General features: G+C 36.3%; 21 protein-coding genes and 1 long non-coding RNA gene across 30 annotated transcripts; 6 read left to right on the top strand and 16 right to left on the bottom strand.

The window, feature by feature from the left end:
* Positions 1-1020: 1020 nt before the first annotated feature.
* Positions 1021-1944, top strand: LOC9306435. The gene is made up of 2 exons (XR_002330655.1): positions 1021-1451; positions 1550-1944. It is a non-coding gene; the product is annotated as an uncharacterized LOC9306435 (long non-coding RNA).
* A 5903-nt stretch (positions 1945-7847) lies between these two features.
* On the top strand, positions 7848-19270 carry LOC9306434. 7 transcript variants are annotated; one of them, XR_002330615.1, is made up of 8 exons: positions 7850-8511; positions 8714-8809; positions 8897-9010; positions 9333-9579; positions 9823-9860; positions 18564-18664; positions 18982-19086; positions 19179-19270. XR_002330615.1 is itself a non-coding variant. In XM_021019117.1 (7 exons), exons 1-6 carry the CDS (start codon positions 7918-7920, stop codon positions 18657-18659), a joined length of 1185 nt encoding a protein of 394 aa, XP_020874776.1. In that variant the 5' UTR covers positions 7850-7917; the 3' UTR covers positions 18660-18664; positions 18978-19062. The 7 variants fall into 7 exon arrangements, 5 of the variants coding, with proteins under 5 accessions (XP_020874776.1, XP_020874775.1, XP_020874773.1 ...); XM_021019117.1 differs by lacking the exon at positions 19179-19270 and having other exon boundaries at positions 18978-19062; XM_021019114.1 differs by lacking the exons at positions 18564-18664; positions 18982-19086; positions 19179-19270 and adding exons at positions 9953-10053; positions 18665-18765 and having other exon boundaries at positions 7851-8511.
* LOC110226680 lies at positions 10287-11654 on the bottom strand. Its single transcript, XM_021019118.1, has one exon. It carries the CDS (start codon positions 11497-11499, stop codon positions 10357-10359), a length of 1143 nt encoding a protein of 380 aa, XP_020874777.1. The 5' UTR covers positions 11500-11654; the 3' UTR covers positions 10287-10356.
* On the bottom strand, positions 18832-20386 carry LOC9306432. The gene has a single exon (XM_021019119.1). It carries the CDS (start codon positions 20017-20019, stop codon positions 18955-18957), a length of 1065 nt encoding a protein of 354 aa, XP_020874778.1. The 5' UTR covers positions 20020-20386; the 3' UTR covers positions 18832-18954.
* Positions 20387-30398: 10012 nt separating this feature from the next.
* Positions 30399-32135, top strand: LOC9306430. Its single transcript, XM_002870313.2, has 5 exons — positions 30399-30536; positions 30634-30727; positions 30942-31263; positions 31569-31712; positions 31795-32135. Exons 1-5 carry the CDS (start codon positions 30457-30459, stop codon positions 31917-31919), a joined length of 765 nt encoding a protein of 254 aa, XP_002870359.1. The 5' UTR covers positions 30399-30456; the 3' UTR covers positions 31920-32135.
* Positions 32136-36016: 3881 nt separating this feature from the next.
* Positions 36017-39011, bottom strand: LOC9306429 (purple acid phosphatase 23). The gene is made up of 8 exons (XM_021019361.1): positions 38678-39011; positions 38357-38548; positions 37742-38078; positions 37419-37636; positions 37082-37272; positions 36597-36878; positions 36342-36469; positions 36017-36236 (listed from the first exon to the last, which is right to left on the bottom strand). The coding sequence occupies exons 1-8, from the start codon at positions 38928-38930 to the stop codon at positions 36101-36103; spliced, it is 1737 nt and encodes a 578-aa protein (XP_020875020.1). The 5' UTR covers positions 38931-39011; the 3' UTR covers positions 36017-36100.
* A 4435-nt stretch (positions 39012-43446) lies between these two features.
* On the bottom strand, positions 43447-44760 carry LOC110226093 (DNA ligase 1-like). The gene is made up of 2 exons (XM_021016681.1): positions 43761-44760; positions 43447-43685 (listed from the first exon to the last, which is right to left on the bottom strand). The coding sequence occupies exons 1-2, from the start codon at positions 44331-44333 to the stop codon at positions 43518-43520; spliced, it is 741 nt and encodes a 246-aa protein (XP_020872340.1). The 5' UTR covers positions 44334-44760; the 3' UTR covers positions 43447-43517.
* A 251-nt stretch (positions 44761-45011) lies between these two features.
* LOC110226092 lies at positions 45012-45548 on the bottom strand. The gene is made up of 2 exons (XM_021016680.1): positions 45245-45548; positions 45012-45164 (listed from the first exon to the last, which is right to left on the bottom strand). Exons 1-2 carry the CDS (start codon positions 45526-45528, stop codon positions 45035-45037), a joined length of 414 nt encoding a protein of 137 aa, XP_020872339.1. The 5' UTR covers positions 45529-45548; the 3' UTR covers positions 45012-45034.
* A 60-nt stretch (positions 45549-45608) lies between these two features.
* On the bottom strand, positions 45609-46743 carry LOC110226091. Its single transcript, XM_021016679.1, has 2 exons — positions 46347-46743; positions 45609-46251 (listed from the first exon to the last, which is right to left on the bottom strand). The coding sequence occupies exons 1-2, from the start codon at positions 46641-46643 to the stop codon at positions 45622-45624; spliced, it is 927 nt and encodes a 308-aa protein (XP_020872338.1). The 5' UTR covers positions 46644-46743; the 3' UTR covers positions 45609-45621.
* An 8860-nt stretch (positions 46744-55603) lies between these two features.
* Positions 55604-59731, top strand: LOC9304413 (probable pectate lyase 15). The gene is made up of 8 exons (XM_021019780.1): positions 55604-55891; positions 56183-56239; positions 56407-56463; positions 56942-57025; positions 57863-58505; positions 58591-58694; positions 58780-58918; positions 59004-59731. The coding sequence occupies exons 1-8, from the start codon at positions 55788-55790 to the stop codon at positions 59223-59225; spliced, it is 1410 nt and encodes a 469-aa protein (XP_020875439.1). The 5' UTR covers positions 55604-55787; the 3' UTR covers positions 59226-59731.
* Positions 59732-60083: 352 nt separating this feature from the next.
* LOC9306428 (inosine triphosphate pyrophosphatase) lies at positions 60084-62287 on the bottom strand. Its single transcript, XM_021019863.1, has 8 exons — positions 62070-62287; positions 61904-61968; positions 61621-61684; positions 61525-61534; positions 61043-61074; positions 60838-60950; positions 60623-60699; positions 60084-60510 (listed from the first exon to the last, which is right to left on the bottom strand). Exons 1-8 carry the CDS (start codon positions 62200-62202, stop codon positions 60387-60389), a joined length of 618 nt encoding a protein of 205 aa, XP_020875522.1. The 5' UTR covers positions 62203-62287; the 3' UTR covers positions 60084-60386.
* Positions 62288-63122: 835 nt separating this feature from the next.
* On the top strand, positions 63123-67076 carry LOC9306427 (TBC1 domain family member 13). Its single transcript, XM_002870310.2, has 9 exons — positions 63123-63500; positions 63584-63676; positions 63946-64050; positions 64607-64759; positions 65354-65452; positions 65555-65683; positions 65810-65989; positions 66270-66386; positions 66692-67076. Exons 1-9 carry the CDS (start codon positions 63174-63176, stop codon positions 66845-66847), a joined length of 1359 nt encoding a protein of 452 aa, XP_002870356.1. The 5' UTR covers positions 63123-63173; the 3' UTR covers positions 66848-67076.
* Positions 67077-68216: 1140 nt separating this feature from the next.
* LOC9304412 lies at positions 68217-81513 on the top strand. The gene is made up of 13 exons (XM_002870308.2): positions 68217-69236; positions 69323-69660; positions 70199-70757; positions 70905-71018; positions 72823-72988; positions 73257-74938; positions 75301-75510; positions 75702-77942; positions 78250-78362; positions 78872-79268; positions 79355-79669; positions 79944-80201; positions 80409-81513. The coding sequence occupies exons 1-13, from the start codon at positions 68448-68450 to the stop codon at positions 81420-81422; spliced, it is 8196 nt and encodes a 2731-aa protein (XP_002870354.2). The 5' UTR covers positions 68217-68447; the 3' UTR covers positions 81423-81513.
* Positions 81514-82557: 1044 nt separating this feature from the next.
* On the bottom strand, positions 82558-84467 carry LOC9304411 (cytochrome P450 83A1). Its single transcript, XM_021018575.1, has 2 exons — positions 83453-84467; positions 82558-83353 (listed from the first exon to the last, which is right to left on the bottom strand). The coding sequence occupies exons 1-2, from the start codon at positions 84335-84337 to the stop codon at positions 82730-82732; spliced, it is 1509 nt and encodes a 502-aa protein (XP_020874234.1). The 5' UTR covers positions 84338-84467; the 3' UTR covers positions 82558-82729.
* A 1287-nt stretch (positions 84468-85754) lies between these two features.
* LOC9304410 (methionine--tRNA ligase, cytoplasmic) lies at positions 85755-91592 on the bottom strand. The gene is made up of 17 exons (XM_002868292.2): positions 91318-91592; positions 90857-91001; positions 90363-90516; positions 90069-90224; positions 89349-89579; positions 89134-89277; positions 88922-89012; positions 88718-88824; positions 88486-88606; positions 87731-87843; positions 87567-87632; positions 87351-87479; positions 87122-87259; positions 86915-87029; positions 86587-86822; positions 86390-86491; positions 85755-86299 (listed from the first exon to the last, which is right to left on the bottom strand). Exons 1-17 carry the CDS (start codon positions 91433-91435, stop codon positions 86069-86071), a joined length of 2397 nt encoding a protein of 798 aa, XP_002868338.1. The 5' UTR covers positions 91436-91592; the 3' UTR covers positions 85755-86068.
* Positions 91593-94060: 2468 nt separating this feature from the next.
* Positions 94061-94817, bottom strand: LOC9304409 (auxin-responsive protein SAUR15). Its single transcript, XM_002868291.2, has one exon. It carries the CDS (start codon positions 94569-94571, stop codon positions 94293-94295), a length of 279 nt encoding a protein of 92 aa, XP_002868337.1. The 5' UTR covers positions 94572-94817; the 3' UTR covers positions 94061-94292.
* Positions 94818-102072: 7255 nt separating this feature from the next.
* LOC110226506 (meiosis-specific protein ASY2-like) lies at positions 102073-104900 on the bottom strand. The gene is made up of 4 exons (XM_021018435.1): positions 104003-104900; positions 103719-103922; positions 103068-103648; positions 102073-102990 (listed from the first exon to the last, which is right to left on the bottom strand). Exons 1-4 carry the CDS (start codon positions 104898-104900, stop codon positions 102073-102075), a joined length of 2601 nt encoding a protein of 866 aa, XP_020874094.1.
* A 2273-nt stretch (positions 104901-107173) lies between these two features.
* LOC9304408 (probable magnesium transporter NIPA2) lies at positions 107174-110334 on the bottom strand. 2 transcript variants are annotated; one of them, XM_021018738.1, is made up of 9 exons: positions 110041-110334; positions 109274-109508; positions 109129-109185; positions 108560-108650; positions 108317-108477; positions 108107-108234; positions 107881-108018; positions 107713-107805; positions 107174-107643 (listed from the first exon to the last, which is right to left on the bottom strand). In XM_021018738.1, the coding sequence occupies exons 2-9, from the start codon at positions 109401-109403 to the stop codon at positions 107431-107433; spliced, it is 1011 nt and encodes a 336-aa protein (XP_020874397.1). In that variant the 5' UTR covers positions 109404-109508; positions 110041-110334; the 3' UTR covers positions 107174-107430. The 2 variants fall into 2 exon arrangements, with proteins under 2 accessions (XP_020874397.1, XP_020874396.1); XM_021018737.1 differs by lacking the exon at positions 110041-110334 and having other exon boundaries at positions 109274-109918.
* On the bottom strand, positions 109460-111202 carry LOC110226505 (receptor like protein 30-like). Its single transcript, XM_021018434.1, has 2 exons — positions 110802-111202; positions 109460-109508 (listed from the first exon to the last, which is right to left on the bottom strand). Exons 1-2 carry the CDS (start codon positions 111200-111202, stop codon positions 109460-109462), a joined length of 450 nt encoding a protein of 149 aa, XP_020874093.1.
* Positions 110534-113342, bottom strand: LOC110226627 (receptor-like protein 12). 2 transcript variants are annotated; one of them, XM_021018735.1, is made up of 2 exons: positions 112430-113330; positions 110534-112147 (listed from the first exon to the last, which is right to left on the bottom strand). In XM_021018735.1, exons 1-2 carry the CDS (start codon positions 113265-113267, stop codon positions 111249-111251), a joined length of 1737 nt encoding a protein of 578 aa, XP_020874394.1. In that variant the 5' UTR covers positions 113268-113330; the 3' UTR covers positions 110534-111248. The 2 variants fall into 2 exon arrangements, with proteins under 2 accessions (XP_020874394.1, XP_020874395.1); XM_021018736.1 differs by having other exon boundaries at positions 111486-111574; positions 111958-113342.
* Positions 113343-114445: 1103 nt separating this feature from the next.
* LOC110226910 (receptor-like protein 12) lies at positions 114446-117256 on the bottom strand. Its single transcript, XM_021019837.1, has one exon. The coding sequence runs from the start codon at positions 115960-115962 to the stop codon at positions 114505-114507; it is 1458 nt and encodes a 485-aa protein (XP_020875496.1). The 5' UTR covers positions 115963-117256; the 3' UTR covers positions 114446-114504.
* Positions 116088-117088, bottom strand: LOC110226504 (receptor-like protein 12). Its single transcript, XM_021018433.1, has 2 exons — positions 116211-117088; positions 116088-116154 (listed from the first exon to the last, which is right to left on the bottom strand). The coding sequence occupies exons 1-2, from the start codon at positions 117086-117088 to the stop codon at positions 116088-116090; spliced, it is 945 nt and encodes a 314-aa protein (XP_020874092.1).
* Positions 117257-121259: the final 4003 nt, after the last annotated feature.

Genomic DNA, 121259 nt, shown 5'->3' with positions numbered 1-121259 from the left:
TAAGAGTTGCATCTCTAACAGATGTCTCAATGTGGAGACACAACTATTCAACAATAACTACTTAGCGGTTACTTATATCATACGTATCTAATAAGTGATACGAATGATTTACATATTAGTGCTATCATACGTTATATGACTCTAAATAAAACAAATATGAAGACTTGATCACTTCCAACAGTTTCACTGCCATCCTTACTGAAAATAATATATAAATTGATTATATATATATACTAGGATTTAACCCGCGGTACACCGCGGGGCAAATTTTTTTTCTAAAATTATGTTATTTTAATATTTATTGTTTTTGCCGTCAAAAAATAAATAAATATATTTATGGTTTTCTATTATAAAATATAAATTGAGTTTATATCATATATATTAAAGTTGTCACCGTTTATTATATCTGGAATATTTTTTTGTAAAGAATATTATAGTTTGTTGAATGTATAAGTACACTATTTGTATTATGTCTAGTTATGTGTATATTGTTAGTGATATTTTTTAATTTTATACCTCTTAGATTTCAAATTATTTTTATTACTAAAAGACATATACTAATTAATTCACTACCCAACACCAAAAATTGCATAGCTTAATCTTGTGGCGTAAATAAAATATCCACTGTTATGTTCTTCTGATTTTTAAATATAAAATCTGAAAACTTTGGTTACAATATATATAATTGTGGAAGTAATTTTTTTTTTACCCTAAGTAATGTCAAATATAGAAATGATGATTTGCCTTAAACAAACTCATACTTTTTATCTTTAATTTATTTTCTTTTATAATGAGCCCATAGTATGATCACAACATGTTTCAACTTCTCTCTGTATCTCTCACGTCTTTCTTGTGCTGGCATCGCTTGTGATATTACTTGGCCCAAAATATTACTTGGCTCAACTTCACCATCAGAAGACTATTGTATTTGGGCTAGAAAAAGAAGGCTGGGCCCATTATCTCATAAACTCTACCTTGGGCTCAGTCTACTTGTTTATTCTCTTTAACAGGTCCAACCCAACAAAACTTTTTTTCCTCTTTTACTTTGCTTCTTCCCCAACGATGATAACGAAGCATCTTCTTCGATTTCTTCAATGCAAAACTGACCATGATTCTGACAACGGTAACTCCGGCCAACACCACGTTCGTCAGCGAATTCTCGGGCAGGCTAAGCTTCTGAACCCGATGCCTACGAATCCTCTGTGGCTTTCTCTTTCTCCGTCGAAACCAAAATCGCCATTGCTTCGTCCTCGAAGCTAATCTCTTTCTTTTTTTCCGGCGATTCCCATGACGTCGTCCATCTTTATTGGTCGACGATGCTCTCAAGGCTCACCATATAAACCGCTGTTTCCTACTTTCACTTTTCTCTCTTGATAGTGTCGGCTACGATTTCCGATTAAACTACTCGACCCCTCAGCGATTCCTCTGTCGCCAATCTTCTGTGATCTTAGGTACATCTAATCCCTCTCTCTCTCTATTGTCTCCTCATTATGACAATTAGAGATTAGGATTTTTTGAATTTCCAGAAATTTTGAAACTTAAAGTTCAGTTTTTGAAGCTATTTCAAGCTTATCTGACAAACCACTTCGTCTCCTCTGCTGTTCTGAGGACTTCATGTAACCCTCTCAACCGGAATCATCTCTTTCTTTTCCTGTCTTTGAATCCAAAGAGATGTGATGAGCTTTGTGTGTTTGATAATGTGATGAGAGGTAAAGCTAGAGAGTATTTATAGGCGAGTTCCGATTAAGTCAATAATCTATTGGTGACCAAGTAAAATTTATTTGCAACCTAAACTGAATTAGAATCAAATCTTTTGAATCGGATTTTTCAGAAATATTCACCAAATCCGTTTTTAATACAATCATATAGTTTCTGTTGTCGAGAGATTGTCGAGAAAATGGATTCAATATTTTGTGGAGATTTTTATGGCAAATAGTTGAGCATTAGATTTGAAATTTGTTTCCAAATCGTGGAGTTAATATTTTGAGACGAATCTTTAAAATAGGAAATGCAAAATAGGAAAATGGAAATTGTTAATTTGGTAGTGATTAAATGCTAGCAAATATCTCGGAGGTTTTATTTTAGTAACTAATCGTGTAAGTTATATGGAGAGATTTTGGGAAGATTGTTAAATGGTCAAATATTTAATTCGAAAATTTAAATTAATGTCGTTTTTGGGAAGAAACAGAAGAGATCCGATGCTTAATATCCGGGTCAATCGTTTAAAAAAAAAACCCACCCAACCAATGGCATTCTTTGTAAATACTTCCTAACCCCAGGATTTATTTGCTAAAAGTCATCCAAAAATGTATATATAGATATATATATATATATATATATATATAACATAAATAGATCAGAGCTAATCAAAAAATGATATCCAAAATCGTTTAATTTTTTTAAAAATATTTCATTTAAAATTGATATGAAATTATATTGAACCTGTCAACTAACTATGAGTTAAAATAATAGATATTTAATTTTAAACGTACTTTTGTGAATAAATATATATATATATATATATATTGACTTTTACATATCTTTTTTTCGGTAACATCCGATTACTAAAGTTGTATCTAGAAGTCCTTATGAGGAAGCCAATCGGGAGGGAAACTCGAATGAAATGAGAGGTATTTGACTACTCGACTAAAAAGAGAGTTTGCATAAGCTTTCCGCGAGAGGTTGTATGAAATGACTCTCTCACAATATGCAACCCAAACTACTAGATTCTGTTTCGAGGTATCTTTTTATTTTTGAATTACTAAGAGGTTCCGCACCTAGGCCCGTACATCCACTCAAGATAGAGACCAGAATATTTTATATTGTCTCTTTCCAAGTGCCACTCAAACTGGCTCCACATTATATTGATTGTATGATTGACATTATCAATGACTTAATCAGTTACGCGATCCTTGGGTATTCAATGTTAAGGTTTGCATCTGATGTGACCTTAAATGAGGAGTGGCAAACTTGCTCTATTGCAGCATGCACTTCCCTGACATTCTAATTAACACATATTACAGACCCATATACCTTTTCCTCTTGCCTTTACCGATGTAACGATGTTCCATTTATAGGCCTCATGAAGAATGAGATCATCGGGATTCGGGATCACTTCTGATCAAATAAGACAACAACCTGAGAGAGTAGCTTGGAACCGAATCCCATGGTGCGTTCAAGATGTCACACACTTCTTTTTTATTATATGGCTCGTGAGACTTTTGATAAGAGTACAAATGGGAGCAGAGCAACAGTTATGTGAGAAACACAATTAATCTAGTGACTATCGAACATCAATGAGAGGCTTGTCAGAGCTAACATATACGCCCCTTATTGGTGGACACGCTCACTCATCATAAAGTCTTTAAACAAAATTATTCATAATATATATATATATATAAAGGGTCAAATGCCTTAGAGCATCCACATTCGTGACACTCATTAAGAATGTCTTAAGTATAAATTATTATAAAATTAATACTATTTTAACGGTGTCTAAAACCAGCAAAAATGTCTCTCCACAGACACAGTATGACACCGTATCTCTCCTGTTCACCAAATAAATTGCCATATTTCTTTTTTTATTATTCTTCTAAAATTTGAGGACACCCCAAAAATGGTCCGATGGAAGTGCTCTATAGTGCTGCATTATTTAAAGATGTCTTGGTGAGAAATGATTGGAAGAAAACAAAATTCAACCTACTCCATCTTTAATAAATTACAAGATGATTTCTGGTGATATGCGCTTAAACAATTAAATATTAGGTAATTTGAAGTTTGGTAACAAATTGGGGATGTGCCTTTAGTCAAGTGGTTAAATCCACTTGACTCCGCCTTCTCCACTGGAATTCAACTCCAGTAAGTCGCGTTACTCCTGCGTAGTAGGAATTGGCTATGGATCGGGCCTTGTCGATCCAAAAATGTCAAAAAAAAAAAAGTTTGGTAACAAATTATGTGTTTAAAATATAATATAATAAGAAGATGTAATGTTCAAAAAATTGTTAGGCGGTACTTCTACGTTCAATATAGACTTAGCGCCTAAATCGATTAAAATCGGGGTTTAGTTGGAGCGTTAGTGTATTATTTATTTATTTCTAAATATTTTCAAAATTTCATAACAAAACATTGTGATACAATATCAGAAATCAGATATGACCAAGATCTAACTAGACCAGCCGGTTTGTGCCCTAAACCGACCATATCGAACAAAAATGGAGGAATCAAACTCAAATCAAATTCTGGTCAAGAAAAAGGCATAGGATTGATTATTCACAAGAAAGTCACATATCTAAATACGTTTGGGTGAGACATTATAAAAACTATCGAGCCAATGAAGCCAAATACCAAGAGACCCCACCAGATTAAGCCATTTTCAAGTTCTTCCACTCAACGTCATAATCTTTCGCACAATATTCGACATTCACCTATATTATAGACATTTAAGGAATATTGGGCGAGGTACTTTTGAAGATTTCAGAGCCAAATCACCTAAGTGCCACGAGAGCCTTCCCGGAGTGCCCCGAGTTCAAGTTCACCGATTAAACGACATATTTCCTCGCCCTATATTGAAGATTAATCGTCCCACAGCCCATTTTATGAAGAATGGGGGAGGAACATTCATGTGTCATTTAGCTAGAATCGGAGATGCTCGTGACACACTCATTTTCGACCATACCATCCAGGGCCGGCCCATGGGTATAGCCCATGAAGCAAGGGCTTTAGGCATCAAATAATTATAAGTAGTTTTAAGGGCATCAATTTTTAAAATGTTATTGTGGTCTAGTGGTTAGGTTGAAGTCTTTTGTTGTACAGGTCACGGTTTCGAATCTCATACATGTTAAAACTTGTATTTTTTTTTTATAACAGCTTTTGTTAATGGGCCAAAAAAATTTTTGCTTTAGGCACTCAAATAGTTTGGGCCGGCCCTAATACCATCATCTACCAGAAGCTGTTTAAGTAAACTTTCTTTTTATTTCCTTTGTGTGCGTCCCAAAGTCACATATCGAAATCAGGAGATCATCTACACCTTCACAATAGCTCTTTCCTTGTCATTACTGCTGCGTTTTGAAGACCTTCCACACGTCCCAGAATGTCCCAAGAAGTCGCACCTTTCTTCCCAAGCTTTCAAGATACAAGAATGAAGATATTCCCTTCATGATTTCGTATTCAATTGCTCAACGGCTCTATGTAATTATTTTTGCGATTCTTTTTCTTGTATCAGCACATTAGGACCGTTGTCTATAAGTTTATAAAAAGTCAGCTCTTAGTTCATTTTAAATCACCCATTATCATTGATTTAATAAAAGTTTGTTTACTTTCAAAGTGTATCTTTGAATTTTTCTTGTCTTTAGCATCTAAGTGTGAAAACTCCATCTCCATCTCTACCAACGCCCACTTCCGCATGAAAGCTTGTTGACTCTTGACATCTTGTGACAAATAAGATTTGGTGGATTTCCAGCATTCTCCCTCTCAGCCTTCTCATTCTCAGCATTCTCCCTCTCAGCCTTCTCCTTCTCAGCCTTCTCCTTCTCAGCCTCCCTCTCAGCCTTTTCCTTCTCAGCTTGTTCCCTCTCTGCCTTATCCTTATCAGCCTTCTCCTTCTCAGCTTGTTCTTCCTCTGTCATTTCCATCTATACATCAGGTACTTCTTTTAGTGTCTTCTCTACTTCATAAATAGGACAAACTTGTTCTTCACCTCTTACCCAATTCACATAAGATTCCACAGATTTTACTCTGCCATCCAAGCCATCAATCTTCTCAATGATTTCCTTAAACCCCTTGTTCACCCGGTCTTCTGTCAAAGACATTCATAAATTTCTGTCAAAGAAAAGCCTTTCATTTTGCTGGGTTTATATTTCATCCTGCACATCTGAGGACACCTACGGTATGCACGTGCATCACTAACATCTTCTCTGAAAGTGTTATTCGGAACAGGAATTGCCTCAAACGCAAGAAACTGCATAAAACAGAAGATCATCAAACCTTAGATGAAGCAAGTTATACCAATATGGACAATTTCAAAACATAATTACCTCCAAAGGAATTACAAAACTAGGAAAGACCCATGATGCCCCCACAACTCCATCAAAGTGGTCCATCAAATGAAAGATGTCTTTCATGTTCTCATTAAACGCTAAGCGACCCCAAGGGAATGTCTTACATATGTCAAGATCATCCACTACTCTAAGAAAGAAAGATTCTACAGAGGGTGCTTGCTGCCCTCCTTTTTACTTCCCTATGATTATGCTGATAGGAAGAATAGCACAGCCATCTTCAAACGGTCTATCCCAGGTTCCTTCATTGACAGCAGCTTCGCTTTGACTTTTGCATATGTTACTGTTGCCCCAACCCCAAAGTGCTTCCCAGCAAATGCTAAATTCCCCAATCCTTCCATGAAAAGTGGATATTCACGACAGTTTAATCCAGACATGAGTGCCATTTGTCTGAGAGAATAGCGGATTGGGACCCCATTAACAATGAACCAGCATTCTCTTTTCTTCTCTAAACACGATGTGCGAAGAAAGAGCATCCACATACCCATCAACTTATGATTTGAGTTTTTAGGCATATGGAAGAAATGCTTGAACTGTGGGTGCAAGAGGAACCAATCCAACTCCTCGGCTTTGAGATGAGTCCCTAATAGCCTCACTGTCTGTGCGATATAACACTTCACACAAATCTTAAATGGGTTTGTATACTCCTCGGGACCGAAGTATATATTTAGAGGTTGCATAACTCTGATTTCTTCCTCGGGTTCCTGTAAAATAGATCAACATACACTAAGTTATAGTAAGTTGTACATTTTGATTCATTAATTATAGATCAAGATACACTAAGTCATACTAAGTTGTACTTTCTGTTTCAGAAAATTTAAATTAAAATACACTAAGTCATACTAAGTTGTACTTTCTGTTTTAGAAAATTTAAATTAAGATACACTAAGTCATACTAAGTTGTACTTTTTGATTTGCGATTTTTAGAACAAGATACACTAAGTCATACTAAGTTGTACTTTCTGATTTACGATTTTTTGAACAAGATACACTAATTCATACTTAGTTTTACTTTCTGGTTTAGGAATTTTAGATCAATAACCTAGACATACCGTTGAATCCTGAGGATTAGACGGCGGATTAGACTCAGTTTCTTCAGGTTTTTCTCCACGAGTGTCTTCTACTTCTACCATCTCATCTGTTGGATTTGGTTCTTCACGATAGCTTGGGTTCTTTGAACGCACCATTTCGAATCTTGTTCTTGCTCAAACCAAACAACAAAAACGATTAACAACTCCAATCGGATTCTAATCTACTCAAATAATAAACAAACTCCAATCGACAACACCAACTCACGGAAAAACTGAATAGCAATTTCGACTTACACAAGAGAGACACAAGCTCGAGTTATCTACGGTTGTACTCCACTCTCGAAGAAGAAGAGAATGAAACGAGGAAAAAAAACGATTCGATTTCTTTTAAGTGTTTCAAAGGAGAGAGATCCGAATTATGTGGGTTTGGGTGGGAATAAGGGTGGTTGGATGTGTAGTTTTCAAGTTTTTGAAGGGGTATGAAAATATTTACCCATATTTTCTATTTTAAAAATAATAAAAAATAATTGACAATTTCGGGAAGAGTATATTTGGATTATTTTTTTGATCAAAGGGCTATAAAGATGATTCTGTTTTTTTTATTGCTTTTGTTCCGTTTTGTATATGTAATTGAACTCTTTGAAAGTTAATCTATCGAATCATCCAGTCAGAAAAAAAAAAAAAAATACAACCGAGAAGTAAAAGGCTTTTATCCACAAAACAAGAGATACATCGAGAAGAGATTAAAAAAAAAAAGAGATGGAAATTATCTTCCCGCCATGTGTATGTGGTAACAAAAGCTTCGATTACTCTATCCTCTCTCTCTCTCTCTAATGGCGTCTTCTTCTCTACCTCTGTCTCTTCCGTTTCCACTCCGATCTCGTAGTAGTCCCACTCGATCTCTTCCATTTCGATGTTCTCCTCTCTTTTTCCCTCTTCCTTCTTCAATCGTTTGCTTCTCCACTCAAAACCCCTCCGGTTACGACCGCGAAGAAGTCCGGTGGCTCCGGGAAGAGCAGAGATGGATTCGCGAGGAGCAACGATGGCTTCGTGAAGAACAGAGATGGATACGCGAGCGTGAATCACTTCTACAAGAGATTTCGAATCTCCAGCTCAAAATTCAAGCCCTAGAGTCACGAAATTCGCAATTGGGGACTTCTGTTCCCGATACGATTTCGAATATCGCTGCGTTGCTTCAGGGTTTGAAGGAGAAGAATCGGATTTCTGAGAGTGGATTGAGCGCAACGCCGATGGTATTGGAGAGTACGAGAGAACAAATTGTTGAGGAGGTAGTGGAAGTGGAAGAAGAAGAGAAGCGAGTGGTTATTGCTGAAGAGAAAGTTATGGTTTCGGAGCCGGTGAAGAAGAAGAAGAAGAGACGGACATTGAAAGTTGGAAGCGAAGGCGACGATGTTCAAGCTTTGCAGGTCTGCTCTCAGTTTTAGAACAAAGGCGAGTAATCTGTCAATTTAGTTCTATCATCATCACTGAGAATTAGGTTAAAATTGAGAGATTTGAAGTAGTTTAGCTATTAAGTAAGTTTGAGATTGATTTTAGTTGAAAGTGTTTTGGAGAATGTTTCTTTTTTGATGGTTTTGTTTTGTGGATTTTGTTTCTTCTATGCGATAGGAAGCTTTGTTGAAATTAGGATTCTATTCGGGCGAAGAGGACATGGAGTTTTCGAGCTTTTCAAGTGGGACTGCAAGTGCTGTTAAGACTTGGCAAGTATGTTTTTATGCATTTAGTTTACCTTGATTTCTCGTGTGCCGATGCGGTTTTGATTTTGACATGGTTAGTGTTTTGGTTTAAAAGGCATCGCTTGGCGTCCGTGAGGATGGGATAATGACAGCAGAGCTTCTTCAGAGGTTGTTCATGGATGAAGACGTAGAGACAGATAAGGATGAAGCAAGTACAATGAAGAAAGAGGTAAAAAACTGAAACCACTACAGCTTAGAGAACTTGTCTTCTTACTTGTTCTATATTATGGCTCTTTTCTACCACACTTATCTATGGTACCAGTCAAAGTGTCCCAATAAATTTTAGCTTTGTAGCAAACCTTAGGAGTAGTTATGCGGCCTCTCTTTGCTTTGGTAGGCAGTCTTCTTACTACCGAATATGGACTCCCATTGTATGCTTTGGCCTCACATGCTTGTTAGTTAGCTAAGATGATGAAATGACTCTTAATTTGCTTTAACCTGTTAAGACTTGTTCTTTCTACTGAACCTTTCTTTCAATTCCTTTGATTTAGGAAGCTAGTAATGGGTCGGTATTTAGTTCAGTGACACAAGTCCCTGAGAAGAAGCAATCAATCATAAAAGATCAAAGTAACAGAGAAGATGACGTTACTCAAAATCGCGTTTATCTTCTTGGAGAAAACAGATGGGAAGATCCTTCCAGGCTCATTGGCAGGAACAAACCGGTAGACAGTAGTAAATCCACAATCACCAAAACGAGGTGCATCACTTGTCGAGGGGAGGGTCGATTGATGTGCCTAGGTATATCCCTTCTTGACCCTGGTTAAGTGAAAATCATTGGTTCTTTGAAAGTTAAGAAGGATTTTTCTTAGCAAACTGAGAGTGCTAATAGAAACCAACCTTATAGCAAAAGGTTGGAATCTTTTAATCCAATGTGTTCATCGTCCCAGATAATCGATATTCTTAGTAACACTTCATGCACAGAGTTGTAGAGCATTTGATGATATCAAAATGAAAACTTGATGTGGATTTTGGTTGATGTAGAGTGCGATGGAACCGGTGAGCCAAACATTGAGCCGCAGGTGAGTATATCAAAACAACCCCGCTTTGATTATGCGTATGTATATATATTATCAAGTAGCCTAATGCAGAGAAGCTTTCTTCAATGTTGTAGTTTATGGAATGGGTTGGTGAAGATACGAAGTGTCCGTACTGTGAAGGTCTTGGCTATACAGTTTGCGATGTCTGCGATGGCAAAAAAAACTTATAATCAAGGTTACACAGACATTTACTTGATGATATAATCATATATATGTTTATATGTACAAACTTTTTCTGTATATCAGAAGTATCATATTTGCATTTCTCTTGTTTCAAAGAAGATAGGTTTGATATTGTTTAAACATAAATTAATTGGAAAACTGATGAGAGATTATATAGCAAAGTTTCTGCAAGATTATATATCAGTCTCACAGAGATTATATAGAAATAGATTTGATGTTTGAAAGGTTTAAAAGAGAAGACAAGACTATATATAGACGCTAACTCAATTCCATTGAGATGGAATAGTGAGAGACTCTAACAATCCCACTTTTGCTTAATCTGCATGAATAATCTGTGTTCGTCGACATTGAAAAATTTGACATAGTTAGGTTGACGCAGGAAGAAAATCGAGCTCGAAGGGACACAGAAAGCTTCAGAATTTGTGATGAAAATGCTTTGATCTCCGATGTCTTGAGTGTAAACAGCGTTTCCTTCTTCGTCTAGCCTGAACACCATTATTGCTACTGTTTCCCTTTTCGGAATACCTTTGACGATCTCTGTGGTCTTCCTGTACAACTTAACCATGAAAGTTTCACTGGTGGTTATTGACTCCACCATGTGTTCGCTTGTGTAGCACGAATCCAGAAGGTTTCGTTTTGTCTCGGACAGTTTTGGAAGGTTTTGAAACCTCAAGATCTGCAACTTGGGGTTGTTGCTATGGTTTTGGAGATCCCATGATCCAATGAGGTGGCCTCCTGAGCCGGCTATGCGAAACATGTCATCTTTCTTTGAAAACATGACAGGGGAGGAGAAGAAGCAGGGGTCTGTCATTCTGATGTTGATCCACTCGGAGTTGCTTCGAGTGGGTCTGCAAAAGCTGAGTTGAGGTCCCAAGAACTTGACAGCCACAACACAGTCCTCTTCTTCAGGGAAAGATGAAGACATGGCCACGTTAGTGACATATTGGGTTTGGCAATGAGGCAGAGTCACAAGAGGAGGCAGCAAAATACGTTTCGGTTCTGTGTCATTATTTTCACTTATTTCTCGGAGACGCAAGACACCGTCCTTCAAAGTAGGTAGCCATCCACTGGATGATCCTATCGTTCCCATTTCCTTAAGCAAATCTCTACGCAACTTTGCTTCCTTCTTATCATCCTCTTCCAATTTTATACACAACTCTTCGTAAGAAAGGTTCTTGTAACGAAGCCCATTCCTCTTAATCTTGGCTTTTCCGAGGTTATCTCCACATGGATCAGCGCAGATCAAGACAAAAGAATGACAATCACTTTGCAACACCAAAGATGAGAGTGCATTAGAGTGACGAGGAGAGGATCTCACCAACACAGGTTTCCGAAAACAGAGCTTCGAGGGCTGATTGAGAAGCAAAGACATGACTAAAGGACGAGATAAAAGAAAGATAGAAGATGTACACTGATGATCTTCTCCACCCAAAACCATCCTCTATTAATACAAATGGATGACTTGTTCTCCAAGTTTCACATCTCCAAAATTAATTGTTGTCTTTATTGATAGTAAATTTGGTATCCATGACTAAATCGCCCAATCATCTCCTACTCCTTCCGTTGCTTCGTCTTCTAGGTTTACACTTTAAAAGGCATAGAAGAAAGTTCATACTTTTAGTTCATCAGCAATAAAAAAAAAAAAACAAAGTGGCAAGATTGTTTTAGTTTGTAGGAATTTAATTCATTTATCATTTTGCCAATGAAAAGATTTATTCCATGAACAAATACAATGTCATTGGGAAGAAGAAAAAAGCAAAAGTATAACAAAATTAAAAACAATTTCAGAAAAGACAAAGGATTGATGTATAGTATCAGACACGATACTATAGAGTTCCTTTGATGGAGATTTTGAATTAATTGCTCGCACAAGTTGTTGAGAGTCCAAAGCCATGAAGATTTTTTGCAAAACTTAATTCTTAAGCTTGATGAAGGGCAGCGAGCATGGCTAATCTTTTGGCCAATTCACGACGATTACATTAAACTATTGGTCTTCTAATTTTGTGTTGATAATCTTATTTTCTTAATCATTCAAAGCCCTTCGATTTTATCATTGAAAAAAACCGTTGAAAGACAATAAATTTTCATGGAAAAGAAAATCATTATTAGTTGGACGATGCAAAATTGATTCCATAAACTACTATTATGTAATTGAACAAGAAGAAACCAAAAACATAAAAACAAAAAGGTAGAACGAAGAGAACAAAAGACCATAGTCTAAGGAGAATACAATTAGATGTAGTCTTTTTTGTATATTTGTTTTAGTTTATGAAAAAAATCAAGCAAATTAATTACTCCTCTATTGATTTTGTAAAGGAGAAGGCAATTAGATGTAATCATTGTTTGATAAGCAGGCAATTATTTTGTTGCCAAGAAAACTAAGTTATATACACAAACATGTGCATACACATTTTGTAATAATGTAGGCTCTCCCACTTCTTCACTTTCGGCAATACGAAGAATAAACATCACAAGTGTTATGACAAATTAAAAAGGTACTTTCATAGGTCATGGAGCTTGCTTAACAAGTATATAGAAAAACAAAAAAAAAACAATCTGTATATTGAAATTATAGCGAATGACAAAAGATGATATATATATATATATATAGAAATAGATCACCACATTTAGAAATCAATTTATCTACTATAACAAATTATATACCACAACAACACACAATCAACTAATCAAGCATGCTTTTACACTATTACATAGATATAAAAAAATAAAATAAAAGCAACAAACACATAATTTAATTGAAATAAATAGAGATTTATTGTTTCTGTACAATGAAACAAAATATATATATATATATATATATATATATATATAGCATAATATTAAAAATCAATCTCGTAATGTTTACTAGTTTGTGCATCTTCAAATACTTTTTTGCGAACCTTAACATATGTAAGGAATAAAACGTAAATATTAAAGCAATTCCCACTCCCACATTTACTTGATGATATAATTAATGGGAAAATTCCCAAAAAAAACCTTATGTATTTTTTATTTGGACGTTTAATACCCAATTGTTTTCGGTTGGAAGAAAAATACACATATTAATAAAACTGTGCGATTTAATACCCAAACAATCAAATGTTGTTATTTTCATACTTACGAACTCACAACAAAAAATATATTCCAATTTTACCCTTATCATCTCAATTAATTATTAACTTTTAAATAAGGTGATATTTTTTTTCTTTAAATAAAAATTAATTTTGTTAATGCTTTATTTTATGATGCCTAAAAAATAAATTTTAAATTTATATAATTATTTTATTTTAAAATTAAACATAAAAATTAGCAGAAAATCAAAAATATTAAAAATAGTCATTTGTACAATCTTATTCCGTCTTTGCAATGTCAAAGAGACGTTTTCTCTTCGGTTCTAATTTTTTCGATTAATATCTACGAGAATTACCGGTAAACAATCTCCGTCGTCCTCTTTTGCAACCATCAAATTCGATAACCATTCACAATCTCCTTTTAATCCTATCCAAAATCTTCATCGCCAATAAAACTAATTTGATTTGATTCGTCGTGATGCATATGATATCAACGAGCATCAATATGAACTTTTTTTTCGTCGTGAGAAACTCTCTATTCGAATATAAATCCTTCACGAATGAAACTATTTTCGACAAAATCTCAATCCGAATCCGAATCCGAATGAAAATTAAATATTTGTAAAATAAACTGCAAATTATTTTGAAAATTTTTTTGAATTTTTTTTTGGGATAACAAAGAAATGAAATATTTATAAAATTAATTTTTATGTAAATAAAAAACTATTGTGACGTAATCTAAAAGTTAATAATTAATTGAAATAGTAAGGGTAAAATTGGAATTTTATTTTTGTTGTGAGATCGTCAGTATGAAAATAACAACATTTAATTGTTTGGATATTAAACTCGCACAATTTTATTAATATGTGTATTTTTCTTCCAACCGAAAACAATTGGGTATTAAACGTCCAAATAAAAAATAATTGAGGTTTTTTTTGGGAATTTTCCCTATAATTAATCATATGTATGTTTATATGTACAAACTTCTTCAGTATATCAGAAGTACGATATTTGCATTGCTCTTGTTTCAAAGAAGATAGGTTTGATATAGAGTTTAAACATAAATTAGTTGGGAGACTGATGAGAGATTATATAGCAAAGTTTCTGCAAAATTAAATAGGAATAGATTTGATGTTTGAAAGGTTTAAAAGAGAAGACAAGACTATATATAGACGCTAACTCAATTCCAATTTGAGATGGAGTAGTGAGTGACTCTAACAATCCCACTTTTGCTTAGGCAGCTTGAAAAATCTAAATCTGTTTTCGTCGACATCATGGATTATGACGAAGTTAGGTCGACGCAGGCAGAGAGAGGAGCTCAAAGGGACACAGAAAGCTTCAGAATTTGTGAAGAAAATGCTTTGATCTCCGATGTCTTGAGTGTAAACAGCGTTTCCTTCTTCGTCGAGCCTGAAAACCATTATTGCTTCTGATTTCTTTTTTTGATATCTTACTTTTGTAGGGAAGACATAATTCTAATATTATTTGTGTTACATAGGCGTAACAAAAAAAGATAATGTAAGGTTTTATAGAAAGATCTTTGATTTTATTTTAATATACCAACATCAAATATACCTTAGATTCGATGTCAAACAAAAAGTGTACCTTACATTCGAGACAGCTGCAAATATATAATAATAAGTTACATTTTAGACCAAGTCAAACAGAGTGTTGAAGCATTGGATCTGAATTAAAAAATCAAAAATACTGAAAAGGTTTGGCAGGTGTAAGACAAAGCTGCATGTGTTAGTGCCACATCACGTCCTGCCTTGTGTCTATTTCTTGATTAACGTTTCACCGTTTCCAGCTTTGTTTTCACCGTACCGGATCAGCTGTTGTCTGGCATGGTAACATTTTTAGGTTTGATAGATATATGATGTCATATGCCATATTGTCCTCAACGTAATATCTTAAATTTTAAAGTTAAAGGTGAAAGCCCTGACACAATCTGCTGCAATTGAACCAAATGATAGATTTTTTTTTTTTTTTTTGTTTGGGTCAAAGAAAACAAATGATAGATAATGAAAAAGCCAAACACATCATTTGAATCAAAATGGTCTATTCACTATTCAGTAGATGAAGATGCCAAGAGTCATAGTCAATTCCAATTTGAGGGACAGGTGGAGCTATATATAGGTGATTGGGTAACTAAAGATTCTATTTCTAACCATCAAATTAGAAAGAAAGGGAAAAAAAAGTTTTAACACTTTCGAACATTCGATGTGATATCTCCATCATATTTGTCCATTTCTTATTTATATTTTTCCTCGCTATGTCCCAAACGTTTTCTTTTTGGTTTATACATCCAAAACTTTATAGGTGACTTCCCTTATTGGTACTGTTAGTAAGAAATAAACAAATAGCTATCCCATTATAGAGAACAAACTCAAATGTAACCATTTGGAAAATACATATATCCGTAAACCTTGTGTGTGCATTTGGAAAAGATGTCCAAATAATTTGAGACGGTTATGTATGTGTGTGTGGATACAGACGTGCATTTCAATTTGACAAAAATATAAAGAAATTGTATCAACGTTAACATCTAAAAAGCAAGTCATAAATGTTAAAGCTTCTCACAATTGTGACAGTTTCCTCTTCCTCTCATTTTTATTTTTTAATCAAGACTACACTCAACCAAAGCAAAAGCATTGCAGCAAACGTTTGATTTTTTGGCAGTCAAAGGAGGATTTCAAAATTCAAATGACTTGTTTTGCACTCTATATATATAGAGTTGTGTCCTTGTTCTTTCTTCTTATCTCCTTCTTTTCACTTGTTCTGTTTCTTAGTTCTTCTTCTCAAATGGCTTCACTGACTCTTCCTTTTTTCTCTTCAATCCCAAGTCTTGAGAACACAACTGATAAAAAGAGTTTCTGCAAATTTGAGTGTAAGCTTCCCATGAAGATGAAGACACTGAAGATTTCTCTCAAGTGTTCTTCAAGCAAAAAGGACATTGAAGTCAAAATGAAGAGAGAGATTGAAGACAGCAATGCCATCTCCATTGTTGCTGCTGCTGCTTCTTCAACTCTTTCATTGAAGGGGTTGTGAAGAAACTGTATCTCCCTGAGCATAGCAATGTGATCAAATATGGTCATTGGAAGCATTTGGCAAATTGCTCTTTGGAGATACTGTTTCCGGGTCCAGATGATCTGGCTTTCAAGAAAAATGAGTCTGTGGAAAAAGGGATAGAGGAAGGGTCCTTTTATGAGTTCATCCATGATGATGAAAAAATCGGCAAAATCATTTTGATGGAAAAGCACTTTGCTTACACTTTGGATGACAAGGAGATTGAGACAATGAAGTATTATGACGTAATTGAGAAGAAGAAGCAGACATTGAAGGATGAGGCTGAAGAGAAGATGAAGCAGAAATTGAAGGAAGAGAAGACGAGAAACGAAAACGTCGGAAAGAAAAAGTAGAAAAAGGCCGAAGCGGAGAAGCTTTTTGATTTTAGTTGTTTTAATTTAAGTAGTTGTTAAACTCAGATAGAGAGAGAGCTTCGTGGACCCTCAAATCTTTTATCTGCTCCTTTTGTATGAGACCCTTATTACTTCAATGAAAGCTTCTTCCTTTTTGTTATGCGATTTGTTGAGGATACGGTTATTGAATGTGTGGTGGATCTGTTTTTTTTTTTTTGGATTTCAATATCTAGGAATCTAGGTTTTTGGAAAGTAGAGGAGCTGTGAGATTCGATCGGAGCTTCTTCCACGGGTTGTTCATGGACGAGGACATAGAGACAGATAAGGATGAAGCAAGAGGTAAAAATACTCCCAATGTATGCTTTGGCCTCACAAGCTTGTTAACTGACAATCTTTTACCTTCTTAGCTCAGATCTGTCCTCCAAGTGATGTTTTTGTTGCTCGTGAGCTTGGTTTCGAATCTCAACTGTCTACTATGAGTCTTATATATACAAATTGATGAGTCTTATATATAGCAAAAGTTTCTGCAAGATTTTATATATCAGTCTCACAGTTGTGATGCTTTGAAAGGTTTTAAATTGTGATGATTTGAAATAGTTGAGCTTTTAAATCGAATAGTTTAGCTATTATTAAGCATAAGATTGAGATTGATTTTACTTGAAAGTTTTTGGAGAATCTTTCTTTCTTGATGGTTTCTCTTGTGGGTTTGGTTTCCTCTATGTGACAGGAAGCTCTGTTGAAATTAGGATTCTATTCGGGCCAAGAGGACAAGTGCTGTTAAGACTTGGCAAGTATGTTTTAATGCATTTAGCTCGCCTTGATTTTCTCATGTGCTCATGCCGTTTTGATTTTGACACGGTTCATGTTTTTCGTTTAAAAGGCATCGCTTGGCGTCCGTGAGGATGGGATAATGACAGCAGAGCTTCTCCGGAGGTTGTTCATGGATGAAGACGTAGAGACATGGAGGGGCAGAGCGGTTCTGTTAGGTTGTTTACGGATGAAGCGAATAAAGCAAGAGGTAAAAACTGTAATTACTGTAACTTGGAGAACCAATAATTTTTGCTCTGTAGCAAGCCTTTGGTCTCTCTTTGCTTTGGTAGGCAGTCTTCTTACGACAGAATATGGACTCCCATTGTATGCTTTTGGCCTCACAAACTTGTTACTTAGCTAGGATGTTGTTTTGTTGCTAGTGAGCTTTGTTTGGAATCTCAAGTGTCTAATATGAGTCTGAAATACACAATTGGTAAATGAAGAAAATACTACATTGTCTTGTTTGAGTTCTTAGGGAACATGACTATTCTGAAATGTCTCTTAATTTGCTTAATGAACCTGTCAAGACCTATTCTTTATACTGAATCTTTCTTTCAATTCCCTTGATTAAGGAAGCTGGTAATGGAGCGGTATTTACTTCAGTGACACCAGTCCCTGAGAAGAAGCAATCAATCATAAAAGATCAAAGTGACAGAGAAGTCGACGTTACTCAAAATAGTGTTTTTCTTCTTGGAGAAAACAGATGGGAAGATCCCTCCAGGCTCATTGGATGAACAAACCGGTAGACAGAAGTAAATCTACAGATTCCAAAACAAGGTGAATCACTTGTCGAGGGGAGGGTCGATTGATGTGCCTAGGTAAATCCCTTCTTGACCCTGGTTAAGTGAAAATCATCGGTTCTTTGAAAGAAGTTAAGAAGGAAAGCTAGGATTTTTCTTAGCAAACTGAGACTGCTAATAGAAACAAACCTTATAGCAAAAGGTTGGAATCTTTTAATCCAATGTTTTCAGCGTCCTAACATAATCGATATTCTTAGTAACACTTCATGCACAGAGTTGTAGTAGAGTATTTGATGATATTATGAAAACTTGATGTGGATTTTGGTTTATGTAGAGTGCTATGGAACCGGTGAACCAAATATTGAGCAGCAGGTAAGTAAATAAAAACAACTCCGCTTTGATTATGTGAATGTGTGCACTCTAAGCAGCCTAAAGCAGAGAAGCTCTTGTTCAATGTTGTAGTTTATGGAGTGGGTTGGTGAAGATAAGAAGTGTCCGTACTGTGAAGGTCTTGGCTATACAGTTTGCGATGTCTGCGACGGAAAAAAAAACTTATAATCAAGGTTCATGTTTTATAGACATACACATTTACTTGATGATATAATCATATATATGTTTACATGTACAAACTTCTTTAGTATATCAGAAGTATGATATCAGCATTGCTCTTGTTTCAAAGAAGATGGTTTGATATAGTTTAAACATAAATTAGTTGGGAGACTGATGAGAGATTATATAGCAAAGTTTCTGCAAAATTATATAGGAATAGATTTGATGTTTGAAAGGTTTAAAAGAGAAGACAAGACTCTAGACTCTAACTCAATTCCAATTTGAGATGGAATAGTGAGTGACTTTAACAATCCCACTTTTGCTTAGGCAGCTTGATATATCTGTCTTCGTCGACATCAAGGATTTTGACGAAGTTAGGTCGACGCAGGCAGAGAGAGGAGCTCGAAGGGACACAGAAAGCTTCAGAATTTGTGAGGTGAATGCTTTGATCTCCGATGTCTTGAGTGTAAACAGCGTTTCCTTCTTCATCTAGCCTGAACACCATTATTGCTTCTGTTTTCTTTCTAGGAATACCTTTGACGATCTCTGCTGTCTTCCTGTACAACTTAACAATGAAAGTTTCACTGGTGGTTATTGACTCCACCAAGTGTTCGCTTGTGTAGCACGAATCCAGAAGGTCTCGTTTTGTCTCAGACAGCTTGGGAAGGTTTTGAAACCGCAAGATCTGCAACTTGGGGTTGTTGCTATGGTTTTGGAGATCCCATGATCCGATGAGGTGGCCTCCAGAGCCGGCTATGCGAAACATGTCATCTTTCTTGGAAAACATGACAGGGGAAGAGAAGAAGCAGGGGTCTGTCATTCTGATGTTGATCCACTCGGAGTTGCTTTGAGCGGGTCTGCAAAAGCTGAGTTGAGGTCCCAGGAACTTGACAGCCACAACACAGTCCTCTTCTTCAGGGGAAGACGTAGACATGGCCACGTTGGTGACATATTGTGTTTGGCAATGAGGCAGAGTCACAAGAGGAGGCAGCAAAATGCGTTTCGGATCCGTTTCATAGTTTAGATTCATTTCTCGGAGACGCAACACGCCGTCCTTCAAAGTAGGTAGCCATCCATTGGATGATCCTATCGTTCCCATTTCCTTACACAAATCTTTAAGCAACTTTCCATCGTTCTCATCCATCTCTTCCCACTGTTCGAAAGAAAGGGTTCGAAGAAAACCACCTGACCTCCTAGTCGAGGCTATTCCGCGTTTACCTCCACATGGATCAGCGCAGATCAAGACATAACATTGATAATGAGTTTGCAACGACAAAGATGAGAGGCCATTAGAAAGATGAGGAGAGGATCTCACAAGCACAGGTTTCCGAAAGCAGAGCTTCGATGGCTGATGGAGAAGCAAAGACATGAATAATGTTTTTAACGGAAAGCAAGATAGAAGAAAAAAACCCTAATTGAAGAATTGGTGATCTTCTCCACCTAGAAGTAAAACCATCCATAACTTGTTCACCAAGTTTCCCAATTCCCATCTCCAAAATTAATTACGGTCTTTATGAATATTTTCCTTTACCACAAGTCCTTTTCTGGGTCGGTTCTTCCACTATACCAAAAATATCTCATTAAGTTTCCAGCTTTCCTTTTTTATTTCCTACTTTCTTATTTTCATATTTTGATATTTTGACATAAGTTGGATCTATAATTCTCATTCATTCAATTTTTATTCAAGCACAAAGAAAATGCATGGAACCCATGTGCCATCAAACTGTTGTGTTATGCAAGCGTTTACTTTTTTATTTGCTGTAGTGTCAGAAGGTATTAGAAAGATTCAAAGAATTGAAAGAATGTAAAAAAAAAGATAGTAGAAAGAGTGACCTTCGTTGATCAGAAAGGTTTTGGATACTTGACTATTGCAAAATCATGAAACTGACCAACTAGTGACTAACTAGTAGTAGTAAAGTTGTGTTTTGAGATAAACTTTGTGGCTTGAAGCTTAAAGGTGTGGAAATCAAACCACAGACACTAATGCAGAGATTTAGAACAGAGATTTTCCTCATTGTCTTTAGTCGAAATACCTGAACACAGGACCAAAAACTCTGCATTAATATAGAGATCCAAAACGTAAATCAGAGAAACTAGAGACATGGAGTGAAATACAGCAAAATGATACACGAACACTAAATAGTTGAAAATTTATTAAGATTGTAAAATCGCCTAAACATGGAATCTTTCGAGTAATCTTTTTGAATGTATATTATGAACAATGGCTATATGGATGGAAAGTAGCAATTAATATAGTTCAATGTACATTCGCATAATATTCATTTCCTTCTCATGAAATTCAGTTTGAAAGAGGTTAATTAAGGTTTATGCCCGATCACCTAATGTCAGTTAAGTCTGATTTTAATTTAACTAGGTTATTTAGCCGCGATACTCGCGACTTGTTGTATATTATGTTATATGTTTGCTATTTATTTAAAGTGAAATTTGATTTTTTCTATAAAATTTGAATTGTATTCATCTATATAACAATGGTATTTATGTTTTTTAAAAAATAATTAAGAGTATATTACTGCTTTTAATCAATACAATATTTGATGCCAATAAAAAATTTTAAGAGTGTTGATGATAAATTTAATGATTATAGTAATATAATACGTATACATAAATAATACTTATTTTGTTAAAATGTGAAAATATTAAACCCTACTATGAAAATTAAGTTACATCGTTTTCAATTAATAGCTTTTTTAATAGTAAAGTTGATATTCTAAATTTATCCCATTTTAAAAGTTATTGTTGCATTTTAAAGAATTTAAATATAATGGATCTGGTTAGGCCTGGACATAATACCCGAACCCGAAGAACCGAACCGAACCCGACCCGAAAAATCTGATCCGAATCCGAACCCGAAGTTTTAAAATACCCGAACGGGTTCTAAACTTCATAACCCAAAAACCCGAACCCGAACCCTACCGAACTCGAACCCGAACAAGTACCCGAACATACACAAAATATAAATACATATTTATAATATATTAGTAATATTTATACTTGTAATAACCTAAGTGCCTAAATTATTCGGATGTTAAGATATTTTCGGGTGTTTTAGCTACTTTGGGTTAGATTCGGGTTTAAATACTTGGGTTTTATAGATTTTTTAAGTATTTTTCAATACTGTGCATAGAATCGGATACAAAATTTCTAATATTTGGATACTTCGGGTAAACCCGAATCCGAATCCGAAATACCTGATCTGAATCCGATCCGAACCGGAAGTTTGAAAATACCCGAACGGGTCTTAGTTTTCTAAACCCGAAAAACCCGAACCCGACCCGAAATATCCGAACGCCCAGGCCTAGACCTGGTAATACAACAAATTTCCTATTATTTTCTACTTAATGAAAATATCATAACCAAATGTTATACATATTGGATACAACTTGAATTGAGTCTACCGTTATATTTTGATACAACTTGATTCAAAGTTGTATATCTACTTAATGAAAATATTTAAAATCACAAATGACGTAACAAATGTTGAAACACTAATTTATTAGTTTATTCTCCGTTAATAATATAACCATTTTATGCTACTTGTAAAAACATAATTTATTTGAGAAATGTATAATAAATAATTTATGCCGTAATTTTTTTTACAGTTTAAGAAATAGATGTAGGAATGGAGATGAATTATATTGTAAGAGATAACTGAAGAGAGATGAATTATCCTATCTGAGATTTACCTAGAATGACTCTAAACGTGGCAAGAAGACCATAATGTGTTACAAAGCCAATTCTAGTACCCTTACACGAATACAAACTAAACCCAATTACAGAAGTAGCCCAGTTATGACAAATAGAGAAGAGAAAAATATCCAGCCGATGAACTCGTTTCCAGAAAAATTTCCAGCCGAACGACATTTAGTCTTCACTCTCGTCTCTCACGATTTCTCTTCAAAAAAACCCTAGAAATTCTAAGTCGCCGTCGACTCTCCGTGTCACTCATAGTCAGAATCTTTCCTCGCCGCCGAGTCTCCGTTTGTCATTGATTCTCCGTATTTGCTTTCTTCTCCGGTGATTTTTTGTGTTTTCGGCGTTATATCGATATATGGCGTTATTAGAAATTTAATGCATTAAACGTCATGGCAATAATTTGTACAAATCTGTCGAAGATAATAAAAGTATGTCGTAACCAAACACAATCAAACCGGTTTAAACATACAAGCAAACCGGCAAAATTTGGAGTTCTGTTAAATTTGAGGTAAGATATTAAATCTCATGTAACACAATTTTTCTAAATTTCAAAAACAAATCTGCCAACCAAAAGTCTGTTAACACTAAAAAGGTTATTCTAGTTAGAAACAAATCGGCCATAACATGACATGAGAAAATCTGTTATGCTTAGGGTCCAAAAAACATAACTGTCATAACTAAAAACAAATCTGTTATCACTATGCGGCTGTTTAGTAATTATATTTTTTTAAAAAAATCTGCTATAAAACGCCAGATTTGTCAACAAATTAATAAAATCTGCAAGTACTAAAAACAACTCTGTCATCCTTATATTTCAAATTTTTGTGTTAAAAAATCTGTTATAAAACGATAATATTTTTGAAAAATCATAAAATCTGTTGCCAAAACAAATAAAAATCTGTGGCAGATTTGTTTTATAACCATTCAAAATCTTAAAATTTAGGAAAATCTGTGGATACAACATACAACAAATCTGTCGCGGAAAAAAAATCTGCGAAAAATTATAAATCTGTCATTACTAAATCAAACAAAGTCTGTGGTACAAAAAAAGTCTGTCGAAGAAAGTCTGTGGTGGATCAAATAGTTTGTCGTAATTAATAAATCTGTCGCAACAAGAGCCACAGATTTAACAAAACCGAGCAAAGGGACGGAGTGGCAGTATCATAAATATATTGTATTTTTTTGCCACTCTGGAATTAAATATTAATGGCATTCCTGTGATATGTTTTTTCTCTACAAAGCAAAACAGGAACATTTTAGTCATAATTATTACCCATATAACCCATATTTTGGCATGTCATTCTAGTAATTAAACACAAATTATGGGTCATTTTAGTTAATTTCCCCTATTCTATTATACAATTCAAAAGTCTGCTTCCACTACCACTTAACATTTATATTATTTCGAAGCATACTCAATTGTATTTTTCCTTCTATTCATCATTAGTCTTCTTAATTTTCTTCTTAATCTCACTTCAAAAATATCAAATTTATTTTGAGTAAATCAAAATTCAAGTTTATATAGATTGATTGTTTAAGACAAAAAAATCAACAGTATATCTTCTCTTGTTGTATTACAAACTTCGGTTTTATCTACTCGCTTCTTTTAAAAGACCTCTGAAATAGCACATACGATTGGTTATATGTCATCTCCTCTTCACAGCGTCTTACAAAATTGACAAAAATGTAATATTGAAACACCATTAGTCGGATTATAAAAGAAAGTGTTATAAAATTTATCAATATTATGAAATTTGGAATATGATGGTTAGTGATATGTGTATATTACTATTTATAGAAGACAACATATTTAAGTTTTACAACTATACCCATTCAACTTTAACAATTATGTTTAAATGTCATTTATGAGAAAGTTACGTTAATTGTATGTATATCATAAAAGTTATATTACATTTCAAAAAATTCATTGTGTAGAATTCATTTTGTATTAATTGTATTTAAAGTATTGTTGCAATTTAGTGTGAGCATTAACAACATAACGATAATTATTAGTATGGAGGTTACAAAATATAAGAAAAATACATAAAATATAATTATTATATATTATTATAGAAAAATCTTAAATTGTTACATGATAATGATGTGGATGACAATTGTTTCAATATAAATATGATTGAAATTTTTTTTAAAGGCTCTTAAGATTTGATATCTTGCATTTGCTCATATTTTAGTATTGTTTTTTACTCTACTATTATTTATGTATGTAAACATCAATAAACATATGTTATCTATTACTTTTACAAAATAAATTGTTGCTATAAACTCACAGATAATTTGTTTGTTTGTTGATATAAACTCCCACATAATAGTTCAAATTCATATTATTTTGCAAGTAGCAACCTAAATTTATTTTTCTTATAAAACTCATATGAACTTCAATCTAATTAAAATCATCAAAGATCCAAGGATAACTTCTATCTTTTTTTTTTAATTTCACTCATCAATTTAAATTCTAGTGCTAGATTTTATACTAATGGTTTTATCCTAATAGGATTTAATAAAATTATTTGTTTCAATTCTAGTTATTTTCTTGTATATTTCACTCTATTTAAGTATGAGTGTTAGGTTTCATTCTAATGATTTCATTCTAATTTTCTATTCTACCTAAATTTAATTTTCTTGAACCATATTATTCGTTTATTTAATCTTAAGGACCAAATTTTTATTAACGAAATTTTTTTTAATTTGAAAAATACTTAAACCTCAAATTTTAAATAAAATAAACAGTATAACTATTTTTATATAGTTATCTATTGGATCATAAAAAGTAAATATAATAAAACATATATTAAAAATAAATTAAAAAATTTATTCGAGATAAAAAAAGGTAAGAAATATATATTTAATAAATGTATTACAATAATTTATTTCATTAAATATTACATAATTAAAAAAATTACATGAATATATTATAAAATAATCAAACATCTAAAGTAGATAATGGAAATTGATCTTTTCAACTTCATTATCTTGTCGTGTTATGATTGAAATTGATATATTTAACTCTACATCACCAATAAACCTGGAAATTTTGTTATAACCATCAAAACTTTTAGTATACATATGTGAATTTAAAATAAAAATATGAAAATTTAGGAATAAATAAGTATATTTTATTATGGCTTTAGAAATATACAAAAATGAATACAATGTTAGATATATATATATATATATATATAATAAATTCTAAAATAAATTTAGAATCAAATTCTTGATTTTTAATCCATATAACAACATAAAAATAGACACATAAATATAGTAGAAGAAGATGAGAGAATGATTACTTATAAGATGATTATATAAAATAGACAATGAAGATACATCTTTCAAAAAAAAAATAATGTAAGAACACAAAACAAAAAAATATTTAACATTTGAGCTATCGTGCAAAAGGGTGAGAGGATGAGAGGATCAGAGGATGAGAGAATGAGAAATGAGTATTTATAAGATGAGAAGTGAGATAAGTTAGAATTAAAAAAAATATATATGGGAGTTACAATTCTAATTTATTGTGTGTTGAATAAAATTGAGTGGAAAAATATAGTTAATGTCTAATTTTAATGATTTCAGTTTTTTTTTTTACTAAAGTGTGAGTTAAATATGTTTTATTTATAATTTAATTAAAAATAAAAATTTAAGTTACATTTCCAAATGTACCAATAAGAAGAGAGTGAAACCTTACTTTTATATGTATGATTTGATTTAGTTATTCAAATTGATTTTGGTATTACTAGACTTAAGTACGTTTTAGTTAACTTTCATATTAAAACTCCAAATCTCTCCCATGTAATTGACATTGAGTTTCAAAGTTTTATTTTATTGATAAAGAATTTCCATCAAAAACTATATATTTGAGATGATAATATCTAGTTGAAAGAAAAAAAGAAGTGAAAAATGCATTAGTCAAAGGTATGAGTAAATCTGAATGGCACAGTACCGTACAAGAGATCATCTTACAACTTTTCCACAGATTTGGTCTGGAGAGAATCTTCTGCAACTGCAAGATTCATGGGAACTCATATTTTCATCAACTCTTGAACAACAAACTTCATGCCATAACAAACATTGCATTCTCATCAACTCTTCCTATGAAGAATAAGATTTTCTCAACTCTCTCTAAAGAGTCCAACAACCACGAAACACTCTGAACCTATTAAGATGATGATCACAGAGGATATCAAGAATGTCGAGGAGAGAAAAAGAATCTTCAAAGCTTTTGTTGATGGAGTGGTCAAAGAGCTATACCTCCCAGCTCACAGTAACGTTGTGAAGTTTCTTCGTTGGAAAGACCTTGCCAACACTTCCTTGTCAGTCGTGCTTCCGGAATCTTATGACTTGCACTTTTTTACCGTAAGGTCAGATATAAGAGAGATTGATGTAGGCTCCTTTTTTTCGATTTTCTGACTAAGGGTGAACATGTTGGAAAGATTGTGATGTTGGAAAAGGAGTTTCTCTTTGAGTGGGATGAGGTCGAAATCGATTCCAAGAAATACTACCACATCATTCAGATGAAGAAAAAGGAAGAGGAAGAAGAAGAAGAACTGAAGAAGGCCTAAGAATCGAGAAGAAAGAGGCGTGAGGAGGAGGAACTGTACTTCAACATATCGCAAAAACATTTGTTTCCAAATAATACGAGATAATAATCCCTTTTTGATTGAGTCTAAGTTTATGAATACAAATTTAGAGAAAAATCAAGCAAATTGATCTTGTAATATCTTGATTATTGTTGCAAAATCAAATTAATTATTTTGTTGATGAAAAAAGAAATTCATATAAGTTGAACGATCAAAAAGTTGATTGTTGTAACACAATGCCATTGAGAAGATGAAAAAAAATGGATCGAACAAAAGAAAAAAATGGCGGGATAATAGAAAAACAGAATATGGCTGAGAAGAAGGCAACTAAGGTGTAGTCTTTTAACTATAGTTTAGAAAATCAAGCAAATTTATTTTGTAATTATTTGATTTTGGTGCAAAACAAAATTAATTACTCTTGATTTTATGGAAGATATGATTTGTTTATGTTGATTTTGTATAACGATATGCGGTTAAATTAAAAAAATTCAGTTGTGTTACAAATATTTTCCTTGATTGTTCATGAATTTTTGAAAGAAGTTACTATATATGTTTATTAAAAAAAAACTTCTTTAATTCATTTATTGAAAGAGTTGTATTTCCCCTTACAAAGTGATTTGATAAATATAATCACTCGAAACATTTGGTCCATTATTCATTGATAATTCTTTTTTCAAACTCATTTGATTATCTTTTTGAAAAAATCAATTTCAGTGGAAAAGACACAGAAGGTAGATTATACATTTAGTTCATCAACAATAATAAAAAGAAAGATGCTAGATATTTTAATTTGTAGGAAATTAATTTATTTTTGAGTTTGACGATGAAAAAAATAGCTCCATGAACAAATACAATGTCACTGAGAAGAAGAAGAAAAACAAAAGTAGAAAAAAATTTAAAAAAAATTCAAAAAACACAAAAGATAGATGTATGATATGAGACCACGATACCATAAATATCGTTTGATGGAGATTTTGAATAAATTGCACACACAAGTTGTTGAGAGTCCGAAGCCATGTAGATTATTGCAAAATTTGATTCCCGAGCTTGATGAAGGGCAGAAAGCATGTTAAAACAATTTTAAAAATGTTTCTAGCAAAAACTATTTTTATTTTGAACACAAATCATGGTTTGAAAATTGCACTACACAATACAGAGACATTGATCCGAAATGTTTAAAATTTAACATTAAAAATAAAAAGATTTGGCAGGGAAGCCATATTATCTAAACATTAACTTCTAAAAGACAAATCTTTAATCTTAAACTAGCTTTTTCACAAAACTACAAATCTTTGTTAGTTTTATATTTATTTAATTCTATTACACCCATTGCCAAACACATTTGTTTCTAAATATTATATATTTTTGATTATCTTAACATTTATTGCCAAACACATTTAAGGAATCCTAAACTTACCAAAAATAATTACTTTAAAAATCACATCTTAAATGTTATTATTAAGTTGTGATTCGTTCCCTTCTTTTTTGTTGTCTAGAATTCCGCACTCTTGTAATGCTAAGACAAATTGTCTAACCCGTTACTCTACAAGTCTTTTTTCATAAATATTATTTGTAAACATTTTTCCCCCATGTTAAGCAACCAATCTTTTTTTTTTTTTTTGAACAAAGGTTAGGCAACCAATCATGAAGTGACTTTTTAATGAATGTGTGGTTGACAAAAAAAAATCTTATTATTAATTGTGAACGAAAATTTCAATTATAATATGGATTGTAATGTATTTAAACTACAAAAAATATTTTTCTAAATTCAAATCGTTATATTAAAAATATAATTAAATTTTCCTACAAAATAGTAAAATAATTAACATCAATAAAAAGTAAAATTTAATACTTTCGGTTAATTAAAACATAAAGGAGAATAAAACAATATTTATAATTTATAAATAAAACAATATTTATAAAATATAAATCTGTATAAGAAAACCTAACACAATAACTTTATAATCTTCAATTGTATTAATTGTTTTTAATAAATTAATGAAATGTAAATATTCTAATAAATATATATATATATTATTTAAACTAAATAATAAAATTCACATGTGCACAACACGGGTTCTTACCTAGTTTATTAAAAAAAAAAACAGGAAACTATACGTTTTAATATAATATATTGTTTTAAATTCAAAATATACTTTCCAAAGAGGAATTACACAGTTACTAAATTCATCTTTAAAAAAATATATCAATTTTTTTAACTGTTTTTCTTTTTCCCCAAATTTTTTGCAATTGGCGGCAAAATTTTGAGAAACTAAAAAAAGCCAAAACAAAAGGTCTCTTCATAGACTCAAGTTCTCTGTACTATTTGAGAGAAGAAAAGAACACTTTCTGAAACTCCACAATGGAACTCACATTTATATAAACAAACTTTTTTTAGTTTAGTATATATTTGACAAAAACAACCTTTGTTTAGTTAAAACAAAATAATTACATACACTAGCTAAATAATGTGATATTTTTATATATATGAGGTTGATTATTTTTTTGTCAACTGAGGTTGATTAGTTGTCGATCTTAAATAACTAACAAATATCAATAAATGGATTTTAAAAATATTTCGCGCCAGTTATGTGTATCTAATAACCATTGCATTGTTAACTGTAATAATAAATAACGGTTATTTAAAGTAATTCACGTGAATTATATTGAATACCTATTGTGTGCTAATTCATGATTTCAAGAGGACCAATACTTCATGATTTTTCCATTAGGGACCTCTCAAAAACTAAAATTCAATAACACTAATTTTTAACTTAATACAAGGTTATTATATTAAAATTGTTCTTATAGATGTCATGTAATAAATTCATTAATGATTATTTTTGTTTTTAGAAAAAAAATAAGTAGAAAATATCCTTTTTTTGTGTGTGAAAATACTTGTATTCTATTCAATCAATCCCAAGGGGATTCTAGAAAGTAAATAAATGAAAAATTCTAGACTATTTCTAGAGAGTTTTATATAATATTGTTAATTAGTTTTTTCGTAATCTTGTAAAGTTTTTCAAACAGTCTCTCTATTTTGATGATATTTTTCATGACTTTATTTTGTAAAGAAATGTGTAGAAAGTCATAAACCAATACCATAATAATTTAATTCATTAATCATAGATTCTTTTGTTTTAATTGAATAACATAAAACTTTTATTAAAAGTATGAATCCAATAACTCCAGATTTTTGAAGATTTTAGATTATTTTTTGCAAATCTTAAACTAATAACACCAAACTATAACAAAATTTAGAACAATCTTAATTGAATAACAACATATTTTACATGACATAACTTTATTTAAATCACAAACCTTATTATATTAAATTTTGACAGCTTGTCAAGTAAATTCATTAAAGATTATTTTTATAAATTTTTACTCTTACCTTTTCAACAAAATTTTTGCAGTTGGCGGGAAAAACTTGAGAAACTGAAAAAAAAAAAGAGTAAAAACGTCGTCTCTTCACGAGAGGCGAGTAGGAGAAGAAGATGAAGAAACCAATTCCTAAAATTAGGGTTTTTGGTCAGCGATCGATTGCTTCTTCCTTCCTGAATCTGAGCTCGATTCCGTAATCGTTTAATCTCTTTTGATTCCTTAATTCATCTCTAATTCGCCAATAAGGTTTTAGATCTGAGTAATTGAATTCGTGTGCGATTGTTTTATAGTGTCGATGGCTCTCCGGAAAATCCGTCGGAGAAAGTGGAGAATTGTAGCAAGCTGAACAAATCAGTTCTGTTTAAGCCCAACAACAACACTCAGGTAACGATTTCCTTTGGAATGGTGACAAGTGAAGCTTAAGGAACTGGGGAAATTGATGGAAAATGGTTTTCATTTTCGCCGAAAGCTGAAACCTTTAAATTGCTAATGATAAGGAATTGAGGTCGAAATTTGTGTTTATTTTAGGGTTGCAAAGTTGTCACAGATTTAGATTGTGGACCTCATGTATAAGGTTTGGTGTTTGGTATTTGAACAGGAGAGGCTAAGACCATTCACTTCTTTGGTTAGCTCTAAAGATGTGACTCAACTCTCTCATGGGTTTGGGATGGAGAGAAAAGCGAGGGAAGAAAGGAAAAATGGTGATGGTGGTCTTGAAAAGATGATGCTTCAGCAGTTCAAGCCAAGAGAGACTCAGGTAAGTGAAGAAGTGAGTAGAGATGTAACTTGTGAGGTGAGTCTTGAGTCGTTGGATCAAACCGTAGCTGAAGAAACGGAGCATCCGTACTCCACTGAAATCAATGAAGATATCATTGTGAGGGACGATAAAACATCAAAGAAAAGAAAAGATCCTTTTGAAGGTATGTCACTTAACTATCATTACTTGTATAAGTTCTTGTTTCCATAGTTATGTAGCACCAAATCTATTCAACAATAGCTGTGAAAGCACAAAGCAAGCGAGTTCCTTTTCCATTTTCTAGATGAGGTTTTGATAGAAGTGTGTGAATTGAGAACTTTACTTGATGTTCTTGTTCCTCAGGTCACGTGCATTTTCTCCTTCTTGTTGGCTTAAACCTAATATCTGAGTCTTCATGGTAGAAACTAATGTTTAATGAATGACCTTTGAGATCTCGATAGTTGATAAGAGTATACATTGAATCACTAGGTATGGAGAGCATCGGTAGAACGGGAAAGCCTGTTATAGTCTTTGGAGACAACTCAAAGGTATCAAAGCCAATGCAAAGAGAAAGAGAAAGAGGAAGAGGAAGCAACAACAATAGTAAGAAGCAGAGACCCACATACAACCATTGTGAGTGACACAAGTTTCAATCACTTTTTTTTCACTTGAGACAAAAACTCTATGAAACCAATACTTATAAACTTGCCAACAGATGCAAATGGTTCAGGATGGTGGGACTGTGATATGGAAGGTGTTGACTCGGAAGAAGTGGGACATAGTGAAGTGTGGGAAGGAGTTGGCTCGACAACATTTGGAGATATAGTTGATTGGCACTAACAAGTAACAAGACGGGTCGGTCAATTATCTCTTACCGTTACAATGGTTTTAACTTAAACAAAAGATTATCAAATGGTGTAAGTAGCCTTAGGTAGCAAAGTCCTTTGCTTGTGGAACTGAAGGGGGAATCGTTTTGTATGATGCAAATGGAACTATATGTTGTCAATTCGTAAACTTTTTGACTAATGTTTTGGGAAGACCTGTATTTACTTCATATTTTTTGGCTGTCTAACAAATTCTAAAATATAATCTAAACATATCAAATTATCAATTGAAAAAAAAAAGGCAATCTTAACAGGAAATTCAATCTAAAAGTAGTATATTACGGTTTTTTTTAGTTATGGTCAAGATTCAGAGAGGAAGATGGTGAGTTAAATTTATAGATTAACAATGGTGAACTTCTATTAGTTTATAGAGGTATTAGTTTATCGATAAATTGATAATTATTTATTTATAGATAGATTTTCTTAATTTCATACAAAACTTGGGGAAGCCATTGTAAGCTTGTGTAGGGTTCTTGGAGTCCAATATGACAAGATTGGTAAAGCCACTATTTGGTTTTTTTTTTAATTTTCTATGAAAATATAAGATTTCTTTTATTATATAACATATTTTTTAGAACCAATTAAAAGTAAAAAAAAAAAAACAATTATCTTGTCTAGAAGAAAACACCAAAAGTTTTTGATGCAATAAAAATATTAGAAATAAATTCAAATAAGAACTACTACGAAATTAAGAGAAAAAAAACAATACTAAAACTATATTTCACTAAAATTTCTAACATATAATATAGATATAATTGATATATTTATACAATTATTAATTTATGATATTGATGGGCTATATGTTTACATAGGATTTTCAAAAATATTATTATTTTATCGATTTATGTCACTTTTTACACTGGTCCCAATTCGGAACTGAAAAAATTTATTAATTTATAGAAGTTATTAATTAATCGAATATTAATTTATAGAGGTTTTACTTTAATTTTACTAAAGTATAGTCATGGGTGATGGGTTCATGGGTTGCTAATGTAAAGTTGGATTTAAATTTAAGGGGAACCTGATTTCCAAGTATTTTAGGCTTCCTTTTTTTGTTTCATGTACTTGAACATTTTTTAATAATTTCATTTTATATTAGGTCAAAAGTTGTTTATATTGCTTTCCAATTCAAAATTGTAAGACTTTCCAAATATTTTTTAATATATAAATTTAACATTTAAAAGTTAACAACCATTCACTCCCACTAAGGAATCATTTTTTGTCTTTTCTTTTTTTCTTATTTTCATGTAATTCATTTTCAAATATGAATCTTTTCTACATTTAAGGAAAAAATCTTTTATAAATTTAATTGACAGTTGTAAACAATTAATATAATAACCCTATATTAAGAAAAAAATCTTAATGTATTTATCATGTAGTGAGGCATACTGAGAAAGGTTTTCAATATAATGACATATTTAAGAAAAAAAAAACATTTACTTCCACTAATTATAGAAAAATCTATTTGTAATTATTTATTTGTTTTTCATGTGATTCTTCTTCAAATATGGATATTTTCTACAACTTTTCTTTATAAAATAATCTTTAGTGAATTTACTTGACAGGCTGTCAAAATTAATATAATAAACCTATATTAGGAAAAAAATCTTAATGTAGTCATTATATAGTGAGGCATATTGAGAAAAAAAAATTCAATATAAGTACACATTTAAGAAGGAAAACAAACATTTACTCCCACTAATTATAGACAAATTTATTTCTATTTGTTCTTCGTTTTTCATGTGATTCATCGTCATATATGGATATTTTCTACTTATTTTCTTCTCTAAAAACAAAAAACAATCATTAATGAATTAATTACTTGACAGCTATAAGAACATTTTTTATATAATAACCTTGTATTAAGTTTAAAATATTAATGTGAATTTTAATTTTTGAGAGGTCCCTAATTGTAAAATCATGAAGTATTGTTCCTAATTGGTGCGAAATTCTTTAAATAACCGTTATTTAAAATATTTTTGAGAGGTTCCTAATTGGTGCGAAATACTTTAAATAACCGTTATTTATTATTACAGTTAACAATGCAATAGTTATTAGATACACATAACTGGCGCGAAACATTTTAAAAATCCGTTATCTATTGATATTTGTTAGTTATTTAAGACCGACAACTAATCAACCTCATATGTATAAAAATCTCACATTATTTAGCTAGTGTATGTAACTATTTTGTTTTAACTAAACAAAGGTTGTTTTCGTCAAAGATATACTAAACTAAAAGAAGTTTGTCTATATAAATGTGAGTTCCATTGTGGAGTTTCAGACAGTGTTCTTTTCTACTCTCAAAGAGTATATAACTTTTCTTTCTCTTTGTTTGGAGGGTTTTGAGATTTTGTTATGAGTGTTGTTGCTTAACATTTTGGGTTTCGGGATTTGGAATTCGTTTATACTATGGAAAATATGGGTGAAAGGACTAACGTTAACAACCTAGACCATGCTGATGATGAATGTAGGATTTGTCTCGAGTCACTGCAAGTTGATAATCGAACCCGAACCCCGGTTAAGCTTCGATGTGGTCACTTGTATCATCTAGGTAATCTTTTTGTTTCTGTGTTTGAAATAAAAGAATTCTTATGAGATTTTTGTTGTATGATTTGAGAAAACTATTGTTACGAGATTTTGTTCTATGATTTAATTTTCTTTTCCTTGATCTTTCTTCTCTCTCTCTCCACCAAAATTGTCCTAATAGATATGAGATAATTTAGTGGAGTAGCTTAGCTTGCTGAGATAATTAATTGTATTTTTTCTGATTTGTTTCTTAATCATAGATCCATGTACTCATGTGTGACGGTAACAAAAGCTAAATTAGTTTTGGTTTTTCTTATACACTATCTTGTGATGTCAAACACCTTTAATTTGTTGCCATTATACTATAGATTGTATCGGTTCTGCTTTCAATGAAAGGAATAAGATGTTATGTCCGACATGTAAGCGAGTGGAACAAGGTAATTGGAGGTTTGCACGCAGCTCTCCAAGTCAAGGTTTCAATGCACCATCGGTTCAGCCAGTTATGGGCGGTTTACCAGTACCGGTCTTGCGTGGTTTAATGTTTCCATCTGCTGGGAGACAACTTGGTAGTAGAGTACCAAATCAAGGTTTCAATGTACCGTTTGTTCAGCCACTCATGAACGGTCCAGCACCACCGGTCTGTCGTGGATCTTTCTTGTCATCTGCTGGGAGACAACATCGGAGAACACCAAGTCAAGATTTCGATATATCGGTTGTTCGGCCACTGGTGGAGGGTTTACCTGCAGCGGACCCGGGTGACCCTATGTTGACATCTGTTGAGAGAGAACTTGGTAGAGTATTACCGGATCCACATAGATCAACTTCATCTCCGTGGTCTAACCAATCGAGGCGTGGACCTATGACATCTGTTGAGAGACAACTTGGTAGAGTATTACCGACTCCACCTATGTCAACTTCATCTGCGCGGTCTAACGTATCGGTGAGTGAATCTTCCTTAGATTTGACGCGACAACAACAGATAGCAAGAAACATATCTCGTACTATTGCTGCTAAGGAACCTCGTAAACATCGCACGATGTATGGTTATGACATTAGAAGCAGCGGTGGAGAAGGTGGAAGTTACAGCAGTGGTAGCGGAAGTAGCAGTGGTGGAGAAAGCGGAAGATACAGCCGTGGTAGCAGTGGTGGAGAAAGCGGAAGATACAGCCGTGGTAGCGGAAGTAGCAGTGGTGGAGAAAGCGGAAGCTACAGCCGTGGTAGCGGAAGTAGCAGCAGTGGAGAAGGCGGAAGCTACAGCGCAGAGGAGGAGGAAATAGTTTGGAAGGGATTGCAACAGCTCAAAGGGCGGTAATGACGAAAACAATAGCAACGGGACGCGGTGGTGATCCACAAGCAGAACCGGTGGATACAAACAGTTCCTACCCGTAGCATAAGCAACATAAGCAGTGGATTTCATGAGTTTTCGAAACTTAGACCCATTTTTCTATTTTCATTTTGTTTTAGTTCTGAATTTTCTTAAAACCAAAAAAAAAACTGTTGTTCTTCTTGTTTGCTTTGCATAAGTTTAAAAAAAAAAAAAATTAAATGAAGTTAAAGTTTTTCACTCTATACAAATCACTATAGTAGTGTCGAACATGGCAAAGAGGCTCAAAGCAAATTCAGATTAAACACAATGGACCTACAAGTGCCAAACATGAAGAATATACATATGACCATTGGTAATGTGGGAGAGGAAAATCTAGATATGTCGCCGCCTGATTTCTCCCTTCCTTCGCCTACTTCCCTTTCCATCAAGCCGAATATATATGTTAAACGTCAAATGGTTTTTACTTTTATTGAATACATATATAGATCACTAAGGTATTATAGAGATATATTGAACTAGTACCTCGAAATTGCAGGGGGAGTGCAAACATTTGGTTGACGGACAATGTAGATTTGGTCTCCATAGCTGTAGTTTTTATAGACATCTTGATTCCTGTGCCATGTCCACAGGGCGTGCGTTAAATTCATGACCTGTATCAACACTTTCTAGTGGTCAGCTCTCGTCGCATAAAAGAGAATCACTCTTTCTTACAAGACCATCCATGTTTCCTAAGAGTAAATAGAATCGATGTTTCTTATAAAACATATGAAGATATACCTCGAGGATTCCATGGCCGAAGCTGCTCTCTCTGAAGGCACTCCAATCAGGTTGTCTGTCCCAGCAAAACTTGCCTTTTGCAGGGCCAGAAGTAAAATTTAAAGGGCATGATCCTCCTATCTCGGGGATGTTGTCTCCTGGAGAAGGACACTTCCCAGGATCATCCGCAAAGTCCACATCAACTTTCTCAATGTTTCCACCATCTCCTATTGTTATGTAAACAGGCCCACATGGGTCTAGTGTGTAGTTGTATATGCGGTTCATTCTCTCGTATGCATGTACCTTCAGTAACAATAAACGCCACTTTTAGTCATACAAACAAGGGAAAAAACAGTTCTAAATCGCTAGAGTTCAACATCACTACTGCAATATGGCTGAGTTTCAACTTTCAAACAAACATTGACAAGATATGAACCAAATTCGACAACAAGAGGAACAGATCAAGAGTATCAAAACTCTTTCACCAAGATAATTTGAGAACTTACATGTCCTGCAAACACGATGTCGACACGGTGTTGGTAAAGAAGCTCTTCCATTTCCTGCCTCATGCATTCAAACTCCTGGTAGTGTGAGGAGTAGCTGTTGTACCAAGGCGGATGCATTGTTGCAACCAGCCAAGGTGTCACTGCACGATCAACTTTAGACAAGTCTTCCTTTAGCCATGCATACTGCGCTCCTAAAATAAAGACAATAATAATTTTTTTTTAAATGAGATTGGTTGAAGTAGGAGCACAAGATATCTTCCTCCTAAATTAGGAAATAAAGCATACATTGGGTTCACTAAAATTAAAGTAAAGAGAGTGCAAGTATCCGTGGATTTACCAGTGTGATTGTAATCAACATAAGCACCCAACATAACAAAATGCACTCCTCCGGCATCAAAAGAATAGTAGAAGTTACTGTTGGAGCCACTCTCACTTGCAGGAACTGAAAACCTTTCAGAATATGACTTAAAGGTGATCCCTGAAGCTTGAGGCTCAATCTCATGGTTGCCTTCAATGACCATTGTTGGGACCTTGGAAGTCAGTGGCTCCATGAACCTGCACACAAATAGAAGAATTTGCCACCAAAATCTCTTAAGCCGAACAAGACCAACACAAAGTTCTTCAAATCCAATTTGTTAACCCAAAGATAGTAAGATTTACCTTCCCCAGGCATCCCAGCGAGGTTGATACGTCTCCCTAATAGGTGCATCGGGAAACGAACATGAGAAGCATGAAGCTCCTTTGCCACCAATTGTACGATACTGGTTTGCATATGTTAAGTCCCCAACAATTATAACCAGTGAAGGGTCGTTTTCCATCAAATGGTCAATGGTGGTTGTTGTGTTACTAGTAAGACCCAAATCCCCAACAAAGGCAATTCGATGAGGATATGCATCTTTACTTGGCAGTGGCAAAGTCTTAAAAGAAATTTCCTCACTCATTGCAGGAACAGAGCTATCCCCGCATCTGTAATAATACTTAGTTTCTGGTTCCAGACCTACAATATAAAATAAGTCAGTCACAACCAATATCTGCAAAAATACAATCTTTCCAAATCTGAACCATGGTTCCATAAATTCAATGCAGATTTAGAACAAGGGCGTCTCAAAAATATCATCTTTCTTTCTACTAAGGAAAATATACACACACCACAAAGCCAATTAGGTGCCTAGCTTTAACACTTCAAGTTTTCTCTCTGCATACCAAGTAATGTCAACTCTTAGAACTTAGAAGCAAGGTAAGACTCAGCTCAAAACAAAATGAAGTCGTTATTACCGTCAATGAGGACATGGTGTATGATGCCTGAAGTGTAATTAAGGAGACCATCAAAGGGATACAACTGACTATAAACTGTTGCATTTCCTTTCTTCTTTAGCAAATAGTTTCCTTTCTCCTTCCCATACCATACCTCACTAGCAATCGAACTAGGATCAAGCGGTTTCACATCTTTTCCAACTATAGCATCACCTGAATATATATGCACACAATCTCACAATCCTAGTTCAAATTCAAAACCTAAATATCATACATTAGTCAAGTTGGAGACTTGGAGTTAGAGTTGAATTAAAAAACAAAACTTTAGAAGTTAGAATTTACCAGTGACCCAAGAAACCCACATGGAGGTTGGAGTAGAGAGAGCTAAAGTAATCTGTTCTGGGAAATCAGAGCTGATGTTTCTCTTCCTCAGCCTTGGATGATCCATAGGTAAGTCGTCACTGCCTCGACGTAGAGACGGGTCAAACCGGCGGGTCAGTGGCTTGAACGGGCCGTCTAAAGTTGTTGGGATTGTTTCGCCGGCGGCAAGTAACAACGACATTGAGGTTAGGGTAATGATTATTAGTAAAGGCATGGTTCATGGGTTTGTCTCTTTGGTTCCAGTTTCGTATGCGTGTTGAGTTTTGATGGTTTTGAGCGTAGACGACCATGCCGAAATTTTGAGAATATGCCATTGATATTCTCTGTGTATACTTCACGTTCTTGTATACGTGTCACCATTTATTTGGAGCTCTGGTTACTAAGATTTGGCTATAGTGTTTTTTAAAGAAAACTATCATTTCACATTTTTTACTGTAAACTTTTTAAACGAAATTTTAACTAATGTTTTACCTGAATAACCAAAATTAATAACAGGTCATGAAATAAAATTTTCATAAGATTTACCAAACTAAATCATAGAATTATTCTCATCTAAATTGATGAAGATTAAGTTTAAAAAAAAGAGTGAAGAGAAATAAGATAGAAATAAAACATTGGTGGAGTTGAGTGAGTTTAGTGATAAAATATTAGAGACTATTTGTTTTTGTTTATAATGGAGAGAATTATAAAATCGATCAACACACCGTTAAGAGCACCTACATTGGTCATTTAAATATAAAACTAATAAAAAAAAAAGAAAAATAAAATGGAGAATGGTTTTAATTTTAGATTTGTGTCTTCATAGAGACATTTTAGACCTCCAAAAAAGGAGTGTCTTTAATTTTAACATTAATTAATATGTTGGACACCCATAAAGGGTATTAGGGATGACGATGGTCTAAGTGAGATGTGATATGAATAATGTATAAATTTGGCTAATTAGAAAGTAGAAAAATCTCAAATTTAAGTCTAGAATAACGAACTATAAGATGGTTCAATATTGACTCTCTAAGCACATGGAAAGTTGCAAGGTTGAAATTTATTTTTAAGACACTATGTGGTGGGAATAGTTGAGTTTTGAGTAGTAACCTTAGACTTGACCACAGAGAGACCGTGGACAATTTTTTATACTGCCTAAACACATATTAGCCATGGAATGTTAGGACTTATTTGGATTATAAAAAATCAAGATCGAATTTACATCGACTTTAGCTTGAGGGGATCCGGATGTATAGTAACTTGGTCACAAACTCACGGTCAAATGGGAAATCAAGTGTCTAGTTAAGTCATTATCGAAAGGTTTTTGTTATTCGAGGGCATGTTTAATTGAACACCATGATTTTCATACATGAACACACACCATTTCTTTAACTTCCTTCAAGTTCGATGAAGAAGAAGAATCCCACCCAATTAGTTTCATAGATACGAATAAAAACAGTTCTGGAGTTACGAATATTGCAAACAAAGAGAAATGATATATAAAAGAAGTACGTAGAGATATAAGAAAATGAAATGATATATAAAAGAAGTACGTAGAGATATAAGAAAATGACGGATAAAGGAGCGTGAGGAGAGTCCATGATTGGCTCCGGTGGGGTTGGAGAAAGGATGCACAAAAAACATAAAAGTGTCTCCCTAAAAGGTTAACTAAAGAATTGTTGCATACGTTTTCACTTTCCCCACATCTTATTCATATTTTCTAAGGTGGGTTCTTGGTAGGTTAATTTCTATAGAGTTTGTCCATTTTAAAACTTGAAGATATTAAGAACTTAATATTTAACATTACATTTCTACTTACTTATATATATCTAAAGATCTCAAAGAATTTTAAAGTATAATTGTCATGGAGTTCATAGATTTTTGTAAACTTTTTTCCCATACCATTTTTGTAAGGTTATCCATGTTTATGTTCTTTTAGAAGTTCTCCAAATATTGTCGTGAAGATTCTTCTTGCGTGCATAGAATAGCATGTGTAGCAACCAATTATTTCATATCTTCCATTTTGTTTTTCTTTTGTTAACAAATAAGTTTCTCTGTGATAGGAAAGTCTTCCATTATTCTTCTCGAGCGAGCGTATATAGATAATAACAAAGTTTTTTTCATCATCTAGATATACATTCTAGTTTTGCTAATATTTCTTTCTATTAACTTTGCTCGTTTGTTTTGTTATAATGTTTTTTCTTTCAAGTTATAATATTTGATTTTCATGTTTGTTTTAAAAATATACTGGAGCTTTAGGTTTATGTTATGATTGTGAAAATAACTTATTATACTAACTATATATGATTACTTTTGAATAAAATTACAATAATGGATTATATATATGTACTCAACAATAAAAAATAAAAAAATAAAGAATTCAATATAGGCTATATAGCACTACAAGAAAAATGGCTTTTCGTAGCACCCGAAAAACGCTATCTAACGATACTATAGCGTTTTGACAAGCGCTATTTCTGCGCCCGTCATAATAGGTCAGACACTTTAGATAGCGCTTTTTCGTAATGCTATTTTATTGTTCTATACAATAGCGCTTTAGTAAATGCAATTAAATATTATATAATAGCGTAGTTATGTTGTTATTAATAATATTATTAACAACGTTTTAGGCAATGTTATGTTAATTATTAATTTATTATAGCATTATATTAATTTATCTATATTTCTGTTTTATATAATTTGAATCGATATAAAAATATTAAAATCTGGGTTTATATTATCAAATACTTCATTAATTATTTGTTCCAAAAGAGTCAAACATAAGTTTTACATTTTTAGAAACTTAGTTCAAAAGTACTAAAACTCAAATCACATGAATATAATCTTGTCATTAGGCCAAGCCACAGTGGTTCCTACTGCATCAGCAATGAATTTAACTTCAGAATTTGCTCTCCACACTCGTGCACCCTCAACCTTGGAAACCTCTACCCAGACCTTGCTAGCGTTGGCACCTAAAGGGACGTGATGAACCTTCTCTGCTGGATCAGTTGAAGACACCCGACCTATTGCAACTCTCTGCCCAGTGTTATCAATATCTAATAGAAAACACTTCTGCTTAGCACCTTTGCTACTAGCAGTGCTGGGAGTAGTAGCACTGGGAGTAGTTGCACTCTAAAATCAAACATTATAAAAAGAATTACATCAGACTAACATCACAGCAACATCAACACAATCCAATACAACATGTGACTACCCTAAGATATCCAAGTTTAAGTATTCATACCATTTAAATTAAAAACTAGTTGCAGAGAAACTTACTTGAGGTGATTTTCTGGTTGATTCATCATTTGCAGGTATCTCAAGGAGTTGTATTCTATCAATAGGCCATGCGATGGTCTCATTTAGTGCATCACTCATCAATGAGATTGGAGGATTTGGTCTCCACAGATAAGCATCAGGTTTAACCACCTCCAGGACCTTAACAACTGCAGCACCATGTCCCAGAGGTCTACCATCCACCAATTCATTATGGTCAGTTGACAACAACATACCCTCAGCAATCATTTCATCATCTCCACTCCAATATTGAAAGATTTTAATTCTTCCTAGTGTTTCATCTGTTGGCTAATGTATCATACAAGCATATATCTATATTAGTAATCTAACCAATATGAATTTAAGAGGAACTCAATAGTAGTTGTAATTTACCTGCTCTGATTCAACAGTCTTAGTAGGTTGGGACAAGTTAATATCCTCATCCAATATAATCTTGTCAAGTGGCCATGCAATTTTATGTCCAACAGCTTCACCAAGTGTGAAAATGGTTGGAGTAGGTCTCCAGACAGATGCATGTATAACTGTTGTGGACTTCACAAGTACAGTAGCTGCATTGCGACCCAATGGTATTCTACCAATCTTGTATGTGTGTTCACTGGAGCAGAATTCTCCTTCACCAACAACCACCTCAACATTTGAACACCAATCAAGAAGCTGGCACATAACTCCTCCTTTGCTAACATTGCTTAAGTCAGACATGGAAACATCATCAGTCTGTCTCTGCAATGACCAAAAAAACACATAATTAACCAAAACTTATATAAGTTGGCATTGTGAAACAATGAGTGCCAAAAGGTTTACCTTTTTACTAGCTAAGTTACTAACCACATTCTGCAAATTTTCAAGCTTACTTTGTAATTCTGCTTGAGAAGCTTCAAGCTTCTTGACATGAGAGTCTCTTGCCTGTAAGAATGCTAACTTAGTAACAGTTGCGCCTCTGCCCATCCCCCTAACTCTTCCTGGTCTGTCTTTTCCTAGTACCTGACTCACAGCATCTTCCTTAACATTATCCGTGGATGTGGTGGAGTCCATTTCACTATCAATGGTCTTGATCATTTCCTGACATCAAATTTTATATCACAATATGTAGAAACAATCTTTAAAGTAACCTGAATAACAATTGAAAAAGATTTTAAGTGCTACTTACAATAGTTTCTGCAAACTCTTCCCTCACAGGTCTCCCATCAGAATGTGTATGTCCTGCTATCCACACCTTACTTCTAGTAACTTTTCTAGGATCAGAACTGTTTTTTTTCTACAAGTTCATGCACATATACATGAGTAAATTACTAATAAAAGTACCCAATGCAAAACAAAATATATACCATCTCATCAGCTAAGCGAGTCATTCCTTTGCGGCTTGTAGTATGAGGAATTTGACCTTTCCTCAGTTGCCTGTATTTCTCACTTCGTTCCTATAGACAAAAAAGAGTCAGATGAGTATAACTATTTTAAGGAAATTAATCAAAGGAGTGTAAACAATAACCTTAAAAGCTGCTGTGCATTTGTTCTTAACCCAACTGTTTCAGGCTGATGTACATTGGATGTTGCTAGGCTTCAGTTTCTGTAGAGCAACTTTGCTTTTAGCAGATCTCACTTTGGTAACAAGCTTGGATTTGGCAGCCCTCCACAGACCACCCATTTGCCTAAATACTGCTTCTTTCTGCCAATCTTCTTTTAAATTGAACCTCCCCTGTCAAACATTGCCAAGTTAAGGCACAAACAACACTCTCATATAAATTTTATTCAAGCAAAGGTGAAAAATAACCTGAATTTCTTCCCACATAACGTCTTTTGTCCTTTGATCAAGCTGTCTCCAATCATCTACCAATACAGGCACATGCTCTCTCACTAGAGGACCAAGGAAAGAGGAGAGTGTCACTGATCCCTTACCAACATGCTCACCAAGAGCATTAAACTCCACTTCTACCTTATCCTCAAGATTCTTTGCCACTTTACGCATTCTAGTTGGACCTCTTGACTTCCTCTTTTTGTTGTCTGACTGGTTTGTCTGGGTTTCAGAGGCACCTGCTGTGGAAGGAGGGATTGGATCTTCCACTTCATTCTCTCTTTCATTCTCTTGAGACATACCATTATCTTGTTCTTCATTATCTTCTGCTCCATTCTCTTGTTCTTCAATATCTTCTTCTCCATTAATATCTTCTTCCTCTACACCATCATCTCCTTCAGTAGCCACTTCTATTCTCTCTTCTTCATTGTCTCTTTCATTCTCTTCAATGATAGACTTATTGTTTCTCTTCTTCTTCTTCAATGACACTACAGGAGTGACATCAAGGCCTGCCTGGCGCTTACTGCGACGGATTGCAGTAACTTGGTTCATTGTTTTTGATTACCTGAAACAAAAATAAAGTTTTAATTAGTCCTCTACTATAACACCTTCACAATCAGACCTAACACAAAAACTCTCGTCGTCAGATGATTGATCTCCTAAATCTTCAATTGGCTGAACTGATAATGGTCCAGAAACAAACTCCTCTACTGTTTCTAGCTCATGGTACCCTCTTGGTGGCGCCCTCATACAAACATACCAAGGTGAGCTGTCATCTTCTCTAGAGTAAAAAACTTGTTTAGCCTGCGATGCCAAAATGAAAGGATCATTTAAGTATGCTGACTGGTTCATATGGAGATTGACAAGTGTGAAACCGTCTTCCTCTTTCACTCCATTCCCTTTGTTAGCCCAAATACACCTAAAAACTGGAATCTGGAACATGTGGTAGTCCAGCATCAAGATCTCCTTTATCACTCCATAGAATGATACTGTATCTGCCATTTGTCTAGTATCTTTAGCACTTGATCTACACATAGAAAATGCTTCATAAGTTATTCCACTATTCTGGGTTTTCCTCTTGACATCATCAGTGTGGAACCGCTGACCATTAATTATATACCCCTTGTAAGTTTGAGCAATATGTCTTGGTCCAAATGCAAGCCATCTCAATCTACTAGAATGATCTTTTGAGTTACTTGGTATCTAACATGAAACAGAGAAACATAATGTCAATGACATGAAATTAAAAAACACTACACAATTGACATTCTTCTAACCTTATCTTTGATCCATTGTGGGAACCTTTCTGTGTGATATTTCCACAAGAGTGTTTCATTCTTTGCACATCTTACATCTGTAGCTTGCAGTTCTTCCAAATGCAACCTGTTTTCAATAAAGTTATTCTTTGTTACACTTTAATCATCAAGCTTTTAAACATAAATCTGTATTAGCTTTGCACTTACTCAATGTATGGTTCCATGACTGCTGTATTCATGAGAATATACCGATGAGCTATGTCTCGTTCTTTATCTGTAAGAGTCTTTTCTGTAGCTTTATGTAGTGGTCTGCCTTCAAGAATTTGTTGATCTGCTTCAAGATCTTCATTACGATTAAGAGTTTCTTGTACTGGAACAGATTTCTGGAGGAACTCCAAACAGAATGCAATACATTCACCAGCCAAGTAGCCCTCAGCCATACAAGCTTCTGGCCTTGCAAAATTCTTCACATATGCCTTAAGTGTCTTCATGTACCTAGATGGCAATAACAAAACTTACTATGAGTAACTATAAGAGAAATCATACAAATAGTTTATTGTATAACTATAGTAAGACCATTAACATTACCTCTCAAATGGATACATCCATCTGAAGTGTACAGGGCCACCCAAGCGTGCTTCTCTTGCTAGATGTATTGGCATGTGAAACATAATGTCAAAAAGTGATGGTGGAAAGTATCTCTCCAACTGGCACATTGTTTCTATAACCTCTGATTCTAATGTAACAAGCTTCTCTGGATCAATTACACGTTGGCACAATCTATTGAAGAAATTGCAGATACGATTTACTGCAATACGAGGTCCTCTAGGCAGCAAACCTCTCAATGCCACAGGAAACAAATTTTGCAGCATAACATGGTGGTCATGTGACTTCATACTACCAATGTTGGGAGGATCTACTGACACACAATTGGATATGTTGGCACAATATCCATCTGGTCCTCTGAATTTGGATAATCTTCTGCAGAATTTTCTTTTTTCCTCCTTAGAAAGCCAATACGCAGCTGGAGGCAAGTAAGTTCTCTTCCCACGCTTCTGTGTGTGTAAGTTGCTACGAATACCAATGTCCTCTAAGTCTTGTCTTGCTTTTAAACCATCCTTGGATTTTCCATTATGCATCAGAATTGATAGTAGTGCATCAGAAACATTTTTTTCCACGTGCATTACATCAATATTATGCCTTACAGGCAAATCCTGCAAAAATTATTACAAGTTATTGTTAGACACTCAATAACAGATAATAAAGATTAGTTTAAATTAAAACTGATGATAGTAATAATTATTCTAACCTTCCAGTAAGCCAACTGAAAGAAGATTGACATTTTTTTCCACCGCCATTGATCATCATCTTCTTCATACTCTTGAGCTGCAATCACATCATCATCATCATCATCTGCTTCCATCCTCTTTCTCTTGCCTTTCTTTTCTAAAGGTCTACCAAATTCATTCCTAAAATCTCTAAGGCACTCATAGATTTCTGCTCCACTTTGAATCCTATTAGCAGTACCAAGCTCAACTGTATTGTCAAACCACACTTTCCTACGCCTGTAAGGATGATCAGGCCTCAAACGCCTTCTGTTTCTCATATAAACATGCTTGCGACTGAACTTTAACCATCTGTGAGGTGTATCCTTCCCACAAACATTACAAGCTTGCTTCCCCTTCACCTTACATCCTGCTAATGTACCTAATGTTGGATAGTCAGTAATACTCCATAGAAGCATAGCTCTTAGAGTGAAACTCTCCTTCTTAAATGAGTCATAAACTACCATACCTTCATTCCACAAGTCTTTTAGGTCATCTATCAGAGGTTGTAGATATACATCAATGTTGTTGCTTGGTGCGGTTGGTCCAGGTATCAACATTGTCAACATTATGTTCTCAGCTTTCATACACTCCGTTGGAGCCATATTGTAATTGACTAGCAGCACTGGCCATGTGCTGTACTTGGTGTTTTGGATGGAGAAAGGATTCATCCCATCAGTAGAAAGACCTAGTCTAAGGTTTCTTGCCTCTGCTGCAAACTCTGGCCATTTATCATTTACTTGAACCCATGTCAAAGAGTCTACTGGATGCCGCATTGTACCATCTTGACTAGCATTAGTGGAGTGCCAACACAAGTCCTCAGCCAACCTTTTTGATCTAAACATCCTCCTAAATCTGTCTTTTATCGGAAAATACCTTAGCACATTTGCTGGAATACCTTTCTTCTCCTCACCTGTATGCTTGTCCTTTTCCCATCTTGATTCACTACATCTTGGGCAGCTCACCAACTCCTCATATTGATTCCAATAAAGGATACAATCATTTCTGCAAGCATGAATAGAATCATAACCAAAACCAAAAATCTTCAGAAACTTCTTCATCTCATCTGTAGACTTAGGCAGCACATTGTCTCTAGGTAGCATGACACTAGTGTCAGAAGCTGATCAAAAAAGTTCTCTGACATACCACTCTTGACCTTTATCCTGTACAGTCCCATAATTGCAGAAACCTTTGTGTAGTTCATACATGTAGAGTACAATGGAGTTTCTGCATCCTCTAACTTCTTCCTAAACTCCCCTTCTTCTTTACTCTCTACTGTTTCAGACTCTTCTACATTATTCTGCTGAGATGATTGCTTGCCCTCGCTTTCCATAAAAGCTGTCCTAAACAAGTCATAAGCCTCATTTTCAGACGCATGAACATCTGTTGTCTTATCACTTATCTCCCCGTGTTTACTCCAACATTTGCTTCTCTTGTACTTAAGATCCATCCCTCTAATCACTAGATGCTCCAACACTGTCTCATTTGACTGATGAACCACATTCCGGCAATCAACGCAAGGATAGAACATAGCTAATACATTACCCAAACAACTTGTTGCATCAAGCACAAACTTAGTTGCTCCTTCCTCATACTCAAGGCTATTCCTGTTAGCAATCAAAGAATTCAAATAAATCAAAAAAAGAAATCACAGACCCAAGCTAGTTCACAAAAAAATCAAAGAAGAAGAAGGACAGAGATTACCTTGGTAACCAGACCCAAGCTTTATCCATGGGAACAACTCCGACCAAAGGTGTTTACACAATCAACAACAAAACAATTGCATGCAGTTAAGCCACAACAACAGAATGACGAGATCTGATAGCGACAACAACAATAGAGAACAAGTGAGATACCTGGTAGAAATCGAGCAAGAACACGAAAACAAGCGAAAGAGGAAGCTGGATTTGAAGCGTTTTCGGTTACAGAGACGAGATTTGTGTAAATCGATTGAGACACCACCACAAGCGAAAGAGAAAGCTGGATTGTCGTGTATTTGGTTACAGACACGAGATTGAAGCTGGAGACGAGAAGATTTTCAGAACGATATGCGATTTCTCTAGGAGACGATTGAGCTTTCAGAGTGGAGATCGATTTGTGTGGGAGACGAGAAGATTTTAGGGCATGTGACTGATATTTGTGAGGCTCGAGTCTGATTGATGAAGATTTGGCGAAAATCGAGCAAAATCGAGCCAAAATCGAGAGGGAGAAATTTTAGGTCTAGAAATTTGGGGATTTTTGTTCTTTTGACCTGAGGAGCCAAAAAATTTCTAAGTATCGCGGGTTTCTTAATTACCGCCTAACCATATCATAGCGTTTTAAATTAGCGGTCTGCTATTAATAAGCGTTTTAGAAAAAACGTGGCAAAAGTTTTTAATATTACAATATATTATAGCGTTTAAAAATACACAAACGCTATCTTTAATAAAATGGTTTCATAACCATAGCATTTAGCCCACAAACGTTATGTTATACTGCTATAAAAACCCATTATTCTTGTAGTGTAGCCATGAGTCAGGACGAGATCAAAAGTATTGATAGAATTATTTGTAGGAGGAATTCAGTAAGGATGATGTGATTCTAACGGTATAGTGAATAACGGAACAATGGTAATTAAAATATTATCGGTCCATAACGAAAAACTTATCATAGAATGACTACAAGCATTATCAAAATACGATCATTTACCAAAGTTACGAGGATCTTCAAAGTTTTACTTATGGGTTTGGGTAATGAGATCTTGAAATCGAAAAGATCTTACTGTTTCTGATGTGTGGCAAGATTACATAAATGCATGTTTTAGTTTACATAAAAGTTTAAGTACTTAAAAAATCTAGTTGCATTTTAAAATGTGATAAAGATCCAGCAACTTAAAAATTTGAAAATCACATTTGATTGTACAACTGTTAATTATAAATTTCCGTTAGATTGGGCGATAATTCTCGTACCTACAAGATTAATTAAGTAAGAAAAACAACTTGAAATTTTATGTGAGCAACATTGATGTTTGTCTATTTTAATCTCAACAATGATCACTCGAATTTGCATGCATATAAACACATTTTTAAAATTATCGTCGTGCAAATATAAAAGAAGATAATTTAGTACGAAAAATTTGTGTCGAACTGCTCCTATCCATATGTAAACAATGTTCTTAGGAGTTGGCTCTTTTGAACTAAATCAATTACAGCTGTTGAAAGAAAAAAAAAAAGTCATTTAAGAAATACTCACACTTCACGCAAATTTTTAAAATGTGTTATCTCATTATTTTATGTGAAGTTATTAATTTTTGAACTAGAGTACAGATCTCAAATCAAAAGTAGAAAAAAATCTTATAATCTTTAAAAGGTTAAGATATTTTACTGCACTATAGTATACTATCATATGTTATACCCTTCTGTATAATATGAGTGTATAAATTCTTGTCATTCAAATCCAATCTCACCTTTGTATAATCTCGTGAGCTTTTTCTGCGTATAATCTTCTTTTAAATCCAATAACTAAGAAAAAGGCCAAAACTGAGTAGCACACTCTCCAGGAATTACGAAAGAAAAAAACAGAAAAACTCAAAAAAAAAAAAAAAAAGTAATTGCATATACAATCACTTGTCTCATCCTTAATTTTTACTCAACGAAAAAGTTTATATTGATTGAGTTGAGGATTGTATAATGTCTAATAATGATATATTTGCAAAATGTATTTATATGGTTGAAAACTTGAAATCATGAGTACGACATGATTGCTATTATGAGACACAACTATACAACTAATTTCATAAATATATAATTTCTCTATTTCAAAATAATAAAAAAATGTTCTACTTGAATACATGCCTATTCAAATATTAGTAGCAAATTAATTTACTAATATAAATTATAATTAATGGAAAATAGTTTTAATGAACTGTACGGGTAAATAGAAATAAAAGGAATATATATACAAAAACCCAAAAAATAAAACTAAAAGCTATAAATCATTTTGACTACCATCATTTATATTAGTATCGTTGATGTGTCACTAATCGGATTCAAATTGTTAGAAAAAAAAAAGTCAATGGCTAGAGCTCACAAAAAAAATTAATTATGTTGCAACCATTGTAAGAATCATAGAAAATACTAGAAATCGTACCCAATTTCTTATGATCAAAATCGTAGAAGAACGATAGAAACTAGTTGTTTCTTACCCTTTTTTAAAAAAATTTATTCGTATGAATGTCTCGTAAAAAATCGAAAATGGTCTAAATTATGGTATAGTTGGAAAAACCAAGTGACTAAAAGTGTATCTAAATTGTTTGAGAAATTAGCATATCTACATATACATTTTTATAGTACATTTTTGCTTTAATTCTTTTGGATCCGGGTTTGACCCGGTTTTAGTCTATTCGGATCTTGGATAAGCAATTTTAGGGATGTTGTCTTAATTTCAAACTGATAAATAAAGTCATGTTGTCTTTAATTCATTTACATATTCTTATACTATTTCCATATTAATCATCTCCGGATACTTAGCATTTACCATTCGCAGAATTCAGTTTGTTATTATTACCTAAACTAATTGCCACATTAATCGTAACTTAATAACTTTATTCTCTAATTGATTTCGAATATATTCACAATCTAAACTAATTAATATCACATATCTTATCTCATCTATTGTTCCTTTAAATTCTACTATACAATCTTTTAAACAATTCAAAGAAAGAGTGGTTGGATTAAAATCCAAACTAAAAACAAAACAAAATCACAAAAATCATTTTAAATCTTTTCATATTAACTTTACATAAAACACTAACATTTCTTTTTAACAGATCAATTAGCAATAATCACGTTGATCTTAATCCATTAATTATTTGCCTAAACAACTAACTGAATTTTATACAACTGTTATCGAAATTTTAGGAAAAATTAATCACTTACTATAAATACATTTTAAAAACGTTTAATGCTCAAATCTTTAGTTAAGATTTTGGAAAGAATAATAATTTGAAAATCAATTTCTACTCAGTTTAGCAAATAATTAATTTTTATTCATTGACATAAATATAGATTACTTAAAATAGATCGTAACAATATTTAATTTGATTTGTTTATTTAATTTCACCCATATAATTCTTAATTTAATTTGTTTATTTTTTCTTGCAGGAAAGTAGAAGTTTATAGCAATCCTCTTTTGATTTGATCTCATTTTTTAAGCGTGAAAGTATTATTGGAGAAAGAGTAATGTGGTGTACTACTTAAGCAAGGATCAACAATAGGAATGTTTTAAAAACAAAATATATATATAATTTGATCACATTTATATAATAATTTTATGAATTTACTTAGAAAAAGTTTAACTTTATTAAACGTTTTAAATATGTATAATATTAAAACTTTTATGAAGTTTCAAATATTATAAATATTTGAATTTTTAGAAGAATTTATAAAAAGTTTAAATATTATAAATATTTATAAAAGATATTAATACAGGACAGTATACTACGGGTGAAATCCTAAATATAACAATCACAATACAATTATGAAGTTTGGGTCGATATTAAAACTTTTATGAAGTTTCAACTATTATAAATATTTGAACTTTATACGAATTTATAAGAAGTTTAAATATTATAAATATTTATAAAAAATATTAATACGAGACGGTATACTACGGGTGAAATCCTAAATATAACAATCAAAATATAATTATGAAGTTTGGGTTGATATTAAACTTTTATGAAGTTTCAAGTATTATAAATATTTGAACTTTATAATAAAATGACAAAATGACGTTTAATTTCACGGGACAGAGTTATATGGTGAGACGGGTTTTGGTCGATATTAATATGAGATGATATACTACGGGTAAAATCCTAGAATTAACAATCTAAATACAATTATACAATCTTAAACACTAAACAAAACAAGACAAACAATATTAATAAAATAAATACAATTTAAAATTTCTAATTATTAGTTATAAAATATTGTCCCAAGGTGTACTATACAGTAGCATATATTTATAAATCATCTTAAAAAAAATATTCAATTTTTTTATTTAATAAAAATATAGACCCGCGGTGTACCACGGGTTAACATCTAGTATACTTATATATATATAGTTCATTTTTAAGAATTTAGATATACACATTGACATTGGTGCATGGATCGAAATAATAATCCTAATCCACAACGTACGTAGTTTAACATTTGGCAGAAACATACCATGCATGATGTGGCTGGTCAACTAAACACCGTAATTGGTGCTTCAGAACAAACAAAAAAAATCGGAAATTGAGAAAATATTATTGCCATTAAATCCGGCATAAAACCAGTTGTGACCCATTAGCTTCCGTACGGAACACACTGCCTTTTGATGACATGGCATTTTCAAGTTCTCTGATTCGTTAATTTCTTAGTTAATTTTCGTTAACCCCACTAAACCAATCAAACATCTGCATTCCTTTTTCGATAAACACATCTTTCTCTCTTATTTTAGGATACTAATATATTTGTGACAACTAGATTTTAACCCGCGGTGTACCGCGGAGCTATATTAAAAAAAAATCAAAATATAATCTTTTAGTAGGTTAACTATATATATGACCTAATGTTTTGAATTTTCTAAATGTATAACTCTTAAATATATATATGATTTAGTGTACAATTACTATGTTTGAGGTACCCTGCGGTACACCGCGGATCGATTTTTTATAACTAAAATTTTTAAAATTTAGATTATATATTTTTGTTAATTTTGTTTGTTTTGTTTAGTGTTTAAGATGATATAATTGTATTTTGATTGTTATATCTAGGATTTCACCCGTATTATACCATCTCGTATTAATATCGACCTAAATCCGTCCCACCATCTAACCCCGTTCCGTGAAATTAAAAGTATTTTAAACATCTAAAATTTTAAACAATTAAATTTAAACAACAAAACTTTTAAACAACGAAATATCTAGAGAATAGGCAATTTAAATTTTTGAATATCTAGAGAATTATAATTAAACAACTAAAATTTACAAACAACTAAAAACTACGAATTATATTGGAATAAATTTTATTTTAGTTGTTTATTAGTTTTTGCTAAATTGAGTCGAATTGATTTCAAATTATAATTTTTTTCCAAAACCTAAACTAAATATTTTTAGCATTAAACGTTTTTCAAAAAAAATGTGTTAATAGTAGGTGATGCACGTACTCTAAAATTTTGATCAGTTGTAGTTGTATAAAATCCAGTTAGTTGTTTAGGTAATTAATTAATGGATTAACAAAAACTTTGTTAGCATTAAAACCAGAATTGTTAGAATTTAATCTATAATGAAACCTTTTAATGTAGTTTTTGGTTTTGGATATTAACAAATATTTTGCAGAAATATAAGGAAAGATCCGACTGCAATATTTCCGGTGCAAAATCTTTAAATTGACCCGACCCACCAGTGGCATTCCTCTGTAAATAATAGCCAACTCCAGGCGGTACTAAACCAATCAAACATCTGCATTCCTTTTTCGATAAACACATCTTTCTCTCTTATTTTAGGATACTAATATATTTGTGACAATATTATATGTGACATACAGTAAAACCTCTATAAATTAATAATGTTGGGACCATGATATTTTATTAATTTATAGTGATATTAATTTATCTATAAATTAATAATTATTAATTTATAGAAAGTTTTGTTTCAATTGTAAAAACTTTTTTAAAAAAATACGAGGTAAAACAATGTGATCTAACTAAGATTAATGTTTTGGATGTTATAAATTTTATAGTTTTAGCCTTAAACACTTAATATTTCGAAAAAAATAATTTATTTTGACAATGAATAACAACGATTATAGAATTCACATATACAAACGATATACATAAATTAAAATTCACAAAGACATCTATTGTTGTATTTTAAAAACATATACGGCTATTAAAAAAAATTATGCATATTGAAAATTTGAAAACTTACAAAAAATTTTGGCTATTTTTATGAAAAACACTAAAACTATTATATATATATATATATATGTGAACATGATTATTAATTTATGATATTATTGGGACTATATTTTTACATAGGGATTTCAAAAAAATTATTATCTTATTATCTTATCGAATTTGGTTAATTTTTACATTGGCCTGACTCGGAACCGGCCAAATTTAGTAATTTATCGTGTTTATTAATTTATCGAGTATTAATTTATAGAGGTTCAACTGTATTTAATTTAACTTTTGTATCACTTTTGTGTATATAGTAGTAGTATATACTATAGACAGAAGACCATATTGAAATGTAGAAATCGCTTAGGTATTAAAAAACTTGAGTTTCAAAACCTTTAACCAGAAAAGGGCTGATTTTAGTATATTATATACAAATGTTGCTAGGTTAATTTGGTTTAGCCGTTTAAGATTTAAACTACATTTTTTCAACGTTTTATTTTTCAAACATTTGTGCTCAACAGTTTTTGCAAGGTTTTCGTTATGGTTTGGAGTGGAGTTTTGTCTTCATTTGTACTGAAACGAAGCAACTTTCTCACTGCGAAAAAAAAGTAAACTAAAAATTGTAGGAGTAAATATTTTTTTTTTTACTATAAAAGTTGAGGAACAAAGATACCACTAAAAACTAAAAAGCTTTCAACTTTAATTTTAGTAGCTAGGCACCAGTTGCAGGTTCTCCCATTTAAAATTTCTGTGTCTTTAATTTTCGGTCTAACACATTTGTTGTTTTTTTCATTTAAAAAAAATACAAAATGGTCTTAAGACAATTTTTTTCCATGTTACATAACATTATTTGATTATCTCACCAACATCATTAATTTTCTCTGTACACGTAAAATAATTATTTAATTTTCACATTTTATCTAAAATATATTTATTTGCTGTATAAATTGTTCTATAATTATTCCATTTATTTACTCTATCTTGATGAGATCAAGAAAATAATCATTCGTTTAAGAAACCCAACCAAAGTTAGTGAGAGTAAATAACTTTTTATAATACAGAAATGTAAAATCGATGATTTAATTCTTCTACAGAACGAATTTTAATAATAATGATTAATGAAGAGGATTATACTTTATACACATGAGACAAGAGGCAGTTACGGCAGTTATGAGGATTTGGTTAATATTTACGGCGTTAGAATTAGGGAAACGGAACGGATCCGAGGATCTCACAAATCAACGGCTAAGATCGTGAGATAAAAAAGTAACAACAAACATATCCCGTTAAGTAGCGGCGTGTATTAACTAACGGCAACGTTAACGTTGCTTTTTTGCGTATATATAAACGGAGACGGTTTCCTTGGAGCTTGTGCACACTAAATCTGTCACTCTTCTTCTTCTTCTTCTTCTACTTTTCTCTCTCCTCTCTCTCTCCCGCTTATTTTCCCAGAAAAGTGCGAGAAAATTTCGTTGAGCTTTAGAGAAGAAGAAGAAGAAGCTCCAATGGCGTCGTCTTCTCAGAAACTGATCAGTGTTTGTGTCGCTCTGCTCGTCGTTTTAGCTCTCACGGCGATGATTTTCCGGAACAGTGAAATCTCTCTCTCCAGGTCTTTCTCTTCTCGAATCTTCAATTTTTCTCTCTCTATGTTTATTTTTCTTCTGTTTCGTTGTTTATTAGCCTCCGTTTTAAGCTGCATTGTCAAATTCTGGGAAGGATTTTGATATTTTTCGTCTCTGTCTGTTGAATCTCGCTTTCAACGATTCTTCTTATTTTTTTCCATAGATTTACGTTCTGTTTATGGATTTTGACATTTTTGGACTGTTTTTATGGAAGATTTCAATTTTAAGCTCCAGATTTCGTAATAATCCTCTGTTTTTCCGGTATTTGGTTTTCACAGGAAGCTGAAAACAGAGGTGATTCAGAGCTCAAATAGCTCAACAATGGCGGCGACAAGGTAAAACTTTAGTACAGATCCAAACATAACAACCGCTAGGGTTTTATTTTATTTTAAAATAAAGTTGAAATTAACAAACGATCTTAGCTGTTGATCTCTATTACTGGAAATTACTTCTCCAGATTTCGTAATAATACTCTGTTATTTCCGGTTTTTGGTTTTACTAGGAAGCTGAAAACAGAGGAGTTTCAGAGCTTAAACAGCTCAACAATGGCGGCGACAAGGTAAAAAGCGAACAAAACTCGATTTTCATTTTTTGCCGCCGCTCACAAACACGAAAGGCGCTTTTAACCGCTAGGGTTTATCCTTTTTTATTTATTTTAAAAATAAAGTAGAAAATTAACTAACGATCCTAGCCGTTGGATTAAGATCCTCGGATCCATTTTTCCGTTAAACCAATCCTTTTTGGTCTTTTGATTCCTCGAATGTAGCGTAGAGAGAGGTTTGCATTCATCGCCGCTCACACATGCTCTGTCTCTTCACTCTATACAACTTTATTTTTTATCCTAAAATTCCACGTCAGTATATAACTAACCGCGATAAAGTTTATTCTTCACCCAAGGGTAAATTAGTCATTCTCTTGTGTGTACACACATATCGAATTTCACTTCCGTTGGGATGAGAACACGTGTCATAAAGTTTGGTTAATGTATGAGTTTATGGTTGGTCGCGTCATTTGTGGTTTATTTTTTTTTGTTTCAGGCTTGATGGTGAACCACAACAACAACACGCCGTTGCTGCTGATCCAGATATGGTTGCTGATGAAGTCGCTAAGCTTGTTCAAATGTGAGTTTCTCTCTCTCTCTTTTTCTTTATAATTGTGTGAATGCATTAATAAGCGTTTCTGATTTCTGCGATTTCATTTTAGACGCGACAAGTCACACACACGTGAACCTTAAAAATGAAATTAATTAGAGAACACAGACGCATAGTATTATTAATTTAAATATTAATGGGTAGTAAGAGAAAAACTTTTGCTTTTATTTTTTGTCTGTCACAATTCTCTCTCTTTCTCTTTTAATTTCATCGTGAAACGACAAAACTGACATGAAACCCTTCTCTCTCGCATAAAACTGACACATTGTCGTTTCTTCACCATGCTCTCGCGATTGTCAGAGTCGTATGCTTGCTTGCTTGCACGGACATTGTTTTGTTTGTTTTAATTTATGGTTTTCTTCCTTCACTCATTAATTCGATTTCACTTTTTTGTGCTCTCTCTGTGACTGAATTTGGGGTTTACACGAAGAGGTTGGTTTAGTAACTGCTTCTGTCGTCTGTTTGTGGCATTTATGTTTTTGAAGTCTCTTTCATTTGGATATACTATGGTCTGGTCTATTTTAGTTTTTCACCAGCTGATCATTTAATGGAATTTTCTCGGATTTATTCGACAACCACTTTGTTGACCTCATAAATTAACAAAAATTGGATTCGTTAGTTATTACGTTAGGTAAGAACAAATAGACACGGCGGCTGAGATAGTGAGAATTTTAATCAGCCTGTAGATTTGGGTGAAAGTAAAAAAAAATGTCCTTTTTGAATTATTTTCTCAGATTTGTCTCTGTGTGTGAGTGATTGATCTATCAAACATGAGATGTAACTAAATTTAGGGGTATTAAATTTCAGGAGTGAACAGAACAGGACAGCAAGAAGGAAGCTAGGATTCTTCTCATGTGGAACTGGTAATCCAATTGATGACTGTTGGCGTTGTGACCGTAACTGGCACAAGAACCGTAAACGCCTTGCGGATTGTGGGATTGGTTTTGGAAGGAACGCAATTGGTGGTCGTGATGGACGCTTCTACGTTGTTACTGACCCGACTGATGAAGATGTTGTTAATCCCAAACCTGGAACTCTACGCCATGCTGTCATCCAGGAGGAGCCTCTGTGGATTGTGTTCAAGAGGGATATGGTTATAGAGCTGAAACAGGAGCTGATCATGAACAGTTTCAAGACCATTGATGGCCGTGGCTCCAATGTCCATATAGCCAATGGTGCTTGCATCACCATTCAGTTTATAACCAATGTCATCATTCATGGACTTCATATTCATGATTGCAAGCCTACTGGAAATGCAATGGTTAGAAGCTCGCCATCTCACTTTGGTTGGAGGACAATGGCTGATGGTGATGCAGTCTCCATTTTTGGATCATCTCATATCTGGATTGATCATAACTCTCTCTCTCACTGTGCTGATGGCCTTGTTGATGCTGTCATGGGTTCTACTGCTATTACTGTTTCCAATAACCACTTTACCCACCACAATGAGGTCTCATTTGTTATCTGTCCTCCTTCAAAACACTAAATCTATAGGCTGATTCTGTTTTCATGACACTATGTATGTATGTATACAGGTGATGTTGCTTGGGCACAGTGACTCGTACACAAAAGATAAGCTAATGCAAGTGACCATTGCTTACAACCATTTTGGAGAAGGACTAGTTCAGAGAATGCCAAGGTCACTATTTGTTCTCAACTTGTTAATCCAATGAAGTTGCCATTTGTTCTGACAGTAGAAAATTGGTTGTGTAATGGTAATGCAGGTGCAGACATGGGTATTTCCATGTGGTTAACAATGACTACACACACTGGGAGATGTACGCCATTGGTGGGAGTGCAGAGCCAACCATCAACAGTCAAGGAAACAGATATGCTGCTCCAATGGACCGCTTCGCCAAAGAGGTTCAGCTTCTTAAACCCTTTGTGTTTGGTTAAACAGATAAGAGGTTGCTATATGTATAAGCAAGATTAAATTGTGGATCCACAGGTGACGAAAAGAGTGGAGACAGATGCAAGTGAGTGGAAGAAGTGGAATTGGAGGTCAGAAGGAGACCTTCTACTGAATGGAGCATTCTTCAGGCCATCAGGAGCAGGAGCATCAGCTAGCTATGGAAGAGCATCAAGCTTAGCAGCTAAACCATCATCTATGGTCGACACTATTACCTCTACTGCAGGAGCACTAGGTTGCCGTAAGGGCAGACCTTGTTAGTCGTCTCTCTCTATACCACTATCATAGTACCTAACCCTAAACCCTTCTACATATCTTTGGAAGGTACATATATAGTACTACTCTTCTTCTGTTTCCTCTTAGGACGGTCATTTCCCGTTTTCTCCCGGGTGGTAGGAATTGGTCAACCTCGGCTTGCTTCTTCTTTCGTCTTCTTAAAAAAAGGTGGGAATGCAGAGAGGAGCAAGCACAGAAGCGTTGTTCAAAAAGTTTCCTTCTTATAGTTTACAATTCTCTTACGGTTTTAGTTTTTGCTTTTGTTTTTGGGGTTGTTAAGGTCCTTTGGTTTTAATGGATCCTCCCATAGTTCTAGAGTCTGTCTGGGTGTTTGTTTTTGTTAATTCCCTTTCAAGTTAGTGATAGTAGTTGCAAAAAATTGTTACAAACGATTGAAAAGCTTTTGGTTTGATTGCAACTTCCGTTGGCTTTTATGTTTTGTTTGGTTGTTACTTGTTAACCATTTGTTTCAATGGATGACGAAGTTGTTTAAATCTTTTTATGCAACCTAAAGCAAACCACTTGAGAGGTGAGAGGTGAGAGGTGAGTAAATGAAAAGGAGTTACACTAACATGTGATGTAATCCCAAACCCACAAATAATTGATGTGATCTTTGTTTCTTCTTTTGGGGTTGAGGTTTTAGTGGTTCTGTTCCCTGCGATGCACGTTACGTGTTGGGATCTTCTTTACTCTTTTTAGATCCAATTCATACGCTTTTTCATGTGAGAGAACCGATTCATAAGCTTTTTCATGTGAGAATATCTGAATATGATCAGAGATTATGAGGAGTTTTACCCACTGGCTGTGCTCTCATTAATACATTGTGTGATCACAAACGGCTAATCATGTGAAACATGATATCATCCCATTCCCCTTTATTTGCCATCCAACATTTATTTCAGCTTTTTGGTCGGATGGGTTTATCATATTCATACCATCTCACCATCACAGTATTTAATGAACAACATGAACGATACTACCAAACAATGTATTTCAATCCATGGTTTCTACTTGTATTAGAGGAATAAAAAAAGACACAATACTAATACCCCAAAAGGAGCTTAGAATAGGAACAAGAATCTGGTGAGTAATTAGTGTTCAAATCTTCAAAAGCTGGAGACAATGATCATTGGATTCTGGTTCTCTTTAGATGGTACCATCATCTGTCTGGAACACATAGCCAGCCTCCTTAAAGTGAGATTTCACCAATTCTAAAGACTTGTACCTATGAGATATCTTGTTCTTTTCTTCCTTTTCCATCTCTGCATAACTACAACCAAAATAGAGAATGACCAAGTAGTATATCCTCAGTTATCCCTTCTAACAATATCCGAAAAATCGAGGTTTAATACAATGTTTTCTGGGAGATAACAGAGACGTACGTTTGGTCATATCCATCAGGTTGAAACACTGGATCCCATCCGAAATCAGTTGGTCCTCTTGCTGGAACTATCTTACCCTACCACATCAATCACAAGGGAAAAAAAATATCAAACTTTGACAATTAACAAACACAGAAAGAACAGAACTAATAAATGACTAGCAGATGGAGCAGAGAGTTTGATAAATGAGCCAGCGGTGACAATGTTGAACATACCGGAGTTTTCCCCAAAAATGTAAGAGGTTCAGCACCTGGACCACGCGAGAAAGAGAATGCGCACAAGGCATAAGCTGATTTATCTTCATAGGCCATCAGTAAGTTGTTCAGACCTGGACATGAGTCAGACCAGGATTGGGTGTTACCAGTGTATGATATGAATGAAACAAATGCTGAGATGAGAGAAACAAGTGTTATTACAAACCTTCATGACCAAGCTTCTCTAGAAACCACTTGCTGCAAAAATAGAAAAGAAGATCAAAAGTGCTACAAAGAAGAACTCTAGAGACAATAACATAGCTCCAATACAATTATTCCTACGCTAATTCAATCTAATATCGATCAGTCCAGCAACAAATTAAGAAATCCAGGATCAGTACATATAATAAGATAACTCCATTTGGCTAATCACTCACACCACTTAGCAACCGCCAAGATGAACTAAGAACAGGTTTTAATCCAACCCCACCAAACAATTTTCCAAGACATTACCACTCGAGAAAGCTTCAGAAATAAAGAGCAACATAAAAATATATCACCGTGACATATCTAAGTCTGTTATCCCTTAACCTTATGAACTTATAGTTGAACCTTCATCACAACAAAGTGGAACTGGAGCAACTCTATCCTCCAAATAAAAAATTTACAAGAACAGAATCAGGAGAAGAATGATGAAACAAAACTTACATGTATGGCCCTGAAAAATCCAACAAAAACGAAATCAACATAAATTCAAAGAGTGTGTGACCATTTGCTGTACTTAGTATCTACAGGAGATCATACCAGGAAGCCCTTTCAAAGCATTGAAACAAAGACATGTATCCTCCACTAGCACTGGCCCATTCACCTTCTCATATACAATCAAAACACACTTTTATATCAGTTTTAACAATCCTTAGTCACTAACTTACTATTACTAGTCCACATTCAAAAGAAGGAAGCAAAAATGGAACAGTACATAAGAAGCAAGCTTACACATAAACATAAGTATGATGATTTTGTAATCATTTGTAATCAATTCAAGTAATAGAACTGAGGATTAGAAAAAAGGTAAAAGCTTGTGAACCTGAAGAGCAGCCAAACGAGCCTTCTCTTTGGAGATATCCTCAGGCTCACCTTGAAGCTCAGGCACTAAAACTCAAGCAATACACAATTAAAGCAATGAGACTCAAGAAGAAGAGAAAATAGAAAAAAACAGTAATCTCGAGAGAGAAATTGAAATGGGTACGCACGGTCGAGTTTGAGAGACTTGAAAGGAATGGAATTTCCGATGATAGCTTTGACTTCTTCGAGCTTTTTGGCGTTTCCCGTCACAAACGTCACCGGCCGTGGCAAAACCACCGCTGCTTTCGCCGCCGCCGCCATTTTCTGCGTCTCAGTCTCAGATAGCGAAAGCAAGCAAAGTCCTTTAGCTTAACAAGTCAATTGTTTTCTTCTTTGGACACTAATGGGCTTAAGTCCACTTTTAACTAGGCCCATTTAAAATTTATACTCGTTAAAATTACGTATAACCGAAACCGATCATTGGTTAACTATCTTGGATAGATAGGTCGTGTATAGTATACCTAAGGGGAAAGATAGGATATGTAGTCTCGAGAGTTCCATGATACATGAAAAGTTGCCATATAACCTCTATTTTCATAGTGTGTCACGAGGAACATTGGTTTGTTGGTCTCAACTTTTCACATATAGTTATTTAGCAATCGAAAAATTACTCCCAATAAATTTTAATATAAAAGATTTTTTTTTTACAAAGATAAGTCATATCATAAGTTCTTGGAAATTACTCTTATCATTTTTATATTACTATTTTATTTAATAAAACATAATAATTTGTTTTTGTTACGAAAGTCAGAAAAGGAGGATAAAACAAACGTCAACAATAGATGCACACACGTTAAACATTGTATGTTAAATATTATTTTGTGTAGATTTCATTGTCACTATGCATGTTTATTAATTTACTTTTATACATGTATATAAGCAGCGATCAAATTCGATCGATACAAGTCACAATTCACAACTTCAATTACAAAAGAAATAATAATAAAATCTCTTTTTCTCGTCTTTCTTTTATTTCAATATATCTCAATTTTTATGCGTGTATAATTCTTTTTTTATATTACTTATATTTATAACCACCAAAATTAAACACTTATTTACAACAGTTTTGCAATTTTGGTTTTGTATTTGTTTTTGTTTTTTTTTGTTTATCTTACAAACGAAAAACGACGGCCTGACCATGACCCAGCTGTACCGGGACAAGATTACACATTTGGTTCAACTTTAACCTCTCCGTCAAACATTTCCAAAATCAAACCTCAAAATCAAAATCCATGGCCAAGAAAGGTATCCCAGAGTGGCTCAACAGTTCTCTCTGGTCTTCCTCTCCTCCTCCTCCTCTCATCGACGATCGCCACCTCCGCAATCCTCCGGCCACTTCCGTCACCCCTCCATCTCCTCCGATCGTCGAGCGTCCTCCTTTTTCTTCCTCTCCATCGGCGATTTCCACCGCACCAGCTTCGCCTGTTCCTGTTCGTCCTCCTTCCAAATCTGAGATTAACGATTTGCAGAATGGGAGTGGTAATGATGGAGCTGGAAGCGAAACTCCCGCAGCTTCTTCTGTTGAAGATGTTTCTCGAAAAGCGCAGGTCGTTGCTGAGGTTAGTTGCTCAAAACAACCTTCCTGCTCTGTGCATTTTGATTGATTGATCGTTGTGATTTACTTACTTATGGATATTGTCAGTTATCGAAGAAGGTGATAGACTTAAAGGAATTGAGGAAAATTGCTTCACAAGGTCTACCTGATGATGCTGGAATTCGCTCCATTGTTTGGAAGGTAACCGCATTCGCGTAGTTTCAATCTAGCTTATTAGATAATGTTGGATGTTGTTCTTTACGGGAATGTGTAGTTTAGGGATCATTATTGTTACTTTTAGTAATGCAATCCATTTTGATTTGTTGAGTTTTCTTTGTGTGGTTTCATGAAATCCATAAGAGTGTATGGAAATGGTACATGTTTTCAGTGTTAGAAAGATGTAGTGGATACAGATTCCGGTTACCTATTCTGTCAGTTTATGCTTCATGCTGTTCTCTTGAATGTGACAGCTTTTGTTGGGTTATCTGTCACCGGATCGCTCTCTCTGGTCTTCTGAGTTAGCTAAGAAAAGGTCTCAGTACAAGCAATTCAAAGAGGAGCTTCTGATGAATCCTGTAAGTCCATTTTGGTTATTTGATACTCCAACTTAATCAGTGTTCTCTTTTGCTCATGGAGATAGTCCATCAAACTTGTGATTAGAGTGGATGCCATTCTTATTAATAAGACACAGTTGCATTTCTGCTAACCGTTGTGAAATGAGCAGTGAAGTAGACATAGTGGCATATCTGTTGCCACTAGCTAAGGGCGTGCTGATAAAATTGCACTGCCAATAGAAGATGATGACTGTCATTTAGGTGATCTGTTGGCCAAGTAGAATTTAGTGATGTTCAATGGGGAAGCATGGTTTTTTATTATTTTGATCCAGAAACTTGTACGTATAATATGATGTCAGCTAAATAGGTGTTATGGACTAAGCAGACTGATCTAGGGCCATTGGGTATGTGATACTTCCTAAAGGTACTATTAGAAGATATAGTAGTTAATGATAAAGAAGTCGGTCATTGTAGAGGTGCTTATGTTATCTGGATGATAATTCTTCCTTTTTCATGTTCCGTTTTTGTTTTCAATTTAAGATTAACCTGGTTTCTATATATTTTTGTGGCTAGTTAGTCAGAAGTAACAAGGAAAATGGATAAATCAAAGGGCGGTGATAGTAATGACCCAAAAATCGAAAGCCCTGGTGCCCTTTCAAGGTCAGAGATTACTCATGAGGATCATCCCTTAAGTCTTGGAACAACAAGCTTGTGGAATAATTTTTTCAAGGTATTTAGATTTTGCAGCTTGAGATATCCACAAATATTATCATTTTTGTGAGATTTGGCAAGATTAAACTTGAGATATCCACAAATATAATTATCAATTCTCACATTTTTCCTGAAAGATTTATAAGTGTTATGGATCATGTAGCTGAGTTATATGATTCTCAGATGTTGGGATGTAATTGCTGAGTAAATTTGATTTCTATTCACTAAACATGATTTGCCACTTCCCAGTTGGTTTTAAAGGCAAATTAAAGAGACATATAGGAACTGGAGAAGTACAACCTCTGAGTTAGTGCCTGATAAACAACTTTCCTGTGAATATTATACCTTCAGTTCTTATGTGTTTAGATAGTTAAGGTTGCTACAGTTAAATATTTGTATATGGTGCCTTGTCAAATTGTGCAAAATGCTTAGGGCAGACTGTTATCAAAATGGTGTTTATTTCATAGGCGTAGCATGACTCATGAGCGACACTTATGAGTTATGATCACTATGAAAAGATCATTTTCTCTTCCTGGTTTAGTATAGTAATTTCGTTTTTGTTGCATATAAAGCTGCAAAATGACCTTCCTAATTTCAAGTTGATACTGTTCAGGACACAGAAGTCTTGGAACAAATAGACCGTGATGTGATGCGTACTCATCCAGACATGCACTTTTTCTCTGGGGATTCAGCGGTTGCACAATCTAATCAGGTTGGGTGTTGGTTTAGAAATAGTTTAAAGCTTTTGTGTTGATTAAAACATCTGTATACTGATAGTTTTCCTTGTCCTTTTATACATGTTTTGCATCTTCAGGATGCTTTGAAGAACATTTTGACTATTTTCGCAAAGTTGAATCCTGGCATCAGATATGTACAAGGGATGAATGAGATATTGGCACCTATTTTCTACATCTTTAAAAATGACCCGGATAAAGGAAATGCTGTAAGTACTTGTCCTTGCCAATGTACCATTTTTTTTCTTATTTGATTTGTACTCATTTGGTTCTTTTTCGGTAACACACCACTAGCTGTCCTTGTTTGCTTAACACTGGCATTTTAAGTTATGCAGGCTTATGCTGAATCAGATGCATTTTTCTGTTTTGTTGAATTGATGAGTGGGTTTCGAGATAATTTCTGTCAACAACTTGATAACAGTGTTGTGGGTATACGTTACACTATAACAAGACTGTCGTTGCTCCTGAAGCATCATGATGAAGAACTTTGGCGTCATTTAGAAGTCACAACTAAAGTAAGATATCTCACACAACTTTGGCTGATGAAACGTCTTGCTATATTCATCAGTTATGTCTCTGAATAGAAGATTTTGCCAGTATGTATTGCTGCTGGTTCAGAGCTATGTGTTGCATGAATGTTGTGCTGAAACTTTCAGTCCTAATCTGCCTTGACTACGAGATTGAAAACAACCAAAAACTGTACCATAGCTTTCAAAATGTTAAGTTTTCGAGTTTCTGTATTTCTGTTTAATTGTTTCAGCATTTTGACATATGAGACCTGTGTCAAATTTTCAGATAAACCCGCAATTCTATGCATTCAGATGGATCACACTCCTATTGACTCAAGAGTTCAATTTCGTGGAAAGCCTTCACATCTGGGACACACTCTTAAGCGACCCCGAAGGTCCTCAGGTAGTATTCACTTTATTACTATTCAGCTTCCGTAAGTCGTGAACGAGGTCAATTTAAAATGTTGCATTCTTGTGAGTCATTAAACGTTTAACTACCTATAAGCAGCTGTGTTTTAGGACAGTAAAACATATGCACGTAGGGAACTTATTGGCAGATATCTACATATTTCTATGTGTTATAGTCCTAGAGATTAGTTTTGGTTTGCATCTTACTGTAAAATTTAAGCTAGCAGAATTAAGTTAACGGGCGCTTGTTATCTTGCGAGATAAAAAAAGCTTACAAGTGAAAGTGAATTGAATTTGCAGGAAACGCTACTGCGGATATGCTGTGCAATGTTGATTCTAGTTCGAAGGCGTTTGCTTGCTGGAGATTTTACGTCGAACCTCAAACTTCTTCAGAACTATCCTCCTACAAATATCAGTCACATGCTCTATGTGGCAGACAAATTACGCACTAAATAAAAATCTTCAGGTTAATAATATTTCACTCCCTACTCCTTTATAAACTCTGCAACTTTCGTCTGTACATTATTGTGTAAGGTAATTTTAGCTGCATGAGAAAATCTCAGATCAAACCTTTGCTTCAGTGTTAAAGACTATGATGTTATTACTGTGTAACAGAGTTATAAGTAGAGAGAGAGTTTTAGGATATGTTTTGCTTTGATCAATTTACGAAACTTTCTTGGTTTGATTTGGTAAATTATTGATTAAAAATAACCGTAAAGCTTAATCAAGAAGTAGTTGCTGATAATTATTTGTACAAAGTCAAAACTCTTTTTCATTTTTTCGTTCCAAGAAAGAGAATTTACTTGGGAAGAACAAAGTGAAGAAACAAAGAAATGAGATGTGGAACCATTTCACTATTCTTTTTCTTGATTATGATTCTTCTTTATCCATACTCTTATCTCTTCTTCCTCTTTGCTTCTTTTCTGATTTATTTTGTTCTTGCTGCTTACTATCTTCTTCTTGGAGAATTCTAAAACTCTGTTGAAGATTGAAAAATGGATCGGTGCGTCGCTCAATTGGGTACATGTTCTTTGTTCGAAAAACTTGCAATTTCTCATAATTTACTAATACAGTGTGACCTCTCTTTGTTTTTATATCAAGCTAGCTATTTTTGTTTACTAGTAGATTCAATTATCTTTGTCCAGCTCCAAAATAACATAATGTCAACTCATGACCCTGTGCTCCTCTCATCTTATATTCTTATCGACGACATAATCAACATTATAAAATTGTATCAAATATTAATTACAAAGTAAACTACACCATAATCCAGTATTGATCTAAAACTCTATCCCGTAATCTATCGACCTAACATTTTTCGGTTCGATTGGTGATTGAAAACATTTAAAATAAGCGATGGGAAAAGAAAAAAAGTAAAAAAGATTATCACTTTTGGATACCGCTAGTTGTTATTGGCAGACTATCAAAACACTATGGGGGTGTTATTGGTTTATTAATTTGTAAATTTATATAGAATTTGAAAATTTCTATTAATTATGAAATCAAGATATATGGATTTTGAAATAACATGTGTTTACCCATGGATTTGAATCCTTCTATTTTTCCCATTCAATTCCATTTAAAACATAATTTGGATTCTCAAATCCAAAAACAAATGATTAAACGAATAACATATGATTTTAACTAGTATTTATAAATCATAGAACCAATAACACATGAATTTAATTAGGATTTTAAAATCAATGATTGAATAACAAATGATTTTTGTTTGGATTTCTAATTCCATATAAATCCATGAACCAATAATTCCATATTTCAAAACACATGGGTAATCTCTTACGACATTGCAAAGGGTAACTTACTAACTAAACCCATGACACGAAATTGTCTCGAACCAATTAACCCAAACGATTTCCGGTTTGCTAAATTGAATCTAAAACCGGACAAACCTCACCCTAAACCCTAACCCTCCGAAGCAAACAGAGAGACACAGACTCACTGTCGCCGTATATATAGACAGTCGCTCTTAAACCCTTTCTTCTTCAACCACACCGTTTTCTCTCCTTCTAATTTGTCGCTTTTTCCTTGCCGACGAATGCAAGGGAACCACGACGGTTCCTGGCCTCTAAACGCTTCCACGAATAGTGGAGTTCGTGGAAGCCGCAGAGGCAACGCAAACATCAACATCAACACCGTTCCCGGTGGAGGATACCTTCATCAAACGAATCCTGTGTTTCCCAATTTCAATCAACCCATTGGATACTCCCTGCCGCAATTTCCGGCGAATTTTTACCGCCCTAATTTCCCTGACTTCTCTCTCGGAAACCCTAATTTCCAACCTCATCAGAATCTCAACTTCCATCATCAACAAATCCCTCACCAATTTGGGTCTGCCGCTAATCTCTTCCTTCAAAACCATACTCAAAGCAGCTTCTCTTTCCCTCCTCAATCTCTTCCTAATAATGATATCAGTATCTCTCAGAATCACGGCGCTTTCGAAAGCTCTTCCTTGAAACGAAGACGACAAGAGGAGGAGGATGTTGTCGTCAGAGAAGTTCCGAAATCTAATTTTGTTTCCGGTGAGAGTGCTAATAATTCCTTCAGTGTTTCTCTACCGATCCCTATAGCAACTGATGATAGTGGTGTGTCTCGAGTCCATGGAGAGAAGTCATCCGCAAAACCAAAGCGAAAAGTTGAAGTCTTGCGGATTGATAAGGCTGTGAACAAGACGCGTAAATCAGTTGTTGCTGCTGGAGAGAGTGTATCTTCGACTAGAGTGTCGAGAGCGGTTCTCGAAGAACTTCAGGCTGATTCTTGGCGTTCTTTGGGTGTGCAAATGCAAGATGTTCCTTCCCTTCGTCAACTAATGGCCATTGAAGGAAAGGTAAGCATCGGAAATTTCTTTCTATTCATATTTGGATGTCTAAACTCTGTCAATAGCCTATAGATGTATCTCTTGATGTCTTGTAGATCAATGCATTTATTCACTGCTTCGTTGGGGCTAGAAGAATTGTGACACTGCATGATTTGGAAGTGGCAATATGCCGGAACGAGTTTGTTGATTCTTTTGATGATTTGGAATTGGGACCTTTGCTGCAGCATCCACTAGTCTTGCTGTATTTTCCATCCATATCTAGCTCTACTGGCCCGGTTCAGATCACTAGTGAGGAGATAATATCATTTCTTGATAGCTATCTGCACACTTATATGACAGAAGATGTTAAGCTCGATGAATTTCTGAATTTTGTTGCAAGCCAAAAATCAGTTACAAGCAAGGAAAAGCTTGGTGTGCGTATTCAGAGCTTGCGGTATGATATGGTTTTTACTGTATTACCTAAACTTTCTTATGAGTTAAATCATTTTGATAGTACAGTAAGCTTGGTTTTAAAAGTTTTTTTTCCCCCAAAAATCCAGCGCTTTATTTGCGAGTTTGTGAATGCCTGAAATCTGTTGATTTTTTGTATGCAGAAATTGAAATTTGGTTACTTGGCTTTTGATTTCCTTCTCTTTAAATGGGGAAAAAGTTTATAGTAATAGATTGAGGCTAATGATGTGTTCTTGGTTTGATATCTTGTTGTTATGTAGAAAGGGGTTTCTCTTATATGCTCGCATGTACAGTTCCTGAATTTTGAATGGAGTTGGGTTGTGCACATCAGTTTTACCTCCGTTTCCTATTCTTGTGAAATTTTACGATTCTATATATGTTACCACAGGAGATGTCTTCTTAGAATACTTCTGTAAGAATTAGTTGCATATGTTCTCTTTTTTGGTACTTTAATGTTGGATCTGGTTGTTCTAAGTATGAACTGCATTAGCTGATGATATGTGATTTATGCTTTTTTATAGGATGTATGTATCTTTCATTCTAGACGCGAAGAGACAAGAAGGTGAAACATTGAAAGTCTTACTTACTGAGCTGCATCAGAAGTATCAGATCCCCTCATCAAAGAAACAACGACAAGATAAACCCCTAACTGTCTCTGAGCGGGCTGACTCATTTGCTTTACATCATAAGGATTATTGTGGCAAGCATATAAGATTTGATTCATCAAGCTCAGATGACAATGATAGTTGTTATGAGGTTAGAAATAAGAATAGTTCTGACCATTTCAATACTTGTCCATATCCATCTGTTGCGGAAGAGATGAAGCGGCTTGGTGGCTCCAATAAGAAAAGGAAGGGTGAAAAACGTAATCATGAAAAATCTGATTCATCCAAACTGCTTAGAAAATCCCCCTCTAAATTACAAGGACATGCGAAACAAGAGATACCTAGATTGACTGATGATTCTGATGCTAAGAAGGTTTTCAGTGTCGATGAGGCTGATTTTACACTTTCTGAAGGAGATTTAAGATTGTTCATTTCAACTTGGAAGGACACATGTAAAGAGCTAAGCATTTCAACGGTAAGTTCATGTTGAGATTGGATGACTAATTGAATCATATATCAAAAAAATTGTTTTGCTTGAATGTGAGAGTTAATTATCTTAAGTTAGGTGTGGGAAAGGCCTCAATGTTTGTTTATTTTCTAACACTCTCTTTTATTATTGTAGTTTGTCGAGAAAATGTTGTCTTTTTACAACTTGGGGGGCTCTGAAGGACGAGCTCAGATTAAAAGAGCTAAAGCAATGTCATCATTTCCGTTTGTTGGATTACTAAATGTCGCTGTGAGTGGTCATACTACTTTTGTATAAAGTTTTTTGCAATTTTTTTTTCTTGCTTTCATTAATTCAATTGAAAAATTATGTCAAAATTCTCGGTTAATGCCTTATATTTACTTCTGTTCATACCGTCCACATTAAGTGTACTTGGAGGTCAAGTCCTCCTAATCTGACGTCTTTTTTTTCTTTGCAACACTTGTTTTTTTTTCTCTGTGAAATAGCTGTTTTCTCCTATCTCCTAATTTGGATAGAACAGATGGATGTTTGGTTACTACATTCAAAAAAAAAAAATTATCCATCAAAACATTATTAAAGAAAAAACTGCAGATATATTTCTGAAGTGAAGGATGCGAGATTATATCACGTTTGCTATCTTGATTTACATCCATACTCATTTTCTGCTCCACCCTCCCGTTTTACTTTTTTCTTTACCCATTTTTTGATTTTTCCCTCTTTTTTTTGCACTGTTGTTGCTTTTCCCAGTTTGAAAAGATTTTTGATAGTTTCACCGCGTAACACAGGATCACTATTTTCTGTGATATCTTCTTTTTAAATTCTGAAAAAATGCTATATCTAAAAGCTAGACGATTTCCACTCATACTTTTACAGCTAGTTGGTTTTAAGTTGTTGTTGCTCTTGTTGTTTTTCTGTCCCTTGTGCTCTTTTTTTTCTGTGTGGTCCAAGCCTCCCTGCTCTTGAACTAAGACTTAGCACCCAGTTGCAAACTCTTGGAGTTGGGTTCAGCAAATGTGGAAACTTCCCTAGTTCAGCTTTGCTCTTTGATACATCACTATGTCACTGAGGCAAGCTGGATAAGGATAAAAATACTACAGACTGTGGATCATTCAAAACTCGTGCCCCTTGTCACCTCCAGCCCCCCACTTATTAAATTAATTAATGAAAACCTTCTAACATCTAATGTCGCAGATGTTGCTATTATGAAAATTCCCTTGCTATCCTTTTTACACCTGAAATTTAACATAGAGTTTGTAGCATCTCAATTTTTTTTACCTGGTTCTGTGTCTTGTGAAAAGCTTCTTGTCCAATGGTTGAGAAGTGTCTGCATTGTTTTTATTCAATTCTCTTTGTTTATTCCTAGCAATCAGAAGAAATTAAAACCACAACAGTGCAAGAGTCTTTTAGGGGCAGTGGGAAATCTGTTTCAGGCAACTGTATCTTGTTTTTCTTACTTTTGATCAAATTCGTTTCATTTACTTTTGCTGATTGAAATTTTTTCAGATGTTTGCCGTAATTGAGTAGTAACTTTATTTTACCCCTTTTATTCAGGAGTTTTTTTATGGATGTTGTTTACTAAGTTTTTTAATTTGTTTTACTTCGTTTTTTTAATTTGTTTTGTTGATTTGTTCAACTAAAATGAAGAAATATGATGTATTTTTCAAATGTAGGATATAGATTAAAAAACCGAAATGTGTCACATCTTGTTTGGCTAAAGAGTGCAATTGTTTTGTGTAGATCGACTTCTATTTTCTCTGTAATGGAGGAAAAGTATAGATGTTTTTCTGTGGATTGAAAGAGTTCTCTTTTGTGTTGTTTTGAAAGGATATACCTTTTTATTTACTTTGAGCAAAAAAGAACTGAAAATATTCTCTGTTAAATTGAAAGCTAACTTGCTTTGGAAGCATTTCATGTTATGGTTAATTGTAATAGAAAATGTTAAAGCAGGACATTTTTCAATTCTACTGGTATTTTCTCATTTGCTTGCATGCATTGGGTTCTAATTTGTTTAAAATGAAGTTCTTATACCCATTGTCTTATTTTTGCTTCATTTTTTCGTATGCTACATTTGCAGGTAACTTCATTAAAACGTGGAATGTGGGATAGCATATATGATAATTTGCAAATGACAAGCCTTAGTGATACGACTAATACAGGCTCAGGAAATCAAGTTGGTGAAATTAACCCAAGTGAAAACAGTGAGTTAAGCAAAACTCAGCATGTTATGCCTCCTAAACATAGTGAGTATATTTTTGTCCTCTATCCATTTGCGCTCTCTGCATGCTGAATTTCGGTTCATTATTGTTTTAAATACTTACTCAATTATGGTCAAGCTACACTGTAGCATTATGACAAGTACTTTATTTATCAAAGTTATACGATCTAAAGGAACTATAATAGATTGAGAACTGTTCTCTTAGAATGCATTATCTAACAAGTTTCCGTGGCTGTTGTTTGGTGCTAGTTAATTCTCTTGCACTTTGCAATCTGATCAATGTTATCTATCAGGTAACACTGTTGAAGAAATTATCAGAAGACTTTCCTTGTATTTTGAGCATGATCTTTCTGGAGAGAAGCACATTGGTATCTTCAGGAAGCTACAGACTTGCGAGGTTTTGTTGGCAGAGCAATTTCAAGTACAGGATTTTGAGTCTCTTGGTTGGGGTGGGTTTTTCACTTTCTTGGAAAAACATATGTTACTACTACCAACACAACTTCAAAGGTTTCTATCTAGAGAATTACTGGAAGAGTTTCCTCTGGAGGTCCACGTGAATGAGAATCTGTTGACTCTTCTGCTTTCGCAAGCTTCTGAATTTTCAGGTGGTAATGTGATATCTAGACAAACAGTAAATCGACTGCTTGCAGAACAATTTCCGTCAATCAATTTTAAGGTTGTCGGAAGAAATTCAGAGGAAAATTTCACTGAAATCATTGGTAAGGAGAAGTCTTGTTCTAAATGTGTGCTCTTTTCTGCAACATTGTCGGGAGCTGAAAACTCTTTGACCAGTAAATATCTAGAAGAATCCTTGACAGTGGGGAATGATACTGAAGCAAGAGGCAGCACTCTTAATGCTGTTGCATCCAAAGAGGTTTTAGATGTTTTGCTTAGGGTTCCGTTGTTGTCAGACTTGAATTCATGGTGTCACTGGGATCTTAGGTATGCTCCACAGTTTGGTCCTCTTTTGGGCTGTTTAAATGAGATTAATTCAAAAGATCTGCTGTGTCTAGTGACAAGGGATGGTAAGATTATCAGAACAGATCCTTCTGCAACAGCAGATTCATTCTTGGAGGCTGCTCTTCAAGGATCTGCTTACTGTACTGCTGCACAGTTGTTGTCGTTGATATCATTGAATGGACGAACACATCTACCGTTTTCCCTTCTAAAATGCTATGCAAAACGTGCATTTGAAGTTTTTTTTGATAACCATTCCGAGGAGATGGAGCTTAATAATAGGAATTCTCTTGTGCAAATGCATCGGCCAGAACAGCTTAGTACTTCTTTGGACAAAATGATAGTTGTAGGAGAGAAAACTAAAGCGGCTAAAAGTGACTATGCTGCCTCTAAGTTTCTTCTTGATTGTCTGGGCTATTTACCTGGGGAGTTTCGCAGTTTAGTTGTTGATATCTTGCTACCAGGTCTACGTTCTGTTGTTAAAGATGCTCCTACAAGAGTTTTGTCTGCATGCAAGCAAACAGAGCAACGCATCATGCTGCATGATGCCGGATTGCTGCTTGGCATTGTTGAGTGGATTAGTGATTACCATATGTTTTGCTCATCATGTTCTCCGAACTCTTCAATAGTGGAGAGTGCTTCGTCCAACTTAGATTCTGTCGCAGGTTCTGTGCAAAAAGAATTGGAGGACCCAATTCAGACCGAACAAAGATGCATGATCGTATCAGAGAAGGCTTGCCAGGACAAAAAAGAACCTCATGAATCTTGTCACACTTTTGGTGATTCTGGGACTTTATGTGATTCTGTTGGGGAGGCTTTCACCCAGACTGCGCCTGAGTTTCATGATAATCCAGCCTCTGTTATTGATTCAATCAGACGGGATGAGTTTGGGTTAGATTTAACTTCTTCTGGCTCTGAGATGAGTATGCTGCAGAAACAACATGCTCGGTTAGGAAGAGCACTTCAGTGTTTGTCCCAGGAATTGTATTCACAAGATTCACACTTCATTCTTGAACTTGTGAGAACTCTTACCTTCTTATTTTGTTCGTAATCTTCTTACAAGCATGTTAATTGGGTTCGCTTGTTTGAATAAATAGTTGGTGCAATCTTATGCATATGTGTGTATCCTATGACCGATTTCGACTCTGCCCAAGATGATTAGTAATTCAGCAATACCCTTATGCTGTGAACTGGTAGATGAATCCGCTATCATTATTCTTGTAATTGGGAGGGTTAATAAGTATTCAAATGTTTGTTAGCCCTGTGAGGGACAATATCGTAGGTTGTTAGATGTCTCTTTATCACTATTCCTGTAAACAGGAGAGATTTAATGGACATTCCATTTGTCATCCTCTTACTCTCTTGCTATTTTTGCTTCAGGTTCAAAATGCTGATGACAATAAGTACCCTGCACACGTGGAACCCACACTCACATTCATTCTTCAAAAGACCGGGATTGTTGTTTTAAACAACGAGTGTGGCTTCATGCCTGAGAACATTCGGGCCCTGTGTGATGTTGGTCAATCCACAAAGAAAGGATCTGGTGGATACATAGGGAAGAAAGGAATTGGCTTCAAGTCAGTGTTTCGGGTATGTACAACCCAAGCTTAAATGAGTTTAGGATTATAGTATGTTAAGCTAAGAATAGGCCTTGGAATTTCTTTCTACTCCAAAACACTTGAAAGGCGTATATGAACTTTGACCTCAATTGTTAAACGAATTATAGCAAATTCTTTCTCAAATAATCCCTTCTAACGCTTTTACTCGGGTCCACTTTCCAGGTTTCTGATGCTCCTGAGATCCACTCAAATGGTTTCCATTTCAAGTTTGATATTAGTGAGGGTCAGATTGGATATATTTTGCCGACTGTTGTTCCTCCTCAAGATATTGAATCGCTTAGCAGCATGTTATCTGGCCGTGCTTTACACCTGAAGGATGCAGGATGGAACACTTGCATTACACTTCCTTTCAGAAGCATTGATTCCGAAGGAACAACAGTGAATCACATTGAACCTATGTTTTCAGACCTTCATCCTTCTTTATTACTCTTCCTACATCGCCTCCAGTGCATAGTATACAGAAATGTGCTTGAAGATTCTCTCTTGGTCATGAGGAAAGAGGTTGTGAGCAATAATATCGTAAAGGTTTCATGTGGGGAAAATAGCATGATATGGTTTGTGGCATCAGAGAAATTAAAGGCTGCCAATCTTCGTGATGACGTTCAGACAACAGAGATTTCGATAGGATTCACCCTTGACATGCTGGAAGATGGAACTTACAGATCATGTATGATTCAAGAACCTGTTTTTGCTTTTCTTCCTCTAAGAACTTATGGTTTGAAATTCATTATACAAGGGGATTTCATTCTTACATCATCAAGGGAGGATGTTGATGAGGATAGTCCTTGGAACCAGTGGCTGTTGTCAGAGTTTCCGGGTTTGTTTGTGGATGCTCTAAGGTCCTTTTGCAGTCTTCCTTCTTTCACCCATAATCTGGGTAAAGCTGTGTCCTCATACATGCAGCTTGTACCTCTCGCTGGGGAAGTGCATGGGTTCTTTTCTTCTCTCCCTCGTTCTATTATATCTAGATTGAGAACAACAAATTGCTTGCTGCTTGAGGGAGACGGTGAAGAATGGGTTCCTCCTTGCAAGGTTTTAAGAAACTGGAATGAAAAGATAAGGGTTCTTCTTAAGGATGGATTGCTTCAGGAGCATCTTGCTTTGGGCTTTTTGGACAAAGATATTGTTTTGTCAGATTCCCTGTCAAGGGCACTGAGCATTGAAGACTATGGACCGAAGACTTTGGTGCAGATTCTTTCTTCATTGAGTCACAAGAATGGTTGTCTACAATCAATGGGCTTTACATGGTTATCGTCTATTCTTACTGAACTTTACATACTATTCCGTTCTTCTGGGCATGGTAATGTAGAGTTAGGTATAGATAAGACTCTTATAGATGACCTTCACAGGATCCCATTTATTCCCCTGTCAAATGGTAAGTTCACCGCTTTAGATGAAGGCGCAGTATGGTTGCACCATGACACCACTGGGTTAGATCTTGGTGATGTATTTGAAGCATTTCCTGTGTTATATGGAAATCTCCGAACCATTGATCATTCCCTTCTTTTGGCGTCTTCGGTTGATGAAAAATCCTCTGTGGATGACCTCGTAAACATGCTTTGTGCAATTGGCGTTCAAAAGCTGTCAGCACATGAAATCATCAAAGTTCATATATTACCAGCCTTTGAGGCAAGGAGTACAGATACAGTGGAGGGTTTGATGGTTGATTACTTATGCTTTGTGATGACACATCTACGATCTAGCTGTCATATTTGTCATAATGAGAGGAACTACATTATTTCTGAGTTAAGAAGCAAAGCTCTGGTATTATCAAATTATGGGTTGAAACAGCTCGGTGAGGGGTCAATTCATTTCGGTGAAGAATTTGGAAACCAGGTCAACATGAAGAAGCTTACGAAAAACCTGGATATTTCATGGCATGTGGTTGATGGTACCTACTTGAAACATCCAGCATCAAAATTTTATGCATGCGGATTGAAGGAGTGGCGGGAATTTTTTCAAGAGATTGGAATAGCGGATTTTGTTCAAGTGGTTCAAGTTGAAAAGACCATTGCTGAGTTTTATTCTGTTTCACGTTGTGAAAAGTATGATATCAACTTGTTATCTCCTGAGTTAACTGTTAAAGACTGGGAATCCCCAGAACTAGTTAATCTCTTGTCTCTCTTGCACAAAAGTAATGGCCGCAAAGGTTGCAAGTACCTGATGGAAGTCCTTGATAGACTGTGGGATGAATGTTACCATGAAAAAACAACTGTTAACTATAACTCAGGTACGCATGGTGTCATCAGATCATCAGAATCTTCATTTATGAGGGTAATTTGTGATTCTCAATGGATAGTTTCAAGCATGGACAGCGAATTGCATCTTGCAAAAGGCCTCTATCATGATTGTGATGATGTGCAGTCTATACTTGGCATGAATGCTCCCTATGCAGTTCCTAAGGTTGGTTTGGTTTTGCTTTACTAATGCTATAGTGTGCTTGCTATTACAACTATTAGTTCTAATATAAGCAGTGAATAAATTGGCTTTTGAGTATTGCCTTATAAAATTACATGGATGATTTTGAAATTGTATTAGAGGTTTGGGTTCTTTGTGAGATAGGAAATTGTTTTAATATCTTAAACTTTGCTTGGTATGATCACTAGCATATGGGCCTGCTACAATGTCTTTCTCAGCGGAGGAGTTCTTTCATCTATATATCTAACCTCTCTTTATTTTCATCCTCTCTATTTGGGAAACTGTGGAACAGGTTACAAGTGTCAAATTACTTAGTGATATTGGTTTTAAGACCAAAGTTTGCCTCGATGATGCTCTGGAAATCCTAGAAGCTTGGGTACACTGTGGAGACAATTTCAAATCAAGGTATGGTTATGAAGCAATTTCAGCTTTGTCCTTATGTTTTTAAGCACTGCCTCTTACTTTTTATAGATGAATTTTCTGATTTACATTCATTTTAAACTTGTTTTCTTTCCACATTATTACAAATAAGGAAGTTCTTAAACTACTGTTCACTATCGTGCATTGGATGATTTACTGCTGATAAATGATATTCTGCTCGTGATTTGTTTATTTCTAGCACTAAAATATTAGGTCTGATGACATGAACTGAGTTCTAAACGTTTTCTAAATGACTTTTATGTGTAAATACGAACAGAGTCCATGGACTTCAGATAAATTGTCCATGTAATTCATTTTGAGATGAACTGTTTTTCTTTCTATATTGTAACAACATGTGTCTTCTAGTCAAGTGTTTGTTTTTCCACCCCTTTTTGTGACTCCAAAAACCCTTGATGATGATACGACTTACGAGTCTGTCAGTTCTTTGCCGATGTATTTTCTAACAGCAAACAACTTTGTCTTTAATTTTGCAGCATCTCTCAGATTACCAGATTTTACAAATATATGTGGAATGAAATGGCTGATTCAAAGCAGAAAATAACTGAAAAGCTTCATACTATCCCGTCTGTATTTGTACCACATGGAAATGGAAGTAGGCAGAATGATATGGTATCTGGAATATTCTTGTCACTTGATGATGTTTACTGGAATGATTCTGCTGGCGTTTTAGATGAGATAAAAGAGATCAGTTCGCAGATCAGTAGCGTTGTGGAACCATTGCGTAGGAAATCATTGTGCAATATCTATCCAGTTCTCCATGACTTTTTTGTGAATGGGTGTGGAGTACCTGAGACGCCTTCGTTTCAAGAGTACCTTAAAATTCTAGGGCAGTTTGCACATAATGTGTCACCCTCATGTGCTGCCAAGGCTGTAAGTGATTTACTTAACTAAGTATCGTCCTTCTGTTTATCTTTAATCTATGCTCTTCTTTGCTAAAGTGTTAAGTTTATGTTTAGGTCTTCAAAATTTTCCTGAAGTGGAGTGATGACTTGAACTCTGGCAAATCTTCCGAAGATGTTGTTCATTTTAAAGAGAGACTTTCAGAACTCGAGTACACTGTACTTCCTACTGAAAATGACAAGTGGGTTTCCTTGCACTCCTCGTTTGGTCTAGTATGTTGGTGTGATGATGAGAAGTTAAAGAAGAGATTTAAGAAGAAGGATAACATTGAGTTTATTAACTTTGGGGAAAATGATGACGAAGAGCAAGAAGTGCTTCAAACAAAAGTGTCTGGGCTCATGCACAGCTTAGGCATTCCAAGTATTTCTGAGGTAACTAATCTTCTCCTTCACAAGAATATATTGAAATTTAACCACGTAGTTATACATGTAAAAGGGCTTCTTAGGGACATTAGATTTGATCTGAAAGACAAGAGTAGGCCTTTCTTGAATTGTGTTGATGCACTAACTCCAAAACCATCTGCAGAACCATCATCTGTAAAAGGGCTTATATACCAGGGTAGAACTGATATATGTGTCTCCGTTTCTACTATGTAACACTAGTTTCCATGGCGTCAATTCCAATTCACTCCTGTATTTTTTTCAGGTGGTAAAGCGTGAAGCGAAATATGAAGGTTTGCAAGATAATACTGTAACAGTATCACTTGTTAACTGGGCTCTGCCTTACGCACAGCGATATATCTTTACTCTTCATCATGAGAAGTACACCCAAACAAAAAAGACAGTCCATAGTCAAGTCAAACGTCTACAAGTCTTTGTTGTTGATAAGTTATGCTATAGGAATGTCATACCGCAACATGGCATTAGCTCTAACAGGGAGTTCAAATGCAGCGCTCTTCTGCAGGTATGTATTCTTTCGTTTGTGTTTCTTGCAACAATTTATCCAATATATTTTGGGATTGTAGGGGCTGTGACATTGTGCTCTGAGGCTATTTGAAACTTCTCTCTGTTTATATGCAAGTAGATTTTGCCATAACCTCTTGACTGGGACAATGGTTTTGTAATAATGTAATTTTACTGATATTATTATGTTTGTTCTCGTTGTCTTCAGGATAAAGCTCTGTACACAACACCATGTCTAGATTCCCATTCCATGTTCATGGAACTGTCTCGTTTGTTTTTCAACGGAGTTCCTGATCTGCATTTGGCAAATTTCCTTCACTTGATAAAAACTATGGCGGAATCTGGGTTGAGCGAGGAGCAAATGGACTCATTCATTCTGAACAGTCAAAAAGTTCATCAGATTCCTGATGGTGAAAAGATCTGGTCCCTTAAATCTGCTGTTAAAGCGAAGAAGAAAGCTGGAATACGCTTGAGTTGGTTACCTTCAAGTTCCAAAACAGGACGTGGTTCTAGCAAGACTAACACTGATGATTCTAAACAAGAGCTGGCCTCTAGCAGCAGCAAAGAGTATGTAACAGAGGCTCTTGAGGAAAAAATACCGACTGAAACCGATACCAACTTGGTTTCTGGATATGATAATTGTGCAGGCACAAGTTCACGAGCTAGTGAGCCAAACCCATTGCATTCTATGCATATGATTAGTGGCTCAACCTCAGGGAATCAGGCTGCTATTCACCTCAACCCAAATCTTCCACATGAATGGAACAATTCCTTCACAGCTAATTTCAGCGATAGAGATCAGCTTCATACCGGCACACCTTGGGCTGCACAAGCGCAACAGACCGGTAGAAAAGGTGAAGAAATCGCGTATAGATACTTTGTTGCAAAATACGGCAATGAGGCTCTGGTTAGATGGGTTAACGACCAGAGCGAAACTGGTTTACCTTACGACCTACTGATCGAAAACCGGGGTGGTAAGAAAGAGTACGTAGAGGTGAAAGCAACGGTTTCTACACGGAAAGACTATTTCAACTTGACAGTGAGGGAATGGCAATTTGCAAGTGAGAAAGGAGAGAATTACATAATTGCTCATGTTTTGTTAGGAAACAGTAATGCAATCCTCACACAGCATAAAAACCCGGTCAAGTTATGCCAAGAAGGTCATCTCCGGTTATTGATTCTCATGCCTAACCAGAGAAACGAGGTCAATGTTTCATTTTAAAGACCCAATCAATCACTTTCTCTTGTCAATTAGATGTTGTCGTTGTACAATGTTACTATTAATTAATTTTAAAATTAAATTCTTTCAAACAGAGGTGGGCATTTTAACAAGATCAAACCAAACTATAATAGTATAATCCATGCACAACTTGAACGGTTAAGCTTTTTTCACCTTAAATGGTTTGGTTCGATTTGAAACCAAAGTGAAACAATAACCTAATCTGTTTAATTTACCAATCAATTAAATAAAGAAGATTATATTTTTTTGTCAAATAAAATAAGTAAATTACTTATTGGTAATTCTAGTATTTTTTTTTTTTTTGGTATGATTATTGGTAATCTAGTATTGATAACTTGGTATCATTTTATATACTTTAACTGTTGTTTGATTGTTGGGTTTTTTTTTTTTTTGAATCTTTTTTTCCCTAGGTTGGTTTAAGTGATCAGGGGCTTTAGCTAGTTTTGGATGTAATTTTTTTCTTAGTTGTTTGTTTGAATAATTGAGTTTACATATCTGTCTTTTTTTTTCTCTCTAGATTTATTATTTATTGCAAATTATGATAACTGTTACATAGACGATTCTACAACGGACAATTTCTTCCGACCCTTATTAGATCCACGATAGACTATACTTCCTTCATGCTCTTGACGGATACCTTCAATGATCCACGATCTGACGATACTTTTCTCTTTGCGTAGAATCTTGGCGAACGGCTATAATTGTACATCGTTGGAAATGACCTACACATTTGCTTCCATTAATCTGCAAATTTATTAATAAATCGCAATATCTGGGACTCGAACCCCAGACCTCTTGGTGTAGGAACATTAATTAACCTTTAGTCAACCAATGGCCAAGGGGGCTTCCACAATTTTACATATCCGTCTTGCTTATTTTTTTCATATGACTGTTCTATTAATTGTTTTTTTTTTCTGTTTTTATCCGAACTAAAACCAATATAAACTTAACCGAACCAAACTAATTTTGGTTTGAGTTTAGAGACTTTAAAATTAAACCCGAACTGAAACCGAAAATAAACCAATATGCCCACTCCTACTTTCAAAACTTAGCCACTTCATACGTAAGTAGTTCTATTTTTTTTTAGCTATTCAGTGAGATATATAAGAATCACAAAAGGCATCCATGTGAATTTGCTTCCTTCATATGAAAATGTGAAGAAAAAGATACAAAGATAGAGACTTAGAGAGACGACTGCCACTTAATAAAGAAACCAAACATTGAAGCAGAATACACTGTAGGAACATAATCAGAGAGGGTACGTAGAATTATTTGACTATATATTAGCGCTAGTACTTGTTCACTTTCTCTGGAACAAGCTTGAGATGCTGCGACTTGTGCATAGCGAGACCAGTCATGACATCCATGTTGATATCATCTGGTTTCATTCCATTAGGAAGTTTAAAGTTGAAGTTGAGAAGAAGGTTCGCATAAGGAACCTCAAGCATCGCCGCACCAAGACGCATTCCAGGGCACATTCTCCGGCCAGACCCGAACGGTATAAACTCGTAGTCCGTGCCTTTGAAGTCAACTTCCTTCTCAAGAAACCTCTCGGGCCTGAACTCGTCAGGGTTCGGTCCCCATTCTTTCTCGTCACGTGACACGGCCCACGCGTTGACGTTGACCGTTGTCCCCGCGGGGATGTCGTAACCGGCGATCTTGGTGTCTTGAATGCAAGCACGAGGGATAAGGAGAGGAATCACCGGTTCGATCCTTAGGGTTTCTTTAACTAAGGCTCTGAAGTAAGGAAGGTTCTTAACATCGTCTTCAGTAACGAACGTTGAACCTTTCTCTTTCATATACTCTCTCACTTCTGCTTGAGCTTTCTTCAACACTTGAGGGTACTTCATTAGATACGTCATCCCCCAAACAACCGCCGCAGCTGCGGTATCTGTTCCCGCCACTACGATGTCCTTTTGGAACGAAAATAACAAAAATAAGAGTGAAACACAAGCAAACGATTACTTGTAGTGCAAGCAACGATAAGAAGAAATGTTATTAATTATACTTACCAAGATCACGGCTTTGACATTATCTACAGTGAACTCAGAAGCGAAAGGTTGTTCTTTGAAGATCTCCATCAAGAGATCGATCATGCTCTCGGTTTCGGGCTTGACCCTCTTGGGATCAAGCGTCTCATTGACAACCTCTTGAATATAAGTGTCTTGTCTTTCGAAACACTCTTTCATATAAGCTGTGAGTCCTGACAAATCATCAAGAAAGCCACAATATGGGAAAAAATCAGAGAAGAAAATCTTCCCCAAAACGCTTTGAGTCCCATACAGAATCTTGATAAACCTCTTCATCTCTTCCCCATCTTCATTGTACTTCTTCCCGAACGCTTGTCTACACACAACCGAGTTCGTGAAGGTCAACATAAGCTCGCTTATATCGACCACTTCGGATTTATCCGCGGCCTTGTTGATCTTATCCATCATCCTCCTAGCCTCTTCCTCTCGTACATGCTTAAAGGTGGCCACACGTGTTGGTGAGAACAAGTGGTTCATCCCCATCTTCCTTATCTCTCGGTAATACGGTGTGTAGTGGTTCAATGCCATGTCACGCCGGCCGTAGGAGATGAACTCGTGGCCACGGTGCGGAGGCCGGTCGGCAAAGTTGACATCTTGAGTCTTGAGAAGCTCTTTAGCTAGCTCAGCCGAAGATATCACCACCATTGTTCTGCTTCCTATCCTGTATGACAAGATTGGTCCGTATTTTTTGGCCCATCCAGCGAAGAAGCGTTGTGGGTTAAGCTTCTGAAGCTGAAGGAGGTTTCCGATCACCGGAAGCGGTGATGGCCCCGGAGGCAGCTTGTACCGTTTGGTTTTCGGTTTTTGGTAAAGGAAGAAGAGGAGAACCGCGGCGAGAGCCACCACGCCGATGATGATATCTTCCATTCTTAGTTGTTACTACTTTTGAGTGTTACATTGAACAGCATGAGTTCCTTAATATATAGACTACGTTTCTTATTTTTTCTTAACCAAACAAAACCAAAAACTAAAACCGAGCTAAACCGAAATCGAATTATTTAATCAAATGGTTACTCTCTTATACCTACTTACGAAACCTCACGTGTTAGAATAGAAAAACACTTTCACCTACCCAACATCCCTCTAACGTCGTATATGCCTTAGTGGTTTCATGCAGTCACACTCATTTGTTGTTTTTATCTATTTGTAATTTAATTTACACAAACCTTTAATACTTTGTTAATTCGTTGAGTGGTTTAAAGTTTAAACGAATCCAAGACCTATATGAACCACAATCTATTTCTGTATCGAAGATGTAACATATTGGATTATTGGTACATACCAAAAATTGTACAGTCTTGTCGCAAATTGTAGAGTAAGATGAATAAGAGTTGTGTAAAAAACAACTTGTTGATATAATTAATAATATGGAATCGCAAAACATCAACACAGATTCGAACTTAAGTTTCATTCGCCACTGAAATTAATATGACTAATCACAAAACTAGTATAAAGAGATTAAGATCCAATGAGTCTTAACCTCTCACTAAAAAAATCAGTTTGTTTTTCGTCAATAATTAAAAAAATTTGGCTACTCAATTCGTAGATCATATACTATAATATCAAAATATCCAAAAGCAGGACCCTTTTTGTAAATAACGAAAGATAAATTATATACAAAGGATGCATGTATACACAAAAGATAAGTTTTGGTGTTGTTCTACTCCTAGGTAAGACACATTGTACTCAAACTGTGTTCCTATGCTCAACAGATTAATCTTTGCATATATATAAGATAATTAAAACGACACATTTCGTCAAGTACTATGTTTCTATCTTTATCAATTAGAAGCATGTTCACTCCTCTAATATCCACGATCCAGATCAGTAACAAAATCATAGTTGTTTTGGTCATTAAGTACAATTTAAAAAGTACTTTTTTTTTTGTCGTACAATATTTTGTGTTTCAGTGTTATAATCTATTTTATTCCCAAAAATTAGTTGCAAGGATTAAAACATTAGATGTTACGTTCCACCCTATATTTTAAACGATTTGAATTTTAATGTTTTAATATGATTTTGTTGATTTTGGGTGAATTTAAGGAAGTTTTTTTTTAATTTGTCGTGAAACCCTATAAAATCTTTTAAAGATCTAATGCTTAAAATGTTTTCAATGAATAGAATTTCAAATAGTTTTCGAAAATCATTAGTTCAGTTAAAAGACTTAAAATCCATGATTAACTAAAATAGAATATGTTATTTTATCACAAAACACTTTGAATGTTTGATTGAATATTCTGCGACCAAAAATTAGGACCCGCCAGAAAAAGAATGATGCGACTGATTTTAAACACGAGAATTAGATTATTAAAAAATAAGAATATATCAACATCAACCAAACATCAACTAGTACCATAATAGAAGATTTGAAATCGGAAATTGTGGCTTGCTTTGCGTCCGGGCCCAATTTAAGAAGCTGAATGTTTCCCACAACATCAATCGATAACCAAAATTGTAACAAGCTTTAAAGTTTACAATAACCTGTTTGTAATTAGAATCAAATTTTCAAATGAAAATCTCAGAAATACGTTTCGTTTCCCCCTTACAGTGAAAGATAGAAATGGAGAAAATTAGATGACTTATGGCTCAAGGAAGCTTTTACCGGATTGTGCCATTGCTGATGGATGAAACTTTGCATACACCTGCAGATGTAGTGAAGGGAACATCTTTGTAGCAAGCAACTAGATTCTCATTTGTGTTTAGATCCACCAAAAGTGTCTCCCATACTTTCTTCTTTGGGTTTAAGACATCGTCTGGCTCGCCTTCAAACCCGGGAAATGTAACTCGCTCTCCAATATTAGCAGATTCAGGGGGCTCAACTAACTCCACCTGAAAGGTTTCCAGCAAAAACAATTTGTTACACAATCGAAACGAAAATAGCGGAACTACAAACAGGTCAGAGACTCGTGTGCACTTTACCTTGCTTCCATCACTACTGGAAGCTGCAAGAACCATTGCTTGCGACACAATATCCCTCATTTTCGCCGGTTTCAAGTTACAAAGAACACAAACCATACGATTCTGTCCAGAAACAATATTAGATCAATTGGAATGTAGAAGGGATTACATACTGATATCGGGAAGAAAACAAATGACTAGAGATTGATTGAACAAACCTGCATTTCCTCTAGAGGTATATATTTGACCAGTCCACTAACAACAGTGCGAATTTCACCACCCCCAACATCAATTTCTTCAACATACAATGTATCTGCCTTAGGATGTCTCTCAGCCTTCACAATTTTTCCGACTCGAATATCAAGTCTTGCCATAGTTATTTCACGATCAGCAGCTGGTTGAGGTTTTGGTTTTCCTCCGCCTTTTGATGATGATGCCTTTTGTTTCTTGGCATCTGGGAGAAAAAACAGCAGTTCAGTACATACGCAAGTTACTGAAAGCCTAAAGCCTAAAGTGTAACAGTATTTTGAGAATAACAATAGAGACCTGAAAGTTTTGTTTTATTAAGCTGATCTGTCAAATTTGCTGCTTCATCCCTAGCACGTCTATCAGCCTGACTTCCAGCAAACTTTTCTCTGTACTGTGTCACTTCATCGTTTTCCTGTGATCGTTTCAATATAAATCAAATGCTACATGGCATTATAAGATACAACAAGCCTGGCTTTTTACAGATAAATTCTGAGAGCTACGTACCAACTCCTTGAACAAAGGTTGAGCGGTGCCTATCCTGTGGCTAGGAGGCAGAATCTCCCATGGTTTACTTGCTAGTAATACCTCTCCCCTCTCGTCGGAGAGAGAAAATTGTGGAGGCAAATTTAGCTGTTTAAATACCTACAAAATGTAATAGACAGCACTAATCACGCTTGGCATTCTACTACGACTAAATGGAAACAAAATTTACCAAACAAACAATCAAACCGACCTCACAAGAAAAGGATGGCATGAAAGGTTCTAACAACTGAGCAAGAAGGTGTACTAAACCAGCAGCAGTTCTTATAACAATTGCACACAAAGGTTTATCTTCCTTGTAAAGTTTCCAAAATTGGCTTGTCTACATGGACACAAGAAAACAATATAGTAGGTTAGACTGAATAGGCAACAAAGCTAATATATAGTTTGTTAATGAGAATAGAATTACCTGCAAGTAAAAGTTCCCTTCGCTTGAAATCAGCATAGCAGTTTTCAGCCCCTGCTTGAGCTTAACCTGCATCAATTGAACAGCGGATTTATTAAGAACCTAAAAAACCAGGCACAGAAACTCAGATAGCCATACCACGCCAAGACTCATATAACATTACTCACCTTTTCCATGGCTTCAACATACTCTGCCACAAACTTTTCAACCTTTTCCGCCAGTGATTTTGTTAAAGGATGAGATTCAGCATCATGAGCATCAGGAATGACTGACCCATAACCTTCACAAAACATGCAATAGTAACGCAGTAGAAACATCAGAGACAAATACGAAAAGTCTTGCCCTAGTTGTTAAGAGTATCACAAAGCAGGTAACCTAGCAAGTTTCTCGTATCTACAAGTTCTAACTGTTTCTAAGAGAATATAATATTTTATGCTATCCCAAAACCGCATGCCCAGTTTTTTTCTTGGAAAGCCAAATGCAACATTTGACCATCTACTAGAGTGTATGAACAGATATACATATACATGTATATCGATCTTTATATATGTTATATGATCAGTTAATCATTCCATGTCCATACAAGTTAACAAAGAGAGGAATCTTATCAGAGAACGTTACATCTTTAGCAGGATAATCATAATAGTAACGACTCTTGCAAGCCAGATGCACCTTTCTATCATTTTAGAGTTTTTAGACTACCTATTTGTTCAAAAAAATTGAAAACCAAAATCACAAGCTAACATTTGACAACAGATTTATGTCCCGCGATTTAAATATCTCTCACTTGCACACCAACTGGCTGGTTTCAATAAAAGAATACAACACATCCCATATTTTATATTGGATATGCCAAACTAAAAAGCCATCTACAGCTAACACCAAATACTTAAATATTGAATTTGAAAGAAATATAACCAACCTGCATTATTAGGCTTTGCTATAAAACTCAGAACTCGATTAACAAAGTTGCCTAGGTTGTTCAGCAACTCGCCATTCAGTTTTGCTTGCAAATCAGTCCATGAAAACGATGTGTCAGACACCTAGAAGGCAGAATCCCCAGAATCAATCAGTGTTGGTGACATTTACACATTTATGCATGCCTATGATGAACGAAGAAACAATGTTTCCATTTTGTAGCAGCAATCAGTTACCTCAGGCCTGTTGGTCAGCAAGTAGTATCTCCATACTTCGACAGGTATATTTGTATCTTTTACATCATTACCAAACACTCCAACACCTTTACTCTTGGAGAACTTTCCTGAAAACCCATACAAAACACATGTCCTCATTTTCTATAAATGGCAGAAAAAGCAAATCAAACAAAATCATTCAGCTATGGTGAAACATCAACTGACCGTCTTCGTAGTTTAAATATTCAGTCACACTGATTGTCTTCATCAGTGTCCAATTTTCCCCAGTTCCAAGCTGGGTAGAGGGAAACATCACCTGCATAACAAAAAATTAGCAGTTGAAAACAATCAAATTTACACATTGGCAGAGGGAATAATTAAAACCATTGGCACAAGTCATTGGCGGTAAACAAATTTCTGAAATGTTATATACTCACAGTGTGAAATGGCACATTGTCTTTCCCCATAAACTGATAAAGCTCAACATTCTCAGGATTCTTCCACCACTTCTCCCATTCAGATGTGTAGCATGACGTTATTGAGACGTATCCAATAGGAGCATCAAACCAAACATAGAAGACCTATAACCATGATTGAAATTAGTAGTTGATGTTTAAATATTTATGAAATTGGCTGGTAGTGAGGTTCCTACTTTCTCCTTATATTTCTCATGTGGGACAGGCACTCCCCACTTAAGATCCCTTGTAATGCATCTCTGTCTAAGCCCATCCCTAAGCCATGCATTTGTCGTTTGAATAGCATTTTGACTCCAAGATCCAGCAACAGAGGTCTCGTTAATATACTTTTCCAACCTATCTTTCAGTAACGGAAGCTCAATAAACAGGTGGTCTGTGTCACGAATTCGGGGTGTGTTTTGACAGACCTGTTTGAGAGATAAATCATTAGTATTCACAGTAATTATAATAACAGACCATAGTCTTGCCCCTATGTAGAAAGCCAAATCAACAAACACAATGGCCTATACAGTAAAATCTGTGAAACCAGAAAAACAAAGCATGCTCCAGACAAACAAAATCAGCTAGCTATTACCAGTAATATATATTACAAGCATATGCAATAAATCTGTCCGGCCACAGAGCACTATAATTGCATGATAACTGTCTTCACTTATTAACTAGTGCAACTGCGCCTCATGTTTCAACATTTAAGTTAATTAGATATTTCTACAATAGAAAGAATTTCACACTCAAGATCTTTTTTGTGAAGGGGAATTTGTACTGGCATGAAGAAACATGCAATGTCCCAGAGAGACTTTACGAATAATGTAATGCAGTGCTATAAACAGTATAAAACCACACATATACAATCCCTTAATGGGATGATGGCCATGAAGAAGAAAAGCATAGCCCACCTTGCACTTTGGATCTTTAAGTTCAGTAGGATTCAGGAGCTTTCCACATTTTTCGCACTGATCTCCACGAGCAGAATCATAATTACATCCTTCAAACGGACAAGAACCCTCAACAAGCCGGTCAGCTAAGAACTTCTTGCATGTATCGCAGTAAAGCTGAAGATACAATGGGCCACAGAGACATGAGAGTTAAAACCCCCACTAACTGAAGTGTAGATTCTTCTACTTACGAAGAACATATGTATGCTTTTGCGATCAAATAAGTCTAACTGGCATTTGAGTAAAAGCATTCACCTGCTGCATGGTGTTCTCTGAAAGCCACTTGTTATCCCACAACTTCTTGAAAATTGCTTGACACACTTCAGTCTGTTCTGGAGTTGAAGTTCGCCCAAACTTGTCAAAACTTATATCAAACCAGTCATAAACTTCTTTATGAATGGCATGGTACCTATATTCACAACAAAAACAACAAACAAAAACATGATGCTCCGGTGAAAGTTCTCCAGCAAAGATATATCTGAAAGGTTCTCTCAAAAACCATTCCTGACAATCTGTGAAAACTTGTGTCTATTTCTCTCGCTTAATTTGAACAAGGATATACAATTAAGAATCAGAATTCTTGTCAAGATTCAAATCCCATAAACCTACACATTTCAAATTCCCTGATAAAAGAATACTTCAAGACACGTCTAAATCCCATAAACAGTCATCACAGAAAATTTTTATCTACTTTTCGTCAGTAGATGCTGACAAACAGAAACATAAAATAAGAAAGCAAGATACATTACTTGTCACAAATTTCCTTGGGAGTGCAATTCTCCTCCAAAGCTTTGGTCTCAGTTGCAGTCCCATATTCATCGGTTCCACATATATATATCGCATTATAGCCACGGAGACGACAGTATCTAGCATACACATCAGCACTAAGAACACCTGTAAGAAAACATACACACAAAAACATTGCATAAACCTGAAAAAATAGCCATCCTCAAAGGCAGGACAAATGAACCACACTCTAAATTCTCAATAATAAATTCAAAGTATTGCCAGAAATTTGAGTCTCTATTCGTCCACATAACTACAGCTTTTGGAAAATTGAAATGTAAATTAGATTCTGATGATCTCAAAGCTAAATTGATTCCTGCATCTGAACAGAAATTCATAAACAAACACACACGACTACATGTATAATCAGAGAAGACGACGACATGAGTTGATACAGATAAAAAAGATGAGAGATTCAAATTACATCCGATGATGTTTCCGAGATGAGGAACGTTGTTGACGTAAGGTAAAGCACTGGTGATTAATATATTTCTCTTGCCAGGAATCGGTAACTTGGGGTTGCTCTTGCCGTCGTCTTCCATGGCGAAAACAACAAGACCACAAAGCTAATTAGGGTTTTCGCGAAGAGTCAGAGATAGAGGAGAAAGACGAAGCAGAGAGGCTGAGAAAGAGAAGAAGCTCTTTTAGCTAGTAAACCTAAGTAACGGCGGTCTCAGATAGATCCGGTTATGTTTAGACCGGACCGGAATTTTATCAATGGCCGGTTTAATACTTGAATTGCATTTGCTAGTTATTGATCTTACTGGTATGGAACTAAACTGGAATCCAAATAGCTTTCTTTACTCCTCGGTGTTAGTGATTTGTGATTTAAATAGAGTTTTAGTGACTTTAAGGGGGGTGTATTTAATAAAGGATTTGAAATGATTTGTATTAAAATGATAAATTCTATGTTATTCAAACATGAATTTTAAAAATCTTTTTAAAATCAAGTGTTATTGGATTAGTGATTTTAAAATCTACAATCAAATCCACTGTTATTGGAAACATTTTAAGTTGTGGATTTGAAATGACTTGAGTGATTTTTGGTGGAATTTAAGAGAACATCTTAGTTAAAAATTAAAATATCCAAATCCCATGGTTTTATGTGGGATTTGGGAGAGTTTTGATATCAAATTTCCTAATTCACCAAAATTCACCAAAATCATCTCAAAACTCATTAAAACTCAAATCACTCCAAATTTTTTCTTCAATACACCCCCCTAAATGTTATGTAGAATCTCTTGTTATTCAATCAAAAAAATTTAAAATTTTTTTACCAAAAAAAAAAAAGATTTTTTAGAAGTTTGTTAAAGTTTGGTGTTATTAATTTAAAATTTGTAAAAAGTAATTCTAAAGCCTTCATAAATCTGTTGTTATTAGATTCATATTTTTATAAAATCATTAAAAGTTTTGTGTTATTCAATTCAAACAAAAAATCTATGATTGTTAATAAATTAAATTATTATGTTATTAGTTTGTGACTTTCTACACTTTTCTTCACAAAATAAAGTCATAAAAAGTATCATCAATATAAAGAGATTATTTGGAAAACTTTACAAGATTATGAAAAAAACAGATCAACAAGATTATAGAAAACTCTTTAGCAATAGTTTAGAACCTCTCATTTATTTATTTTCTAATGATTTTATTAAAGTCATCAAAATTTCTTGTAAAAATTAGGAACCAATAACACCCCCTTAGTGAATTAATCACATTAAAACTTTGTGAAACTAAAGGAAAGTAACAAAAAACATTATCCTAAAAACATTTACAGCATTAACAAAAGCACATCCTATGTTGTATGGAAACTCTCTCCGAAGTCCATTTATTTCGGTTTTAACAAAACAGATTTACAACATGAGCACGCCTTTCACCCAGAACTTCTAGCGAACATTTCTTCATATTGTTGCACTTCTTCATCTTTATGTGATTATATCATTTCACAAGATATATAACTCAAATGACTGCTACATGGATAACATTATGGTTAAAATGAGAGAGCTATGTATGTATGTACCAATTCTCTAAACAATGGTTGAGGGGTGCCTATCATGTGGATTGGAGGCAGAATCTCCCAAAGGTCTACTTTGCTAGTAACACCTCTCCTCTCTCGTCAGAGAGGGAAAAATCTAGAGGCAAATGTAACTGTTTAAATACCTACAAAATGCAAGAGACAACACTAATCACGCTTCCGTTCGAAAAAAACTAATCAGAATCAATGTTATGAAAAAAAAGCAATCAAACCAACCTCACGAGAAAATAATGGCATGAAAGGTTCTAACAATTGAGAAAGAAGGTGCACTAAACCAGTGACAGTTCTTATAACAAAGGCACAAAAAGGTTATCTTCCTTGTAAAGTTTCCAAAATCCGATTTCCTACATGGGACAAAACAACATAATGTTGGTTAGATTGAACAGCCAATAAAGCTAATATAAATTTTTGTTAATGAGAATATAATTAACTGCAAGTGTGTAAGTAAAAGTTCCCTTCACTCGAAATTGTCATAGCAGTTTTCAGCCCTTGTGTGATCTTAACCTGCATCAAATGAACAAGATTTACTTTTTGTTTTTTTTTTTTTTGGTTTTTTTTTTTTGAGCAATGAACAAGATTTACTAAGAACATAAATAACCATGCACTGAAACTAAGATAGTAAAGTTTTTTTTTTTTTTTTTTTTTTTTGGTAAAATATTAGACCAAAGTTCATATAATATTACTCACCTTTTTCATGGCTTCAACATACTCTGCAACCAATTTTCCAACCTTTTCAGCCAATGATTTTGTTAGATGATGAGATTCACCACCAGGAGCATCAGGAATAACAGAACCTTATAAATATGGTAAATCATGTCATTTTCTTCATCGTTAAAACTTCATCACTAGTAGATTTTTAACAATGATTAAACTTGACACAAAGATTTTGACACAGAGAACAATTATTTTAAATAACATTTTTAAATAATAACACCAAATTTTAAAATTCTTTAAAAAAACTCATGATTGAATAACATGAGATTTATCCATTACAAAATGTTTTTTTTCTTTTACTTTTTAGCGGGTTTGGAATATTTCCTTTAGGTTTGTTTGTACGTATTTCCGATTTGGTTTAAGTCTTGAATAATATTTTAAAATTTGATGCGAGAAAGAAGAAGTATAGTCTTGATGAAAATACTGAAGTAGAGAACCTATAATATTTAAGCTTTTTGTGGCTGATAATATTGCCTTCAATCCAATTTATGGAGTTATGGACTAAAGTAAATATAGAAAACGAAAGCAAAAGATATGATGTTCGTTGAATTATTCTTCTCATCAGTATGTATATAAAAGTGTAATATTTACAATGTGTATTTTCTTCTATAAATAAGAGAATGTAAAAAAAGATCTTTAATTATTGTATGGGCTTAACAAATCTGAGAAGTGACAATGAAGAAGAAAGCTTCGTCGCATGGTAAACTCAAACCACCAGTTGGATGATCAAAACCGAACTCTTCTTCTGCTTTCCTAAGCAAAGCTTGGAAAGATGGCTTGTTCAAGTAACAAACCGGAACAAGAAACCTCTTCTTCTTCAGGTTTTCTCCAACATACACAGCGAAGAACCCTTTGGGCGTTGATGATGATTCCGTAGTAAAAGACCGGCGAATGATTTGCTTGGTAGCAAAAAAACTCCTTAAGAATGCCATTTCGAGTATTAGAAACAAAAAACAAAAGCTTTGAATTAATCGCTACAGTTGATGATGATGAGAGAAGCTTTGAGTTTGATTTATGAGCCTAAGGGAAATGTGTGGGTCTATATATATTGGTGGAGTTAGAAAGGTTTTATTGAAAATAACATGTCTATGAATTGTGAGTGTGACCTACAAGGACATGGTTTTGACAAACAGATTAGTTAAAGCATTTGGATTTTAGGAAGACGTAGTTTAATAAATGTTGGGGTGTTGAGAAGAAGTCTGTGTCCTACATGCATGTGGCCAATGCCTACATTAGTTCTGTCTTCAGCTGCTAATGTCAAGATACCTGTTGAGGGAGAGATTGGGTTTTAGGAAAACAAGGCCCAATCCAAGAGAAGCCCATCAACGAAGCAGGCCTCAAGCCCAAAGGCATCGAGGCCCAGACGACCTCGCCGCCCTACGGATCTGCCACGTCACCAGACGCAAGGGCAAAACCGGTAAAACCTGTCAGGGTACGCCCTACTCCGCAGAAGTATAAAAGAAGGACGACTAGTCCTGTCACATCCATCGAAAATCACGCTGACACGGCAAGGACACGAAGAACTCGGCAAGGATACAAAGAGCTCGGCTAGGACACGAAGAGCTCGGCTAGGACGCGAAAACCGATCTCAGTTTGGAAAAGGAAAGCGACCTCAAGCTTTGTTCAACTCGGAAAACGACCTACAGTTCGGCCTAATCAACGACCCGGACTCCTCAATCCGAAGTCACCAATCTCGGCTCGCCTAACGCTATTTGAGCTCTCGGCTCGAATTGTTTTAGGAGATTCTTTTTACTTCCCTAGAGAAACCCTATTTCGTACTTGTGTGATTCGTGCATCAACAGTTGGCGCGCCAGGTAGGGGGATAGCTCAGAGATTTCTCCAGTCAACAAAACGAGCCCGCGACAACACGATGGCAACCGATGGAAACCAGGGTACCAGCATGGGCGTCCGAGACGACAACGCATCCTCCACGGGAGGAGAGACGGTGACGCCGATCCCGTTAGGAGTACTTCCGACTAGGAAGGCTACCCATACCTCGGTAGCTATTCCCGCATCGCTACCTCAGACGCCCGAGGGGCCAGCAGAAGCAGCAAGGAACGAAACGCCCCCGGCACACCAGGAGGAAGGCGAACCGACCTCTCCCAGCAGACGACGTCCAACGAACCTCGAAGAAAACCATGCAGAACGGCACGCTGCGGCAACAACTCCCGCCGAGCCAAACCGACTGCTCCAGAACATCCTCGACCATCTAGGTCGACAGGACGCACGAACAGATGCTCGGTTCGCATCTCTAGCCGCGGCTCAAGCGTTCTCCATGGACGAGATCAACCGTTTGCAAACGAGTCGGAGTGCAAACGCGGTCTACACTCCAGAACTCCCCGGACGTCCCCAGGTAGCTCAGCCCGTCCAAACCATGGGCAGCACCAATCCGCGAGATACGGAGATCGCCGAACTAAGACGCGCTGTCCTGGAAATGAGCTCAAAAATTCATCGTGCCACTAGCTCGGCTCCAGAACTCGACCGTGTGCTCGAGGAAACTCAGCAAACCGCTTTCACCCGAAGAATCACAAGCGTCTCCGTCCGCGGATCCAAGAAAATCAAATTGGAAAGGTACAACGGAAAAGGCGACCCTAAGGAATTTCTGCAATCTTTCAGCGTCGCGATTAACCGCGCCGAGCTGACTCCAGAAAACTTCGAGGCAGGGCGGTGCCAGATCTTCATCGAACATCTCACGGGCCCAGCTCTCAACTGGTTCTCCCGCCTAAAGCCAAACACGATCAGCAGCTTCAACCAATTGTCGTCGTCTTTCCTAAAGCATTACTCACCTCTCATCGAGAACCAGACGTCCAACGCCGACCTGTGGTCCCTATCGCAAGGCTCCAAGGAATCACTCCGATCATTCATCGATCGCTTCAAGGTGGTAGTAACCAAAATCACCATCCCTGACGAGGCCGCGATAGTAGCCCTACGCAACGCCGTCTGGTACGATTCAAAGTATAGAGACGATATCACTCTTCATGCTCCGAATACTCTCGAGGACGCACTTCATAGAGCCTCGCGGTATATCGAGCTCGAAGAAGAGCGGCTCGTTCTAGCTAAAAAGCATAATCCGCCCAAAACATCCGTAACCAAGGAGACTGCTTCGGTGATACCTAACACAGCAAACAACGCCGAGCCAAAGCAACATTCCAAAGGCAACATCGGCCAGGCACGACGACCTACGACCTTCGTCGTTAACAGCGAAACACCATCACCGAGGCCGTGGAACAAATATGTAAGGGACACCGATTCCCCGGCATCGACGTCAATATTCTGCGAGTACCATCAAAGTAGAGCGCACGCCACAGAGGATTGCCGGTATCTGCAAAGCTTGCTGATGGCAAAATATAAGAGCGGAAGCATCGCGATCGAGTGCGACCGCGCCCAAGGAAGTAAGAATCAAAAGCGTAACGAGAGCACGGCTCGTCAATACCTACAAGACCACGCGAAAACCGAGGAAGTCGAGGATGCGAATGATTCCGCCAAAAGACCTCGGAATGGAAAGGCACCAGCCGAAGCTCCGGTGGTCGTCAGACAGGTCCGAATGATAATGGGCGGGCTGCAAAACTGCAACGATTCAGTTCGGTCAATTAAACAACATCGCAAAAAAGCTGAAATGAAGGAAGTGTGGCCGTCCACGAGCGCACCACCAACTACGCCCGACGACGAACCTATATCGTTTACCCAATCCGACCTGGAGGGCGTCGATACACCGCATAACGACCCTCTCGTCGTCGAACTCATCATCGGCGATAGCCGAGTAACTAGAGTGCTCATCGATACTGGAAGCTCGGTCGACCTCATCTTCAAGGACGTTTTGGCTATAATGAACGTCAGCGATCGGCAAATAAAACCCGTATCGCGCCCGTTGGCCGGATTCGATGGTGACTTCGTAATGACAATCGGAACGATCAAGCTGCCCGTATTCGTCGGAGGAACGATCTCGTGGGTCAAGTTCGTCGTAGTTGACAAGCCCGCAGTTTACAACGTCATTTTGGGGACACCCTGGATGCATCAAATGCAGGCGATCCCGTCCACGTACCACCAGTGCATCAAGTTCCCGACGCACAACGGAGTGTTCACCTTGAGAGGGAATCAACAGATCGCAAGAACATGTTTTCTCATCGAACACAAGAACCGCGTCGCTAAGAAGTTATAGCAATTAACGATGCCAACATCGTCGACCGTCCCGACCCTAAAAAAGTCCCTCGAAAAGCCTCAACTGAGCAGAACAGAACAAGTGAATATTGACGAGACGGATAAGACAAGATGCGTCGCAATTGGGGCCGAGATAGTACCATCGGTTAAAGAACCACTCATCGCGTTCCTAAAAAAGAATTCTAAGACGTTCGCCTGGAGCGTAGACGACATGATAGGCATCGACCCTATGATCGTTACGCACGAGCTTAACGTCGACTCAACCTATAAACCGGTAAAGCAGAAAAGGCGAAAGTTGGGACCGGAGCGAGCCAGAGCCGTAAATGACGAAGTCGATAAGCTATTGAAGGCTGGCTCGATAACCGAGGTAAAATATCCGGAATGGCTGGCGAACCCGGTCGTGGTGAAGAAGAAGAACGGCAAATGGCGTGTTTGTGTAGACTTTACCGACCTCAATAAGGCGTGCCCAAAAGATAGCTACCCGCTCCCCCACATCGACAGGATAGTCGAAGCAACCGCCGGGAACGAACTTCTGTCCTTCATGGATGCATTCTCGGGATACAATCAAATCCTCATGCACAGGGATGATAGGGAAAAGACCTCGTTCATCACAGACCGAGGAACCTATTGCTACAAGGTGATGCCATTCGGCCTCAAGAACGCCGGCGCGACGTACCAACGTTTGGTAAATAAGATGTTCGCCGATCATCTCGGACAAACCATCGAAGTTTACATAGATGACATGCTGGTAAAATCTCTAGTAGCAGCCGACCATGTCCGACACCTAAGCCAATGCTTCGACGTACTGAACGAATACAATATGAAATTAAACCCCGCGAAATGCACGTTCGGCGTAACATCCGGCGAGTTCCTAGGGTACATGGTCACACAAAGGGGGATCGAAGCCAACCCAAAGCAAATTCGCGCAATCCTCGATCTGCCTTCTCCAAAAAATGCACGCGAGGTGCAGCGACTAATAGGACGGATCGCCGCACTCAACCGCTTCATCGCCAGATCGACGGACAAGTGCTTACCCTTCTATAACCTCTTAAAAAGAAAGGACAAGTTTGCATGGGATGAAGCGAGCGAAAATGCTTTCAACGAACTCAAACAGTACCTCACGACGCCCCCGGTTCTCGCTAAGCCAGAAAACGGCGAAACGTTATTTCTATACATCGCGGTATCCAGCTCGGCCGTGAGCGGTGTGCTTGTTAAAAATGACCGAGGCGACCAGAAGCCGATCTTTTATGTCAGCAAATCCCTTATCGAAGCCGAGACACGCTATCCCACAATGGAAAAAGCTGCGCTAGCGGTCGTAACATCTGCAAGGAAATTACGTCCCTACTTTCAATCCCACACAATCGCCGTTCTCACCGACCAACCACTACGAACCGCCCTACACAGTCCGAGCCAGTCTGGGAGGATGGCTAAATGGGCAATCGAGCTCAGCGAATACGATATGGACTTCAGGACCCGACCAGCAATGAAATCGCAAGTTTTAGCCGACTTCCTTATTGAACTACCGCTCATTCCAAAAAACCTAAGCGGAGACCCCGAGCCTGGCGACCCTCAGAACGGCGTCTGGACGCTGTACGCCGACGGGTCCTCGTCATCGCATGGCTCTGGCGTCGGCATACGACTGGTCTCACCAACCGGGGAAATAATCGAGCAATCGTTTCGTCTGCGCTTTACGGCAACAAATAATGTCTCCGAATACGAAGCACTCATTGCCGGTCTACGTCTCGCTCTAGGAATGAAGATCAAACGAGTCCAAGCATACGTTGACTCACAGCTCGTCGCAAATCAATTTAGCGGCGAATACGAAGCCAAAAACGACACTATGGAGGCATACCTCAGGGTCGTCAAGAAATTATCCTCACAGTTTACACACTTCGAACTAACCAAAATCCCGCGAGGAGATAACGCGCCGGCTGACGCTCTCGCCGCATTAGCATCTACGTCGGACCCCGACCTTCGACGTATTATCCCGGTGGAAAGCGTAGATCGACCAAGCATCGAAGCAATCGATACTGTCAACTTCGTCGGAACCAATCACGATCCGGACGCAGCCGACTCAACAGACTGGCGGGTCGAAATACGCGATTTCCTCACCGATGGAACGGTCCCAACGGATAAATGGGCAGCACGTCGATTACGCATCAAAGCCGCAAAATACGCGACCTTGGAAAATCGCCTCCTAAAGCTCAGCGCAACCGGAGCATGGCTGAACTGCCTACACGGCGAAGATATCACAGAAATAATGAAGGAAACACACATGGGGGCCGGCGGCAACCATTCCGGCGGACGAGCTCTCGCATTACAAATCAAAAAGCAAGGTTTCTATTGGCTGACTATGATATCAGACTGTAAGGACTTCGCGGCTAAGTGCGACCAATGTCAGAGACACGCGCCCTCGATTCATCGACCAACCGAGCTACTCAAGGTCGGTGCGGCACCATATCCATTCATGAGGTGGGCTATGGACATCGTCGGCCCACTACCAGCCTCCAGGCAAAAACGGTTCATCCTAGTCATGACGGATTACTTTACTAAATGGGTGGAAGCCGAATCGTACGCGGCAATACGAGCCAAGGATGTTCAGAACTTCGTTTGGAAATATATAATATGCCGACACGGCCTTCCATACGAAATCATCACCGATAATGGCTCGCAATTTATCTCGCTGACATTTGAGAATTTCTGTGCGAACTGGAAAATTCGTCTAAACAAGTCCACACCGAGGTACCCGCAAGGCAACGGGCAAGCCGAAGCGACCAACAAAACTATTCTTGCCAGCCTTAAAAAACGCCTCGACGACAAAAAAGGAGCTTGGGCAGACGAGCTAGACGGAGTACTTTGGGCGTACCGAACTACGCCCCGCAGTGCCACCACGCAAACACCATTCGCGCTAGCCTACGGCATGGAAGCAATGGCCCCAGCCGAGGTCGGATACTCAAGTCTTCGACGTTCTATGATGGCAGTCCGTCCCGACCTCAACGACCAGATGATGCTTGACAGACTCGACGAACTTGAGGAAATGCGCAACACCGCACTATGCCGAATTCAAAACTACCAGCTTGCTGCCGCCCGATACTACAACAAGAAAGTACACAACCGCCACTTCGACGTCGGCGACCTTGTACTCAGGAAGGTCTTCGAAAATACAGCTGAACTCAACGCCGGCAAACTAGGAGCGAACTGGGAGGGGCCGTACCAAGTCTCAAAAATAATTCGCCCCGGCGACTACGAACTCCTCACCATGAGCGGCACTGAGGTCCCACGAGCTTGGAACTCCATGCACCTCAAGCGATACTACTACTGACGACCTCGCTCTCCTTATATAAAAAAAAAAAAAAAAAAAAAAAAAAAAAAAAAAAAAAGTTAGCTCGGCCTTACCGATGCCTCTCTATGTAATGTGAACTACGAACGGCTTGATCCCTCCGATCAGGGGGTACGTAGGCAGCCCTGCTTGCAGGGCGCAGCTATGATATTAATAAAATTTTGTATTTCCGTCTAAATTTTGGAAAAACAACCGAACCGAAATATACATCGATACCCTGGCCAGGCAATTCGATCGAACACGTTCGAACGAGAACGCACACCCTTACTTAAGTCTGCCAAAACAAGTAAAAAAGTCTTGGAAAAAACCTACACTTAAGGGTCTGAAAGCCGAGCTCAGTACTCGCAAAGCCTCGATAAACCGGGTAGTATAAGCCGGGGACGAACCCGCACTCCCAAAGAGTTGTCAGGCCAATACAGGGTAAGCCGATCACCGCGCGTCGCACCTCACGATGTCTCGAGCCCGCCTCGAACACTCCGAGCAAACTCGGAAAAGCCGAAATTGATAAAATTTCGCACAAGCCAAGTCCAGCACTTGCATCATACCGACAGAATAAACGTATAGGCCGAAGAACGGACTCACAAATCCCGAACCGGTCAAGCCTACCAACAACCAAAGTAACTTAGGCCTCGCATCAGCTTGGTGAACTCGCACCAAGCCGATCACGGCCAGGTTTACACAGAAACCGGCCGCGTCCCGTCCTACACAGGAGCCGACCCTGAAGAACAGGCTAAAATAAATGAAGAAATAAATGGCGAAAACCACATAAAATAAGCCGACGTAGCGGCAATCATGTTCAAACAAACCGACCCAGCAGAAATAAAGCTAAAAGCCGAGTTAACGGCACGAGTTCAAAAGCCGACAAAGCGGCGACTAGATAAGAAAAAGCCGTCAAAGCGGCAAAACGACAACTTTAAAAAAAAATGACCTCGCGGTCAGCCTTCGATATCAACGTCCTCCCCGTCTTGGACAACCTGAGCTAACGGAGTAGCCACCCGTGGAACCTCCTGGACGTCGCCAGACTGCTCAGCGCCTGCGGCCTCGCTCTCAAGACCACCCCCCTCCTGAAGTTCGGCCCCGGTCTCACGAGCTTCAACTGCGACCTCCGGCTGAGTGTCCTGGTCAACAGCGTCTTCTTCGACCTCGTCATCTCCGACAAAGTCCTTACCACTGGCAGCCGAGGCGGCATACTGAAGGTTCTCAGTAACCTCGTCCCGATCCGCAAAGAGGGTATAGGCATCAAAATCGCCATCCTGAAGTTCAGTTACGTCGAAGGCCGCAAGATCAGCTCTGTACTGCGCCACGTCGGCCTCAACCCTGGAAAGCGTTTCCTCTGACTTAATGACGACCTCGCCGTCTTCCACTAAAGCCTTCAGAAAACCAAGGTTCCCGACTGCCTGGTTGTAAAGCAGAAGAGTGGGCTGCGCGGCACGGGTATCCTCAACATGAGCCTGCAGACGGGTGAGACGAGCCTGAAACAGCCGGGCCATCTTCGAAAGAGCTTTACCTCTACAGTACTCGCCGTACTCAGCACGACGTTCTCGCAGTCTGGCCTTTTCGGAGCGGAGGATCATAGCGAGCTCGTCATACCGAGCCTTCTCTGCCTCCACTTCGGCGCTCAAACGGTTCCTCTCCGCAATCAGCCCATTCCGGTGATGATCGAGAAGGTTGACCTTCTCCCTAAGCTTCACCGCCTCGTCCTTAATAGCACCCAACTCTCGCGAGACTTGATCTACCTGCTCCTTCTCCGCAGCAATGGCAGCCTGATAATCACTCGAGTTTGGGTTCTCGGTCGAAAGCCGACGAACTCGGCGCTCGTAGAGATGAACCATGCGGTTCATCGCGAAAGTCGCCTGATAAAAATATATATAAACAAACGACCAAGAAAGGGTAACAAAAATATATACATACACATATACATAGTAATAACCTCGCATGATTTCCTGGCCGCCTCGGTATACGCATCCCGCTCCCGAAGATCCTCAATTAGAGGGAACGAGCCGGGGCCATGACCCATCTCGCGGAATAGAGCAGCACAGGCATCCGCATTAGATGTAAAGGGAACATCCCTATCAACATAGCGGTACGACCACCGGTGGTCGGCGACCCGAGGCCTCTTCTGGGCAACCGGACGAGCTCCCGTATCAGCCGGCCTCTTCCTATTCAGAGGCTCGACTGAGCCACTTCGGGCTCCTACGGCCCGGAGATCGTCACTTGGGGGAAGGATTACAGCTCGATCACCCTCACCAGCCTGCTGAGTTGAGCGAGCTGCGAGCATCTCGTTTTTCTTTACCCTCTCGGAGTTGGGGCTCAACGGTCGAGAACTTCCGGCCTGGAAGGCGTGACGCCCTCCCTGATCTAAGAGACTCTTCTTCAGGGCCTCCCTCATTTGTCGCTCCTCCGAGCGAGTTGGCTTCGCCACAGGAGTCTCCGAGGCCGGCCTTTTCTCCTTGTAACGGCTGGCGTAATCCGAAACCACACTCAGATCGAACTTACCCATTGCTTTACGACCTAAAACCAAAAAATATATATATGAGCCCGGGGAACGAAAACCCGCAGAGGTGAACAATATATGCGATACCTGGTTTTGATGGAGCAGAAACTTTGGAACTTTGACGAATCGGCCCTCGACGAGAAGAACCTCGGCGACCGCGTGAAGGATTCCGAGAAGGGCGGCGAGCAACTTTGTTAGTAGATGGCCAGATGTATGTACCCTCAGCGCGAATCTTTTCGAGATCCTTCTTGAGCTGCTCGGGAAATGGATCAAATATCGTCGGGAAACGAGCTACACAAAAAAAAAAAGATATAAGGAAATCGAAAGCAACCAAAGAAGAAGTGTGAGGGCGGAAGACGAGCTCAAGCTACCGGGTGAAATTTTCCACCCTGTATAGATCGGAATCCTAACGTCCTCAACAGATTCCGCCGAAATCCTAACAAAGAAGTATCCCGCCGACCAGTCACTGGTTTTGCTCTTGGCCTCGTCGACGAGCTTAGGAGTCGTGGACGACTGAACGTAGTGTAAGCCCGGCTTTTTCTTGCTGAGGCTCTTAATCTTGGTCACCTCCTCGTAATGAGAAGAACGGACAACCACGCCGCACCTACTCGCCAGCCGAACCAGGCCCACCGCATTCCGGATGGCAGCAACAGAAAGCTGAGAAAGAGCCATCTCCCGCCTCGCTACATATTCAAGCAGGAAGCCCGAAATCGGAAAGGTGAGATCGCATTCCGTAAAGAAACTCTCATAGACACAGAGGAAGCCGGCCGGAGCGGACCAAGGCCGCTCGGATAGGCCCGGAATGCGAGTTTCAATCGAAGACGGAGCGTCACAATAATGGAGGGTATATGCGAGGGTCTCAAATGACGTCCGCGTCGGCCCCAGGAAGTCAACGTGATAGGGAGACGGTCCGGGAACCCCGAAAGGCATCTCGACGAACTCAGGCTCTGCCTCCAGATCGTCAAACTTAACATCACCAATATCCTCATCTCTGAGACTAGGAATGAAGGGAACGATCGAGGTAGCCCCGACAAGATCCCGCTGAGAGGGCGAGTCGCGACGTTGCAGCTCGGCCACAAGAATAGAAGAGCCGGCGTCAGACGACCTCGACGAGTTCTGTCGATGAGGAGGCGAGTTGGACTCCAGGTCGTCATCAAAAGAATTGGCCCGGAATCGATCAACGGATGATATACGACCCGAAGAATCAGATGAGGTGCGAGAACGGAAGTGGTCGGAGACGGAACCGCGAGAACTAGCGTCGGAAGACATCGCAATAAAACAAAAAAAAACGAGATAAAGCGGGAGAAAACGAAATAGAGAGGAGAAGGTTATACCTTTAGCGGAGGAAGAAGAATGAGAAACGGACGAGAGAGGAGGGGGTATTTATAGAAGCAAAAGGTGATAAGTAATCATTATATCTACGAAATTGAGCAATAATTACGAGCTAGGATAGCTTCACACGCGAAGGGACGAATCGATTCTCACGTCTCTCCCACGCGCGCGCGTCGCCGAAACTCGTTGATCCGAAACGACGAGAAGAAAGGCGATCTCTTGCGTGTCTCGGGAAAGGAAAAACAATCATGATCCTCGCAGCACACGATGAATCATGATTGGGGGGCAACTGTTGAGGGAGAGATTGGGTTTTAGGAAAACAAGGCCCAATCCAAGAGAAGCCCATCAACGAAGCAGGCCTCAAGCCCAAAGGCATCGAGGCCCAGACGACCTCGCCGCCCTACGGATCTGCCACGTCACCAGACGCAAGGGCAAAACCGGTAAAACCTGTCAGGGTACGCCCTACTCCGCAGAAGTATAAAAGAAGGACGACTAGTCCTGTCACATCCATCGAAAATCACGCTGACACGGCAAGGACACGAAGAACTCGGCAAGGATACAAAGAGCTCGGCTAGGACACGAAGAGCTCGGCTAGGACGCGAAAACCGATCTCAGTTTGGAAAAGGAAAGCGACCTCAAGCTTTGTTCAACTCGGAAAACGACCTACAGTTCGGCCTAATCAACGACCCGGACTCCTCAATCCGAAGTCACCAATCTCGGCTCGCCTAACGCTATTTGAGCTCTCGGCTCGAATTGTTTTAGGAGATTCTTTTTACTTCCCTAGAGAAACCCTATTTCGTACTTGTGTGATTCGTGCATCAACAATACCGATATTTGTTTTTTTACTCAACGGCTGAATAATGAATGGTACACATTAAACTAAGAACATTAATAACAGTAATAGATCGAATTTGTTGTAACAGTAACCATATCAATGCATGTTAACGCTACTTGATTCTATCTATATTGTGATGTTGACTATTCAATGTAGATTTTTACGTGTTCCAAGTAACTAATGTATTGAGTGGTGAACTTATTGACGTAAACGTCGCACACGTGAACACTAAAAGCATTTTCTGTTCTGTATATGTTATCTGATTCATATATAGTCTAAAATCAAGATACCTGAATATCGTAAGATCATATTGCAAAGTATCCAACTTGTAGTATCCATACCTAACTACCAAAATCCTATTCACATGCAAACGTGAACACTAAACACAATTCATAAGAATTTTCTGTTATGTATTTGTTATCTGATTCGTGAAATCAAGATACTCAAATATCTTAAAATTGTTTAGCAAGTACGCATCAAAGTACTCATAGTATCCAAACCTAACTACTAAAATACATAAACTTTCAATGCATTAGTGTCCAAGATATGTGATTTTAAACGTTCAAATCTCGAATGATCCGATTCAAAGTATCTTAGAATCCAAAATATCTTAAAAATATCTACCGAAGAGACAAGAAAAATACGATGATTTTCCTTTTCACAAAACCGGTCGGGCCAAAGTACGTACGGTTCTCCGATTTTTATTTTTATGGGCACTAGTCTCATCCTGAGACCCCTTTTGAGTTGTGTCAAGTGGTCAAAGAAGAGTTAAAGTGGTACTTAGGCGAGTGTCCTGAAGAAATGATAGCCCCAAAAGAGTGAAAGAAGAAGATCACATGGAAAAAGAGTAGAAGAGTCGTGGAAGTTTGTTTGGTTAGGGAAAGTCAATTTTAGTTTTCATATAAAATTAAATAATCGACCAAACTCTCATGTCCCATCTTCACTTGTCTGCTTCTCTTAAATCACATCCACGCTACGGAAAATGATCACCATAATACACAAAAAGATGCCTTTTATTAGGTCTTTTGTCCGGTCTATTGTTTGGAAAATGGCATAAAAAAAAACTTATTTATAAGACAATCACATGTGCCATTTTATCTACAACTCACTAGACTAATTAACCTCTCGTTTTTTAAGGACATACACATTTGAAGCTAAGGCTAGTTAGGTTATTCTTATTGTTAACTGTTCTTCTCATCAAATCTCTTTTGAGATTCGTAACGGTCACGGTCACATTAAGTCGATGAAAGCTAGAGAAATGTGTTCGCTCTTTGGACCAATGTGTTCTTGATTAGTAATTAGACCAAATTATACAAAATGAGAAAGACAAAAAGAATGTGAAGAAAAATTTGTGAAGCTGTGAACTTTAATTCTGTGTTTTAAAACTTTCTTTATATCTCATATGAGAAACAAACAAAAAAATTAATATTTAAAAACATGAAGCAATCAATCAAATAGTATCCCTAACAAATCATTCACTAAACCTTCTCTTATCCAAAAAACAAATTATACCCTTAAACCCAATATGCTCTGTTTTTCTCACTTTCCACCCAAAAAAGTTCTCTTCGAGGCTTTCGTGCCCGTGTTGCCTCGTTCTAGACCGTTAGATGATCTACCATCGGAGCCGTGGGATTATAAAATTGCAGGCCTAGTGGAATTGGAACTGCGACTGGAACCTGAGTTTATGAAAACAGGAGTGTCTCTAGGCGAGTGTGATGTGGAGCCGCGTAAGCTGGCACTGTTTCCCATGTCCTTAGTCTTATGGAGAAGAAAGGTTCCTGACAAAATGGTCACAAAGCCACATAGCTCGGTCGCAATTTGCAATCCGCTTTGAGAAGCCCAGTCCTGGACCATAAACAAATGATGATGATGAATAGTTTAGTTTATGATCACTTTTCAATAACCGTATTTTACCTTGAACATGATCATACTAGCTAAGATGGTGAATGTTGTAAACATAACGTAGTAAACTGGAGATATGACCGCTGTGTTAAAATTATCCAGAGCCTGCAAAGATGAAAACAGGATTTTGTTAGTCAGAAAAAATTGCAATGTGACAATAAAACCAAATTTTGTTATTACCTTGTTCAAGTAGTTGATTTGTAAAATGCAACATATGGTCACTACTATGATGAAGATCCATGCGTGGAAGTACTTGAACTGATTCATCCCGGAAAAAGTCAGCTTTATGGCGATTGCCACAGCTTTAACACTCATAACCTAACATGCAAGAGATACCGAGACAATTACTTATAAGCGAGTAGAGATATATACTAAGAGATGGCTAAAGAAAAATATGAAAACATACAGTAAGAGAGCCCATTAAAGAGCAAATCCCAACATATACTATCATATGCGTCTTCCCATAACGCGGCTCGTAGTAGAAGATCAATGCAAGCACCACAACCAAAACCACAGCAGAGTAAGCAAGGAAACCTGGTTAAAACATTCAAGCAATAGAGCATGTTTCAGTCCAATTAGAATCTATTTTTTGTCAAAAACATTTATAGTTCTATACCTGGTTCGGTAGCAAGGTGCCATACTTGCTTGACTGATTCAATGTCTTGCTCGTGAGGAGCATGTAAAACAATCGTTGTAGATCCAACAACGCAGAGGACACAGCCAAGTATACCGAAAATATGCAACTTCTCTTCCAAAATAAAATGTGCTAGCACTGCGCTGCATAACACGGTTTTCGTTTTCAGGAAACTACGTCAACGCAGACACAACGGGAAGAGATAGGCATAGTGGATACAGATACCTGAAAATAATACTTAGAGCTCCCAAGGGTGTCACTAGAATAGCCGGTGCAAATGCATAAGCTGCAAAATTGGCTATCTCCCCAACAATCACTGTAAGAATTAGTAGGAATACAATATTAGTTATCATAACCAAAGCTCCATGCCCATTGATATTAAATCCAACAGAATCTAGGATTTGAACAATTTTTCTATGGTTTTGCTTGTTCGTAGCTCCTTAATCCCAGGATAAAATTAGCCAAATTATCACAAATATGTGATTTGAGATCAATCTAATGATGTTACTCTTCCAAAAGCTATCAGATATCTGTCATACAGAACTGTGATGTCTCAATATAAAACCAAAATTTAGATCATTTAAACCAGGAGTCTTCCATGAACCATCTGATAAATGACTAGAAACATTCTCTTGCTAAAAGAGAGTGTTTGAATAGTGATAAGATCCAAAACATGTCCCAAGCACACAATACTGCATAAGTCACAACATCTCTAGCTAGATAACAAACATGTAAAAAGTGATTTGCAACAGAATTTACCAAAACCATTAATAGAGGATATTGATCAGACTTACTTGTTATCATTCCAGCCCACCACCAAGGTTCATATAAGTATCCATACCCTCCTTCACCTGATCACAGATAATCAACATGAAGAAGCAAAATTAGTTTTAATTTGAAGAGCAAGAGTAAGAAAAAGCTCTCAATGAATCAGAGAACCTGCTCTGGCTCCGCTAACACCGGCCTTCTTAAGACCTTTTTTCTTGATGATGAAGCTAGAACCAATGAATATACTCGAAGACACAGCTAAAATGACTCCATGTATATTATCAGGTGACATCTCCTCCATCTTTGCTAATATTTATAGTTTTGCTTATGTACAAATTAAGATAATTTTTCAGGTTGCTAATGATGAAAATTTCCAGAAAGTTTAGGCTGAAGATAGCTATTGCGTCTACAAAAAAAACACACAAACAAATAAGAATCAGAATAAATATCCACTTTATAATCAAACTCAACATAAAACACATATATTCCAAACGATTACTAATTAATTTTAGCAATTGCCTCACTAGTTATGTTCCGAAAATATAAATTCTGAGTTTCAAAATATTCTTTGTGGCAGAAAATTTGATAACCAGACAAATGGCTACAAGTAGATTACACAGAGACAGAGACACAGAGACAAAACAGAGAGATAGAAGCAAGGAAAAAGACAAATCTGAACACATAAACAAAAAATCAAACGATGTCACAAGAAACAGCTGCGACTATACAAAATCTAGGATCTTTCGATTATTTCTGATTTTCCTCAAAAGATGTTAACAAATCAAAAGAAAAAGATTAAGACCCACAAAAACTCATTTTCTATACGTTACCTTGTCCACAATAAAATAATCAAATCACCAGTAAATGAAATAAATCAAAAAGAAGAAAAAATCTGGAAGCTAGAAGTAGCAAAAGAATATTCGAATCGTATCTCAAACCTTTTTCATCTCTTCCATTTTTGTACACCAAAACAAAATCAAGAAATGTGGAAGACGTAATTAATGATTTTTTTTCCGTTTTTTCTTGGAAATGAAACGTAATGTGAAATTTTTTTAGGGTTCTTTGTGTTGATGGAACTGAATCTGAAAAAAATGAAAGCAAAGAAGAGAAGAGACAGAGAGATACAGTAGTATTGGTAACGAAATTATAGGAAACTATAGAACTAACTCTATGCATAACACACTTATAATACAACTCAAAACATTAGAGTTACACATATACACAAACTTTTAAATTTAGACCGTTTCGGTTCTACTTTATTGGTTTATTTTTTTTTGGTTCATAAAATTAATCCTCTGTCATATAATACAACAATCCTCTGTAACCAAAGTTTCATGCTATAACTATTATACAATTTTTGTTTCTACATAAAACGTTGCAAAACATATTCTTTACGACTTTAGAATATACACTATATATATTTCGAATAAGTGTAGAATAGATTGATAATATGATTTTCAAACAAAGTGTTGAGAAAGTTTATTGAACTATAGTTGCAAGCTAGGGAACATCATCCTCCTAGTAAGTGATGCTTACTTAAGTAAAGAGTGAAACAATTCTCATGAACAAGTCACGTTTATATGAAGTGAGAATGTGGCCGATGGTGAGTCCACACACAACACCAAGTACATAGCCTATTGCAGCTGCGATCCAGCTCAATACTTGTTCTTCTTCTTCCTTCGCCTCAGCTTGCTCTTGCTTTGTTGCTTCTTCTTCTCCGCCGCATGTTTCTTGGAGAGGAACACCGCATAGATTGGGATTCCCTGTAAATGAAGAACTATTCTGGCTTTGAATCTGAGTGGCTTGTGGTATTGGACCTTCAAGCATGTTGTAAGAGAAGTTCATCCTCTCTAGAAACGTGAGTTTTCCGAGCTCTGGTGGGATACTGCCGAATAATCTGTTTTGAGATAGATCCAATGATTCGAGATTGCTCAAGTTCGATAGAGATGGTGGAATATGGCCTGTGAAATCGTTGTTTGACATGTTGAGCACAATCAGTTCCTTGAGAAGACCAATGGATTCAGGGATGTCTCCTTCGAATCTGTTTCTGGAGACGTCGATGGTTTTGTAGATTGTGAAACCACTCCCAACCAGCTCCATCTTTAAGCCTTTGTTTATTAGAGCCACCGACTTGTGATAGTGTCTTCTAAATGCTCATCATACTATCTACAATGTTTACGACTGATGACATTGCGGGGTGGACTAATGACATTGCAGTCCACCCCACAAAGTACTCTGATGGCAAGACTCCAGTGAAGCGATTATCTGATATATCAAAGATTCGCAGCTTAGGAAAACTTACAGAATCTTTAGGAGAAGATATTGGCCCATAAAACTCGTTAGAACGAAGAACAAGAATCTGTAGATTGGGCAACAATCTCAACCATAAAGGAAATGTGCCATTGATTATGTTATCTTCCACGTTCAAAAACTCGAGTCGACTACAGTTGATCAATGACTTGGGAAGCTCTCCTGAAAAAAAGTTGTGACCAATATCAAGTGATCCTAGGACAACACTGATAGATTCCTCTTGAAAAACACCAGACAGACTGTTATTCCGAAGATGCAAGACCGAAAGAGATAAATTCTTAAAACATCGAGGAATAGAACCGATGAACTTGTTGTTGGATAAAACAAACATATTAAGATTAAATATTTCACATATTTCCCGAGGAATATCTCCTGAAAACTGATTATCGGAGCTGAAAAAGTCCGACGTAGAGCGTGGTAACAAAGGAAACGGATTCTGGAAAGTGTTTGAACTTATGTCAAGCGTATCTAGTTCTCCACATCTTTGAATAACATCCGCAGGTCCTTCAAAGCCATTGAAAGAACTATGAGAAATGTTAACATACCTCAACGTTGGTAGTCTCCATAACCATTCTGGTACTTGGCCTTCAATTTGATTGGCAGAGATGTCTAAATCATACAAACTGGTTTGGTTTTGTAGAAACTTGGGAAACTCTAAAATATTGCAGGATGATAAAATCAATGTCCCCATGGCTGACGGAAAATGGAGAGTTGAACTGATCTTCAAATTAATCCCTGAAAGATCCAAATAACTTAGTGACAAGAGACGTGAGAAAATACTCAAATCAACAATGCCCGGATTGAAATTGTTTTCTCCAATGAATAAGTCTCGAAGTTTGGATTGTGAAGAGATATTCCCAATCTCAAGAGGACCGCTGAAGTTGTTTGTTCCCAGGTCAAGGTAGGTCAACGAAGGGATCATGAAGAGAGAAGAGGGAATGGTTCCAGAAAATGAATTTCCACTAATATCAAAAGCCTCCAGTTTGGAGAGACTACTCATGTTAGATGGGAGCATACCTCTGAACTGGTTAAAACCAAGGTTGATATAAGTAAGCGAGCTCATGTTGAGTAGCATAAGTTGGAAATCTGTTAGTCGGTTTAGGTTGCCCATCGAATCTGGTCGTTCACTGGTTAAATCATTATCCGAAAGAGAAAGAACAGCGAGATTAGAAAGATTTCCGAATGCAGAAGGAATCTTTCCAAAAAGATTGCAATAACGAAGCCTCAAAACCTTCAGATATTTGAGGTTGCCCATCCAATCCGGTATCTCACCAGTTAAATCATTAAAAGAAAGATCAAGTTCAGAGAGATAAGAAAGATTTCCGAGTGAAGAAGGAATCTTTCCGATGAATTTGCAACGACGAAGACTCAAAACCCTCAAATACTTGAGATTGCCAATGGAATCTGGTAGAGTACCCGAAAGATTATTGTGGCCAAGCTTAAGGGTTTGAAGATGTTGTAGTCTAAACAGGCTGCTATTAGATCTCAAAGGGCCATTGAGATTACTGTACTCGAGATTCAACTCAACCACCACTCCCGTCTTAGGATCACATGAGATACCATCCCACGAACAGCAATCAGTGTTGTTCCTCCACTTCTCTGTTGCTGTTTCAGACATCCTCCAATCGGGCCTTTGGATATAGAACTCGTTCTTGAACTCCCAAAGAGCATCCCTCTGGTCTGGAAGACACAAGTCTTTAGCAGGAGAAGCAATAACAAGTATTGAGTTAGAAAGGCAGAAGATTAAACACAAGCTTATTGTTATCACTCTCCTCTCACTACAAGATAGCTTCATATTTTTTTCTTTGATTGGTTTTTTTTTTTTTATTTTTTTTCTGTGAAACGAATTGATCATTGGATTGTCTCACATTTGTGGAGTGAATTAAAACTTGACTTGAAAAGTCTTCTGTGAAGACAAAAAGATGAGATATTTTCACAAACGCCAATAATCCCAGCCGTGTGGTATGGGTTAATCATTCAAACGCTCTGCCAAAATCCAGCTCTCTTAGTGGGTTGAGAGAGTGACAGTGAAAGTGACGATGAACCCGGAACATGTCTTTGGCTTGCGAAATCAAAATTATCAATAATTTATTTCCTCCAAATCTTTGTCTTTAATATTTCTTCACTCCCAAGTTTTCGTTTAGACTTCACTCCCAATTTCTTGTCTTATTTCTTCTAATTCACATAGAAGTAAAAACATATACAGCCAAAGGAATGATATTAGTTGTCCTGAACATTTGGATTAACAATTATTATCCAACGCCAACTGAATCAATCAATTAAACTTTTTTTCCTTGTTAAAAAAACAAAAACAGAGTGTTAAAACAAACACTTATGTTCTTGACCAAACTTACTTGTTATCATTTCACCCCTAATCAATAAGAAAAAAAAAATTAGCTAAACAAAAAAGTGATTTTTGTAAAGAGATTAGTTAAGCTATATGAAGAAATTAAGATTTGTGAAAATTTGTTATTTCCGTTAACTGTGACAGTTACAACTCTCAAACTTAGGCTTTGACTTCGGTTTAAATTGGTCAACACTTAATTACTCGGTTTAAACTAAACCGGTTATAATGACACAGTCACTAAACACTTTAACATGACTACTTGAATTAAAGATGGAAGAAAAACTCATCTTATATATTGCCCATGAGAGTGTTGAAACAATGGTGTGGTAAACACATCCACAAGTATACGAGCTCTGCATACATGAAGTGTAACAAGTGTTTTAACAATCGATGTCGATGTTCTTTGTTCTCTCGTGAAAAACAAGATTGTTGGCACAGTACTTAATGCAGCAGTAGAATCACAGTAGATAACAACATGATTGTTGCTGAGGACACTGACAATTTTAATAAGTGATTTTTGAAATCTGCTCTGGGTCCCGCTTACACCCTCTTCTTGAGACCTTTTTCTTAATGATAAAGACAAAGTTGTTGCCAATCAAGTTTCACAAGTTTAGTATATTTATTGAAAAACGAAAGCAAGAGGAGGAGACAAAGAGATAGTATGTAACAAAATTTTGGGAACAAACCACACGCATTATAAATTTATGACAAGGGGACATCATCCTCCTAAGAAGTGTTGCTTTGATTAAGTAAAATAGTGAAAGATTCTCATGAACCACTCACGTTTATATGAAGTGAGAATGTGGCCGATCGTGAGTCCACACACAACACCAGGTACGTAGCCTATCGCAGCTGCGATCCAGCTCAATACTTGGTCTTTTTCTTCATCTTGATCTTGCTTTGTTGCTTCCTCTTCTTCTCCCTCGCAAGTTTCTAGGAGAGGAACACCGCAGAGCCCAGGATTCTCTGCGAATGAAGAACTATTCTGGCTTTGAATCTGAGTTCCTTGTGGTATTGGACCTTCAAGCATGTTGTAAGAGAAGTTCATTTGTGCTAGAAACGTGAGTTTCCCGAGCTCTGGTGGGATTTTTCCGGATAATCTGTTTCTAGATAGATCCAATGATTCGAGATCAGTCAAGTTTGATATAGATGGTGGAATACTACCTGTGAAAGCGTTGTTTGACATATTGAGCACAATCAGTTCCTTAAGTAAACCGATGGATTCGGGAATACTCCCTTCGAATCTGTTTCCGGAGACATCGATGGTTTTGTAAATTGTGAAAACACTCCCAACCAGCTCCATCTTTAATCCTTTCACCGTCATAGTCACTGAGTTATAATAGTTTCCAGAGTCACGTCCTGCATACCTACTTGGCATAATATCTACAATGTCTATGGCTGATGACATTGCACTCCAACCCGCAAAGTAATCTGATCGAAGGACTCCATTGAAGCGATTTTCCGAAATGTCAAAGATTCGCAGCTTTGGGAAGCTCAAATAATCTCTAAGCGAAGATATTGGACCATGGAACTCGTTAGAACGAAGGACAAGAATCTGTAGATTGGGCAGCAACCTCAACCAGAATGGAAATTTGTCATTGATTATGTTGTCTTCCACGTTCAGAAACTCGAGACGAGTGCAGTTGATCAAAGACTTGGGAAGCTCTCCTGATAACTGGTTGCGACCAACATCAAGTGATCTCAAGTGATCACTGATAGATTCTTCTGGAAAAGTACCGGAGAAGTTGTTATTCCGAAGATGCAAGACCGAAAGAGTAGTATTAAATTTCTCAAAACACCGAGGAATAGAACCGTTGAAGTTGTTGTTGGATAAAACAAGTGTATCAAGAGAAACCAATTTGCATATTGTCCTAGGAATCTCTCCCGAAAACCGATTATCAGAGCCTAAAAAGATCGTCGTAGAGTTTGGTAACAAAGGAAACGGATCCTGGAATGTGTTTGAACTTATATCAAGCATAATTAATTCTCCACATCTTTGAATAACATCTGTTGATCCTTCGAAACCACTGAAATAATTTTGAGAGATGTTTACATACTGCAACTCCGGTAGACTCCACAACCATTCCGGTACTTGGCCTTGAATTTGATTGGCTGAGATGTCTAAATAATACAAAGTGGTTTGGTTCTGTAGAAACTTGGGGAACTCAGCAAGATTGCAGGATGATAAAATCAAGGTGCCCATGGGTGAGGGAAGACAGAGTTGAACTGATCTTCAAATTAATCCCCGAAAGATCCAAATAACCAAGTGACAAGAGAGGTGAGAATATACTTATGTCAACCATGCTTCTTGTATTAATATAAGAGAGGTCAAGTAACGTAAGTGACTTGAGATGCAAGAAAATGTTGAAATCGACCATGCCTCTCCCTGTGTTCCCTGTGTTCCATAAAGAAAGGTCAAGATAAAACAGCCCGACTAGTTTCGATATAGACTCCGGGATTGGCCCTTTGAAATTGTTTTCTAGAAGGGACAAAACTCCAAGGTTAGATGGTGAAGAGGTATTCCCAAAGTCAAGAGGACCGCTGAAGTCGTTTCTTCCCAAAACAAGAGAGGTCAATGAAGGGAGCATGAAGAGAGACGACGAAATAGATCCGGAAAATGAATTTCTATCAATCCCAAAATACACCAATTTGGAGAGGCTACTCATATTAGATGGGAGCATTCCTTCGAACTGGTTAGAACCAAGGTCGATCAAGGTGAGCTCGCTCAAGTTGAGTAGCATACTAGGAAACTTCCCACTGAGCTTGGTTGATCCAAGATGCAACTCTGTTAGCTTGTTTAAATGGCCCATCGAATCCGGTAGCTCACCGGTGAAATCATTAACAGAAAGATCAAGACTAGTGAGATAAGAAAGATTTCCGAGTGAAGAAGGAATCTTTCCAAAGAGATTGCAATTACCAAGACTCAAAACCCTCAAATATTTGAGATTGCCTATGGAATCTGGTAGAATACCCGAAAAATTATTCGAGCCAAGATCCAGGTTGTGAAGATGCTGTAGTCTAAACAAGCTACTATCATATCTTAAAGGGCCATTGAGAAAACTGTTCATGAGGTCTAACTCTACTACCTTACCTGTTTTAGGATCACAAGAGACACCATCCCAGGAGCAGCAATCAGTGTTGTTCCTCCAACTCTTTGTCTTCTTATCACCAACAATCCCATTGGAAGGGAGCTTTTGGACATAGAACTCGTTCTTGAACTCCAAAAGAGCATTCTTCTGGTCTGCACGACACAAGTGCCTAACATGAGAAGCCAAAACAAGTATTGAATTAGAAAGGGACAAGATCAAACACAAGCTCCATATTGTCATCTTCCTTCGACTACAAGAATGCAACATAGTTTTTTTTTCTTTGATTTTTTCTTTTCTGAGAAAGTGATATGAGTGATGTTGATAAGTGATGGCTCTAGTAGACCCATGGTTTGTCTCTTACGGTTGTGGAAAAAATTAAAGATTGACTTAACAAGTCTCTTGTAAAAAGTGGCCTCATCTCCCACAAAGATTTATGAATTTCCAATGAACGCTCCACAAAATCAATTACTTGCGGTGTGGGGTTACCTCAGCACAAAGACTCTTTTGATTATTCAGAAGCGTAGACGCAATTTTCTCAGCTGTGTGATGAGTGCTAATCAATTGCGCAAACGCTCTTTAATGGGGCACGCTCGTGAGAGAGTCACCGTGAAAGTTCCGATAAACCCTCTTTGCCTTTGCCACACGGCCCACACCTCTAAAGCAATCAACAACAGTTTCTTTATTTTATTTATTTTTACATTTTCTGTATTAGTTATTTAATACTCTCTCCATTTCATAATATAAGTCATTTTAGTTAAAAAAGCACGCAGATTAAGAATATCTATTTTTTAAAAAGTTCAACCAATCATAAAAGAGACTGCATCATATAAACTAGATTTTAACCCGCGGTACACCGCGGGATGATTTATTTTTAAAGTTAGTATAAAAATATTTTGTAAATTGTATCTCCTTATAAAATATTTATTTATATTATAGTTTACAATTGTTATTAAGTAACGGTATACCACGAGTCCACGAGACAGTTGTTAATAAACTGAGGATTTAACCCGTATTAAAACGGCATGTTAATGATATTTATAAATATTGATTCAAATTCGTCCGCCATATAAACCAGTTCCGAAATATAACCCGTTCATAATTTCTTAACCCGTCCCGTGATTTGTTTTTATTTTAAAATTTAATGATTATTTATTATATATAAAAGTTTACAAATCATATCATTCTCTAAGACATTTATATTTTAATAAACTGAAGCGGCATGTTAATGAAATTTTAAAATTTAATAAATATTGATTCAAACTCGTCCACCATATAACTTCATTCCGAAATATAACCCACCATGTAACTTCTTAACTCGTCCCGTAATTTTTTTTTTAAAAGTAGTAATTTTTAAAATTTAACGATTATTTATTATATATAAAAGTTTGCAAATTTTATAATTTTTAAGATATTTATATTTTATAGTTTACAATTGTTATTAAGTAACATTATACCACGGGACAATTTTTGGTTTTATACAATCTTTTCTAAATGAGACTGATTTAATTAATATGTCTAATATTGGTGGTATTAAAAAAAAATTAAGGATTTAATCTGTATTGAAGCGGCGGATTAATAATATTTTAATCTTTTTATTATTGTTGATTCAAAAACCTGTTCCGCCAAACCCGTCCCGCAAAAAAACTCATTTATTTTATTAATTATGATCTTATTTATGATATGATTCTGAATCATTGTCTAAATATTTTAATCGATGTAGAACGTTAAACACACATTTTCGTCAGTTGGATAATATATGTCCTTTTTAAAATTTCGAATCACAATATATGCAAAAAAAAAAATTGATTTTTTTTTACTTTATATATTATATGATGATTCAAAACAGTTAAAAAACAAATCAAACAAAAATGATAGGAGAATCATAATTCTAAATCTTAATCATATCTTCTAAATATCTAAATTATTAAATACAGAATATCCGGTGTATGAGTTTGGTTAAATATAACCCGACCCAACAAACTTTTTATGACTAAAATATATAAACGGGTCGGATATCCAAATAACCCGGAAGCATTTTTACCCACCCGTCACCAAAATGACTGCAAAAATACTAGTATAGATAATTAATATTAAAATAATATAAATTTGCATAAAAACTTGAAAACGACTTTTATTGTGAAACAAAAAAGTTTATCCAAAACGATTTAAATTATGAAACAAAGGGAGTATTCTTTAACCCAAAAACATTATTAGATAATAATATCAATGATGGGCTTATGAAACGTGACCGGCCCAAGTTGTGATTTTATGGTTTTGGTTTTCTAGTTTTAATTTGATTAGGATATTATTGCTTTTATGATTTATTTTTTCCTTATTCCTGTTGGACTAGATAGACTCAAATCATGTGGTATTTTCTTATAAATACCGTGAGAACTCAATGTAAAAGATAATGAAAATTAGTTATCAGAAACGGTTGGTATCATTGTCTTTTAGCTCTTGATTGAGACCTATCAATTGGTATCAGAGCCGTCATCTCGCTTTTGATTCGAACCACTTCGTGGTATCAAAAGTAACCTTCATTCACCATCTATCTCAGTTTTGATATGGACCACACTTTATGGTATCAAACCTATTTTTATCATGTTTCTCGGTTTTGATCCAGACCACATTATTTGTAGTATCGAAACCTCTATTTCTTTATGTATATAAAAAAAAAAAAGAAAAAAAAATGTTGAGGACATGGGAAGAACAGAAACAGATTGCAGATTTGTTCCTGAGTAGGACAAGGTTATTTTCGAGGGGAGGGTATTGATGAGCTCATGAAACGTGACCGGCTCAAGTTGTGGTTTATGGTTTTGGTTTTATAGTTTTAATTTGATTAGGATATTATTGTTTTTATGATTTATCTTCTCCATATTCTTACTGGACTAGATAGACTCAAAAATCATATGCTGTTTTCTTATAAATACCGTGAGAACTCAATGAAAAAGATAATAAGACTGGGACCTATCAATCAAAACTTTTTACTTTTTATTTTTATTTTTCTTTTTCTTGTCTCTCGAAACATGTCTTTGCCATCTTTTTACCTTGTTGAAACTGACTCAAAAGCTGTCCAGGACCGGCTCATATAGGTGAGTCCGGGAAGAGGGCTGATTCAATATTGTTGGGCTTGAGAATTTTTGTTTTTTCGCCTTTCCTTACTATTGGACTATGGATTAGGCCTTGCGCCGCCGGACCTCCCATCCCTTGCCATGCCATCAGCTGATCATGTCCGGTAATACGATGGTCGAATAGAAACAGTACAACATTTTGAAAAGTTTCTTAATTTTTAATGAAAAAAAAAACACTACACAAAAAATTCTTAATCAAAAAGCAAGAGATGGAAATAGACAATCTCAACCATAATGGAAAGGAACCATTGATTTTGTTGTCTTCCACATTCAAAAGATCGAGTTGAGTGCAATCAGAAACTTGGGAAGTTCTCCTGATAACCGGCTGTGACCAATATCAAGTGATCTCAAGGTTTCCCTGATAGAATCCTCTAGAAAAATACCAGAGAGGCGGTTTATTCTGAAGATGCAAGACCGAAAGAGTAATATTAAAATTCTTAAAACACCGAGGAATTGAACCGTTGAAGTTGTTGTTGGACAAAACAACTGTCCAAGAGCAATCAATTTGAATATTTCTCTAGGAATCTCTCCCGAAAACTGATTATCAGAGCCTGAAAAGAACATTATTGAGTTTGGTAACAAAGGAAAATCATGGAATGTGTTTGAACTTATATCAAGCATACGATTTGCACTTCTTTGAATAACATTTGTTGATCCCTTAAAACCACTGAAGAAATTCTGAAAAATGTTTACATACCGCAGCACTGGTAATCCCCACAATCCGATTGGCAGAGATGTCTACAAAAGAAAAGTTGGTTTTGGTTTGAAGAAACTTGGGAAACTCAACAAATTAACGTATCTATGGGTGAGAGAGAAGATGGAGAGCTGAACTGATCTTCAAATTAATCCCTGAAAGATCCAAATGACCAAGTGACGTGAGATTTGAGAAAATACTTATGTCAACCATGCTTCTTGTATTAAGATAAGAGATGTCAAGAAACCTAAGTGACTTGAGATTCAAGAAGATGTTGATATCAGGGGCGGACCCAAAATATTTTTTTACCCGGGTCAAATTGCTATAACATTATATCATTTAACCAAATTATGCTAGATTTAATTATACAAACCCTATGATTCTAACAAGAAATTTTAAATTTTAGGGAGGTCAGCTGACCCTCCTTTGATACACGTGGGTCCGCTACTGGTTGATATCGAGTATCGACCATGCCTCTCCTTGTGTTCCAAAAGTATAGGTCAAGAAATTACCAGAGCCCGACTAGTTTTGATATAGATCCCAAGATTGGCCCACTGAAACTGTTTTCTTCAAGGGTTAAACTTCC

The sequence above is a fragment of the Arabidopsis lyrata genome, assembly GCF_000004255.2.
Source record: "Arabidopsis lyrata subsp. lyrata unplaced genomic scaffold ARALYscaffold_7, whole genome shotgun sequence".
Classification (NCBI taxonomy): domain Eukaryota; kingdom Viridiplantae; phylum Streptophyta; class Magnoliopsida; order Brassicales; family Brassicaceae; genus Arabidopsis; species Arabidopsis lyrata.
Note: the sequence above shows the minus strand (reverse complement) of the source record. Positions and strands in the feature narration are given on the sequence as shown.

Coding starts and splice junctions, on each gene's coding strand:
- LOC9304411 (XM_021018575.1), bottom strand. CDS start 84,337: ATGGAAGATATCATCATCGGCGTGGTGGCTCTCGCCGCGGTTCTCCTC. Junction 83,354..83,452: donor ATGTCAAAGCCGTGATCTTG/GTAAGTATAATT, acceptor TCGTTCCAAAAG/GACATCGTAGTGGCGGGAAC.
- LOC110226506 (XM_021018435.1), bottom strand. CDS start 104,900: ATGTCTTCCGACGCTAGTTCTCGCGGTTCCGTCTCCGACCACTTCCGT. Junction 103,649..103,718: donor TTCTGCTCCATCAAAACCAG/GTATCGCATATA, acceptor TTTTGGTTTTAG/GTCGTAAAGCAATGGGTAAG. Junction 102,991..103,067: donor CGGCCAGGAAATCATGCGAG/GTTATTACTATG, acceptor TATTTTTATCAG/GCGACTTTCGCGATGAACCG.
- LOC9306434 (XM_021019117.1), top strand. CDS start 7,918: ATGGCGTCTTCTTCTCTACCTCTGTCTCTTCCGTTTCCACTCCGATCT. Junction 9,011..9,332: donor CAAGTACAATGAAGAAAGAG/GTAAAAAACTGA, acceptor CCTTTGATTTAG/GAAGCTAGTAATGGGTCGGT. Junction 9,861..18,563: donor AGCCAAACATTGAGCCGCAG/GTGAGTATATCA, acceptor TCAATGTTGTAG/TTTATGGAGTGGGTTGGTGA.
- LOC110226505 (XM_021018434.1), bottom strand. CDS start 111,202: ATGGAGCTGGTTGGGAGTGGTTTCACAATCTACAAAACCATCGACGTC. Junction 109,509..110,801: donor GGAGAAGAAGAAGCAACAAA/GCAAGAGCAAGC, acceptor TTTTTTTTGTAG/ACGCAATAGCTATCTTCAGC.
- LOC9304409 (XM_002868291.2), bottom strand. CDS start 94,571: ATGGCATTCTTAAGGAGTTTTTTTGCTACCAAGCAAATCATTCGCCGG.
- LOC110226092 (XM_021016680.1), bottom strand. CDS start 45,528: ATGAAGACACTTAAGGCATATGTGAAGAATTTTGCAAGGCCAGAAGCT. Junction 45,165..45,244: donor GTCATGGAACCATACATTGA/GTAAGTGCAAAG, acceptor TATTGAAAACAG/GTTGCATTTGGAAGAACTGC.
- LOC9304412 (XM_002870308.2), top strand. CDS start 68,448: ATGCAAGGGAACCACGACGGTTCCTGGCCTCTAAACGCTTCCACGAAT. Junction 69,237..69,322: donor TAATGGCCATTGAAGGAAAG/GTAAGCATCGGA, acceptor GATGTCTTGTAG/ATCAATGCATTTATTCACTG. Junction 71,019..72,822: donor TTGGATTACTAAATGTCGCT/GTGAGTGGTCAT, acceptor CTACATTTGCAG/GTAACTTCATTAAAACGTGG.
- LOC110226091 (XM_021016679.1), bottom strand. CDS start 46,643: ATGAGAAACAGAAGGCGTTTGAGGCCTGATCATCCTTACAGGCGTAGG. Junction 46,252..46,346: donor TTCAGTTGGCTTACTGGAAG/GTTAGAATAATT, acceptor TAATTTTTGCAG/GATTTGCCTGTAAGGCATAA.
- LOC9304410 (XM_002868292.2), bottom strand. CDS start 91,435: ATGGAAGACGACGGCAAGAGCAACCCCAAGTTACCGATTCCTGGCAAG. Junction 90,517..90,856: donor CCCAAGGAAATTTGTGACAA/GTAATGTATCTT, acceptor TTGTGAATATAG/GTACCATGCCATTCATAAAG. Junction 88,825..88,921: donor ATATTTAAACTACGAAGACG/GTCAGTTGATGT, acceptor ATGGGTTTTCAG/GAAAGTTCTCCAAGAGTAAA.
- LOC110226504 (XM_021018433.1), bottom strand. CDS start 117,088: ATGACAATATGGAGCTTGTGTTTGATCTTGTCCCTTTCTAATTCAATA. Junction 116,155..116,210: donor TTCAAAGGGCCAATCCCGGA/GTCTATATCGAA, acceptor TATGGAACACAG/GGAACACAGGGAGAGGCATG.
- LOC110226910 (XM_021019837.1), bottom strand. CDS start 115,962: ATGGGCACCTTGATTTTATCATCCTGCAATCTTGCTGAGTTCCCCAAG.
- LOC9306432 (XM_021019119.1), bottom strand. CDS start 20,019: ATGTCTTTGCTTCTCCATCAGCCATCGAAGCTCTGCTTTCGGAAACCT.
- LOC9304408 (XM_021018738.1), bottom strand. CDS start 109,403: ATGGAGGAGATGTCACCTGATAATATACATGGAGTCATTTTAGCTGTG. Junction 108,235..108,316: donor GCACCTTGCTACCGAACCAG/GTATAGAACTAT, acceptor TGTTTTAACCAG/GTTTCCTTGCTTACTCTGCT. Junction 107,644..107,712: donor CTAGTATGATCATGTTCAAG/GTAAAATACGGT, acceptor TTTATGGTCCAG/GACTGGGCTTCTCAAAGCGG.
- LOC9306430 (XM_002870313.2), top strand. CDS start 30,457: ATGAAGAAACCAATTCCTAAAATTAGGGTTTTTGGTCAGCGATCGATT. Junction 30,537..30,633: donor CTGAATCTGAGCTCGATTCC/GTAATCGTTTAA, acceptor ATTGTTTTATAG/TGTCGATGGCTCTCCGGAAA. Junction 30,728..30,941: donor AGCCCAACAACAACACTCAG/GTAACGATTTCC, acceptor GTATTTGAACAG/GAGAGGCTAAGACCATTCAC.
- LOC110226093 (XM_021016681.1), bottom strand. CDS start 44,333: ATGAACCAAGTTACTGCAATCCGTCGCAGTAAGCGCCAGGCAGGCCTT. Junction 43,686..43,760: donor TTATGTGGGAAGAAATTCAG/GTTATTTTTCAC, acceptor AATGTTTGACAG/GGGAGGTTCAATTTAAAAGA.
- LOC9306427 (XM_002870310.2), top strand. CDS start 63,174: ATGGCCAAGAAAGGTATCCCAGAGTGGCTCAACAGTTCTCTCTGGTCT. Junction 65,990..66,269: donor ATTTAGAAGTCACAACTAAA/GTAAGATATCTC, acceptor TCAAATTTTCAG/ATAAACCCGCAATTCTATGC. Junction 66,387..66,691: donor GCGACCCCGAAGGTCCTCAG/GTAGTATTCACT, acceptor TTGAATTTGCAG/GAAACGCTACTGCGGATATG.
- LOC9306429 (XM_021019361.1), bottom strand. CDS start 38,930: ATGCCTTTACTAATAATCATTACCCTAACCTCAATGTCGTTGTTACTT. Junction 38,549..38,677: donor GTGGGTTTCTTGGGTCACTG/GTAAATTCTAAC, acceptor ATATATATTCAG/GTGATGCTATAGTTGGAAAA. Junction 37,273..37,418: donor TGTTGATTACAATCACACTG/GTAAATCCACGG, acceptor TCTTTATTTTAG/GAGCGCAGTATGCATGGCTA.
- LOC9306428 (XM_021019863.1), bottom strand. CDS start 62,202: ATGGCGGCGGCGGCGAAAGCAGCGGTGGTTTTGCCACGGCCGGTGACG. Junction 60,951..61,042: donor AGAGAAGCTTGGTCATGAAG/GTTTGTAATAAC, acceptor ACTCATGTCCAG/GTCTGAACAACTTACTGATG. Junction 60,700..60,837: donor CATTTTTGGGGAAAACTCCG/GTATGTTCAACA, acceptor TTGATGTGGTAG/GGTAAGATAGTTCCAGCAAG.
- LOC110226627 (XM_021018735.1), bottom strand. CDS start 113,267: ATGATCAATTCGTTTCACAGAAAAAAAATAAAAAAAAAAAAACCAATC. Junction 112,148..112,429: donor TGGTTTTAACCAGTTCAGAG/GTATGCTCCCAT, acceptor TGGATCTTTCAG/GGATTAATTTGAAGATCAGT.
- LOC110226680 (XM_021019118.1), bottom strand. CDS start 11,499: ATGGTTTTGGGTGGAGAAGATCATCAGTGTACATCTTCTATCTTTCTT.
- LOC9304413 (XM_021019780.1), top strand. CDS start 55,788: ATGGCGTCGTCTTCTCAGAAACTGATCAGTGTTTGTGTCGCTCTGCTC. Junction 55,892..56,182: donor AGTGAAATCTCTCTCTCCAG/GTCTTTCTCTTC, acceptor TGGTTTTCACAG/GAAGCTGAAAACAGAGGTGA. Junction 57,026..57,862: donor GTCGCTAAGCTTGTTCAAAT/GTGAGTTTCTCT, acceptor ATTAAATTTCAG/GAGTGAACAGAACAGGACAG.